The sequence below is a fragment of the Pan paniscus genome, chromosome 20 (assembly GCF_029289425.2).
Source record: "Pan paniscus chromosome 20, NHGRI_mPanPan1-v2.0_pri, whole genome shotgun sequence".
Taxonomy (NCBI): Eukaryota; Metazoa; Chordata; class Mammalia; order Primates; family Hominidae; genus Pan; species Pan paniscus.
In genome coordinates, this window is record NC_073269.2 from 13,187,760 (window position 1) to 13,328,136 (window position 140,377).

Below are 140,377 nucleotides of genomic sequence, written 5' to 3' on the forward strand. Positions count from 1 at the left end.
GACCTCAGCCTTGGCCTCCCAAAGTGCTGGGATTACAGGCATGAGCCACTGCGCCCAGCCCAAAATTCAGGATCTTTAGGCTCAGACCATAGCAGGACTCCAGTCTTAGTCCCAGTTAGGTGAAGACTAAGAGGGCACAGAAATGGGATTGGGGTGCAGGGGGCAGGAGTGACCCAGAGTGCATTGAGGGTGGGAGCATGTGGCATGTGGGACCTGCCTCTCTCCATAGGTCCCAGATGAGTTTGGCGGCTGTAGCTTCAAGACTAACAGGACCTGCTGGACCATTTGGGATGCAGATTTTGGAAGGGAAACTGAGACAAATTCTTTCTTTTCTTTTTTTTCTTTCTTTTTTTTTTTTTGAGATGGAGTCTCGCTCTGTTGCCCAGGCTGGAGGGCAGTGGCGCGATCTCGGCTCACTGCAAGCTCCTTCTCCCAGGTTCATGCCATTTTCCTGCCTCAGCCTCCTGAGTAGCTGGGACTACAGGCGCCCGCCACCACGCCGGGCTACTTTTTTGTATTTTTAGTAGAGACAAGGTTTCCCCGTGTTAGCCAGGATGGTATCGATCTCCTGACCTTGTGATCTGCCCGCCTCGGCCTCCCAAAGTGCTAGGATTACAGGTGTGAGGCACCGCGCCCACCTCTTCCCTCCCTCCCTCCCTTCCTTCCTTTCTTTTTTTCTGAGACAGGGTCTTGCTCTGTTGCCCAGGCTGGAGTGCAGTGGCATGATCTCGGCTCACAGCAGCCTCTGCCTCCCGGGTTCAAGCGATTCTCCTGCTTCAGCCTTCCCAGTAGCTGGGATTACAGGCAGGCACCACCACACCTGGCTTTTTTTTTTTTTTTTTTTTAAATTTTTAGTAGAAACAGGGTTTTGCTGTGTTATCCAGGCTGGTCTTGAACTCCCGGTCTCACGTGATCTGCCCGCCTTAGCCTCCCAAAGTGCTGGGATTACAGGCGTGAGCCACTGCGCCCAGCCCAAACTGGGACAAATTCAAGCTTTGTGGTCACATATGAATGCAAGGCATGGCTCTGTGCAGTCTTGGGTCAGTGAACCTCTCTGAACCTCCATTGTTCCATCTGTAAGATGGGGTCCTTCACAGCTCCTACCTCACAGGGCTGTGAAAACATCGTCCTTGTTGGGCACTTAGTAAGTTAACTCGTGCTTTCACCTGGCAAAGGTTTATTGCCTTAGTGATGACAGAATGAGCAAAGTCACGCTTGTCAAGGACCCCCCCCCCAACTGTGCCTGGCAGTTTGCCAACAGCACAGGACTCAAGACCCATTTCTTAATCACATGGCAGTTGGGAGGTAGATTGTGCTGTTAGTCCCCTTTGACACACACAGAAATGGAGAATGGGCAGCAGGTGTGATGTTGGAGGAAGACCAGGGCCCAGGGGCGGGGGCTGCAGCAGTGACCTGGTGACCCAGGGCCTGGGCAGGACTGGAGGCCACAGGACTGGACTTTTAGGCCATTGCAGCCCAGGTAAACGAGGCTCTCATTGGCAGGGCCTGGCTCCCCACCAGGCAGGCAGGCAGACAGGCGGGCGAAAGAGAAGGCAGTATCCCAGGGCCCAGCTCAGATCTTCTCCACATAGTTTCCTGGGAAAAGGCCCTCCTGGCCGTGAAGCCGGCCCTTCCACCAGCCCGAGGGATCTGTGGGAGAGAGGAAAGCTTGAGGTGCCCCTAGCTGGCCCTGGAGAAAGCTGTCATGCCTGGTCTGTCCATCTTGTTCATGGGGACTCCCTCTGTTGTCCAGGCTGGTCTTAAACTCCTAGGCTTAAGCCATCCTCCTGCCTCAGCCTCCCAAAGTGCTGGGATTACAGGTGTGAGCCACTGCATCCGGCCATTTCTACTCTTTAAAAATTTTTTTTTTGTAAATCTTTTGTAGAGATGGGGTCTTGCTAGGTTGCCCAGGCTTGTCTCAAACTCCTGACCTCAAGTGATCCTCCTGCCTCAGCCACCGAAAGTGCTGGGATTACAGGTATGAGCCACCTCGCCCATCTGTTATCTCTGTTCTCCTGTGGGGAGGGTGTGCAGTGGTGGGGTCTGCCTGGCAATGTCAGTCAGGGTTCTTTATTTTTATTTTTTATTTTTTGAGACGGAGTCTCGCTCTATCGCCCAGGCTGGAGTGTGTTGGCGCAATCTCGGCTCACTGCAAGCTCCGCCTCCTGGGTTCATGCCATTCTCCTGCCTCAGCCTCCCGAGTAGCTGGGACTACAGGCGCCCGCCACCACGCCCGGCTAATTTTTTGTATGTTTAGTAGAGACGGGGTTTCACCGTGTTAGCCAGGATGGTCTCGATCTCCTGACCTCGTGATCTGCCCGCCTCGGCCTCCCAAAATGCTGGGATTACAGGCGTGAGCCACCGTGCCCGGCCGATGTCAGGGTTCTTACCACTCCCCTCACCCCAGCTTCTGCCCTGGTACACACACCTTCCATGAGGATCTCGATGACCTCGTTCACGTTGAAGCTCAGCTCGTCCACATCTTGGCCCACGTACTGGTATAGGGCCCGGCACCTGGGACCATGTGTCCGAGGCTGGGGCTTGGGTCGGCCCACACCAGGCACTGGCCGTTGCCCCACGCTGCGCTTCCTCTGCATGCTGTGGGCACAGGGGGTTTGAGTCACAGCCCCAGACACTCCCCTACCCCCTGCCCACCTCCTGGAGCTGCCCTCCCACCCCACCTACCCGGCCATGCCCTGGTCAGGCACGTTGAGGAATTCTGTGTTGTGCTCTGAGGGCGGACGTGCCCGGGGTCGTCTGCTGGCTCCCAGGGATGTGGACGGAGGGCCCCGGGGAGGCCTGTGGGTGCCCCCTCCAGACATGATCTCCAGGGGCAGGGGGCCCCCTCTGGCAGAGGGGGGCACCCCATTGCGATCCATGCCTGTGGCAGGAGCAAGGATGAAGACATGTATTAGGGTGATGCTAGGAAGATTTGAGGAGGACTTGGCTCCAAGTTCTCAGGCTGAGGGAGGAGACTGTGACACTCTCAACCCAGTGTGGTAAGGATTGGGCCAGACGGAGGGACTCTGCCGATGGGAGGGCCTAGACAGAAGCTTTTTTAAGCATAATTTTAAAATTATTTTTTACTTTTTTTTTTTTGAGATGGAGTCTTGCTCAGTCGCTCAGGCTGGAGTGCAGTGGCGCAATCTCGGCTCACTGCAAGCTCCGCCTCCTGGGTTCATGCCATTCTCCTGCCTCAGCCTCCCGAGTAGCTGGGACTACAGGCACCTGCCACCACGCCTGGATAATTTTTAAAATATTTTTAGTAGAGACGGAGTTTCATCATGTTAGCCAGGATGGTCTCGATCTCCTGACCTCGTGATCCGCCCGCCTTGGCCTCCCAAAGTGCTGGGATTACAGGCATGAGCCACCGCGCCTGGCCAATTATTTTTTACTTTTATTTGTTTATTTTGAGACATGGTCTCACTCTCGCCCAGGTTGGAGTGCAGTGGTACAATCGTAGCTCACTGCAACTCTGACCTCCTGAGCTCAAGCAATCCTCCCTCCTTAGCCTCCTTTTAAGGGGAGCTGGGACTACAGGTATGCTCCACTATGCCCAGTTGATTTTTATAATTTTTAAAGTAGAGATGGGGTCTCACTATGTTGCTCAGGCGGGTCTCAAACTCCTGGCCTCAAGCAATCCTCCCACTTCGGCCTCCCAACATGCTGGTTTTACAGGCATGAGCCACTGTACTTGGCCTTATTTATTTTTTATTTGTTTAGAGACAGGGTTTTGCTCTGTGGCCCAGGATGGAGTGCAGCAGTGAGATCATAGCTCACTGCAGACTCCAACTCTTAGGCTCATGATATTCTCCCCTCTCAGCCTCCTAAATAGCTGGGACTACAGGCACACACCACCATGCCCAGCTAATTTAAAAAGAATTTTTAGGCTAGGCGCGGTGGCTCACGCCTGTAATCCTAGCACTTTGGGAGGCTAAGGCGGGCTGATCACGAGGTCTGGAGTTTGAGACAAGCCTGGCCAACATAGTGAAACTCCGCCTGTACTAAAAATACAAAAATTAGCCAGGCGTGATGGTGTGTGCCTGTAGTCCCAGCTACTCGGGAGGCTGAGGCAGGAGAATTGCTTCAACCTGGGAGGTGGAGGTTACAGTGAGCCAAGATCACGCCACTGCACTCCAGCCTGGGCAACAGAGCAAGACACCGTCTCAAAAAAAAAAAAAAAAAAAAAAAAAAGGCCGGGCGTGGTGGCTCACACCTGTAATCCCAGCAGTTTGGGAGGCCGAGGCGGGTGGATCACGAGGTCAGGAGTTCCAGACCAGTCTGGCCAACATGGTGAAACCTTGTCTCTACTAAAGATAAAATTAGCTGGGCATGGTGGTGCATGCCTGTAATCCCAGCTACTGGGGAGGCTGAGGCAGGAGAATCTCTTGAACCCAGAAGGTGGAAAGTTGCAGTGCGCTGAGACCGCACCATTGCACCCCAGCCTGGGCAACAGGGCTAGACTCTGTCTCAAAAAAAAAAAAAAAAAAAAAAAATCTAGGCGTGGTAGCACACGCCTGTAGTCCCAGCTACTCAGGGGGCTGAGGCAGGAGAATCGCTTGAACCCAGGAGGTGGATGTTGCAGTGAGCCAAGATCATGCCACTGCATTCCAGCCTGGGTGACAGAGCGAGACTGTCTCAAAAAAAAAAAAAAAAAAGAAAGAATTTTTGGTAGAGACAGGATCTTGCTATGTTGCCCAGGCTGATCTTGAACTCAAGTGATCCTCCTGCCTTGGCCTACCAAGAGTGCTTGGATTACAGGTGTGAGCCATCTTGCCTGGCCAGGAGCGGCTTTGCAGGGGCAAGTTTCCCTCCTCCTATCCTCTGTAGGAGGGCTTCTGTGGGTAAGTCTTGGTGGATAAATAAGAGCTCAACGAATGGAATGGGAATTTGAGAGAGAAGCAGAGAAAACGGCCCAAAGGCCTGGAGGTAAGAATAAATTTTGTGAATTGGGAAAATAAGATGTAGTTTGAGGCCAGGCGCCGTGGCTCATGCTTGTTAATCCCAGCACTTTCGGAGGCCGAGACGGGCGGGTCACCTGAGGTCAGGAGTTCGAGACCAGCCTGAACAACGTGGTGAAACCCTGTCTCTACTAAAACGATACAAAAATTAGCCGGGCGTGGTGGCGGGTGCCTGTAATCTCAGCTACTCGGGAGGCTGAGGCAGGAGAATCGCTTGAATCCAGGAGGCGAAGGTTGCAGTGAACCGAGATCGCTCCACTGCACCCCAGCCTGGGAGACAGAGTTGGACTCCATCTCAAAAAAAAAAAAAAAAAAAAAAAAAAAAAAAGATGTAGTTTACAGGGCAGGAGTGTAGGGTAGGAGGAGAGAAGATGTCAGTGGTTAGCTGGGTTTGGGTTTTGCAGGGCTCTGAATGCCAAACTAAGTTTAGCCTTTATTCTGCGGGAGATGTGGAGCTACGGAGAGTCCTGGACAGAGAAGTGAGTGGTAAACTGTGTTTGTTAGATTTCGTTTGCTGAAGGTCTGGCTTAGGCCATGGGACCCACAACAGACAAAGGAATATAGCAAGGGACGCAGCTCCTCACCTCTGGGGGGCGCAGGGGCCGCCCGGGTAGGGGCCTGGGACGACCTCCGAGGTTTTCCCTTGGCCATTCCCTTCCGCGTAGGCTCTGAAAGAAGAGTGTCAGGGAGTTGAATGACAGACAGACCACGCTCTTTGCCCCGCCCACAAATCTAGTCCATTCTGAGGCTCCGGCGCACCCCGCCCCCTCAGGCTCTCCCATTAGCACCGCCCCTTAGGTACAGTTACACTGGCTCCGCCCACTAATTGGCCTCGCCCCCCAAGGGCCCGACACCTCACTGGCCTTGCTCTTTGGGCCCGCCCACTTTAGGTCACTCCTTCATCACTACCCAGTTCCAGGGTTGCCGCTCTGGCCGCACCCCTCTACATTTCTCGCCCCCGCATTGGTCCTGTCTTCTCCTTAACAGTCTTTCTCTCTCTCTAGACCCGCCCCTTCCTTGCTGTTGCCCTCTCTGGTCCAGCCTGCTGGCCCCGCCCCACCATTTTGATTGGTTTCCTCCATGGCCACGTCCCTCCTCCACATTTCACGCCCACTAATTGGTTGCGGCCTTTGTTTAAAAGTCTGTCTCTCTGGTCGGGCGCAGTGGCTCACGCCTGTAATCCCAGCACTTTGGGAGGCCGAGGCGGGTGGAGCATGAGGTAATGAGTTCAAGACCAGCCTGGCCAAGATGGTGAAACCCCGTCTCTACTAAAACTACAAAAATTAGCTGGGCGCGGTGGCAGGCGCCTGTAATCCCAGCTACTCGGGAGGCTGAGGCAAGAGAATCGCTTGAACCCGGGTGGCGGAGGTTGCGGTGAGCCAAGATCGTGCCACAACACCCCAGCCTGGGCGACAGAGTGAGACTCCGTCTTAAAAAAACCACAAAACTCAAAAGTCTCTCTCTCTCTCTGTAGACACTCCCCTTCCTGGCCTTCGTCCACTCTTAACCAGCCTCGCTGGCCCCGCCCCCTCTGCCCTAGTTCCGCGCAGACTCACTGGAGCTCTTGGGCAGCCCATCGCCCACGCTGACCGTGAGGGTCCGACCGCCAACCTTGAGCACTGCCAAGTCGCCGAAGCCGCGGGAGAAGGTGACGCTGCGGGTGCCGCCACCGCCCCAGCCCTCCTTCTTCACCCGAAACTGTAGTCTATGGGTTGAGAAGAAAGCTTGGGGGCGCTGGCTGAGGTCCCCCGCCCCACCCAACTCTCGCTGGTTGGGGCAGGGGCGGGGCCGGGGCCGGGGCCGAAGCGCAGTTCGGCCGGGTCGGTGGGGCGGGAGAGGGTGCGCCGCGCCGAGACCACCCCGAGATGGTGCTGGGGTTGGCGGGGCCGTACGTGTCGCTGAAGGTGAGGGGCAGGGGCCTCCGCGTCGCCTCCTCGAAGCGCTTGCACAGAAGGCTGACAAACTCGGTCTTGAAGACGCTCTCCAGGAAGCTGTCGGCGGCATCCTCTTGGAGGATGAAGAAGTCGTCCTGTCGCGTGCTGGGGAGGGGCGGGTGAGAGCGTCAGGTGGGACACAGGTGAGGGCGACAGGTGAGAGAGACAGATGAAGGTGGCTGAAGGTGGATTTAGGGAAGGGTCAGCTAAGGGCCAAGTCAGCGGTGACCAGGTAGGAGAAAAAGGGAGATGTGGCAAGGAGTGGAAGAGGTGGTTACAGAAGAGGGCCAGGTGAGGTCTAGTAAGAGGGTAAGGTGCAGGACGGAAGCATTTGGCATCTAAGGATCATGAGCATAGGGGGCAGGTGAACATGACAGGTGGGGCCAACAGAGGGCTACAGGCATGGCACCAGGTAAGATTGTCAGGGTAACAGACGGGGTCACTAGAATGAGGGCAGCCAGGGGACAGGTGAGAGTGACTGTGCGGCAGGTAGGGACCTGGCTTCACCTGAGGGAGACTCCCCGCAGAGCCTGGATGTCCACTTTCTTCTTCAAGACTTCACACACCTGGCCCTTCTCAGGTCCCTTCTTCACTTTCTCTCGCCCAATCACATACACACACTTGGGCGTCAGGATCAAGTCCCGCTTGATGGGCTGTGGGGATGCAGGATTAGAGGCTGATGCCTGTAGCCTGGCCAGCCTGGCCACAGAGGATCCACCCCAGGCAGAGGGGTGGTGCTGGCAGGTCAGGTGAGGAAGGTGGGAGCCCTCCAGGTGAAGGTGTATGAGTCGTCTGTTTTGTAGACAGGGTCTCACTCTGTCGCTCAGGCTGGAGTGCAGTGGTGCCATCATAGCTCACTGCAACCTCCCCTTCCTGGGCTTGAGTGATCCACCTGCCTCAGCCTCCTGAGTAGCTGGGACCACAGGTGCACACCACCATGCCCAGCTAATTTTGGTATTTTTTGTAGATTCAGGGTTTTGCCCTGTTGCCCAGGCTGGTCTTGAGCTCCTGATCTCAAGCAAACTGTCCTCCTTGGCCTCCCAAAGGGTTGGGATTACAGGTGTGCGCCACCACGCCTGGCCATGAGTTGTTATATAAGAAACAGAAGGAGGGCTGGGTGCCCTGGCTCACGCCTGTAATCCCAGCATTTTGGGAGGCCGAGGCGGGCAGATCATGAGGTCAGGAGTTTGAAACCAGGCTGACCAACATGGTGAAACCCCGTCTCTACTAAAAATACAAAAATTAGCTGGGCGAGGTGGTGGGCACCTGTAGTCCCAGCTACTCAGGAGGCTGAGACAGGAGAATCGCTTGAACCCAGGAGGATGAGGTTGCAGTGAGCCGAGATCCTGCCACTGCACTCCAGCCTGGGTGACAGAGCAAGACCCTGTCTCAAAAACAAACAAAAAATAACAGATCAGGCGCGGTGGCACACGCCTGTAATCCCAGCACTTTGGGAGGCTGAGGTGGGTGGATCACAAGGTCAGAAGATTGAGACCATCCTGGCTAACACCATGAAACCCCATCTCTACTAAAAATACAAAAAACTAGCCGGGCGTGGTGGCACATGCCTGTAGTCCCAGCTACTCGGGAGGCTGAGGCAGGAGAATTGCTTGAGCCTGGGAGGCAGAGGTTGCAGTGAGCGAGGTTGTGCCACTGCACTCCAGCCTGGGCGACATAACAAGATTCTGACTCAACACACACACACAAAAGAGCAAAACTCTGTCTCAAAAAAACAAAAAACAAAAACAAAAAAGAAACGAGGTCAGATGGGAATGTGTTGGTTGGTTGGTTGGCTAGAAAAGGGTGTTTGGGTCAGTGAACAGGTGCTGGGTAGGTAAGGCACCTGCTGGACATGGGTTCCCGGGCCAGATGAGAACACTTAGACCAGGCGAAAGTACTTGGGTCATGTGACTGTAGCCAGCTCAGGTAAAGGTATTATGGTTCAGGTGAGGGTGTACAAGTCAGGTAAATAGGAGTATCTGGATCATGAGAGGAAGTGAGCGGGTGTGTATCTGAACTCTATGAGTTTGTACAGGAAGGCAGGTGAGGGTGTACCTGGTAGAAGGGTGAATGTGCAAGCCGGTTGAGCTGGCCTGCGGTCAGAGTTCTCTGGGTCTAGTGGGGATACCTGTCTCAGTGAAAACATTTTAGGTGATGGTATACAGGTCACCTGAGAGGGCATACCTGCCACACAGACCTGTCCAAAGCAGGTGGGTGGATCAGGTGAAGGTACCTAATAATGTATGTCTGGTATGTGAAGTTGTACAGATCATGTGAGGAGGCACCTGCCACATAAACTTGTCCAAGGTGGGTGAGGGTGTCCAGGCCATATGAGACTATCCATCCAGGTAAAGATGGTATATAGGTGATCTCAGTGTGTACCTGCCACACATAGGCCTCTCTAAGGTGAGGGTAGGGTGAGTTACTGGGCTAGGTGACTGTCTGGGACATGAGATATGGGTCAAGTGAGTGTGTACCTGGCCCGCCCAGGTACAGGTGACGGTAAACAGGCCAAGTCTGGGTGTACCTGTGGACAGGAGAGTCCAGGCTAGGTGATTAGAGTACACCTAGGTTCAGGGCTGTCTGGGGCAGAAGAGGATGTGTCTGTTGGTGGAGGTGCCCAGCTGTCTATGCCAAGCATGAATGCACGGGTCAGGTGGTGTATCCCTGTAGACAGCATGTACCTATGGACTAGGCTGCCTGGGCCAGGTGAGAGTGTACCTGTGGACATGTGTGTCTGGGCCAGGTGAAAGTATATCTAATTTCCAGGTTGAAGGTAGAGTGTACCTAATGGATGGGTGTGTCTAGGATAGGCAAGGGTGGCCCCGTGGTTGGGGCTTCTAGACAAGGTGAATGAATGTGTGATTGTTGAGAGATGCATCTGGCCAGGTGAGGGTGTATCTGACAGGTGTGTCTGGGCTACAAGTGCATGTTTGATGGACAGCTGTGTCTGCTATACTTGAGTGTATACCTGTGGGCAGGTGTGTCTGTGCCGGGTAATGATGTACCTGTGATGGAACAGATTGATCTAGGCTGGGGGATAGATACCTGTGGGCAGGTGTGCCTGGGCTAGGTGAGGATATACCTGTGATGGAACAGACGGATCTAGGCTGGGGGATAGATACCTATGGACAGGTGTGTCTGTGCCAGGTGAGGGTATACCTGTGATGGAACAGATGGATCTAGGCTGGGGGATATCTGGCTGTGGGCAGGTGCATCTGGGCCAGGTGAGGGTGCCAGGCTGTAGCCAGGGTCTTGCTGTGCCCACCCACTAGTGCCTCACCTTGAAGCGGCGGTCGTACTTGGTGACCGAATCGGCGAAGTCCACCCGCTCCCTCTTGCCCAGGAACTGACGCAGCTCGGGCCGCTCCTCCAGCCCCAGGTAGTCCCCGACGAAGTTCCGATTGATGCTGTTGCGCCTCCGCTCCTTCTTGTTCAGCAGGATGTTGGAAGCTGCGGGGACAGAGGGTGGAGGGCAGAGCTCCTGATACAGCTCCTCCAGGTCCTTGTGCCCCCACCCCGCGCCGTTTACCTGAAGCCTCTCACCTTCCTCCCGCATCTCCTCGTACTTCCGGACAGCCACGTGGCGCCGCCAGGCCTTCTGGATGGTTCGGGCAAAGCCATCGAACTTTCGCTCTCGCACCTCCTCCAGGAGGAAAAGCTGGGCGGGGGTTGTGGGGGGCAAGGGTGAGTCCTGGTGTCTCCCCAGGGGCTGCAGTTCCGGGTTTTCCCTGCGCTCACCCTACTCACACGCTTTTGCTCACCCATCCCCACACATGTGCTAATTTTTTTAAGAGGCGGGGTCTTTCTAGTGACACTCGTTCATAAAGAAAAGAAGAAAAAGGGGCCGGGGGCAGTGGCTCACGCCTGTAATCCTAGCACTTCGGGAGGCCGAGGCGGGTGGATCACCTGAGGTCAGGAGTTTGAGACCAGCCTGACCGACATAGTGAAACCCCATCTCTACTAAAAATACAAAAAGAAATTAGCTGGGCATGGTGGTAGATGCCTGTGATCCCAGCTACTCGGGAGCCTGAGGCAGGAGAATCACTTGAACCTGGGAGGCGGAGGTTGCAGTGAGCTGAGATCGCGCCATTGCACTCCAGCCTGGACAACAAGAGTGAAACTCCATCTCAAAAAAACAAAAAACAAAAACAAAAAAAGCTGGTGGCTCATGCCTATAATCCCAGCACTTTGGGAGGCTGAGGCGGGAAGATCGCCTGAGGTCGGGAGTTTGAGACCAGCCTGATCAACATGGAGAAACCCTGTCTTTACTAAAAACATAAAATTAGCCGGGCATGGTGGCACATGCCTGTAATACCAGCTACTCAGGAGGCTGAGGCAGGAGAATCACTTGAACCTGGGAGTTGGAGGTTGCGGTGAGCCGAGATTGTGCCATTGCACTCTAGCCTGGGCAACAAGAGCAAAACTTCATCTCAAAAAAAGAAAAAAAGAAAAAGACAGGGTCTCGCTCCGTCACCCAGACTGGAGTGTGGTGGTGCAGTCATAGCTCACTGCAGCTTCAACCTCTTGGGTTCAAGTGATCCTCCCACCTCTGCCTCCTGAGTAGCTGGGACTACAGCTGTGAGCCACCATGCCCAGCTAATTTTGTGGTGATGTGGTCTTGCCATGTTGCCCAGGCTGGAAAAATTTTTATCTTCCTCCAAATGACTGGACCTCCCTGTGGGTCTCTCCCCATGTGGGGTACACACTTCTGCCTTACATGATAACAGTGAGTCACTAGCTTCAGATCACAGCTGTGCCACTTACTACCTGTGTGCTTTTGCAAGAAACGGTATGATGTCACGGTTTCTTACACTGTTACTCTACACTATCCACGAGGTACATTGCCGTGTCAGAGATGGTAGAAATAGGAACCAGTGTGCATCTTGGAAAACCAATAAAATACAGTAAATATGAAAATGTGGCCGGGTGCAGTGGCTCAAGCCTGTAATCCCAGCATTTTGGGAGGCCGAGGTGGGCAGATCACCTGAGGTCAAGAGTTTGAGACCAGCCTGGCCAACATGGTGAAACCCCGTCTCTACTAATAATACAAAAGTTAGCCGGGTGTGGTGGCGCATGCCTGTCATCCCAGCTACTCGGGAGACTGAGGCAGGAGAATCGCTTGAACTCGGGAGGTGGTGGTTGCAGTGAGCGGAGATTGCGCCACTGCACTCCAACCTGGGCGACAGAGTGAGACTCAGTCCCCCGACCCCTGAAAAAAAAGAATGAAACTCCATCTCAAAAAAAAAGAAAGAAAAAGAAAATCTGATGTGTAGGACTGTGATGTGACTAGCAACCTTGTGGTTGGGCAGTGTACAACCTGCACAGCCATCCGTGGCAGGCCCAGAAAGGAAGCTTTTGCAGAAAGCAGAGAAAAGGGTTTTGAGTTGTAAAAGTCTAGACCCAGAGGGGACTTAGAGAATGAATTACATTACAGCAAGTCAAAGTACAAAGTCTAAGAGGAATGTCTACTCATTTGTAATAATAGCAGGTGAACAAGGTGAGGAGCCTACTGGATATTAAAATACTGTAAATCTATAGTAATAAAAACAATAGCATGCCTGTCAGAGAATAGAATGATTAACTGGAATAGGGCAGATGCTTGAGAAACATCCTAATTCAAAGAGAAACTGTGATCAAAGGGACAATATTGTCAATTAGTGAAGATGGGAAATAATGCAAATATAGGCTGGGTGCGGTGGCTTATGCCTCTAATCCCAGCACTTTGGGAGGCTAAGGTGGGAGCATTGTTGAGCCCAGGAGTTCAAGACTAGCCTGGGCAACATAGAAAGACCCCGTCTCTACAAAAAATAAGCAAAAATTAGCCGAGGGTGATGGCACGCATGTGTAGTCCCAGCTATTCCGGAGGGTGAGGTGGGAGGATTCTTTGAGCCCAGGAGGTTGAGGCTGCAGTGAGCTGTGATTGTGCGACTGCACTCCAGCCTGGGAGATAGAGTGAGATCCTGTCTCAGAACAACAACAACAACAACAAAATATATATATATATATATACACACACACAGACACACACATACATGCGTGCATACACACACACACACACACACACAATTGGGCTTTATTTAGAAAAATTAGCACTTCACCCAGAGTGCTTTCACAAGTCCATAGGTAGCACATTGCTGCTAAGAGCCTTGCTGCCTGCTCTGCTGACCAAAATAGTTTTAATTTTTTCAGAGACAGGGTCTTGCTCTGTTTCCCAGGCTGGAGTGCAGTGGTGCGATCTCGGCTCCCGGGCTCAAGGGATCCTCCCACCTCACCCACTCAAGGCTAATTATGGTATTATTATATATATATAGTTTTTGGTAGAAAGGTAGAGTTGGGGTTTTGCCATGTTGTCCAGACTGGTCTGGAACTCTTGGGCTCAAGGACTCTACCAGCCTTGACCTCCCAAAGTGCTGGGATTACAGGCGCGAGCCAGCGTGCCCAGCCTCAGATTCTTCTTCTTCTTCTTCTTTTTTTTTTTTTTTTTTTGAGACGGAGTCTTGCTCTGTTGCCCAGGCTGGAGTGCAGTGGTGCGATCTCGGCTCACTACAAGCTCCGTCTACTGGGTTCATGCCATTCTCCTGCCTCAGCCTCCCGAGTAGCTGGGACTACAGGCGCCCGCCACCATGCCTGGCTAACTTTTTTGTATTTTTTTAGTAGAGACATGGTTTCACTGTGTTAGCCAGGGTGGTCTCAATCTCCTGACCTCATGATCTGCCTGCCTCGGCCTCCCAAAGTGCTGGGAATTACAGGCGTGAGCCAGCACACTCAGCCTCAGATTCTTCTTTAAAACCTTTAGAGAGTATGGCCATGCCAACACCTTGATTTTGGACTTCTGACTTGCGGAACTGTGAGAGAATAAATTGCTGTTGTGTTAAGCCATGGAGTTTGTGGAACTTTGTTTCAGCCGTCCCAGCAGACTATTATAATATACCTGGGATGCTGGGCCACAAAGGCCAACAGGCAGATAAAATGTTTGAGGATGGCCCAAACCATGTTCATAAGAAAATCAAAATAGGGGCCGGGCGCGGTGGCTCGTGCATATAATCCCAGCACTTTGGGAGGCTGAGGTGGGCGGATCACTTGAGGTCAGGACCAGCCTGGCCAACAGGGTGAAAACCCATCTCTACTAAAAACACAAAAATTAGCCTGGTGTGGTGGCGGGTGCCTGTAATTCCAGCTACTTGGGAGGCTGAGGCGGGAGAATTGCTTGAACCAGGAAGGTGGAGGTTGCAGTGAGTCACGATTGCACCATTCCACTTTAGCCTGGGTGACAGAGCGAGACTCTGTCTAAAAAAAAAAAAAAAAATTCATCCCAACATGAATGCATTTTTGGTTGAGAAAGGCTCCAACTCCATTAAGCTAATTTAATTTCTTGATTACTTTTTAAATATAGCACAGTTAAACCATTGGCTATTTTTCTTTTCTTTTCTTTTCTTTTTTTCAGAGTCTCACTTTGTCCCCCAGGCTGGAGTGCAGTGGCGCAATCTCAGCTCACTGCAACCTCTGCCTCCCAGGTTCGAGCAATTCTCCTGCCTCAGCCTCCCAGGTAGCTGGGATTACAGGCACGTGTCACCAAGCCCGGCTTATTTTGTATTTTTAGTAGAGATGGGGTTTCCCCATGTTGGCCAGGCTGGTCTCGAACTCCTAACCTCAAGTGATCCACCACCCTGGCCTCCCAAAGTGCTGGGATTACAGTTGTGAGCCACCGTGCCTGGCCTTTTCTTCTATTTTCATTTTACTAATTTTTTTTTTTTGAGATGGAGTCTCGCTCTGTTGCCCAGGCTAGAGTGCAGTGGTACGATCTCAGCTCACTGCAATCTCTGCCTCCTGGGTTCCAGTGATTCTCCTGCCTCAGCCTCTTGAGTAGCTGGGATTACAGGTGCACACCACCACACTCGGCTAATTTTTTCTATTTGTAGTAGAGACGGGGTTTCACCATGTTGGTCAGGCTGGTCTTGAACTCCTGACCTCGTGATCCACTCGCCTTGGCTTCCCAAAGTGTTGAGATTATAGGCATGAGCTACTGCACCCAGCTTATTTTACTAAAATTAAATTACTGTTGCCCAGGCTAGAGTGCAGTGGTACGATCTTGGCTCACTTCAACCTCTGCCTCCTGGGTTAAAGTGACTCTCCTGCTTCAGCCTCCTGAGTAGCTGGTATTACAGGTGTGCACCACGCCCAGCTAATTTTTGTACTTTTAATAGAGAAGGGGTTTCACCATGTTGGCCAGGCTGGTCTCGAACTCCTGACCTCAAGTGATCCATCCACCTCAGCCTCCCAAATTGCTGAGATTACAGGTGTGAGCCACTGCGCCTGGCCAGCAAGATTATTTTCATCAGGATTATTTTCTTTCTTTTATAAATATTCAGTCTGTCTTTGTTGTTGATGTTCTTATAAGATTTTACCACTAAGCATCTGCCGTCGTGAATTTCATCATTTCTACCCCGTCCGTCTTCTCCAAATCAAAATCCATAGACTGAAATTTTTGTCTAAATTAAATTTTACTTTATATAGTCTTTGCTGGTGATAGTTATTTTTCTTTTTTCTTTTTGTCTTTTGTAGAGACAGGGTCTCACTATGTTTCCCAGGCTGGTCTCGAACTCCTGGCTTCAAACCATCCTCCTGCCTCAGCCTCCCAAAGCACTGATATTACAGGCATGCGCTACCACACCTGACTTGGTGCTAGTTTTATTTTGCCTTTTTTCTGTTCTATGTCAAAATTTTTGGTCTATTTCTTCCAGAGTGTCTCTCTCAGTCTCTCTCTCTCAATCTCTCAATCACAGTCTTTCTTTTTTTTTTTTGAGACGGAGTCTCGCTCTGTCGCCCAGGCTGGAGTGCAGTGGCACGATCTCGGCTCACTGCAACCTCTGCCTCCCGGGTTCAAGCCATTCTTCTGCCTCAGCCTCCCGAGTAGCTGGGACCACAGGTGCCCGCCACCATGCCCGGCTAATTTTTTTTGTATTTTTAGTAGAGACGCTGTTTCACTGTGTTAGCCAGGATGGTCTCGATCTCCTGGCCTTGTGATCCGCCCTCCTCAGCCTCCCAAAGTGCTGGGATTACAGGCATGAGCCACCGCGCCCGGCAATCGCAGTCTTTCTTAATCTCTCGCTCAGTCTCTCTCAGTCTCTTACTTTCAGTCTATTAATCTCTCAGTTGCTTTCTCAATTTCTCTCTCAACCTCTTTCTCAATTTCTCTGTCAATCCCTCTCTCTCAATCTGTTTCTCAGTTTCTCAATCTATCAGTGTTTCTCTCAATCTCTGTCTCCCTCTGTCTCTCTCTCTCTGTCTCTCTCAGTCCCTCTCTATACCTTTCTCTCTCTTCCCCTCTCCCTCCTTCTCTGCCTGTCCCTCAAACACACTCACCGACTCTGGGTTCTTGACAAAGACCTTGGTGCTCCCCATCTGGTACTGGTCGGGCTCCATGTTAACCGCCCGAAGCAGGTGCTGGACGCCCTGGCGTTCGTCCCCACGCCACCGCGGCCACGTCTCGGGGGTCAGAATGGCATACCTGGGGGCGGAGGGCTGGGGTGTGGGAGTGCTCATAGCAGACAGGCCTGGCTGGGCGTTCTGATGAGGGGGATGGCGAGGGCGGGGGTGGAGGGCTCCTCACCTCTGCAGGAACTTGGCGAACTGGCGGCGGTAGGCGAAGCCGGCTCTGCGCACCCTGATGTTCTCCTTCAGGCCCAGGTATTCCACCTGGTGCTTGACTCTGGTGGGGAGGGTAGGCTGAGTCCCCTCGGGATGGGGAGTCACCAGTCCTGGGGGTGGGTGGGAGGTGCTGGAGGTGGGGGACCTGGGGGGATCTGGATTCATGCTGAGGGAAGTTTGGGGGGTGAGTTCTGTGGTCTGGGGGTGCTTCGGGGGTCAGCCTGGGGACTGGGGGGAGGGATCTTGTCCTGATGGTCCCTTCTGGGGTCAGTTCTGCAGGTGGGGGATTGTGGGAGGGGCTGTGCTAGTCCCTGGGTCATCCTACAGGAGGTCAGGGAGGTGTCTCGGTCAGTTCTAGGGGTAACTGCAGGGCCTGGGGGGAATGAATCTTGGATTGGTTGGGGGGGATCACCTGTTCTCCTCCCAGTCTCGGGGCCTCTTGGTCTCGTTGGGTTTGATGCAGCGGATGTAGTGGGGTGTGCACCTCATCAGTGTGGCCACCAGGTCGTTGGCTTGTTTCTGAGGCAGAAGCGAAGGCAGGGGTGGGTGGGGGGCACCCTCTGGCCCCTCTTTTTTCCACCCTGGATACAGTCCCAAGAGACAGAGACTGGGGGTGGGTGAGGGCTGGTAACAGATAAGCCACAGGGGCCAGATGTCCCTGGTCTGTGTGCACCTCCACTAGTGCACACCACACTAGTGGGACTGATGTGGGGTGTCTGCCTGACCCTCGAACCCAAGACAAGGAGCTCTCACGTCTACCGCACTCACCACTTAGCTTGGCACATAGTAAGAGCTCAGTAAATGTTTGTTGACTGAGTAACAGCGCCCTTATGAGAGCATTTCTTTTTGTCCTTTGGGGAGATAGGTACCTTGGGTGTTTGTTTTTTTGTTTTATTCTGTTTTATTTTGTTTTGAGATGGAATTTTGCTCTGTCACCCAGGCTGGAGTGCAATGGTGCCATCTTGGCTCACTGCAACCTCCACCACCTGGATCCAAGAGATCCTTCTGCCTCAGCCTCCCAAGTAGCTGGGATTACAGGCATGTGCCACCACACCTGGATAATTTTTAGTAGAGACAGGGTTTTGCCATGTTGGTCAGGCTGGTCATGAACTCCTGACCTCAGGTGATCCATCCGCCTCTGGCTCCCAAGGTGTTGGGATTACAGGCATGAGCCACCATGCCTGGCTGGGTGATTTTTTTTGAGACAGGGTCTCCCTCTGTCACTCAGGCTGGGGTATAGTGGCGCCGTGATAGTTCACTGTAGCCTCAGCCTCCTGTGCTCAAGCGATCCACTGCCTCAGCCTCCGGAGTAGCTAGGATTACAGGTCTGAGCCACTGTGCCTGGCTGAGACACGTACTTTGGAGGTAGGGAAACTGTGTGTATGCCTGAGAGGTTTGCCTTGGGTTTTGCATTTTGTTTTATTTTTATTTTTATTTGGAGACAAAATCTCGCTCTGTTGCCAGGCTGGAGTGCAGTGGCATGATCTCGGCTCACTGCAACCTCCGTCTCCCAGGTTCAAGTGATTCTCCCACCTCAGCCTTCCGAGTAGCTGCCACCACACCCAGCTCCTTTTTTTATATATATATATTTTTAGTAGAGACGGGGTTTCACCATGTTGGCCGGGCTGGTCTTCAACTCCTGACCTCAGGTGATCCACCTGCCTCAGCCTCCCAAAGTCCTGGGATTACAGGCTTGAGCCACTGTGCCTGGCTTGCATTTTTATTTTATTTTATTTTATTATTTATTTATTAATTTATCTGAGACAGGGTCTTGCTCTGTCATCCAGGCTGGAGTGCAGTGGCTCTTGGCTCACTGCAACCTCCATCTCCCAAGTTCAAGCAATTCTCCTGCCTCAGCCTCCTGAGTAGCTGGGATTACAGGCATATGCTGGCTAAATTTTGTATTTTTAGTAGAGATGGGCTTTCACCATGTTGGCCAGGCTGGTCTTGAAATCCTGACTTCAAGTGATCTGCCCGATTCAGCCTCTGAAAGTGCTGGGATTACAGGTGTGAGCCATTGCTCCCGGTCTGATTTTTTTTTTTTTTTTTTAAGAGACAGGGTCTCACTCTGTTCCCAGGCTAAAGTGCCAGGGTGCAATCATGGTTCACTGCAGCCTCGACCTCCTGGGCTAAAGTGATCCTCCTGCCTCAGCCTCCCAAGTAGCTGGGACCACAGGTGTGCACTACTATGCTTGGCTAATTTTTAATTTATTTTTTATAGAGACGGGGTCTTGTTTTGTTGCCCAGACTAGATTTGTTGTCACATTCATAGCGACAGAATGGTGAGTGCCAGGGACTTGGAAAGCAGATAGGCAGTGTTTCCTGGGGACACAGTTTCAGTTTGGGAAGATGAGAAAGTTCTGGAGATGGGTAGTGGTGATGGTTGCACAACCATATGAATGCACTTAATACCACTGAACTGTGACATTAAAACTGGTTAAAATATTATTAGATAGGCTGGGCACAGTGGCTCACACCTGTAATCCCAGCACTTTGGGAGGCTGAGGCGGGCGGATCACCTGAGGTCAGGAGACCAGCCTGGCCCACATGGTGAAACCCCGTCTCTACTGAAAATACAAAATTAGGCCGGGCGCCGTGGCTCACACCTGTAATCCCAGCGCTTTGGGAGGCTGAGGCAGGCGGATCATCTGAGGTCGGGAGTTCGAGAACAGCCTGGCCAACATGGTGAAACCCTGTCTCTACTGAAAATACAAAATTTGCTGGGCATGGTGGTGCATGCCTGTAATCCCAGCTACATGGGAGGCTGAGGCAGGAGAATCACTTGAACCCAAGAGGCAGAGGTTGTGGTGAGTGGAGATCACGCCATTGCACTCCAGCCTAGGCAACAAGAGTGAAACTCCATCTCAAAAAAAAAACAAACCAACAAAAAAACAAAATTAGCTGGGTGTGGTGGCGCATGCTTGTAATCCCAGCTACTTGGGAGGCTGAGGCAGAAGAATCGCTTGAACCCAGGAGGTGGAGGTTGCAGAGGGCCCAGATCGTGCCACTGCACTCCATCCTGGGTGACAGAGCAAGACTCTGTCTCAAAAAAAAAAATTACTGGATATTATTAAGATGATAAATTTTATGTCATGTATATTTTACCACAAATTTAAAAAATGGTAAATGACTAAAGACCAAACAAAAATGTATTAGAATAATGGTCTACTTCTGCATTGAAGGAGTTGATGGAGACCTCCAAGAAGCTGGTTCAAGCTCCCTAAACCCAGAGCTGGAGGAAGACCCTGCTGAACAGATGACATCACAGACAGAGGCAGAAGCCCCGGGATTGGTAGACAGACAGACATTGGAATGCGAGAAACAGAGTCCGGACCCCAGGTAGGGTGGAACTCAGCCCTCTGCAGGCCCAGCTCCCCGTTGTACACCCCAGGCCCACCTTGATCTTGGAGCCGGCGGTGCTGGGGCGCCCCTTCTTGTCTCCATCCAGCTTCTCGGGGAAGAGCATCCGGAGGAAGGCCCTGGGTAGGAAAGGGGAGAGGAGGAGTTGGAGGTATGGCTAGACCTTCAGGTACTCTCCTCCAGGGGTGGGGCAGCCTCAATGCCGCAACGCAAAATATGGTTCTCTCAATGTGGAGGGGAGCTGTGATGGGTGAGATGCAGAGGGTTGGTTTTTTGGTTTGTTTTTTGAGGCAGGGCCTCGCTTTGTCCTCCAGGTTGGGGCGCATTGGTGCGATGATAGGAACTGCAGCCTGGAACTCCTGGGCTCAAGCCAATGTGTGAATGTATTGAATGCCACTGAATTGTACATTTCATTTCATTTTATTTTATTTATTTATTTATTTCCTTTATTTTTTCTTTGTCACAAAAAGGGAACAACATGGATAAATTGTACATTTTAAAATGGTTAATAAGGCCGGGTGCGGTGGTGCATGCCCGTAATCCCAGCACTTTGGGAGGCTGAGGCAGGTGGATCACCTGAAGTCAGGAGTTTGAGACAAGCCTGACCAACATGGTGAAACCCTGTCTCTACTAAAAATACAAAAATTAGCTGGGCATGATGGTGGGCGTCTATTATCCCAGCTACTCGGGAGGCTGAGGCAGGAGAATTGCTTGAACCCAGGAGGTGGAGGTTGCAGTGAGCCGAGATCGTGCCACTGCACTCCAGTCTGGGCGGCAGGGTGAGAGACACTGTCTCAAAAAAAAAAAAAAAAAAATCGGATTGTGGTGATGGTTGCGCAGTTCTGTGAATTTGCTAAACGTCATTGATTTAGACGCTGCTTAAAGTGGGTGGATTTAATGGTAAGTGCTGCTGAAACCCTAATGTGCACATGGATCCCTGGGAGGCATGGGTGCATCCTGGTTTAAAGATCAGGTTAGATTCCGATAGTTCTAAACCTCATTGTTCAGATTCTGATAGTTCAGAATCAGATGCAGATTCTGATTCTGGAGGTCTGGGGTGGAGTTTGAGGTTCTGCCTTTTTTTTCCCCTCAGAGATAAGGTCTGTTGCCAAGGCTGGAGTGCAGTGGTGCAATCACGGCTCACTGTAGCCTCCACCTCCTAGGCTCAAGTGATCCTTTTATCTCAGCCTCCCGAGTAGCTGGGACTATAGGCATGTGCCACCACACCCAGCTAATTAATTGATTATTATTATTTTTGCTGGCAGAGTAGACAAGTATTTAAAAAAAAGAATTTTTTTTTTAAGAGACAGGGGTCTTGCTATGTTGCCCAGGCTGGTCTTAAACTTGGGACCTCCAGTGATCCTTCTGGCTAGGGAGATTCTGCACTGGAAACAAGGCCCAAGGATGCTCAGGTTGCTGGTCTAGGAACCACATGTCAAACACTTTAAGGATCCCCGTCTTATTACTTTACATCTAATACTACGTTTGTGTGTGTGTGTGTGTGTGTGTGTGTGTTTTTGTTTGTTTGTTTGTTTGTTTTTTTTTTTGAGACAGAATCTCCCTCTGTCGCCCAGGCTGGAGTGCAGTGGCACAATCTTGGCTCATTGCAACCTCTGCCTCCTGGGTTCAAGAGATTCTTATGCTTCCACCTCCTGAGTAGCTGGAATTACAGGTGCGCGCCACCACGCCTAGGTAATTTTTATAATTTTAGTAGAGACAAGGTTTTGCCATGTTGCCCAGGCTGGTCTCAAACTCTTGGCCTCAAGAGATTTGTCCACTTCGCCCTCCCAAAGTGCTGGGATTATAGGCGTGAGCCACCGCGCCCGGCCTCTGGAGTTACTTTTTACATCAGAACTAGTCCATAGAAACACCATCCTGGCCGCACAGCCACTCCCCTCGAGTTTGTGGCGAGATGGCAGTTCTGGGGAAGATGGGGTGGTGCCCGGTCCTCCCTCCATCCCCTTGGGGGGTTGTAGCCGGAGGTCCCCATGCCTGGGACCACTCACTGCTCACTGGTCTGCATCAGCTCTATGAGGTCGGAGAAGAGAACGTCTCGGTTCCTTTCGCAGAAGCCGCTGATGTCGTAGGAGACCTGGAGGGGACAGTGCTGAGGACAGTGAGGGACTGAGAAACCTGGCTGGGAGGGTGGGCGTGGGGTGCTTACAGCCCAGGTGGTCAAGGCTTTCCTGGGGCCTGCTGTGGGGTGAGAGGATCAGGGAGTGTCTACAGCGCTGGCTGGGGGGTATCTACAGTTCAGAATAGGGGATGGGGGGCGGGCTTCCTGGAGAGCTGATGTTCAAGTTGGGGTTAGAGGATCGTGGCTGTATCCCAGGTCAGAGGTAAGGGGAGGTGGGGGTTACAACCTAGATGAGCCAGGAGAGAGTTGCAGCTTGCATCAGAGGCCGGGGGGCGGTGAAAATTATAGCTCAGACTGGTGGGTGGGGGGCTGCAGCCTGGCGGGGGGGTCCCTGGGAGTCAGAGGTTAGATTGGATATCTGTGACCTGGTCAATCAGGGGCCAGTGCAGGGGGCCTGTGTCAGGAGGGTAATAGCCCTGTCTCAGGGATCTCTGGGGGCATTTCAGCCAGGGTTGGGGGCTGGAGCTGCTACCAAAGGTTAGGGCCCTCTGTAGTTCTGAGCAGGGCTTTTGCAACCCTGGCTGAGGGAACATGGGAGCTCCAGCTGTTTTTGTTTTTGTTTGTTTTCTTTTTTTTTTTTTTTTTTGAGAAAGAGTCTTGCTCTATCACCCAGGCTGGAGTGCAATGACACGATCTCAGCTCACTGCAACCTCTGCCTTCCGGGATCAAGTGATTCTCCTGTCTCAGCCTCCTGATGAGCTGGGATTACAGGCATGTGCCACCACACCTGGCTGATTTTTTTTATTTTTAATAGAGACGGGGTTTCACTATGTTAGCCAGGATGGTCTCGATCTCCTGACCTTGTGATCCGCCCGCCTCAGCCTCCCAACGTGCTGGGATTATAGGCATGAGCCACTGCACCCGGCCCTGTTTGCTTTTGTTTTGTGAGATGGAGTCTTGCTCTGTTGCCCAGGCTGGAGTGCTGTGGCACAATCTTGGCTTACTGCAACCTCCACCTCCTGGGTTCAAGTGATTCTCCTGCCTCAGCCTCCTGAGTAGCTGGGATTACAGGTGCCCACCACCACGCCCAGCTGATTTTTGTATTTTTAGTAGAGACTGGGTTTCACCATGTTGGCCAGGCTGGTCTTGAACTCCTGACCTCAGGTGATCCACCTGCCTCGGCCTCCCAAAGTGCTGGGATTACAGGCGTGAGCCACCACTCCCAGCCTCTCCAGCCCATTTTAGGGGCACTCCTAGGAACTTCTGCTCTCATGTTGTGAGATCCTTGGATCACTGCCTGAGAGTCTGTAGTCCTGTCTTTTGGGGAGTGGGGCTGCGGGCATGGTTAGAGTCCAGTGGATTTCTGTAGCCTTCGGTAGGGGTCTGTAGGAGGCTTCAGCACATTTTGAAGGCTGGTGGCTCACAGGAGGGGCCTGGGGGCTTTGGGGATTTCCTCTCCAAATTGGGATCAGAAGGTGGGGGGCTGTGTCGTAGTCAGGGGGTTATGACTCACATTGGGGCTTATCTGTGAGCATAGGCAGTCTGGTACCCAAGCTGGTGTTAATCGGGGGGAATTCTGTTCCCTCTGTTAGGGGAGTTGATGTGTAAGGGAAGCTGTGGCCTGGATCAGAGGTCAGGGTTTCTGCAGCCCTGGCCCAGGGAACACGGTGGTGGTAGTGGTGGTGGTGGTGATGGTGGTGTCCAGACAAGTTTGGGGCTTAGAGAGTTCCTGGGGGGTCAGCCGGAAGGGTCTGTAGTTCTGGTTAGTAGGGGGTGGATTGAGGCAGGGGGACAGTGGAATTCTACAGCCCTGGATAAGGGTCCTAGCAGGCTCTTTCCAGCCTGGGTGCTGGAGGGTGGGGGCTACAGCCTGGAGCCCTGGGGGTCTGCGAGGAGGCACAGGGTAGGGTAGGGGCAGGGGGCGCACCTTGCCAGCGTAGTGGTGGATGACGAAGCCGGCGCTCCAGCTGTTGAAATGCTCGTGGGTCCCCACGGCCGCCTGCAGCTTCTGCAGCAGTGTCTGGTCTGCTCCCCCGCCCGTGGCGTGCATGGTGGCGCACACGTCGTCCAAGACGCTCATGATGCCTGGGGGGCTCTGCGGGGCGAGCAGGAGCCAGCAGCGGCTCAGTTTGGTCTGCCTTGCCTCCCCACAGCTCGTCAGTGTGGAGATTAGGGGAGGGAGGGGGTGGAGGAGTGGAGGGAGCTAGAGCTTTGCGGGTGGGGAGGACACCAGGGGCTTCCAAATACAAGCACAAAAGGCGTTGCAGGGGTCAGGGATGGAAGGGATAGGGGGGCAAGGGTGTGTGGGGCTACTGTGGAAGCTCGCTGAGGTGCAGAAGTGGGTGGGGACCCCTCAAGAGATTCAGGCCCTAGACTAGAATCCCTTGGTAGGGGGACCTGCCTTATGTATGTATTTATTTATTTAGAGACGGAGTCTTGCTCTGTTGCCCAGGCTGGAGAGCAGTGGTGTGATCTCAGCTCACTGCAGCCTCCATCTCCCAGGTTCGAGTGATTCTCCTGCCTCAGCCTCCTGAGTAGCTGGGATTACAGGCATGCCGCCACCATGCCCGGCTAATTTTTGTATTTTTTAGTAGAGATGGGGTTTCACCATGTTGGCCAGGCTGGTTTCGAACTCTTGGCCTCAGGTGATCCACCTGCCTTGGCCTCCCAAAGTGCTGGGATTACAGGCATGAGCCACCATGTCCCGCCTAAATATGTCTTAAATTTAATTTTTTTGAGACAGGGTCTTGTTCTGTTCCTCAGGCTGGAGTGTGGTGGTGCAATCATAGCTCACTGCACCCTTGACTTCCTGGGCTCAAGTGATCCTCCCACCTCAGCCTCCCGGGTAGCTGGGATTACAGGCACCTGCCACCACGCCTGGCTAATTTTTTGTATTTTTAGTAGAGACAGGTTTTCACCATATTGGTCAGGCTGGTCTCGAACTCCTGACCTCAGGTGATCCGCCCACCTTGGCCTCCCAAAGTGCTGGGATTACAGGCGTGAGCCACCGGCATGGAATCTGCAAATTTGACTCTAACTGTGAGCTGGGGTTCCCGGGGGAATGTTTATTGAATGATTAAGCGAAAGGTGGACAAGTAGGCGGAATGAATGGATGAGGGGCGGAAGGGACATTTTGGTTGTGCTCTGTCGCTGGAAGTCCTGAGTGTAGGGTAGAGAAGGGCCTGAGGATGCCATAACACCCTTGGCCCTCCCCCTCATCTTCCAGACTCAGCTCAGGGGCCCAGTGAGACGCCCCCACCAAAGTTGACCCAGCCCTCACCAGCTTGTTTTCGATGAGGTCACAGACAACCTTGTTGTTGAAGTACTGGATTGGAGTCCAGCGGATGCCTTCCTGCACATACTCCTCCTGGGGTGGAAAAGGGGGTGGATGTGGGGGCCAGTGAAAAAGGTGTGGCCACCCTTCCCCCCATGTCCTCTCCCCTTCTCCATCTCATCACTTAGGACTGTCTCTGGTAACAAAGCCCGTCACTCCTATGTGGGCAAGGCTGGAAGTGCCAGGGAATTACATCGGTTTCAGCAGTCCTTGACCAATAATCAACAGGAGTGGGTGGATAACTACCCCAGCTCCCTCGCTTCTCTGCTCTATGAAGCCTCCTCGAGTCCCAGTGCAGTTGCATTCCGGTTGTCCACAGCATAACGTGCTCATTAACACACTATTTTGACTCTTTTTTTTTTTTTGAGATGGAGTTTCACTCCTGTTGCCTAGGCTGGAGTGCAATGGCACGATCTTGGCTCATCGCAACCTCTGCCTCCCGAGTTCAAGCGATTCTCCTGCCTCAGCCTCCCGAGAAGCTGGGATTACAGGTATGTGCCACCACGCCCGACTAATTTTGTATTTTTAGTAGAGATGGGGTTTCTCCATGTTGGTCAGGCTGGTCTCGAACTCCCAACCTCAGGACATCTGCCCACCTCGGCCTCCCAAAGTGCTGGGATTACAGGCATAAGCCACCGCACACAGCTTGCTTTTTTTTTTGAGACCGGGTTTTGCTCTGTTACCCAGGCTGGAGCTCAGCGATGCGATCCTAGCTCACTGCAACCTTGACCTCCAGGGTTCAAGTGATCCTCTCATCTCAGCCTTCCGAGTAGCTGGGACCATAGGAGCACACCACCATGCCTGGCTAATTTTTATGTTTTTTGTAGAGATGAGGTCTCACTATGTTGTCCAGGCTGGCTTTGAACCCCCAGGCTCAAGCGATCCTCTTAACTTAGCCTCCTAGATAGCTGGGACTATAGGTGTGAGTGATTGTGTCTGGCTCGGTCTGTCTCTCTCTTTTTTCTTTTCTTTTCTTTTTTTCTTTTTTGAGACAGGGTCTCATTCTGCTGTTGCCCAGGCTGGAGTGCAATGGCACAATCTCGACTCACTGCAAGCTCTGCCTCCTGGGTTCAAGCAATTCTCCTTCCTCAGACTCCTGAGTAGCTGGGATTACAGGTGCCCAGCACCACACCTGGCTAAGTTTTATATTTTTAGTAGAGATGGAGTTTCACCATGTTGGCCAGGCTGGTCTCAAACTCCTGACCTCAGGTGATCCACCCACCTCAGCCTCCCAAAGTGCTGGGATTACAGGCATGAGCCACTGCACCCAGCCTCTCTCTCTCTCTTTGTTAAAAAAATCCCTGTCTCCGGACTGGGCATGTTAACTCATGCCTGTAGTCCCAGCACTTTGGAAGGCCAAGGCGGGAGGATTGCTTGAGGCCAGGAGTTCAAGACCAATCTGGGCAACAAAGTGAAACACCAACTCTACAAAAAAGTTTTAAAATATTAGCCAGGCATGATGGTGTGTGCCTGCGGTCCCAGCTACTTGAGAGGCCGAAGTGGGAGGATTGCTTGAGCCCAGGAGGTGTAGACTGCAGTGACCTGTGATCACACCACTGCACTCCAGCCTGGACAACAGAGTGAGTTCCTGTCTCAAAAAAAAAAAAAAAAAAAAAAAAAAGCGGGGAATAGTGGCTCCCATCTGTAATCCCAGCACTTTGGGAGGCTGAGGTGGGTGGATCACGAGGTCAGGAGTTTGAGACCAGTCTGGCCAATATGATGAAACCCTGTCTCTACTAAAAATACAAAAATTAGCTGGGCATGGTGGTGGGTGCCTGTAGTCCCAGCTGCTCGGGAGGCTGAGGCAGGAGAATCACTTGAACTCTGGAGGCGGAGGTTGCAGTGAGCCGAGATCATGCCACTGCACTCCAGCCTGGGTGACAGAACAAGACTTTGTCTCAAAAAAAAAAAAGAAAAAATCCCTGACTTACTTCCTCAGTCTCCTCTTGGAGCTTCCTGGGATTGCCTCCCAGAAAATACATTTGTCTCTGAATCCTTGCCTCAGGCTCTGCTTCTGGGGGAGGGGCAAAATGAAGACAGCAGGGACTATTGCCTTATTGTTCATGGCTGTGTCTCCAAGCACCCTAAACAGTGCCTGGCATCCAACAGGTGCTCAATAAATAATTGCTGAATGAATGAACTAAGAGGCACGGTCCTTCCCAAAGCTTTAGAGGCAGAAGGAAGTATCACTATGGAGCCTGGGTAGATTGGCACAGAGAGGTGGGAACGTGGTGGGGAGGGCTGGGGTGTCCCCTAGTTGCTAAGGGATCCTCATGGTCCTTCCACCCCACCCCCACCCCAGGATCCCCCATCCCTGACTGCTTGGCTGCCCACCTGCTCGGCCTTCAGGGTAAGTTCGATAAAGATTTGCTGCAGCTTCTCATTGACGAAGTTGATGCAAAACTGCTCGAAGCCATTTTTCTGCAGAAGGAGGAAAAGGGTCCTTCCCTCAATGTCCTGGTGCTGGAAGTTCTTGTGGCCACCCTGGGCTGCCCCAGGGAGGACAGGATGTGGGCTGGAGGCAGGGGGCCGTACCTGGAAGATCTCGAAGCCGTAAATGTCCAGCACACCGATGCTGTACTCTTCCTGGGGTTTCTGCATAGCACGGTTGATGGCCTGCGGTGTGGGTGGGGACAGGAAGTCAGTGGGCATCGGTCAGATCTGAAGCCCCTGCCCACCACTCCTTAGACACACGCCTAGCCAACTTCATGGGTGATGTCCCCTCATGCCAGTTTCCCTCCAGCCCTCTTTAGCTCTGCCCTTCCTGGCTCTGTGTACAGTCTCCCCACCCCATAATCAGTCACTCAGAGGAGAAACCCAAGTGTCAGTGTATCAGGGTCCCTGACTCCAGAGCTGACTCTGCCCCTGAACCTCTCTGCACCTCTATTTTCTTTTTTTTTCTTTCTTTCTTTTTTTTTTTTGAGACGGAGTCTCACTCTGTCGCCCAGGCTGGAGTGCAGTGGCATGATCTTGGCTCACTGCAAGCTCCGCCTCCCGGGTTCACACCATTCTCCTGCCTCAGCCTCCCAAGTAGCTGGGACTACAAGGGCCTGCCACCACGCCCGGCTAATTTTTTGTATTTTTAGTAGAGATGGGGTTTCACTGTGGTCTCGATCTCCTGACCTCGTGATCCGCCCGCCTCGGCCTCCCAAAGTGCTGGGATTACAGGTGTGAGCCACTGTGCCCGGCCTTGCACCTCTATTTTCTTATCTTTAAAAGGGGTTGATAATAGCAACTACCTTATGGGGCTTTTTCTTTTCTATTTTTTTTGAGATGGAGTCTCATTCTGTTGCCCAGGCTGGAATGCCAGTGGCGCAATCTCGGCTCACTGAAACCTCCGCCTCCAGGATTCAAGAGATTCTTCTGCCTCAGCCTCCCAAGTAGCTGGGATTATAGGCATGCACCACCACGCCTGGCTAATTCTTGTATTTTTAGTAGAGACGGGGTTTTGCCATGCTGGCCAGGGCTGATCTCGAACTCCTGACCTCGGGTGATCTGCCCGCTTTGACCTCCCAAAGTGCTGGGATTACAGGCATGAGCCACTGCACCTGGCCATACATTTTATACTTTATTTATTTTTATTTTTTATTTTGAGACAGGGTCTCAGTCTGTTGTCCAGGCTGGAGTGTAGTGGCTTGATCATGGCTCACTACAGCCTCAACCTCCTGGGGTCAGGGATTCTTCCACCTCAGCCTCCTGAGTAGCTGGGATTACAGGCACCAGCCACCATGCCCGGCTAATTTTTGTATTTTTGTAGAGACAGGGTTTTGCCATGTTGCCCAGGCTGACTCCATACATTAAAAAAGTTTTTATTTTATTTATTTATTTATTTTGAGACAGCGTCTCTCTCTGTTGCCCAGGCTGGAGTACAATAGCACGATCTCAGCTCACTGCAACCTCCACCTCCCAGGTTCAAGTGATTCTCCTGCCTCAGCCTCCCAAGTAGCTGGGATTAAAGGCATGTGCCACCACTCCTGGGTAATTTTTAGTAGAGAGGTAATTTTTCACCATGTTGGCCAGGCTGGTCTCGAACTCCAGACCTCAAGTGATCCGTCCACCTCAGCCTCCCAAAGTGCTGGGATTACAGGCATGAGCCACTGTATCTGGCCAAAAGTTTTTTTTAGAGACAGGGTCTTGCTCTGTCACCCAGGCTGGAGTACAATAGCGCAATCATAGCTCACTGCAGCCCCAACCTCCTGGGTTCAAATGATCCCCCAACCTCAGCCCTCTGAGTAGCTAGAACTACATGTGCACACCACTACACCCAACTAATTTGAAATTTCTGTAGAGATGGGGGTCTTGCTATGTTGCCCAGGCTGGTCTTGAACTTCTGGCCTCAAAGGATGCTCCCAACTCAGCCACCCAAAGCATTGGGATTGCAGCCGTGAGCCACTGCACTCAGCTTCCATAAATGTTTGTGACCCACTCTGCCTTCCAGCCCCAGCCCCACTCGCCTCGACGAGGAAGTCGAAGAGGCGGGCATAGAGCCCCTTGGCCAGGGCATCACGGGTGTAGGCTGCCTGCTCCACGTTGAGGGTCACATTGATGGACTCGCTGCGCCCGCCCCAGCGGCTGTCCATCTTGCGGCTGGTCAGCTTCTCCTGCAGTCGCCCGCTGTCAATGCCCAGCAGGTAGGCGGGAAAGGCCAGGACTACCAGGGCAAAGGTCAGGGCAAAAACGGGACGGTTGGGCTCTTGTGCCTCCTGCATGGGCCTCCTATTATCCCCATCTTGCCCAGTGCCACCCACATTTTTTTCCTCATGGACTTTCAGCTTCCTGGGGGCTGAGCTAGGAGGACGCAGTTCACCCACCCACAGGCCTCCATCCCGCCCTCCCTGATACCCACACTCACGGTCCACACTCTCCACTCGGGCGTAATTCCCGTCTTCACAGAAACTGATGTTCCCCAGGTGCAAGATCCCCGCCACGAGCTGCAGGACCAGCTGCTGGATGCTGGGCGGGATCCCAATGACCTGCATAGCACTCTGTGGGTACAGCGGGGGCAGAAACTGTGCCGCGAATCCTGGCCTCCAACCTGCCTCCAGGGGCAGGCTTGAGGGACCACAGCACGGACTCAGGGAGTGAGCACCCTTGGGTCCCTGTCCTACCCCTTTCAGTCACTTGCCGCGTGACCTTGGGTAAGTGCCTGCACCTCTCTGGGCTTTGTTTTTTATTATATTTTTTATTTTTGAGACAGAGTCTCCCTCTGTTGCCCAGGCTGGAGTGCAGTGGCATGATCTTGGCTCACTGCCACCTCCTCATCCCAGGTTCAAGCGATTTTCCTGCCTCCGCCTCCCGAGTAGCTGGGATTATAGGCGTGAGCATCATGTCCGGACTGGGCTTTGGTTTCCTATTTTTTTTTTTTTAGAGTCTCACTCTTTCACCCAGGCGGGAATGCAGTGGCGCTATCTTGGCTCACTGCAACCTCCACCTGCCGGGTTTAAGCGATTCTCCTGCCTCAGCCTCCCTAGTAGCTGGGACTACAGGCGCGTGGCATCACACCCGGCTAATCTTTGTATTCTTAATAAAGACGGGGTTTCACTATGTTGGCCAGGCTGGTCTTGAACTCCTGACCTCAGGTGATCTACCTGCCTCGGCCTCCCAAAGTGCTGGGATTACAGGTGTGAGCCACCGTGCCTGGCCTTTTTTTTTTTTTTTTTTTTTTTTTTGAGATGTAGTCTCACTCTGTTGCCCAGGCTGGAGTGCAGTGGTGTGATCTCGGCTCACTGCAACTTCCACCTCCCGTTTTCAAGCAATTCTCCTGCCTCTGCCTCCCCAGTAGCTGGGATTACAGTCATGCACCACCACACCTGGCTAATTTTTGTATTTTAAGTAGAGACGGGGTTTAACCACGTTGGCCAGGCCGGTCTTAAACTCCTGACCTTAAGTGATCCACCTGCCTCGGCCTCCCAAAGTGCTGGGATTACAGGCTTGAGCCACATGCCTGGCCTGGGCTTCGGTTTCCTAATTTGTAACTCAGGAGGGTTTCTGGGGCTGAGGTCTGCCTGGCCGGGGACTGGAGTGGAGGCCGGTGCTCACCAGAGTCTCACCAAAGTCGCTTCTGTCGTCCGTGCCGTCCACCTGGTAGGTGTCCGATTGGTTGAGGTAGTAATAGTAGTCTGGTGTCATGAGGCCCAGGTTCTGCCTTTGCTCCTGGGAGGCCCCTTCCAGCAGCTGGAGGGTGTGCCATGTTCATGCATCTGGTGCTTGCCTGGCTCAGCCCCTGTGATCCCTCATCTGCCCTGCCATGCCCCCCTAGGTGTTTACCTTCCCATTGTCCACCCCGCTGGGCTCCAGGTGGGGCTCCCTCTCCCCCGGCCCCTTCCCTGCACCTGGTAGTAGATGTGGAAGTTCCTCTCATTTTCATTTTGCATGACCACGCGGGACTTCTCCAGCAAGAAGTTGGAGATCTTGCCCCCATCTGGCTCCCCACCTCGGCTGAACTGGATCTCAAAGTACTTGCCCTGAATCCAAGAGAACCATGTCAGCACCCCAGTGTCCTGGGGTGCAGGTGGGGGAAGGATTGGGGATGGGTCTTATGAGCCTTGCCTCTCTTCCCTTCTTCCTTTTTTTTTGAGACAGAGTCTGACTCTGTTGCTCAGGCTGGGGTTCAGTGGCACGATGTCGGCTCACTGCAACATCCACCTCCTGGGTTCAAGTGATTCTCTTGCCTTAGCCTCCTGAGTAGCTGGGACTACAGGCACCCGCCACCATGCCCAGCTAATTTTTGTATTTTTGGTAGAGCTAATTTTTGTATTTTTCATCATGTTGGCCAGGCTGGTCTTGAACTCCAGACCTCAAGTGATCCGCCTGTCTCAGCCTCCCAAAGTGCTGGGATTTCAGATGTGAGCCCCTGCACCCAGCCCAAGGGTATGGAATTTATTAAACCATGTCCATGTGCAGGTGTAATACTGAAGTCTATGAGATGGATATTAACATCGTCCCCATTTTATGGATGAGCAAACAGAGGAAACTCAGGAAGTTGCATAGATTTTTTTCCCCCCAGGCTACACAGCTCACAGTGATATCCATATCTGTTTACCTATCCTGACTTTCACTGGGCCCAGCGCAGCACCCACACAAAGAACGAGTCCCAGAACTATTGTCGAAAGAAGGAATGAATGAGGGAATAAATTGGACCTGAAATGTGAATGGGAACAATGTAGCATGGCTGCAGCCGGGGGGGAGCATTTAAGAATGTTACACAGGGGTGTCATGGCCTCCACAGTTCTGCCAATGGGGGACTCTCTTTTGAAAGGGACCATGAGCAGGAAGTGAGTCTCCCCTTCAGGAGTAGGTATTTCCTGCTGGGTTTTCAATGGACTCTTGTCTTGGCAATACGGGTGTGTGTATGTGTGGGTGTGTGTGTAGAAAGGTCAGCACGGAGGGAGCAGCTGCTCCAAGCAGGTCTGCAGAGACTTACAAAGCGGCTGGAATTGTTGTTGCGCACAGTCTTGGCGTTGCCGAAGGCCTCGAGCAGCGGGTTGGACTGCAGGATGATATCTTTGACGTGCTGGGGCAGAGGCAGGTGGAGTGGGAAGAAGTCAGACTGAGGCAGGAGTGCAGATGGGTGGGGCTGCACTACCATGCAGGTGAGGGTGACCCAGCTCATCCTTCTGTTTTCCTCGTCTCACCTGGACCTTCTCGCCTCCGCCAGACACCTTGGAGATGTAGCCCATGATATATTTGGCTGCCACTGTCTTCCCAGCTCCACTCTCTCCACTGGTGATGAATGGAGGAATAAATGATCAGTGGATGGGGAAGAGCCCTTTTTAGTGCCTGACCATTCATTCATTGAGCACCTACTGTGTGCCTGCCAGTATTCCGGGTACTGGGGTTACCGTAATGAACAAGACAGATAAAATCTCTGCTCTCAGCCGGGCACGGTGGCTCATGCCTGTAATCCCAGCACTTTGGGAGCCTGAGGAGGGCGGATCACTTGAGGTCAAAAGTTAGAGACCAGCCTGGCCAACATGGTGAAACCCAGTCTCTACTAAAATACAAAAATTAGCCGGACATGGTGGTGGGCGCCTGTAATCCCGGCCACTCAGGAGGCTGAGGCGGGAGAATTGCTTGAACCTGGGAGGCAGAGGTTGCAGTGAGCTGAGGTTGTGCCACTGCACTCCAGCCTGGGTGACAGACTGAGACTCTGTCACACACACACACACACACACACACACACACACACACACACACACACACTCTCTCTCTCTCTCTCTCTCTCTCTGCTCTCATAGAGCTGGCATCGATTGATTGACTGAGATGGGGTCTCACTCTGTTGCCCAGGCTGGAGTGCAGTGGCGTGATCATAGCACCTGTTCCTGCCTGGAACTCCTGGGCTCAAGCAATCCTCCCTCCTCAGCCTCTTGAGTAGCTGGGGACTACAGGCGTGCACCACCGTGTCCGGCTAATTATTATCTATACAGAGACAGGATGTTGCCATATTGCCCAGGCTGGTCTTGAACTCCTAGCCTCAAGAGATCCTCTCGCCTTGGCCTCCCAAAGTGCCAGGATTACAAGCATGAGCCACTACACCTGGCCTGAGGTGACATTTAGAGGGGACAGACAGACAATAGCAGAATGAATCAATAAAATACATCGTGAGTCAGATGGTGACAAGGAAAATAGAGTGAGGGCAGAGAGGGACAGCAGGGCTCTGTTCAGATTGGGAGTTTCAGGCAAACCTCCCTAGGGGCGGTGATGATGTTTCAGCAGGGGCCCGGGCAGCAGGGTCTGTGGACCCCCAACTCTGTCCATACCTAATGATGACACACTGGTTCTCACAGTCGATAAGCATGTTCCGGTACATGTTGTCCGTGAGGGCGTAGATGTGCGGGGGATTCTCATACTGGGCCTGGCGGGGGAGGTCAGGTCTCAGCCCAGGGCTGGGGGCCAGGAGTCTTGGGGCTGTGCCTCCCACCCAGCCCCAGCCTCACCGCGCCCTGATAGAGGTCGATCTCACGGTCGGTGAAGTAGGGCATCTGCTTGAAGGGGTTTACAGAGATGAGCACGGAGCCGATGTAGGTCTGAGGGATGGTTAAGGGTCGTGTGGTGTCCTGGTAGGTTTTGTCCTCCCTGTCCCCTCATCCTGCCCCCACCCAGGGCTTCTTAAAACTCCATTGCTTGGAGGTGGAAGAGATGGAGATAATGGATGCACCTCGAGTCTCTTGGAAAAAACAGGGCTGGCCGGGCGCGGTGGCTCATGCCTGTAATCCCAGCACTTTGGAAGGCCGAGGCAGGCAGATCACTTGAGGTCAGGAGTTTGAGACCAGCCTGGCCAACATGGTGAAACCTTGTCTCCACTAATAATACAAAAAATTACCTGGGCATGGTGGTGCATGCCTGTAATCCCGGCTACTTGGGAGGCTGAGGGAGGAGAATCGCTTGAACCTGGGAGGCAGAGGTTGCAGCGAGCTATCGTGCCATTGCACTCCAGCCTGGGCAACAAGAGCCACTCAGCCTCAAAAGCAAAACACAAAACACAAAAAGCAAAAACAAAAAAATTAGCCAGGCATGGTGGCGCATGCCTATAATCCCAGCTACTTGGGAGGCTGAGGCAGGAGAATCATTTGAATCCGGGAGGTGGAGGTTGCAGTGAGCTGAGATTGTGCCACTACACTCCAGCCTGGAACCTGGGCGACAGAGCAAGACTCCGTCGCAAAAAAAAAAAAAAAAAGAACAAACAGGGTTGGATCCGGAATGGGGGAAATGGAACACGCTGGGGCTGAGCTTCCCCAGGACAGAGGGAGCAGTGGCAGCCACAGCTGCCCCCAACCAGAGCCCTGCTGTCACTCCGTCTGTCCTCTGTCTCATCACTTGGTGCTCTCCCGGCCCATTCCTCCCTCTGCTCCTTCACCCTCCTCTCTGCCCATGGCCCAGCCATTCATTCCTTCCCTGCCCGCCCCCAGCCCTGGCCCAGGGTACGAAGATGTAGTCGTCCATGAAGCGCTTCCGGAGGTTGGCGGCGATGGCGTCTTCGGTGATCTGGGGAAGAAGCACCATGTCATCCACGCCGCTCTGCTTCACGTTGTGGCTCTGCCAGTGGAAGCGCTCCTTGCTGCCCTGGGGGGTGAGAGGGGGGTCGGGGTGAGCCCTTGCACGGGGACGTGGCACCTGGCTCACCGACGCTATCAGCTTCTGGGTTCTGTCCCACCTCCCCCGCCCCACCTCCATTCCTCCTTCCCCATCTCCAGGAGAGGCTGGCAGGGTCCAAGCCAGGCCCCCTGCCCCAGACAGAAGTTGCACTGCTCGGATCCAGCCCTCAGCCCTCTATTTTTTTTTAATTTTTAATTTTTATTTATTTATTTTGAGACAGAGTCTCACTCTGTCAGTCAGGCTGGGGTGCAGTGGTGCGATCTCTGCTCACTGCAACATCCACCTCCCGGGTTCAAGCGATTCTCCTGCCTCAGCCTCCCGAGTAGCTGGGATTACAGGTGCCCACCACCATGCCCGGCTAATTTTTAATATTTTTGGTAGAGACGGGGTTTCACCATGTTGGCCAGGCTGGTCTGGAACTCCTGACTTCAAGTGATCCACCCGCCTCAGGCTCCCAAAGTGCTGGGATTACAGGCGTGAGCCACCGCACCCGGCCTCTTTTTTTTTTAATTAAAAATTTTTTTAATGCCAGGTGCAGTGGCTCATGCCCGTAATCCCAGCACTTCGGGAGGTTGAGGCAGGAGGATCGCTTGAGGCCAGGAGTTCGAGACCAGCCTGGGCAACATAGCGAGGCCCCGTCTCTATAAAAAAAAGAAAGAAAGAAAGAAAGAAAGAAAGAGAAAGAAAGAGAAAGAAAGAAAGAAATGAGATCTCAAGCCATGAAAAGACATGGAGGAAACTTAAAGGCATATCACTAAGTGAAAGAAGCCAATCTGGGGCTGGGCACAGTGGCTCATGCCTGTAATCCCAGCACTTTGGGAGGCCAAGACGGGTGGATCACCTGAGGACGAGAGTTCGAGACCAGCCTGATCAATATGGAGAAACCCCGTCTACTAAAAATACAAAATTAGCCAGGTGTGCTGGCACATGCCTGTTATCCCAGCTATTCGGGAGGCTGAGGCAGGAGAATCGCTTGAACCTGGGAGACAGAGTTTGCAGTGAGCCGAGATTGTGCCATTGCACTCCAGCCTTGGCAACAAGAGTGAAACTCTGTCTCAAAAAAAAAAAAAAAAAAAAAAAAAGGAAGCCAATCTGAAAAGGCTATATACTGTCTTATTCCAACTATAGGATATTCTGGAAAAGGCAAAACTATGAGGACAGTAAAAGATCAGTGGGGCCAGACGCAATGGCTCACACCTGTAATCCCAGCACTTTGGGAGGCCGAGGCGGGAGGACTGCTTAAGGCCAGCAGTTCAAGACCAGCCTGGGCAACATAGTGAGACCCCCATCTCTACAAAAAATAGAAAAATTAGACAAGAGTGGTGGCATGTATCTGTGGTCCTAGCTACTCTGGAAGCTGAGGTGGGAGGATCACTTGAGCCCAGGATGTGGAGGTTGCAGTGAGCTGATATTTCGCCACTACACTCCATCCTGGATGAGTCCGTCTCAAAAAAAACAAACAAAAAACCAAACAAACAACAAAAAAAGTTTTGAGACAGGGTCTCACTCTGTCGCCCAGGCTGGAGTGCAGTGGTGTGATCACAGCTCCATGCAGCCTCAACCTCCTGGGCTCAAGCAATCCTTCCACCACACCACAGCCTCCCGGATAGCTGGGACTACAGACGTGCACCACCATGCCTGGATAATTTTTGTATTTTTTTGTAGAGATGGGGTCTTGCTATGTTGCCCCGGCTGGTCTTGAACTCCTGGGCTGAATGGATTATCTGTCTCAGTCCCCCAAAGTGGTGGGATTATAGGCGTAAGCTACTGCGCCCAGCCCCTCAGCCCTCTCCTTTGGTCTCTCTTTCCATCTGTCACTCCACCTAGTACCCCTCACTTCCCATGAAGGATGCCAGGCTTGGCGGGCAGGGCACAGAGTGCTTGGGGTTCTGCAGGCTGTAGGAGCAGAGCAGGGAGACTGGGCGACTTGGTAGGAAGTGGGCGCATCCCAGTTCTCACTTCCTGCCAGCCTCCCAGCCTCTCCCTTTCACATCCCCCGTCCCCTCCCCAGGCCCAGGCCAGTCCCTGACTTCTCTGTGGCATTTGACCCACTGCCGCCAGGCCCCTTCCTTCTCCCTCCCACCTCTCCTCTTCTCTTGTGGTCACACATACCAGCTGGTCCCTTTGAGCTCCTCCAGGCCACCATGTGCTGTGACCTCTGCCCTCTGTGCCTATGTACGACTTTGTTCCTCAGCTCCACCCTCTACTCCCAGCCCTGCCTCCCTGCTGCCCCTGCCGCGGCCTTCTCCTCTGTGTCCCTTCACCTTGCCCCTCAGCAGTGCCAGCACCTTCCTAGGTTGCCATTTTTTTCATTTCATTTCCTCTCTCAGTTTTTCTTTTTCTTTTCTTTTTTTATTTTGAGTCAGAGTCTTGTTCTGTCACCCAGGCTGGAGTGCAGTGGTGGGATCATAGCTCACTGTAGCCCTGACCTTCTGGGCTCAAGAGATCCTCCCACCTCAGCCTCCTGAGTAGCTGGGACCACAGGTGTGTGCCACCATGCCCAGCTAATATTTAAATTTTTTTTGTATTGATGGGGTCTTGCTCTGTTGCTCAGGCTGGTCTTTAACTTCTGGCCTCAAGTGATCCTCCCACCTCAGCCTCCCAAAGTGCTGGAATTTCAGGCATGAGACACCTTGCCTGACCCAGACGACGCTTTCTTTAGGCCCCATGGAGGAGACTGAGACACATGCTCTCCAAAATCTCCTCTTCCAGGAAGCCTGCCCTGGTTGCTCTCCTTTTAGCCCGACTGAATTTATCTAGTGCCTTAAACACCCTGGCTTTCTCAGGCTCACTCTGTCTCTATTCAACACATCTCTGCAAAGGAGTGATGGCAACTTGGAGCTACCCCATTTGGTGAACTGATGGTCAGATAAGATGTCTCTCCTCCTGGAAGCCCCCATCCCCAGGCCAGGAGCTCCTGGAGACAGAGACTGGGGCTGAGTCTTTTCTCTGTCAAATGAACAGGGGACAAAGGTAAAGAAAGAAACCCAGATTCAGAGCAAAAACCACCAGAGCAAACAAAGCTGGGAATTGAAGTATTTTTGAGATGGGGTCTCACTGCGTTGCCCAGGCTGGATGGAGTGCAGTGGTGACACCACAGCTCACTGCTACCTCTTCCTGCGGGGCTCAAGCGAGCCTCTCACCTCGGCCTCCTGAGTAGCTGGCACTACAGGCACACACCACTAAGCCCAGCTAATTTTTTGTATTTTTGGTAGAGACGGGGTTTCACTGTGTTGCTCAGGCTGGTCTTGAACTCCTGAGTTCAAGCGACCTTCCTGCCTCGACCTTCCAAACTGCTGGGATTACAGGCATGAGCCACTGCTCCCAGCCCAGGATTGAAGTCTTTAAAGTGGACTGTGTTTGCCAGTGGATTCCAGGGATACAGGCAGGGCACAAGCAGAAGTGTCCACGTGGGCAACTGTAAGGCAGAAGTGGAGCCAGTCTCTCCTGGGGGTGCTGGGGAGCCACGGAATGTTCTTGAGGGGGTGGGGGGGGGTAGAGGTGCATGATCAGATTCTGGACATACTGACAGTTAGAGGTTGTTGAGGGATGCCCATGGGCATTAAATAAGCCCAGCCTTTGGCATAAGGGTAGATCTGGGTTCTGATCCTGACTGGGCGAACAGATGCTGCTGTGAGTCTCCATCGTCTCATCTATAAAAAGGAAGAGGCAGCTCCACTTCCCAGGGTTGATGAGAGGGTGAACTACTCTGGGGGAACAAGGTGGGATGGGAGGCTGGTGCCCCTCCCCAAGCCTGAGTGGTCGTGAGGATAGACCGAGGCTGAGGGGCATTTGAAAGAATTAACACGACCGGGCGCGGTGGCTCACACCTGCAATCCCAGCACTTTGGGAGGCCGAGGCGGGGAGATGATCTAAGGTCGGGAGTTTGAGACCAGCCTGACCAACATGGTGAAACCCCATCTCTACTAAAAATACAAAAATTAGCTGGGCGTGGTGGCGCATGCCTGTAATCCCAGCTACTCAGGAGGCTGCGGCAGGAGAATCGCTAGAACCTAGGAGGCGGAGGTTGCGGTGAGCCCAGATTGTGCCATTGCACTCCAGCTTGGGCAACAAGAGCAAAACTCCATCTCAAAAAAAAAAAAAAAAAAAAAAGTAAAGAATTAACACTCAGCGAGCACCTATGCTGTGCCTGGTTTGGGGGATGTAGATGGTTGATACTGGCAGCCATCATCACACCATCTCAGTGTGGGTAGGCTCCAAGGGAAACGGAGGCTGGAGAAGTATAGCAGCTTCCTTAAGGACACTGGACTAAAGATACAGGTATTGTTTCCAAGGGTGTGGGATTTGAACCTGGGTCTATTCAACAGCAAAGAACAGGTTCTTGGCTGGGCGTGGTGGCTCACGCCTGTAATCCCAGCACTTTGGGAGGCTGAGGCGGGCGGATCATGAGGTCAGGAGATCGAGACCATCCTGGCTAACATGGTGAAACCCCATCTCTACTAAAAATACAAAAAAGTAGCTGGGTGTGGGGGTGCGCGCCTGTAATCCCAGCTACTCAGGAGGCTGAGGCAGGAGACTCGCTTGATCCTGGGAGGCAGAGGTTGCAGTGAGCCGAGATTGCACCACTGCACTCCAACCTGGGCAAACAGAGCGAGACTTGGTCTTAAAAAAAGGAAAAAAAAAAAAAAGAACAGGTTCTTGCCTCTGTCTACATGCACAGGAGGCTGGGCTGGTGCTGAGAAGGATTTTTTTGTTTTGTTTTGGTTTGGTTTTTGAGACAGGGTCTCACTCTGTCTCCCAGGCTGGAGTGCAGTGGCAAGGTCATGGCTCACTGCAGCCTTGACCTCCTGGGCTCAAGTGATCCTCCTGTCTCAGCCTCCTGTGTAGCTGAGACTACAGGCACATGCCACCACGCCTGGCTAACTTTTTTTTTTTTTTTTTGAGACAGAGTCTTGCTCTGTCGCCCAGGCTGGAGCGCAGTGGCACGATCTTGGCTCACTGCAAGCTCCGCCTCCTGGGTTCATGCCATTCTCCTGCCTCAGCCTCCCGAGTAGCTGGGACTACAGGCGCCCGCCACCACGGCGGCTAATTTTTTGTATTTTTGGTAGAGACGGGGTTTCACTGTATTAGCCAGGATGGTCTCAATCTCCTGACTTTGTGATCTGCCCGCCTCAGCCTCCCAAAGTGCTGGGATTATAGGTGTGAGCCACCGCGCCTGGCCACGCCTGGCTAATTTTTAAATATTTCATAGAGACATGGTCTTGCTCTGTTGCTCAGGCTGATGTCTATAACTCCTGGGCTCAAGTGATCCTCCCACCTTGGCCTTCCAACATGCTGGGATTACAGGGGTGAGCCACTGTGCCTGGCCTGAGAAGGGTTTTGATAAACAGCTGGGAGAAAGCGTGCACCAGTCAGGGTTAACTGTCTGGGGAAAGGTGTGGAGGTGTGGCTGCAGCAGGGACAGAGAATGGAATGCAGGGGTAGTCAGGGCTTCCACCCCTCACAGTGCTCCTGGCCTGAGTAGTCAGCATGAATTCCCTCCCTTCCTTTCTCCCTCTCTCCCTCCCTTCCTTCCTCCCTCTCTCCCTCTCTCTCTTTCTTTTTCTCTTTCTTTTGTTCTCTTTCTTTCTTCTCTCTTTCTCTCTTCTTTCTTCCTCTTTCTTTCCCTCCCTCCCCTCCCCTCCCTCCTTCCTTCCTTCCCTCCCTCTCTTCTCTTTTTTCTTTCTCTCTTTCTTTCTTTTCTTTCCTTCTTTCCTTCCATTTTTTCTTTCCTTCTTTCCTTTCTTCCCTTCCCTTTTCGTTCCTTCCTTCCTTCCTTCCTCCTTTTTTCTATCTTTTTTTTTGTTTGTTTGAGATGGAGTCTCGCTCTGTTGGCCAGGCTGGAGTGTAGTGGCGCGATCTTGGCTCACTGCAAAATCTACCTCCCAGGTTCAAACGATTCTTCTGCCTCAGCCTCCCGGGCAGCTGGGACTATAGGCGCGCACCACCACACCTGGCTAATTTTTGTATTTTTAGTAGAGATAAGGTTTCACCGTATTGGCCAGGCTGGTCTTGAACTCCTGACCTCGTGATCCACCCATGTCGGCCTCCCAAAGTGCTGGGATTACAGGCATGAGCCACTGCACCCGGCCCTTCCTTCCTTTTTCTTTTTTTTTCTTTTGTTTTTTTTGAGATGGAGTCTTGCTCTGTCGCCCAGGCTGGAGGGCAGTGGCATAATCTCGGCTCACTGCAAGCCTCGCCTCCAGGGTTCACGCCATTCTCCTGCCCCGCTAATTTTTTTTTTTTTTTTTGTATTTTTAGTGGAGACGAGGTTTCACCGTGTTAGCCAGGATGGTCTTGATCTCCTGACCTCGTTATCTGCCCGCCTTGGCCTCACAAAGCACTGGGATTATATTAAATAATATATGTTTACAAACAGAGATAGAGTCTCGCTATGTTACCCAGGCTGGTCTTGAACTGCTGAATTTCAAGTAATCCTCTTGCTTCAGCCTATGAAAGTGCTAGGATTACAGGCGTAAGCCACCAGGCCGAGCCTGGTCTAAGCTTTTTATGTGAATTACTTCATCTTATCCTTTCAACACACGCTGGCTGAGGTCAGTCCTATCACTGGGTCCAATTTTTTTTTTTTTGAGATTGAGTCTTGCTCTGTTGCCCAGGCTGGAATGCAGTGGTACAACTTTGGCTTACTGCAACCTCCGTCTCCCAGGTTCAAGCAATTCCAATTCTCTGCCTCATCCTCTCGAGTAGCTGGGATTATAGGCACCCACCACCAAGCCTGCTAATTTTTGTATTTTTAGTAGAGATGGGGGTTTCACCATCTTGGCCAGGCTGGTCTTGAACTCCTGACCTTGTGATCCACCTGCCTCGGCCTCCCAAAGTGCTGAAATTACAGGCATGAGCCACTGCGCCCGGCCTACTGGGTCTATTTTTTTTTTTTGAGACAAAGTCTTGCTCTGTTGCACCCAGGCTGGAGTGCAGTGGCACGATCTCAGCTCACTGCAACCTCCACCTCCTGGGTTCAAGTGATTCTCCTGCCTCAGCCTCTTGAGTAGCTGGGATTACAGGCGCCTGGCTGATTTTTGTATTTTTAGTAGAGACAAGGTTTTACCATGTTGGGCACGCTCATCTCGAACTCCCAACCTCAGGTGATCCTCCCACCTCGGCCTCCCAAAGTGCTGGGATTATAGGCGTGAGCCACTGCACCCATCCTGGGTCCATTTTATAGAAGAGAAAACTACAGCACAGAGAGGTTAAGCGTCCTCTTCAAGGACACACAAAGGTGCAGAGAGGACCTCGGGGAGGACCCACGAAGCTGTCCTTCCCCAGGCTGGTCTGTATCAGAGATCGCCGGGGTTGCTGCTGAGGTCAGATGAGGATGGGGTGGGGAGAAGATGGGTCATGTCTACAATTTCTCCTTTGGGGGCCAGTGCAGGCTTCAGCCTGCCAGGCCACTCAGGCTGAACTAAGACCCCAGGCCACTTCCCCTCACTGCGGTCAGCTGTGTCTGGCTAGGCCCATCAGCCCTCCTGGCTCTCCCGGCTCTGACGACTTGGTTCCTCTTCCTGCCCTTCCCCTCTTCCCTCATCTGGCAGAGTGGCCCTCTTCTCTGACCATTCTCTCCCTCTCTATCCTGCCCCAGGCACTAGAGGCCCTCAGACACTCCATGCTCCAGCCACCTGTAAAATCACAGGCTGGGCCGGGCACGGTGGCTCACACCTGTAATCCCAGCACTTTGGGAGGCCGAGGTGGGTGGATCACGAGGTCAGGAGATCGAGACTATCCTGGCTAACACAGTGAAACCCCGTCTCTACTAAAACTACAAAAAATTAGCCAGGTGCGGTGGCGGGCGCCCGTAGTCCCAGCTACTCGGGAGGCTGAGGCAGGAGAATGGCGTGAACCCGGGAGGCGGAGCTTGCAGTGAGCTGAGATGGTGCCACTGCAGTCCGGCCTGGGTGAAAGAGTGAGACTCCGTCTCAAAAAAAAAAAAAAAAAAAAAAAAGAAAAAAAAATTAATCACAGGCTGTTTGCATCGAAGGGAGAGAGGGTTTTGCTCAAGTGAATATCGTGTGGGGAGGATAGTCGAGAATTTTGGCATGTGATGGATTGGGGTCAAGGCCTGGCTTGACAGTTGACTGACTGTGTGACTCTGGGGAGGTCACTTCTCTTCTCCAAGCCTCAGTTTCTCCTCTTTGCAAGTGGATTTGGCCGTGCATGGTGGCTCACGCCTGTAATCCCAGCACTTTCGGAGGCGAGGCAGGCAGATCACTTGAGGTCAGGAGTTCAAGACCAGCCTGGCCAACATGATGAAACCTCATCTCTACTAAAAATACAAAAATTAGCCCTGCGTGGTGGCGGGTGTCTGTAGTCTTAGCTATCCGGGAGGCTGAGGCAGGGGAATTGCTTGAACCTAGGAGGTGGAGGTTGCAGTGAGCCAAGATTACGTCATTGCACTCCAGCCTGGGCAACAGAGCGAGACTCCATCTCAACAACAACAAATAACCAAATGGATTCCATAATGACCCTTGTGTGGGGTCTCTGAAACAAGTACAGGAGCGAACAAAGAGAAAAAATGCGCCGAGATGCCTCAGGAAATGTCATCTGTGACCTTGAGAGGATTTAAGGCATCAGTGTTGGACAGAAAGCCTGGTCAATACATACTTGTTGAATGAATGAATGAATGAATGAAGTCCTATTGGGATGAGACTGCCCCCTGCCCTGTCTCCCAGATATCTCTCTCATTCTGTGGCCTCCGATCTCCATGGGTCAAGTCAAAACTGTTTGTTTGTAAGTCTCTTCCTTGGGGGTGGGGATGCAACGAAGAGCTTGTGGTCACAGTTGACCACAAGCTGAATATGACTCAACCTGCTGGAGCTCTTGTGAAAGGCAGTCAGGGGCTTGAGGTGGGTGGGGTAGGAAGGACGGGTAGCTTCTTCCTTCAGCTCTTCAGAGAGGTCTCTCTACCCCAAGGCAGAAGGCAGAACTAGGGCAGGCGGGGACAACCTTCCTGGTATCACACCAGGGAGGGGCTGTTTGTGGTGAAGGTGATGGTGCCTATGGGGCTGGGGGATGTGTGCCATGGAGGGAACACACTTCCTGGGCCCCTACTGTGCATGGAGGTAGGTGGAGACCAGGCTAAGGTGGACGAGGCCCAGAACCTGCCCTTGGGGGGCTCGGTGTTCCCCAAGTGGTGTCTCAGTTGCCCAGAGGAGACCATGGCTGGAAAGTACTGTGGAGAGGTGAGAGGGCTTCCTGTAGAAGGCACGTCTTGCAACATGAACTTTCCAGGCAGCATCAGTGGTGGCTGCAAGAGACATCAGCCAGAGAGGCCTTGGGTGTGTGGTGGACACCAGGATTCTAGTCTGTTTGGAATGGAGGGTCATGGTCCTGGAGGGATAGACAGCCCAGGCCATGTGGGGTCAGCACATAGTCCTGCTGGCCTCTCATCGCTTAGGAGGACAGGAGGCTGTGGTCAAGGTGCCTGTTATTTTTTTTGGACAGAGTCTTGTTCTGTTGCCCAGGCTGGAAGGCAGTGGTTTGATATCACTGCAGCCTTGACCTCCCAGGCTCAAGCGATCCTCCTGCCTCAGCCTCCTGAGTAGCTGGGACCACAGGTGCATACCACCACGCCTGGCTAATACATTTTTTTTTTTTTGAGATGGAGTCTCGCTCTGTTGTTCAGGCTGGAGTGCAGCGGCATGATCTAGGCTTACTGCAACCTCTGCCTCCCAGGTTCAAGTGATTCTCCTGCCTCAGCCTCCCAAGTAGCTGGGATTACAGGCATGCACAATGCCTGGCTAATTTTTGTATTTTTAGTAGAGACCAGGTTTCATCATGTTGGCCAGGCTGGTCTCGAACTCCTGACCTCAGGCGATCCACTCATCTCGGCCTCCCAAAGTGCTGGGATTATAGGCGTGAGCCACTGCACCCAGCCACATTTTTTTTTACTTGAGATGGAGTCTCGCTCTTGTTGTTCAGTCTGTGAGTGCAGTGGCATGACCTTGGCTCAACCTCTGCCTCCCAGGTTCAAGCAATTCTCCTGCCTTAGCCTCCTGAGTAGCTGGGATTACAGGTGTACGCCACCACACCTGGCTAATTTTTGTGTTTTTAGTAGAGACAGGGTTTCACCATGTTGGCCAGGCTGGTCTTGAACTCCTGACCCCAAGTGATCTGCCCGCCTTGACCTCCCAAAGTGCTGGAATGACGGGCACTGGGATGAGCCACCGCACCCAACCACATTTTTTTTTTAAATAGAGACAAAGTCTAACTATGTTGCTTAGGCTGGTCTCAAACTCCTGGACTGCTGATCCTCTTGCCTTGGCCTCCCAAAGCGCTGGAATTACAGGTGCAAGCCGCTGCGCCCGGCCAAGATGGCTGTTAATAGTGTGGCCTTGGGAGTCACTGAGTCAAAATCCTCTTTCATTTTAGATTGGGCAGCTCACCTAACCTCTCTGCCTCAGTTTCCTCATTCAGAAAATGGGAACATCGAGGGGTGCAAATCTCACAGGCTGCTCTGCAGATTCAACGAAGCAAAGGTTGTCCAGTGTAAATGCTAGCGTTCCTCACTGTCCCCATCAATGGTGGCCATGAGCTGGCCAGGAGGAAGGGCTGGAGGAGGGAGCTTTTGCAACTCACCCCATGGGCTCCAGGCTGTCTGCTTTTTCTGGGCGTGATGAGCAAGAGCTCTAGATTGAAGACAGCAACCAAACAGCCACTTCCTTCCTCACCCAGGTCCTGCGAGCTGTGGTTGCCGGGAGGAGAGCTAAGCCTCCGTAGCTGCTTCTGGAGCCAGCTCTCAGCTCCCAGACCCTGCCCTGGTGCCTGAGGGTGGCCCTGGAGCCTTGCCCCCAGCTCAGTGGGGCTCTGGGGCCACACCCTGCGTCCATGCACTGTGCAAACAACATTCTCACCTCCAAAGGCTCCATCCCTCAGGGGAGCAGGGAGACTGGACTCTGTTTCTTTTCTTTTCTCTCTCTCTCTTTTTTTTTTTTTTTAGATGGAATCTCACTCTGTTGCCCAGGCTGGAGTGCAGTGGCATGATCTCGGCTCACTGCAACCTCCACCTCCTGGGTTCAAGCGATTCTCCTGCCTCAGCCTCCCGAGTAGCTGGGACTACAGGCGCCTGCTGCCACGCCCGGCTAATTTTTTTTTTTGTATTTTTGTATTTTTATTGTTTTGAGACGGAGTCTTGCTCTCTCACCCAGGCTGGAGTGCAGTGGCGCCATCTCGGCTCACTGCAAGCTCCGCCTCCCGAGTTCACACCATTCTTCTGCCTCAGCCTCCCAAGTAGCTGGGACTACAGGCGCCCGCCACCACGCCTGGGTAATTTTTTGTATTTTTAGTAGAGACGGGGTTTCACCATGTTAGCCAGGATGGTCTCGATCTCCTGACCTCATGATCTGCCCGCCTCGGCCTCCCAAAGTGCTGGGATTCTAGGTGTAAGCCACCACGCCCAGTCCCTGTATTTTTAGAGACGGGGTTTCACTGTGTTAGCCAGGATGGTCTCGATCTCCTGACTTCGTGATCCGCACGCCTCGGCCTCCTAAAGTATTGGGATTACAGGCGTAGGCCACCGCGCCTGGCCTTTGTATGTGGGGACCCTTGTCTTTCTGGAGCTGGGCTCTTTGTCTCGTCGCTGGAGATTGCTGACAGTCGGTGGCTACCGCCTCAAACATCTCCACACAGAAGCTGGAGCTGGGGAACCCTGGTCTTGTCCCTCCTGCTTTTTGGGGAAGATCCTCTGGGATGTGGTCCCCAACCCCCAAGACAGAAACCTGCCTGTCTCTGATTCATTGTTATGTTCACTCTTTGCATCCAATCAATTACGGGCATTTTTTTTTTCCCTCTGAGACAGAGTCTCGCTCTGTTGCCCAAGCTGGAGTGTAGTGGTGCGATCTCAGCTCACTGCAACCTCTGCCTCTCGGGTTCAAGCGATTCTGCTGCCTCAGCCTCCCAAGTAGCTGGGATTACAGGCACATGCCACCCCGCTTGGCTAATTTTTGTATTTTTAGTAGAGATGGGGTTTCACCATGGTGGCCAGACTGGTCTCGAACTCCTGACCTCAAGTGATCCACCTGCCTCGGCCTCCTAAAGTGCTGGGATTACAGGTGTGAGCCACTGTGCCCGTGCCCAGTTAGTGGTCTTAACTGATTCTTTCTCCTAAATTCCTTTTGACTCCCAGCCTTTCCTGTCCAGCCTCATGGCCACTGATTCTGGACCCAGCAGCCACTTCACTGGTCTCCCTGCTTTGTGGCTGTATCTTATTTATTTGTTTAGAAACAGAGTCTGTCTCTGTTGCTCAGGCTGGAGTGCAGTGGGGCCATCACAGCTCACTGCAGCCTGGAACTCCTGGGCTCAAGTGATCTTCCCACCTCAGCTTCCCAATTAGCTGGTACTACAGGTCCATGCCACCATGCCTGGCTAACTTTTAAATGCTTTGTAGAGATGGGGTATTGCCATGTCTCCCAGGCTGGTCTCGAACATCTGGCCTCAAGTGATCCTCCCACCTCCGTCTTCCAAACTGTTGGGATTACAGGCATGAGCCATTGTTCCTGGCCCTGTGACTGTACCTTAGAAACAATCACTATTGGCCAGGTGTGGTGGCTCACGCCTATAATCCCAGCACTTTGGGAGGCTGAGGCGGGCAGATCACGAGGTCAGGAGATCGAGACCATCCTTGCTAACATGGTGAAACCCCATCTCTACTAAAAAAATAGAAAAAAATTAGCCAGGCATGGTGGCGGGCGCCTGTAGTCCCAGCTACTCGGGAGGCTGAGGCGGGAGAATGGCATGAACCTAGGAGGTGGAGCTTGCAGTGAGCCAAGATCATGCCACTGCACTCCATCCTGGGTGACAGAGCAAGACTCTGTCTCAAAAAAAAAAGAAGAGACAATCACTATTATGCTCACATGACCACCATCACCAACCAAAGGCAACCAGTGAACGTCTTCACTCTCTCTCCTACCCTTCTCAAAGACAAACAGAAACTGCTGATAACTCCAATACCATCATGACTAGCCAATGTCAGACAGGTCCCATGAGCAATTCCAGCATCAGCCTTCCTTACATTCTCCCACGATCACCACCACCACCACCACGCTATAATAACCAACCACCATCTAGTCATCGGCCAGGCACAGTGGCTCACACCTGTAATCTCACACTTTGGGAGGCCAAAGCGGGTGGATCACTTGAGGTTAGGAGTTGGAGACCAGCCTGGCCAACATGGTGAAACCCCGTCTCCACTAAAAGCACAAAAATTAGCTGGGTGTGGTGGCAGGTGCTTGTAATCTCAGCTACTTGGGAGGCTGAGGCACGAGAATTGCTTGAAGCCAGGAGGCGGAGGTTGCAGTGAGCCGAGATTGCACCACTGCACTCCAGCCGGGGTGACAGAGCGAGACTCTGTCTCAGAAACAAAACAAACAAAAAAACAATACTAGCCATCAACAACAACACATAACCAACTACCATTAGCAACCACAGAAAGCAGCAGTCACCAGTCCTATCCTGTTCAAAACCCAACATTGAACCAGCACCACCATTGCTGATCATCATCTTACCAGAAACCAACAATAAACTACCAGCAGCAAATGAATGCTACTACCAACACCTTTCCTCTCCAAATAACAGCAACCACCGATGGTCATCATTCCACTGGTCACCAAGCATCTCCAGAATTTCCAGCTGAAAACAATCCGCCACCAACGAACAACATTAAACACCAACCGCCACCACCACCAGCCCACCTGCAAGAGCCATTATCACCACGAACCTGCAGCAAGAAACAGCCACAACCACCACCACAACCAATGACACCAACAACCCAGCAATGACCACTCGCAGCAACTCCTCCCCAATTACCACAATCGTCACCTCCGTCCATCCTCATTGCTGAATCCAGAAATGAATGGACATCCCAGCGAATGGCAGCTACCATGGATCAAGTGCATGTTATGTGCTCTGTAAAGCAATGGTCCCCAACATTTTTGGCACCAGAGACCGGTTTAATGGAAGACAATTTTTCCATGGACCATGGAGCGGGGCATTAGATTTTCTTTTCTTTCTTTTCCTTTATTTCTTCTTTTTTCCTTTTCTTTCTTTCTTTCTTCCTTTCTCTTTCTCTCTCTTTCTTTCTTTTTCTCTTTCTTTCTTTCTTTCTCTCTCTCTCTCTCTCTCTTTCTTTTTTTTTTTGAGATGGAGCCTCTCTCTGTGGCCCAGGCTGGAGTGCAGTGGCGTGATCTCGTCTCATTGCAACCTCTGCCTCCTGGGTTCAAGTGATTCTCCTATCTCAAGCTCCTGGGTAGCTGGGGTTACAGGCGCGCACCACCACGACTGGCTAATTTTTGTATTTTTAGTAGAGACAGGGTTTTGCCATGTTGGCCAGGCTGGTCTTGAACTCTTGACCTCAGGTGATCCGCCCACCTCGGCCTCCAAAAGTGTTGAGATTACAGGCATGAGCCACTGCACCTTGCCAACGGCATTAGATTTCCTTTTTCTTTTTTTTTTTTTCGAGACGGAGTCTGGCTCTGTCGCCGAGGCTGTAGTGCAATGGTGTGATCTTGGCTCACTGCAACCTCCGCCTCCCGGGTTCAAGCGATTCTCCTGCCTCAGCCTCCCTAGTAGCTAGGATGACAGGCACGTGCCACCACACCCAGCTCATTTTTGTATTTTTAGTAGAGACGGGGTCTCACCACGTTGGCCAGGATGGTTTCTATCTCTTGACTTCGTGATCTGCCCGCCTCGGCCTCCCAAAGTGCTAGGATTACAGGTGTGAGCCACCGCACCCGGCCGGACATTAGATTGTCATAAGCAGCATGCAACCTGGATCCCTCGTGTGTGCAGTTCACAACAGGGTTTGCGATCCTATGATAATCTAATGGCGCCCCCGAGAATCTGAGAGGAGGTGGAGCTCAGGCTCGCTTGCCTGCCACTCATCTCCTGCTCTGTGACCCAGTTCCTAACAGACCATGGCCCGATAGCAGTCCGTGGCCCCGGGGGTTGGGGACCCCTGTTGTAAAGGACTTCAGAAATATTGTTTCATTGAATCCTTCAGCCATCTTCCTGGCATTCACCACTCCTCCAGGAAGATTTCAGCATCCCCAGACAGAGGTGGGTGTCATTTTTTTCTCTTCTATCATCCTCTGCGATACAGGTGGCCCCTCCCAGACCTTGTCTGCCAAGCCGACTGTTGACTAAGCATTTTCAGAGGGCTTCCTTGGGGAGGGGTTGCCTTTCTTTCAAGTAGCAAATCACTTCCTGTGTTCTTTTGATCAAAGCCCTGCCCATCCCAAGACCTGAGCCTCCCTGGCTTGCTTCTCATCTTGGAAGAATTCCCACCCCAACAGTCTCAGAGCTCCAGCTGATGGTTTGGGTGTGAATTCCGGGATGCCCAATTTCTCATCAGCTTTCCTTTTTTGAGACGGAGTGTGCCCTGTCACCCAGGCTGGAGTGCAGCGGCAGGATCTCAGCTCACTGCACCCTCTGCCTCCTGGGTTCAAGTTATTCTCTTGCCTCAGCCTCATAAGTAGCTGGGATTACAGGCGTGTGCCGCCACGCCCGGTTAATTTTTTGTATTTTTTAGTAGAGACGAGGTTTCACCACGTTGGCCAGGCTGGTCTCGAACACCTGACCTCAAGTGATCTACCCGCCTCAGCCTCCTAAAATGCTGGGATTACAGGTGTGAGCCACTGTCCCTGGCCCTCACTGGCTTCCTGAAAGAAGGTGTTGTCTCTCAGACTAACACCACCTCTGCCTCTTGCCCTATGTCCCTGACTCCACCCTAGTAAGCTGTACCTGCCAAGAATCCTGCAGTGGCCGCTGTCACAGCCACATGCTCTCATCCTCACTGACTGAATGACGAGAAATGAAAGCTGAAGTGGTCTACACAGCAGAGAGCTGTGGGGTGGGGTTTATAGGCAGCCCTGGCCACCTCTTACTTTGCGTCTTATGGTGGTACGATGCTGCTAGGAATAGCGCCATGATCACGACAGTCTCCCCATTGCTACCATCGACAGACCTCAAACTTGACAGGCAGCAACACCTCTGGCTGCCATCCTCCTCTTGGGATAAGGGATGCCCACTAAAGTGTGGCATGGACGTATTCAGCCTCTCCTGCCTCTGCTGCAGCCACACCGCCCGTCACCGGCACAGGGAGGGCGTCAATCCACCCCATCGCTTGTTAGACATAGCTTCCCATCTCAGCCGAGGACTCTGTGGCAGAACCCACAGACCTTGAGAATGTTGCAACTGAAAGACCCCTGAAGAGCAACTTCCGCATCTAGACGGATTTCCAAATATGACATCTGTGGGAACCGGGGCCAAGAGAGGGGAAGTGACTAGCCCAAGGCTACACAGGGAGACGAGGGACTGGGCTGGACTGGGAAAGGGCTCCCTTAATTTGCAAGCAAAGGAGGCTATGTCCTTGTCCCTGCAGACTCTGATTCTCCCTGGGCCACCTTCTGTCTTCCAGGTCCTGCCCTATCCTTGGATCCAGGGATACCACCCTGGCATCCCCACCACCTACAGATGGGAGCTTGCTCCCTGGTAAGGGATGCTGGAGGCACCTGAGCTGCACTGAGAGACACCCCACCCCCACAGAAGTCCACCATGCCCCTCCCCTCACCCCAATTTCTGATGGTCATTTTCAGGACACCTCCACCTGGCTGGTGTCCCTCATCTTTCCTCTTCCAGATCCCACCCTTGAAGGACTTACCATGGTGGGGGGCTGGTGTCTGGGCTCCTGGAGGCTCCTGAATGGGTCGTGATGGAGGTGCAGGTTCAGGGGGATCTTGGGGGTGGCTTGGGCATGGCCCTGCTTCTGCCCGTTCACTGGACTCCCGGCTTTAGTTCCTCTTACAACAGCCCCTTCTCACTTCCTTTGGCGGGAGGGGCCGAGGCCATGGGGGAGGGAAGCTGGGTGTAGAGGGGGGCGGGGAGCTGGCTGTTTGGGGCTCTGAGCCTGAAGGGAGGGGTCAGAACTTGATGGCAGCCACTACTGGACCTCAGAGGCCTCTTCCCCAACTCCTTGGGGACAGGGCTGCTGCAGGAACATTTGGGTCAGCTGGCTGCAGGACGAACCACCTCTTTTCAGGGCGATTCAGGAAGCATTTGGGCTTCCCGGGTCTCTTTTTAAAACCAAGGAAGGGGCCCAGGGGAGGTGGCTCACGCCTGTAATCCCAGTACTTTGGGGGGCCAAGGTTGGAGGATCGCTTGAGTCCAGGAGTTTGAGACCAGCCTGGGCTATATAGCATGACCCCATCTCTACAAAAAATGAAAAGAAAAAAAAATTAGCTGGGCATGGTGGCATGAGCCTGCAGTCCCAGCTACTCAGAGGGCTGAGGTGGGAGGATTGCTTGAACCTGGGAGGTGGAGGCCTCAGTGAGCCGTGATTGCGCCACTGCACTCCAGCCTGGGCGAAAGAGTGAGACCCTGTCTCTAAAAACAAACCAGAAAAAACCAAAAAACCAAAAAAACAAAAACAGGGAAGGGTGCCTTCTTCAGCTGTGTCTGCTCTGGGCATCCCTGGGCAACCTCCTTCATTATTATTATTATTTTGAGACGGCGTCTAGCTCTGTCACCCAGGCTAGAATGCAGTGGTGCAATCTCAGCTTACTTTAATCTCCGCCTCCTGGGTTCAAGCGATTCTCCTGCCTCAGCCTCCTGAGTAGCTGGGATTACAGGTGCCCACCGCCACACCTGGCTAATTTTTGTATTTTTAGTAGAGACGGAGTTTCGCCATGTTGGCCAGGCCGGCCTTGAACTCCTGACCTCAGGTGATCCTCCCAACTCGGCCTCCCAAAGTGCTGGGATTACAGGCATAAGCCACCACGCCTGGCCCAACCTCCCTCTTTAGATGACCCTCAGAAGTCACACGTGTTTGTGTGCAGAAGTGGAGGGTACTGGGAAGCAGGTGCATCTGAAAGGTCCCTGACTTTGGATGTCACATCTAGATTTAACAGCCTCCAGTTTGGCTACTTCCTGGATGACTTAGTTACTCCCTTTTCTCATTGTAAAATGGGAACGTGGGTCCCCCCAGCAGAGCCTGGCCCAGGTACGTGTCAGCCTATGAGCTGGTCTTTGGGACACCAGCCAACCACCTGAGGCTTCTCTTGACATGTGAGGAAATGGCAGTTCTAATAGGTTGTTACTTCCCCACACCACCCAGCAAGGAGGTGGCCGAGGCAGGACCCGACCCTGGGAGACCCTGGGGGACCCATGTTCAGATCTATCTTTGGTCCAGGGCTATAAACCCTCATCCCCCTTGAAGATGTTAATATGCAGCGCCCCTAGTGGCCACAGCTGGGAAGGAGCCCTTCTCTGCTGGAATCTCCTGAGCGAGTTTGCAGAATTGACGGGCTTGGGGCATGCAATTCTCAGCAATGTCTCCAGGCACTCAAGAGTGAATATGAATGGTTAAGAGGACCCCACTTTGTTGGGGGCCATCAGGGGAGGCTTCTAGGAAGAGGCAAGGTTTGTGCTGACACCGGCGAGTAAGCTGGAGTTAAAAAAGGTAGAGGGGCAGGAGCGTGCACCTGGCCATGCTAACCGCTCAAGCAAAGGCCCAGATATGGGAAAACCATAGGGCAATTGAGGAAGTTCAGGGAGGCTGGTGTGGCTGGAGCATGCGGAGTGACGGGGAGTGTGATGGCCAGGGTGGCGGGTGCTAGACCGTGTGGCTTTAAGAGCCTCTGTGAGGGCCAGGCATGGTGGCTGATGCCTGTAATCCCAGAACTTTGGGAGGCTGAGGTGGGAGGATCGCTTGAGCCCAGGAGTTCCAAACCAGCCTGGGCAACATAGCAAGACCTCGTCTCTACAAAAAATTAAAAAATCAGCTAGGTGTGCTGTTGCACCTATAATCTCAGTTACTTGGCAGGGTGAGGCAGGAGAATCGTTTAAGCCCAGGAGTTCAAGGCTGCAGTGAGCTGAGATCGTGCCACTGAACTCCAGCCTGGGCTACAGAGTGAGACCCTGTCTCAAAAAACAAAAACAAAAACAAAAGCAAAACGCTTCCACGAGAAGCTGTTGTACTTTTCTCCTAAAATCCCTGGGTTCCTGTCTGCAATGTTAAAAGTCCCCTTCTGGCTGGGCACGGTGGCCCATGCCTGTAATCCCAGCACTTTGGGAGGTTGAGGTGGGAGGACTGCTTGAGCCCAGGAGTTCCAGACCAGCCTGGGCAACATAGCGAGACCTCGTCTCTACAAAAAATTAAAAAATCGGCCTGGCACGGTGGCTCACGCCTGTAATCCCAGCACTTTGGGAGGCCGAGGCGGGCAGATCACGAGGTCAGGAGATCGAGACCATACTGGCTAACACGGTGAAACCCCGTCTCTACTAAAAAAGTACAAAAAATTAGCCGGGCATGTTGGCGGGCGCCTGTAGTGCCAGCTACTCGGGAGGCTGAGGCGAGAATGGCATGAACCCAGGAGGCGGAACTTGCAGTGAGCCGAGATCGTGCCACTGCACTCCAGCCTGGGCAACAGTGCAAGACTCCGTCTCAAAAAAAATAAAATAAAATAAAAAAAATAAATAAATCAGCTGGGTGTGGTCGTGCACGCCTGTAGTCCCAGCTATTCAGGAGGTGGAAGTGGGAGGATCACTTGAGTCCAGGAGATCAAGGCTGCAGTGAGCTATGATAGGCATAGCTGGGCGACAGGGACAGTCTCAGGAAAAAAAAAAAAAAGAAGTCCCCTTTTGGCTGTTGGGTAGACCTGGGAGAATGGGTGGTCCTTTCCAGACCTGGGTGGGGGCTACTGGATGCACTGACACACACACACCTCAATTCGTAGAAATCTACACAAGACAGAACTTTATTGATGTAGGGCTTCCTGGCAGGAGTGTGTGGGCCCCAGGGCAGGGTCTGTAGCACCATGAGGGGGTGGCCTGGATGTCGGGGTGCCCCTAGGGCAGGCAGGGCAGAGGTTGGGGTGGATCCTCCCCCTAGTCAGGTCAGGGGAGGGTGTCAGGGAGGTGGTGCTACCCCCCCCCCATAGCAGACACAGACTCCCCCCCAGCTCGGAGTGGAGGGGTAGGGCAGTGCTGGGGGGCAGGGCACCGGCAGACCACCTCCCCACCCCTACTCTTCACAGTACATATTCCGATCAAAGGAGGGGGGGAGTGTTGGGGACTCCCTAAGGGTGGGTTCAAAGGGTGCTGGGGTGAACAGCTGTCCCCTCCCCAGACCCACCCTGGAGGGGGGGTCTCACTATGTGAACTGGAAGGGGGGGATGCTGAAGAGGGGCTCTGGGGGGATAGCCAGCCCCTCTCCATCCCCCAGCCAGGGCCCTGCAGGGGTTCCCAATAAATAACTTCCGGCTCCGTCTCACCCTTCCCTCCCAGTTCCCGCCCCCCCGGGGCCCCCTCTGGCCGGCCCGCTGCAGGGCTGGCGGCGGAGACCCCGCCAGCTGTGGCTCCGGGTGCCGCGCGCTCCCTAGTGGCCCTGGCAGGTTTTGCAGCACATCTGGCGGAAGTAGGCTCGGCTGCAGAACTGAAATTTGAGCACCAGGGGGCAGTAGGCGACCTTGTTCACATCCTTGCACTCTGCGGGGACGGGAGAAGGAAGGAAAATCAGGTCTCAGCCGCCCTCCCCGCAGGGCTGCACACACGACCTGCAGTGCTTCCTGGCCAGTGACTTTCTGTGCCTTGGTTTCTTTCTTTTTAAATTTACTTTTTTTTTTTTTTTTTACAGATGTTATCTTGCTATGTTGACCAGGCTGGTCTCCACCTCTTGAGCTCAAGTGATCCTCTCACCTCAGCCTCCTAAGTAGTTGGGACTACAGGTGTGAGCAAACCACGCCTGACTTCTGTGCCTTAGTTTCCTCAACTATCAAAGGGGGCTTATAATAGCACCGATGTCACTAGGCTGTTTTGAGGATTTAAGAGAGAGAGTGTAGGGTTGGGGGCCAACACAGACACATTAGTAATGAGAAAAGGGCCGGGTACAGTGTATCATGCCTGTAATCCCAGCACTTTGGGAGGCCAAGGCAGGAGGACTGCTTGAGCCCAGGAGTTTGAGACCAGCCTGGGCAACACAGGGAGAGCACTGCATCTACAAAAACTAATTAAAAGAAAAAAATAGGCTGGACATGGTGGCTCATGCCTGTAATCTCAGCACTTTGGGAGGCCGAGGCAGGTGGATCACTTCAGGTCGGGAGTTTGAAACCAGCCTGGCCAACGTGATCAAACCCCATCTCTACTAAAAATATGAAAATTAGCTGGGCGTGGTGGCGGGTGCCTGTAATCCCAGCTACTCGACAGCCTGAGGCAGGAGAATTGCCTGAACCCGGGAGGCGGAGGTCACAGTGAGCCGAGATTGCACCACTGTACTCCAGCCTGGGAGACAGAGTGAGACTCTGTCACAAAACAAAACAAAACAAAACAAAAAAACAAACAAACAAAAAAAAAGGAAAAATTAGCCGGGTGTTGTGGCATGTGCCTGTAGTCCCAGCTACTCAAGAGGCTGAGGCTGGAGGATCGCTTGAGCCCAGGAGGCGGAGGCTGCAGTGAGCTATGATGGCACCACTGCACTCTAGCCTGGGCGACAGAGCAAGACCCTGTCAAACAAACAAACAAACAAACAAACACGACCCAATAAAACAAAAGAAGACAAATATTCCCTTTCCTTTCCATTGTTCCTTTTCATAGCACCCAGGAAAAAATGTCCATTTGGGGCTGTAATCCTCACTCGTTTTCTTTTTTAATAAAGTGAAGATAGGCCGGGCATGGTGGCTCACGCCTGTAATCACAGCACTTTGGGAGGCTGAGTTGGGCGGATCATGAGGTCAGGAGATCGAGACCATCCTGGCTAACATGGTGAAACCCCGTCTCTACTAAAAATACAAAAATTAGCGGGGCGTGGTGGCAGGCGCCTGTAGTCCCAGCTATTCAGGAGGCTGAGGCAGGAGAATGGCGTGAACCTGGGAGGTGGAGCTTGCAGTGAGCGGAGATTGCATCACTGCATTCCAGCCTGGGCGACAGTGAGACTCCGTCTCAAAACAAAGCAAAACAAAAACAAACAAAACAAAACCTGAAGATCTTGAGTCCCAGCTGAGTGGGTGAGTCAGGGTATTTTTCAGAACATTGACTATTTTGTGTGATCATGATGTCTGTTGATGACTATGGATGGATATGAGCTTCCATCTAGCAGCCAGTGATTTATGGCAGGACCAGGGGCGAATTAAGAGCTACAGATGGATTTTTTTTTTTTTTTTTTGGTCTCCCAGGCTGGAGTGCAGTGGCACAGTCTTGGCTCACTGCAACCTCCACCTCCTGGGTTCAAGAGACTCTCCTGCCTCAGCCTCCCGAGTAGCTGGGATTACAGGCACATGCCACCACCCCTGTCTAATTTTTGTATTCTTAGTAGATCTGGGGTTTCGCCATGTTGGCCAGGTTAGTCTCAAACTCCTGACCTCAGGTGATCTGCCCACCTTGGCCTCCCATTGTGTTGGGATTACAGGCGTGAGCCATCACGCCCAGCCTAATTTTATTTTTTGTAGATACAGGTGTCTTACTATGTCTCTCAGGCTGGTCTCCAACTCCTGGGCTCAGGCAATCTTTCCAGTTCAGCCTCCCAAAGTGCTGGGATTACAGGCGTGAGCCACCTCGCCCGGCCTGGGTGGATCATTTTATTGCATCTCCCTTCTGGGGCACCCCTCAAGTGAATATATCATTTACATCCCGTGACAGATAAAGAAACAAAAACACAGAGGTGGAAGATGAACCCAAGTAGTTTGGTTGCAGTGCCCAGACTAAGGAATTAGTTGTTCTCTATCAAAAATAAATTTATGGACCTGGCACGGTGGCTCATGCCTGTAATCCCAGCACTTTGGGAGGCCAAGGCGGGCAGATCACCTGAGGTCAGGAATTCGAGACAAGCCTGGCCAATATGGTGAAACCCCATCCCTACTAAAAATACAAAAATTAGCTGGTCATGGTGGCACGTGCCTGTAATCCCAGCTGCTCAGGAGGCTGAGGCAGGAGAATCACTTGTACCCAGGAGGTGGAGGTTGCAGTGAGCTGAGATCATGCCACTGCACTACAGCTTGGGTGACAGAGTGAGACTTTGTCTCAAAAAAAGAAAAAAAAAATTTACAGCCAGGCGCAGTGGCTCACGCCTGTAATCCCAGCACTTTGGGAGGCTGAGGTGGGTGGATTACTTGAGGCCAGGAGTTCAAGACCAGCCTGGGCAACATAGAAAAACCCCGTCTCTATCAAAGAATACAAGAATACAAAAATTAACTGGGCACTGTGGCTCTTGCCTGTAGTCCTTGGGGAGACTTGGGGGGCTGAGACAGGAGGATTGCTTGAGCCTGGGAGGTAGAGGTTGCAGTGAGCCAAGATTGCTCTACTGCACTCCAACGTGGGTGACAAAGTGAGTCCCGGTCTCAAAAATAAATAAGTAAATAAGGCTGGGCATGGTGGCTCACACCTTTAATCCCAGCACTTTGGGAGGCCAAGGCCGGCGGATCACAAGGTCAGGAGTTTGAGACCAGCCTGGCCAACATGGTGAAACCCTGTCTCTACTAAAAATACAAAAATTAGCTGGGTGTGGTGGCGGGCACCTGTACTCCCAGCTACTCAGCAGGCTGAGGCAGGAGAATCGATTGAACCCAGGAGGCGGAGGTTGCAGTGAGCCGAGATCAGGTCACTGCACTCCAGCCTGGGTGACAGCGAGACTCCATCTCAAAAAAAAAAAAAAAAAAAAAAAGTAAATAAAAAAATAAAAAAAATTACCTAGGCAGAAAAAAATGTGTATACTTAAAAGCAGTGGTTCTCAAGGGAAGTGATCGATTTTGACCCCCAGGGGACATTGGGCAATGTCTGGAGACATTTTTAGTTGTCATAACTTGGGAGAAGGCTGCTACTGGCACCCAGTGGGTAGAAGCCGGGGATGCTGCTTAACATCTTACAGGCTGGCACAAATCCCAGCACTTTGGGAGGCTGAGGTGGGAGGATCGCTTGAGCCCAGGAGTTGGAGACCAGCCTGAGTAACACAGCAAGACCCCATCTCTCCAAAAAACAAAAACAAACAAACAAAAAACCCTACAATGTGCTGGACAGCTCCCCACGGCAATCATCCAGCTCAAAATGTCACTAGTGCCTGAGGTTGAAAAACCGATTTAAAGGAAAAATATTCAGGAAATTGTGCTACAGGTGGAGATGAATAGGTACAGGTTATGAAAGTGACTGGGGAAATGTCACAAGTTTGGGTGCACAGAAGGGTCAGGTGCCCGAAACACTCAGCATACAGTGGCACTTAATAAATGCTTGCAGGGAGGGGATGGTGAAGGATGGCCTGGCAGAGACACAGCAATGCATTTCCGAGGTTCCAGAAGTTCTAGGATGAAGTCAGGACCCCCAGTGCCCTCTGTGGCTGCCTCTGGCCAGGACCCTCCTGGCGCACCCTGGCTGGTCACCCACATACCTTCAGGGCCGTCCCCGGGGGTTGGGCTGTCGCACTTGGCCTCACACTGCTGCGTGGTGGGCGGCCGCAGGGCCTCCGTGCACTCGTGCGACGCCTGGCCCGTGTGGCTGGTGCAGCGCACCGAGCGCTGCCGCTGCCCAACGCCGCACTGTGCAGAGCACTGCGAGGGGGCACCACTCAGTTGCTGCCCCGCAGCCCCTGCCCTGGCCCCCACCCCTCTGGGGCGCGCCCTCCTACCTCACCCCACTCGCCAGCCACCCAGCGGGCCGGGGGGCAGCGGCGCAAGTTGCAGCGCATGGTGGCCGGTGGCTTGGCGGCGGGTGAGCAGTGCGCCGGGGGCAGCGTGGCGCGGTGGTCTGCGCTCTTGCAAAGGACCACGCGGTGGCGGAGGCCCGGCCCGCAGCTGGGGGTGCACTGCAGTTGGAAGGGGCGTTTCGTGCTCAGGGTGCTGCCCCAGTGCGAAGTGAGGAGGGGACAGCTAACCTGGAGACCGCGCAGAGGCGTCTCCGTGGACACCCCACCTGGGCATCCCAGTGGGCACGAAGGAAGGGGGCGGCTGACCTCAGACCAGTCGAGGGCCGCCCACTCCGGAGGGCAAATGGGGCCGTGGCAGGCCTCCAGTACAGGTGGGCGCGGCTGCGGGCATGCGCTGTCGTCCAGCGCCTTCTCCTCCGCGGCAGAGACGCGGCGCTGGCACACGACCGAGCGGCTGCGCACGCCTGCATCGCAGCTGCGGCTGCAGAGCGACCAGTTCCCTACAACCCAGCTGTAAGAGATGAAGGGGTCTGAGCAAGTAAGCAGGGCAGGGGATCCCAACACAACAGCAGGGGGGCACTGTAGCCTCCCCCCACCCTTCCAATCACCCAGCCTCATATGGAAACTGGCACCAGGCACCTCCACATTCCACACTTGGGGCATCGTTAGCCTGCACCCAGACTGGGGGCAGAGAGGTGCATTACCCTAAGGAGAAATAAATCTTTGGACAATGAGAGTGACCAGGCAGCGCCATCATTCTGACTCCAGGGCCATGCAGCTTTGACCGCCACCTTGGGGGCACTATTACCTTGGACTCCCCCATAAGTCCTATAGAACCATCACTGCAGCACTCGGCCCACTGTCACTCCGACTCTGCACTAATCTGCTCCCCACCCCCCTGGAGCACTCGCTCTTGACTCCAGGGAGTACTCTCCTCTCACCCTGAGCAACACTGCCCCCTGGCGGCACTCACTCTGGCGGGCAAGGCTCCGTGTTGCAGGCGCGCTGCCTTTTGGGCAGCTTGCTGTGGGCACTGCAGTAGTGGGGGGCGACCGCGGAGCTGTCCAGCTGGTTGCGGCACTCCACCGCCTGCACCTGGCTACCTGGGGGGGAGGGTGAGAGGCCTGCTCAGCCCCTCCCGGCCCAGAGAACCTCAGCCCAGGTATCTTGTGCCTTCCCCCACCCCCGGCCTCACCGCCTGCACACTGGGCCGAGCACTTGGTCCAGGGCGCATAGTGCCAGGAGTAGGGGGGCAGCGAGTCACGGGCGATGGGGGCATTGAAGCGGTAGCGGAGGGCAGGCAGCTCAGTCTGGGCCAGCACCTGGAGAAAGGGGGCGGCAGCCAGTGGAAGTATCGCATGGAGTCTCTAATTCCAAAGGCTGCACCTTGCCCCCAGTCTCCCTGTTACCATGACGATGAGAGATGCATTAATCGGTCCCAGGGCTTCGAGGCTCTGGACCTGGTCTGGCCCCTGTCGCAGCTGAAAGGTGGTCCCAGCTAGAGGCAGACGGTGGGGCTGGGGGGTCCCGGGCAGCCCCTCCAGCAGCAGGGACTCCTGGTCTCCCTTCAGGGCTGGGGGACGATGCAGGGTTCAGAATTCTAGTCATGCTGAAACCGCCCTCCCCACTGACCCCTAATCCTCATCCCCTCCCCACCATCTGCTCACCCAAGTGACTGAGAGAGAGGTTCAGATCCTGGATGAAGATGTGGACGGAGCCTTTGGGAATCCAGACGACATCCTCGTACCCTGAACAGCAGAGCTCAGATGTCACCCACTTGGCATGTCCCCAACACCTGCCTGCCTCCCCTGTCCCCGGCCCATGAGGATAACAGCTAACTATTACTGTGCTAGACACACATCTAACTGCACCCCTGCCCCACCCTTGTGAACCAGGTGTTTCATTATCCCCATTTTAGGGCTGACAAAACTGAGGCTCAGAGAAGCTAAGGAACTTGACCAGGTTTTACAGCTAGGAAATGACTGGGTTAGGATTTTTCTTTCTTTTTTTTTTTTTTGGAGACAGGATGTCTTTGTTGCCCAGGCTGGAGTGCAGTGAAGTGATCTTGGCTTGCTATAGCCTCAGACTCCTAGGCTTAGGTGATCCTCCCACCTCAGCCTCTGGAGTAGCTGGGACTACAGGCGTGAGCCACCACACCTGGCTAACTAAAAAAACCGTTTTTTTTTTTTTTTTTTTTTTGTAGAGTTGGGGGTCTCCTTAAGTTGCTCAGGCTGGTCTCAAACTCCTGGGCTCAAGTGATCCTCTTGCCTCAGCCTCCCAAAATGCTGGGAGCACCGGTATGAGCCTGGCCAGCTTTTTTTTTTTTTTCAGACAGGATCTCACTCTGTCACCCAGGTTGGAGTGCAGTGGTGCGATCATAGGTTACTGCAGCCTTGACCTCCTGGGCTCAAGGGATCCTCCTGCCTCTCAGCCTCTCGAGCAGCTGGAACTACAGGTGTACACCACCACACCCGCCTAATTAAAAGAATTTTGTAGCCGGGCGCAGTGGTCACGCCTGTAATCCCAGCACATTGGGAGGCTGAGGTGGGCAGATCATGAGGTCAGGAGATTGAGACCAACCTGGCTAACACGGTGAAACCCCATCTCTACTAAAAATACAAAAAATTAGCCAGGCATGGTGGCGGGCTCCTGTAGTCCCAGCTACTTGGGAGGCTGAGGCAGGAGGATGGCATGAACCTGGTAGGTGGAGCTTGCAGTGAGTTGAGATGGCACCACTGCACTCTAGCCTGTGTGACAGAGCGAGACCCCATCTCAAAAAAAAAAAAAAAAGAATTTTGTAGAGTTTGGCCGGGTGTGGTGGCTCACACCTGTAATCCTAGCACTTTGGGAGGCTTAGGTGGGTGGATCGCTTGAGGTCAGGAGTTCCAGGCCAGCCTGGCCAATATGGTGAAACCCCATCTCTTCCAAAGATACAAAAATTAGCCAGGCATGTAGTGCATGTCTGTAGTCTCAGCTACTTGGGATGGTGAGGCAGGAGAATTTCTTGAACCTGGGAGGCAGAGGTCGCAGTGAGCCGAGATCAAGCCACTGCATTCTAGCCTGGGTGACAGATTGAGACTCCGTCTCAAAAAAAATTTTTTTTTTTGGTAGAGTTGGGGTCTCCCTAGGTTGCCCAGGCTGGTCTCAAACTCCTGGGCTCAAGGGATCCTCCCGCTTCAGCCTCCCAAAGCCCTGGGATTACAGGTGTGAGCCACCGTGCCTGTCTCACTTTTGATGCCAGCGGCCAGGCTGCTTATTATAAAACCCCAATGGGACTCTACCTGGGGACTGAAACTCACACTCTGCAACCTACTCCTGCCACACCTGGACACACTCCCTCCCTCTGACAGTGCCTACGGCTTCCTCAGCCTTCCAGATATTTCCTGAGCCTCCTCCCCTCTTGCCCACTCCCTGGGCTCTCTGTCACTTGCCCAAAGCCCAAGCTGGAAAAGGTGCTTTCTACACTCTCTGAATATCCCCTCCCGTAGCAAGCCTTTCCCTGCTAGCACAGAACATTCATTCTCGCAGCTCCTCTGGCTCACAGAGGATGGAAAGTGACGCTTGCTTCCACCCAGATGTGGCACGAGCTCCTCCAGGAGGCAGAGGAGACAGATTCGGGCTCCCATCTCCTGAGACACTCTTTTTTTTTTGAGACAGAGCCTCGCTCTGTCGCCCAGACTGGAGTGCAGTGGTGTGATCTCGGCTCACTGCAACCTCCACCTCCCAGGTTCAAGCAGTTCTCGTGCCTCAGCTTCCTGAGTAGCTGGGATTACAGGTGCTCGCCACCACGCCCAGCTAATTTTTGTATTTTTAGTAGAAACAGGGTTTTACCATGTTGGCCAGGCTGGTCTCAAACTCCTGGCCTCAAGTGATCATCCTGCCTCGGCCTCCAAAAGCGATGGGATTATAGGCTTGAGCCACTTCACCTGGCTGAGCCCCCAGGACTTTTGGGGACTCCTGACACTCCATGGGGCCCCTGGGGTCTGAGGAGTTAGTGATCTCAGCTACTGCACTGGGATCAGTTCCACCCGCAGTCAGCTGGCCCATGCAGGGAGTGTGGGAGGGAAGCTGGAGACTCTCACCTGCCCCAGGTGAGGCTGGGCTGAAGACGCCCTCGATTGTCTCGCAGGCACTGCCGTCACCGCCACACACTCGGCACTTGTCCTCCCGCAGGTCGGAGCCCAGGACTCGGTCGCAGCCCACGTGCTGCGTGGAGAAGGCGTGAGTGAGGCGACCCCCTAACCCACCCCCGCTCCCCATCCCCTCTCCACCTGCCTGGGAGTCCCCTCCACCTTGCATTCGCCACTGACGCAAATGTCCACCGTGTCTGGACGGCAGGGTGTCCCGTCCACCACGGCTGCCGCCCTCTCCGTGTAGAAGTTGAAGCCTTCCGCTAGGCACGTGAGCGAGCAGGCCTTCACGCCCCCTGGGGGGCACGGCCCCGTCACACCACGGGCCAGGCCACCCCGGAACTCTTTGCTCGCTCCCTGGGGGAGTGAGGCCAAGAGGGACAGACCCCAGACCCAAGAGGAAGGGCAGCTTGGGCAGAGGGAGTGGGGGCTCCCAGCGTCACGTTGAACCCCCATGGTACCGTATCCCAGGTACTCTGTCTCCCTGGGTGGGGACAGGGCTCAGGGCAGACCCCGGGATGCTGCATTCATCCACCTGCTGCTGGACACTCCCACGGCTGCCCTTCATGGCCCCACAGCCTTCGGAGTCCCACACTCACCTCCCCGGTACGTTTTCCACGTGTAGAATTTCCCACGGAAAGGGATGCTGTCAAATTCAGAACACTGCACTTCTCTGAAGTCCTGGGAGCCAGGGGGACAGTCCTGGGGGCAGGAGAGGAGAGATGGAGGGAGGCCAGGCTTGGGGGGATGGAGTCAGAAAAGGGGTGCTCAGAGAAAGATGGGCTGGAGGAGGGAGGCTAGAGGCAGGGAGGCCAGGGAGGAGGCTGTGGTGGTCTGCGTGAGACTAGGCCTGGAAGGTAGCCTGGGCTGGGCGTGTAGACACATCTGGGATAGGACTGGATCCCTCATTAGAGGTCTGAGGGTGAGCTGGGCAGGACACACCTGGGTTTCTGGTTCCAGGCTATGGAATCTTTCTTGCTTGCTTGCATTTTTTTTTTTTTTTTTGAGACAGAATCTCACTCTGTCGCCCAGGCTGGAGTACAGTGCATGATCTTAGCTCATTGCAACCTCCATCTCCTGGGTTCAAGCAATTCTTCTGCCTCAGCCTCCCGAGTAGCTGGGATTACAGGTGCATGCCACTATGCCTGGCTAATTTTTGCATTATTTATTTATTTATTTATTTTTAGACAGAGTTTCGCTCTCGTTGCCCTAGTTGGAGTGCAGTGACACAATCTCGGCTCATTGCAACCTCTGCTTCCTGGATTCAAGTGATTCTCCTGCCTCAGCCTCCCAAGTAGCTGGGACTACAGGCGCATGCCACCACGCCTGGCAAATTTTTTGTATTTTTAGTAGAGACGGGGTTTCACCATGTTAGCCAGGCTGGTCTCGAACTCCTGACCTCAGGTGATCGACCCGCCTCAGCCTTCCAAAGTGCTGGGATTGCAGGCATGAGCCACCGCATCCAGCCTAATTTTTGTATTTTTAGTAGAGATGGGGTTTTGCCATGTTGGCCAGGATGGTCTCGAACTCCTGACCTCAGGTGATCTGCCTGCCTCAGCCTCCCAAAGTGCTGGGATTATAGGCGTGAGCCACTGCACCTGGCCACATGGAGTCTTTCTTGAGAGAGAAGGTCTGGAAGGGATCAGGGTTTATAGAAAGTGCCAGCATGTGGATTCTCTGAAGACCTGGTTCCCCCCAGCTGGGAGGCTGAAAAGTCCAAAGCTCTCACTGCCCTCTAAAACACCCCCTCCCCAGTAAACTTCTCACTGCTCACTGGTGGTTGCAGGTCAGCTGAGGGCACAAGCAGAGGACAGACACCTGTCACTGGGTTTGGTGAGAGGAAGCTTCAGCTACAACTTTGGGGGATGACAGAAGGCAGGGGTAGGACTCTTCGGGGGAAGTTGGGCTGTAAAGGGAGGGGAGAGACTGGATGGTAGGGGGTTGTGAGGGCCAAGCAGTGATTTCAAGGTGGGGGCTTGTAGTCTAAATGTAGGAGGAAAAGAGAGCTGGAAGGAGCCAGGTCTTTAAGGAGGAGGGGTTGGGGACGAGAAGGTGGTGGGGGTCAGGGAGAGGAGGGAAGAGAGGGGTGGCGGCTGCAGGTTCCCTAGGAGGCAGCAGGTGCCTGGATGAAGCACTCTGATAGCGTTTTTTTTTTTTGAGATGGAGTTTCGCTCTGTCACCCAGGCTGGAGTGCAGTGGTGCGATCTCGGCTCACTGCAGCCTCCGCCTCCCGGGTTCAAGCGATTCTCCTGCCTCAGCCTCCCGAGTAGCTGGGATTACAGGCGCCTGCCACCACGCCCAGCTAATTTTTGTATTTTTAGTAGAGACGGGGTTTCACTATGTTAGCCAGGATGGTCTCGATCTCCTGACCTCGTGATCCGCCTGCCTTGGCCTCCCAAAGTGTTGGGATTACAGGCGTGAGCCACGGTGCCCGGCCTCTGATAGCTGTTTTTAATGCTTCCTCCCCCCACCCCTCAAGGGGTTTGGGGGAACTCACATCCGTGTTGCAGGAGCGGTGCCGCCTTCTCTCACCCAGACAGTACTTGCCCCCGATGGTTGGCCTGGAAAGGGTGGTGGGATAGGAGAGGGATGAGGCAGGGGGCGATGGGGGCAGGGGTCGCGCTGCCCTCCCGGGTGGGGGTCCTGAGGGCTGACCTGGGGCTGTCGCAGTGACGGCTAGAAGAGGACACGCCGCCGCCACAGGTCCGGCTGCAGTCGCCCCACGGAGTCCACGGCCCCCAGGCTCCGTCCACACCCTCTGGGCGCGACCCAAAGGGGACACAGACCCGTTTGTAGCACCACTGAGTGGGGGGAGACAGGAAGGAGTGAGTCCAGCCCGGAGGACACTCGCCGGCCCCATGCACCGTTCCCCACTCCAGGCCCCAGCCAGAGAGATATCAGCCTCTCCGGGATGGGGCTGGAAGGGGATGGGCAGAGGCGGGGTCTGAACATGCGAACAGAGTCAGGTTACGTAGGAGAGTGGTCTGGGAGACAGACAAGGTACAAGCGAGAGGCGTGGCCTGAGCACAGGGTGCTTAACGGGGAGGGGTGTAGACAGGACCACGATAAGCGTGGAGACGAGGTGGGGCGTGGCTTCAGGCTGGGGAGGGGAGGTCTACAGGCAGTAGGCGTGGCCAGAGCCGAGGGCAGCACAAGGGATGGGCGTGGCCAATGAGGGAGAGAGCAAACAGTAGGCGAGGCCAGAGCCGTGGGAATCATCACACGGTGGGCGTGGCCAACGCGGGAGGGAGTTAAACAGTAGGCGTGGCCAGAACCAAGGGACACATAGGCGGTGGGCGTGGCCAACGCGGGAAGGAGCAAGCAATAGGCGTGGCCACAGCCGAGGGAGCACAGATGGCGGGCGTGGCCAATGTGGGAGGGAGCAGATAATAGGCCGAAGGACAGGCGGGTAGGCGTGGCCAACGCGGGAGGTGGCTCAGGGGGCGTGGCCCGGCTGGGGGCCCTGGCCGGCGCTCACCCCCTTGTCGATGGTGTGCGTCTGGCACAGCGTGCCCTCGGCGGCCGGGATGCTGTTGGTGATGCACCGGTTGCTCTTGCTCAGACACCACAGCTCGCTGCAGACCTCCTGCGGGCCGAGGTGCCCGCTCAGGCTCGCCCCCCTCCCTTCCTCCCTGGGGCAGCCCGCCCGGCTTGGGAGGACCCAGATGTCCGGCTCACTGCCGGTCCCAGAGCAGAGAGCCTCGTGCTCCCTTCCTGGCTCGCGGTGGGTCTTCGTGCATCCCCTTGCGGGGCATGGCCTGTGACTTATACTCTGCCAATAAGCTCCATTTATGGAGCACTTTATACATGCCATATACCTCTTTAGGCAGTACTACCCCATCTTACTGGGAGAAAACCAAGCTTCAGCCAGGTAAGGTCACTTGCTAGAGGTCACACAGCTACTAAGGGAATAGCCTGGAGTTTAACCCAGCTCTTTAATTCAGAGTCTGTGCTCTAACGAACTTTGCAATTCAGTTCCTGGTGCCTTCTGAGTTTCTGGAAGGAAACTTGGGAACTGCTGAGGAATGAACAGGAAGGATTTGGGGTTCTTTTATGGGATGGGCAAAGTAGCCGAAGAGAAAGTGGTGGTTCTGAGAAATCGGCCTGGATGATGACTAGGCCAACGGCCTCATCTCTAGTTTTTTCCAGCTGTTGGTTCTCTTTGTTCCCCCATCTAAACTGGAGAAGCCCCCAACACTTTTAAGCTATGTGGAGGGGTGGGAGTTTGGGAGGGGACAATGCCGAGTTAGGTCTGTGTGGGACATGCCTCTCTTTCTCCAGGTGAAAAATCAGCCCCACCTTCTTCCCGTCTGAATCCTGGATGGGCTGAACTAGTCCCAGGGACTCACTCTGACTCTTAAAGTCCAGGTTAATATCCCTGGAGAAGCCCCAGTGAGTTCAGGTGAAGCAACTCTGACCCTCTTGGCCCACATCCTAAGCAACCTCCCAGCGTCTTTCCTCTAAGAAGTAGGTGGTCCTCTCTGACCCTCTTGGCCCACATCCTAAGCAACCTCCCAGCGTCTTTCCTCTAAGAAGTAGGTGGTCCTTCTGTAATTATCAAGTGTAATCCCTGCTTTGAACCCAATTCTTGTAAGCTTTCCAGATGTGGGACTGGATCGATCAATGGCCACAGGAAAGGACCCTTCCTAGGTCAGCCCCTGAGAGATACCTGTACATATGTGAGAAGCTGGAAGAGTTGTTTTCAAATACATTCTCCCTCAAAGGTCCTCTAGAATCTCTGCCTTCTGCCTTATAGAGGACATTTCTCAGCTAAAAACTCAGACTGTGTCCTCCTGGCCATATCTAAAAATATCACATCAGTCCTGTCGCAATCCCACTTCTGACACCTCTTCAAGATAATGATTTCCGCTCTGCTTTTGTCCTCCTCTCCACAAGGAGGCACTGTGGCATATTTGAGTTGTGCAGAGACCTCAATTCTGCTACCGACTTGCAATATATTTCCCCTCTCTTGGCCTCAGTTTACTCATCTACAAGATGGGCAGCCTAATGCCTGTCTTGCCTATATAAATGGCTATGAGGCATTTGACAGGATAGATAAGAAAGGACTTGCACCAATGCCATTATGGGGTAACAATGACCACCACTATCTCTGGACCAGGCACCAGGCTGAACCCTTTACATATATTAACCAGTTCACATTTAGTAAATAAATCCCCCTTTGCCAAGATGGCCTGAAAGATGTTCCTTCAAAAACTAAAAGGAAGGCTCAATTCAACATATAGCCGGTGCCAGCCCAAGCTTGATATTTTGACAGCTCCTCCCCTCCCCTGCCCCTTTGTAAAATTTAGAGAGTCATGAGAGACCTGGATTTAAATCCCAGCTCTGTCATGGTCTCAAACTGTGGCCTTGGACAAGTCATCCTCCCTATGCTATGGCTCAGTCCCTTCCTCTGTAACGTGGGGGCTAGCAGGATTGTCAGGAGTTTAGATGGTGACACACAGCACATGCTTAGCCCATAGTGAGAGCTCAGTAAATGTCAGACACCATTAGCATTGTTAGGACACCTGGGTCACAGCAGATGTTGAGGAGTAGCTTCAGAATTCTTTAGGAATTCCTTAGAGGGTGCTGCAGTTACCAGCTAAGTTAGGGTGTTGGGGGTGTCAAGGGTGGAATGTCAGTGAAATAGAAATTGTTCCAGGGTTTGTCTCTGTCTTGCAGTGGAATGAAGGGAGGGCAATTTGGCAGCTGCTTGCCTTCTGCTTTGCATTAACATGGCATCACAAAAACTCTGATCCTTTGAGTTGTGATAGTGTGAAGAACTGGGGCTGAGCCTGGGCCCCTAGGGCTGAGACTGTGAGGAGCTTAGGGGTGCATTTAGGGAATCGAGGCAGGTGGGCAGAGGAGGAGCAGATCCTGGCTGAACCTTGGTGGCTGAAGCAGGAAGCTAGCAGGTCTTCAGCTTCCTGGGGGGAGCTGGGAGTGGAACCTCCTGCCCCCCAATGCCCTTCTCTATGCACGAATGGGGCTTTGGGAATCTAAACCTCAGGAAAGGGTGGGGAGAGGTCAGGAGGCTCAGAGCTCCTCCAGACAGGGAGTCCCTGGAAGGTTCTGTCTAGTTCTTTGCCAAGTAGGAAAGATGGCTCATCCCCAGGGAAATTATTTCCGTCAGGACTGGATGTTTAGTTAAAAACTGCCCCGTGAGAGGTCTTGAGACTTTGATCCTGCTGTAGCCCACAGGGGGTGTGATGTGCCAGACAGAAGCTGGCCCCCCAGCCCAGCCCTCAAATCAGGGGTCTGGAGAAGCAGGTGATCCCATTTTTGTTCCCAAGCACTGTCTGATTGCTTAGGACATTTTGCACACTCCATGCACCTCTGTCCACCCAGGTCACCATGGGGGCTCACCTCACCCCCCTTCCCGGTTCTCCCACCCCCTCACTTCCCAGGTGGGTGCCCTAGTGGAGTTCCCTCCCCCAGCCCCAGCGGCCCCCTCCCCTCCCAGGAAGGAAAGCAGGAAGGCTCTCTCTACCCCGTATTTACACTGACGCGATTTGACTCCATGCTGAAAGCGGCATTGCTCATCTGCATCGTAGGCTTGGCCCGGTGCCACTGTCGGGTACACAAAGTCCTGTCTGGGGGGCCGGTTGTTCAGGCAGAGCCCCAGGCCCGAGCTGCCTCGAGAGAAAAGCAACTGTCATGCTAGGTCGCTGCAAATCAAGAGCTCAGGAGCCTCAGCTGGATGGGGGTCCCAGGGAGCATCCCTGATTTCTATCGTCTCCCGTGTATCCTGCCCCACCATGAGTGTGACCCGCTCTGAGGGACACCCAGGTGCATCCTCACTCTAGAAAGCTGGTGATGTAGTCACGGCTGCAGGATGACCACACGAATGGGTTGGTCTTCATGGTAATGTGGGCAGCCATGAGCTTGGCTGGGTCCTGACCACGGGCCCCACAGCTGTTTCCCACGCCGTCATGGTTCATGCCGAATCTGGGGAAAGGGGTGTCGGCTCTGCCGGGCGCTGAGGGACCCGCCCAGCTCCTCCCCTCCTCCCCCTCTTGTGTGCCCTGGCCTCACGTGTGCCCGATCTCGTGGGCAATGGTGAACGCTGTGGCCAGGCCAATGTCCTCATTGACGCTGCAGCTTCTCTCGCGCTCACACATTCCACCCACTGGGGCCAGGCCTGGGAAGACGGACATGTGGGGATGGGGCTGGGAGGCTCAGGACAGTGCTGGCTGGCCCCATCCACCTGCCAGGTCTCACCCCAGCCCACTGCCTTCATAGGCGCCTGAAACCTACGGGGCTCGGGTACCTAGTGTGCCGCAGGGTTTGTTCTTGTAGATGCAGATGTCATAGCTGTAAAAGGAGACAGGGTCAGTGAGGGGGCTGGGCTGTCTCCCTAAGCCCTGCTGATGCCACCATGCCCAGCTCTGGGGGTTGAGTCCTGCCTTGGAGGCGCCATCTGCCTCTCACCTGAAGCTGCATACAGGAGTGACTGACCACATGAATGAATGAATGCATGCATGCATGAGTGGGAGAATAAGTGAATGAGGGCATCGGTGCCCAAATGGTCCCAAACCTCCCTTACTCATTATTCTCAAGCAGCCCCTCCCCATCCCTGGCTCCCTCATGGGCGGCCCAAACTTCTCTGCTCCTCCTGACCCCAGCAGAAGTGGTCTCTGTTTGGACTCTCACGGTTCCCTGGACCACCTGTTTTCTCAGCCCCAGTCCTAGACCTCTCCTGTCCCCTCACCGTGTGATGAGCACTGCTGTGTCATGGTTAGCCACACCGTTCTCTGGAATGGCATTGCCATGGCCGCTGTGGTTCACGATGGATTTCTGCCACTTACAGAAGCTGTCCAGGGACTTCCCGGCATGGTGGGTGATCTCCAGAGTGGGCTGGGGATGGACAGAGGGAAATGCGTGGGCACCCACCACCCAGGGGACGGCAGGATATGCTGGTATGAAGGGGAAGGGGAAGGGGAGGGAGCCCCCCGCACCTGGTCCTCCGTGAGCAGGATGAGGCGAGTTACGAGGATGTTAACGGTGCTTCCCAGACTCGAGTCCTGGAAAAGTTTGGCAACCTGACCTCCAAGAAACAAGAGAGACCGAGTCTTAAGAGGAGCCCAGGGTAGAAAATGAAAAGCAAAAACAATGATAACAGCTTGCTTTCATCAGGCACCTACTGTGTGTCAGGTCTTAGGCTAAACCTGCTATTAGGGTTTTTTTTTGTTGTTGTGGTTAAAGATGGAGGTCTTGGTATGTTGCTCAGGCTGGTCTTGAACTCCTGACCTCAAGTGATCCTCCTGCCTGGCCTCCCATAGGGCTGGGATTACAGGTGTGAGCCACCATGCCCAGCCATGCATCAGTCTTTTCATGAATAGGTAATATTTGCTGTTGTTACTATTTGTTGTTGTTGTTTTTTGAGATGGAGTCTTGCTCTGTTGCCCAGGCTGCAGTGCTGCGGTGCAATCTCAGCTCACTGTAACCTCCACTTCCCAGGTTCAAATGATTCTACTGCTTCAGCCTCCCAAGTAGCTGAGACTATAGGCGCACATCACTATGCCCACTTAATTTTTTTTTTTTTTTGAGACAGAGTTTTGCTCTTTTTGTCCAGGGTGGAGTACAATGGTGTGATCTCAGCTCACTGCAACCTCCGCCTCCTGGGTTCAAGCGATTCTCCTGCCTCAGCCTCCCGAGTAGCTGGGATTACAGGCGTGAGCCACCGTGCCCAGCCATGCCCGCCTAATTTTTGTATGTTTAGTAGAGACTGGGTTTCACCATGTTGGCCAGGCTGGTCTTGAACTCCTGACCTCAAGCGAAACTCCTGTCCTGGCCTGGCACAGTGCTGGGATCACAGGTGTGAGCCACCATGCCTGGCCATGCATCAGTCTTTTCATCAACAGGTGCCATTATCATCCTCAATTTACAGATGAGGAGACATGCAAAGAGAGGTTAGGACACAGCTGGTAGGTGTCAGAAGTGAGACTCAAGTCTGGATTGCTTACCAGAACATTTCTTTCAGACTCCTCCAAGCTCAGCTTATCTACTTGTCCCCCAACCCCTGCTTACCCCCCTGACTGCCTCAAGCCTCTTTGTCCAGAGGCGACCTGAGGGATATACATGTCTGGGTTCATTCCACAGCTGTCTGAAGGTACCAATTTGCCCATCACCACAGGAAAGTAAAACTGTGAGGGCAGGAGGCTCTGGAGACAGTGGTCAGAGGAAAGGAGGAAGCAGCCCCAGGGATGAGCTGGCACAGAAGACAGAGGCCAGGCTGTGCAGGGATCTTGGAACCCTGGGTAATCATTTCCCTGTCTGGAAATCCCCAGAATTTTTTTTTTTTTTTTTTGGAGATGGAGTCTCACTCTGTTGCCCAGGCTGGAGTGCAGTGGCGCAATCTTGGCTCACTCACCTCCACCTCCCAGGTTCAAGCGATTCTCCTGCCTCAGCCTCCGGAGTAGCTGGGACTACAGGTGCCCGCCACCACGCCCAGCTGATTTTTGTATTTTTAGTAGAGACAGGGTTTCACCATGTTGGCCAGGCTTGTCTCGAACTCCCGACCTCAGGTGATCCACCCGCCTCGGCCTCCCAAAGTGTTGGGATTACAGGCGTGAGCCACTGCACCGGGCTGGAAACCCCCAGGAAATTCTGAAAGCCCTAGGGAGAGAGGCCAGGCTCAGGCACAACTGAGGGCCATCAGAGACGACACTACACAACATTTTGGACCCTCTGCCTGTCTGCTAAACTTTTTGTTTTCCCTTTTGCTTCAGTGAAACAAGAGCACCATTCATCAAGCCCTTACTATGTGCCAAATAGCCTACCTGGCTTCCCTCCCACCAATCCTTACTCTCTAGGGTAGCTACCATTATATCTCCATTTGATACAGTGGTACGCTGAGGCTTAGAGAGGTCAAGAATCTCGCCTGAGATCTAGGATGGAAATGGACTATATCTGAAGGTGGGTCGGGGAGGTCAGCCTGTAGGAATTTATAAGTAGGTGCTTGTGCAAGAATGCTGCGTGAATACAGATGTGTGCCTGTGTGTGTACTGCTAACCTCAACGAGTACCTGTGAGCTACTTATCTATCATCTATCTATCTATCTATCTATCTATCTATCTATCTATCTATCTATCTATTTTGAGACGGAATTTCCCTCTTGTTGCCCAGGCTGGAGTGCAATGGTGCGATCTTGGCTCACTGCAACCTCTGCCTCCCGGGTTCAAGCGATTCTCCTGTCTCATCCTCCCAAGTAGCTGGGATTACAGGTGCCCACCACTACGCTCAGCTAATTTTTGTATTTTTAGTAGAGACGGGGTTTCACCATGTTAGCCAGGCTGGTCTTGAACTCCTGACCTCAGGTGATCCACCCACCTTGGCCTCCCAAAGTGCTGGGATTACAGGCGTGAGCCACCGTGCCCAGCCTACTGCGATTTATTTATTTATTTATGAATGAATGAATGACAAGGATTATAACCCACTGCATCTCAAACTCCTGGGCTCAAGTGATCCTCCTGCCTCAGCTTCCTGAGTAGCTGGGACTACAGGCGTGTGCCACCACGCTCCACTAATTTTTAAATGTTTTGTAGAGACGGGATTTCACTATGTTTCCCAGGCTGCTGTGTACTTATGTTTTTATTTTTTTTGAGACAGAGTCTTGCTCTGTTGCCCAGGCTGGAGCACAGTGGCGTGATCTCGGCTCACTACAACCTCCACCTCCCTGGTTCAAGCGATTCTCCTGCCTCAGCCTCCTGAGTAGCTGGGATTACAGGTGCCCGCCACCATGCCCGGCTGATGTTTTGTATTTTTTAGTAGAGACGGGGTTTCACCATGCTAGCCAGGCTGGTCTTGAATTCCTGACCTCAAGTGATCTGCCCACCTTGGGCATGAGCCACTGTGCCCAGCCTGTGTGTATTTTTACACAGAGCAAACACTTATATGCCACCTACTGCATGCCAAGAACTGTTCTACATGCTTTATGAATGCACTGGATCTACCTTAGCTTTATAAAGTAGGTACCACAATTATGCCCATTTTACAGATAGGTAAGACAAGGCAGAGAGGTGAAGTAACTTGCTCAAAGGCAGATAGTTAAAAAGTGGCAGAGTGGAAATTTAAGCCCAAGCAGGTTCCCTCTGCCCCAGGGCACCTCTGCATCTAGTCACTGTGCTTATGCTCTTTCTCCTCCTCGTTCATTGCCATATGCAACCAACCTACCTTCCTTCCTTCCTTCCTTCCTTCCTTCCTTCCATCCTTCCTTCCTTCCTTCCTTCCTTCCTTCCTTCCTTCCTTCCTTCCTTCCTTCCTTCCTTCCATCCTTCCTTCCTTCCTCTCTCTTTCTTTCTTTTCTCTTTCTTTCTGTCTGTCTGTCTTTCTTTTCTTTTCTTTCTTTCTTTCTTTTTTTTTTTTTTGACAGAGTCTCGCTCTGTCGCCCAGGCTGGAGTGCAGCGGCGTGATCTTGGCTCACTGCAAGCTCTGCCTCCCAGGTTCACGCCATTCTCCTGCCTCGGCCTCCTGAGTAGCTGGGACTACAGGCGCCCCCCACCATACCCGGCTAATTTTTTGTATTTTTAGTAGAGATGGGGTTTCACCGTGTTAGCCAGGATGGTCTCAATCTCCTGACCTCGTGATCTGCCCGCCTCGGCCTCCTGAAGTGCTGGGATTACAGGTGTGAGCCACTGCGCACGGCCTGCAACCTTCATTTCTACCCCTGTCCCCATGTCAGGGATTGGGGTGGGATGGTAGCCACCCCCTTGCCTAACACTGGAGGCTGGCTCCAAGTCCTCAGGGCTGCGTGCCCAGGGAGGGGAAGGCACTTACAATGTTCATGATGGCCAGGACATACTGCTCCACATCCCGGCGCCCGTGATAGGCCACCATCATCTTGTCAGCCACCACCAGGGTCTCCACGTAGCGCTCTTGGCTGACCGATCGCTTCAGGCCTGGCTGGCCACGCTCTGTTTCATTCCCCAGGGGCCTGGCAGGCGGTGGCTTCAAGGTCCGCAGCCACCATGGCCGCCCTTTCCACGGTTTCTCATCTGGGGAACCCAGTAGAGCAATTAAGCCCTGCCCTGCTGGTGGGACGCAGAGCTGCCTGACAACTGTCTTGTCCAACCTCTGACTGGCTACCTCTCTACCCAACAGTCTGGACAGACAATTTCTGGTCATTCTGCTGCCTTCTCTTGTTGTCCAGCTACCTGTGTGATGGTCTGTCTGCCCAATGGGCTGCCAAACACCTCATCGTTTTTCTTATTCTTTTTTTTTTTTTTTGAGACGGAGTATCATTCTGTCACCCGGGCTGGACTGCAGTGGCGTGATCTTGGCTCACTGCAACCTCCGCCTCCCAGGTTTAAGCGATTCTCCTGCCTCAGCCTCCTGAGTAGCTGGGATGACAGGCATGTGCCACTATGCCTGGCTAATTTTTGTATTTTTAATTGAGACTGCATTTCACCATGTTGGCCAGGCTGGTCTCGAACTCCTGACCTCAAGTGATCCACCCATCTCAGCCTCCCAAAGTGCTGGGATTACAGGTGTGAGTCACTGTGCCCGGCTGCCTCATTGTTTTGTCTATAGGGCATCTTGGCAGTACCATCTCTTTTTTTGTCAATGTCCTACTACCTGAGAATATTGTAGTCTACCATGATGTCACTGTCCCTCTGCCAAACTATTGAGTTGAATAACAGCCTGACTTCTCCCACTGTTGGTTGTATGGCTGTTCCACTGCCTGTTTGCCAACCTGTTCAGCTACCAGCCTGCCCCGCTGCCCAAATGTCCAACTGAACACTTGCATGACTGTCCCACAGCTAAGCTGGTTGGTTGAATCACTGTCCCATGATGACCAGCATGATTGTACAATCCACTGACAATTCCACTGCCCGAATGGAATGGTGTGAACCAGCCTGTTTTGCAATTTGAACTGTGTGCTTGGACAACGTGTTGTCCTTCTAGCTGAGCAACTTTCCAATCAATGCACTACCCAATTAGATCAGTTAGTTCTAACTGCACTGCAGTTAGAACAATCATACTGCCTGATGTACTACAACCAGATGGTCTCATGGACCACCCAACTGTGACATCGTACGTCATCCACCTTTTTTCTGTCTGTACTGCTGACTGTGGCTGTATGTCTACCACAGCATCCTACTCATAGAGTATCTGATTATATACTTAATTCAATATCACACTGTTCTGCTTTTCCATCTAACATTCATCTGATTTTCTTTTTTGAGACGGAGTCTCGCTCTGTCCCCCAGGCTGGAGTGCAATGGCGCAATCTCAACTCACCGCAACCTCTACCTCCCGGGTTCAAGCGATTCTCCTGCCTTAGCCTCCCAAGTAGCTGGAATTACAGGTGTGTGCCACCACGCCTGGCTAACTTTTTTGTATTTTTAGTAAAGACGGGGTTTCGCCATGTTGGCCAGGCTGATCTCAATCTCCTGACCTCAAGTGATCTGCCCATCTCGGCCTCCCAAAATGCTGGGATTACAGGCATGAGACACTGTGCCTGACCCTGATTTTCTCTCTATATATTTTGAAACAGGATCTTGCTCTGTTGCCCACGCTGGAGTGCAGTGGTGTGATCAAGGCTCATTGGAGCCTCAATCTCCCTGGCTCAAGTGATCCTCCTGCCTCAGCCTCTCAAGTAGCTGGGACTACAGGAGCACACCACCACACCTGGCTTATTTTTTCTATTTTTGGTTGAGATAGTGTCTCACTATGTTGCCCATGCTGTTCTCAAACTCCTGGGCTCAAGTGATTTTCCTGCCTCAACTTCACAAAGTGCTAGGATTACAGGTGTGAGCCACCATGCCCGAACTGACCTGGTTTCCTAGCAGTACGATTGTGTTGGTAAGTATTTTGTTGGTGTATAGCTTTCCTTCTCTCTCATTTCTTAAATGCCTGATTGTACAACCATCCTCCTACCAGTCTGATCGTAAATCTGGCCTTTTGGCTGTATAACTGCTGGAGTATCTGATACAACCACCACACTGTCTAACTGTCTGATCAAATGATAATCCTAGAGAAGGAATGGTTTTATACCTGAACACCTTTCTGGCTGTCTTACTCAGTGCTGGGCTAGGTGACTATAGCAGGGATAAGATTATTCCATAGCTCCACTGGTTCGCTGTCTGAGGATATGTCTCTGCTGTCCCCTGGATAGAACTCCCTATTTTTTCTTTTTGAGACGGAGTCTTGCTGTGTCGCCCAGGCTGGGGTGCAATGGCGCGATCTCTGCTCACTGCAACCTCTGCCTCCCGGGTTCAAGTGATTCTCCTGCCTCAGCCTCCCGAGTAGCTGGGATGACAGGCATGCGCCACCACGCCCGGCTAATTTTGTATTTTTAGTAGAGATGGGGTTTCGCCATGTTGGTCAGGCTGGTCTTGAACTCCTGACCTCCGGTGATCCGCCCACCTTGGCCTCCCAAGGTGCTGGGATTATAGGTGTGAGCCACTGCACCCAGCCGGAACTCCATAATTATATCACTGTGTCCCCTTCTCAGCAGCTCCATTCTTCCCCTCACATAACTGCCTGCTGACTTTCTGGATAAAAAGACACTGCTGCCTCAAGGGAAAGATACTGTGTAGCCCTCTGCCCATCCCCAGAAAGACCGATGTACCTCTCACTCCACAGGCTGTGTCCAGGTGGGGGTGACGCAGAGAGGAACGCTTGTACACCACATGTGGTCCACTTTCCTCCGGGCCCCGAGAACCCTTGGGCCCACCGTGCAGGGGCTCAATCAGGTACTCTTCCTCGTCTGCCACAATCAGGCCGTGCTGGGTTTTGAGAAGTGGGATAGAAAGCTCTCAGGATCAGGTTCTGGGACCTTCTCTCTGTCTTTATGATTTCATTCTTATCAGGTTTGCTATTTCGTTTTTTTTTTTTTGGCATAGGTAATTAGTGTCCATGCTATTTATTTATTTATTTATTTCTTCTTTTGGAGACAAGGTCTTACTCTGTCATCCAGGCTGGAGTGCAGTGGTGCAATCGTAGCTCACTGCATCCTCAACTTCCTGGGCTCAAGCGATCCTCCTGCCTCAGCCTCCCAAGGAGCTGGGACTATAGGAGCACACCAATATGTTTGGCTAATTTTTAAAATTTTTAATTTATTTTTCATAGAGATGGGGTTCCACTATGTTGCCCAGGCTGGTCTCGAATTCCTGGCCTCAAGTGATCCTCCTGCCTCGGCCTCCCAAAGTGCTAAGATTAAAAGCATGAGTCAGCATGCTCAGCCTCTAATTTCTTTTTATTTTAAAATTATATATATGTGTATGTGTATAGTATGTGTGTATGTGTATACATACACATATATAATTATATATTATATATATTTATAAATATAAAAATATATCTATATATTTAAAGAGACAGGGTCTTGTTCTGTTGCCCAGGCTGGAGGGCAGTGTTGTGATCTCGGTTCACTGAGACCTTCCCCTCCTGAGTTCAACTGATTCTCCCACCTCAGCCTCCTGAGTAGCTAGGATTACATACACATACCACCATGCCTGGCTAATTTTTATATGTATTTTTAGTAGAGATGGGGTTTCACCATGTTGGCCAGGCTGGTCTCGAACTCCTGACCTCAAGTGATCTGCCCGCCTCACCCTCCTAAAATGCCAGGACTACAGGCATAAGTCACCATGCCCAGCCTCGAATTTTTTGAGATTGATGTTCAGCTCATTAATTTTCAGCCTTACCTAAGGCTATACATTTTCCTTTAAGTACTGCTTTAGCTGCATCCCCAAAGCACTGATTCGCTCAAAACACTTAAAAAATGTCCCACTATCATTCCTTCTCTGCCCTCTATGTAGAAGTGTTTTTCTTAACTTCCAAACTTATGGGCATTTCCCCCTGCTTTCCAGAATCCTCAGCTCACCAGGCCTCCACAGGTGCTGATGGCCACATGGGAGCTGCTGGCCTGGCCCTGCAGGTGACCAGCGTAGAGGCAGTGGGGCCGGGCCGCCCTCTGCCAGGCCAGGCCCTCCCGTGTCCAGTACTCCACGGAGACGTGCCCTGCCAGTAGACGGGAGCTGCGGGTCAGGTTCAGCAGGAAGTGGGTGCTGGGCGAGGCCACTTTGTAGAAGAGGCGGGACTCGGCTGTGGCCCCCGTGCCCCGGCGCTGCCTCCGGGGAGGAGGTGGCGAGAAGGCCAGCAGTGCCCCGTTGTGGTCCACGCGGGTGGGGAAGGCGATCTCATAGCTCTCCAGACTGGACAGGAACTCATCTGTGGGTGAGGGTCAGAGGCCTGGGGTGGGCCCTGGTCTTAGTGGACCCCTGTGTCCTGGCTGTTAGGCTGCCGGAGCAAGTGATGCTGGCCTCACTGACCCCCGAAATCCAGGGATTTGGCTGCAAGGCTCCCGCCTATTGACCCCAGGGCCTTCCCCCATTGACCCCCATCCCAGCCCCCTGATGCCTCTTTCTGTTGGAGCCCAACTGGTCTCTTACATTTTTCGCTCCCTCCCCACCGCCACCACCAGACTTCCCCTACCTTGAGACCGGAAGGCGTGCGTGACCTCGAACATGAGGCCCAGCCCCAGGGCGAGGGCCCAGCGGAGGATCTGGCAGGCGGGAGCCATAGAGGCCACGTGTCCACATGTCTCTCCCCAGCCCCGGCTGCCGGCAGCCCCCACAGTGCCGCCTCCCCCGTTCACAGCCTTCGCAGCATCACCGGGCTCCTGGGAGGGGGGAGCCAGGTAAGGGGGCGCCTGGTCCCGCTGTCCAGCACAACCAATGCCAAGGCCAATCATGGCCAAAGCTTTTCACCTGACTCTGAAGATTCTGAATGCATTTTCTCACTCAGCCACTCCCCTCTCCCCACCTCCCCTTCCAATCCTTCCTACACTCCTACAAGAGGACAGACAGGGACTGGGACGCTGGGAGTATCTCCTATGTGCCAGCTACTGGCCCTAGTTTTCACACCACTGCATTTCTGTTCTTTTGTTAAGAGACAGGGCGTTGCTCTGTCACCTAGGATGGAGTGCAGTGTTGTGATCATAGCTCACTGCAGCCTCCACCGCCTGGGCTCAAATAATCCTCCTGCTTCAGCCTCCCAAGTAGCTGAGATTGCAGGTGCAAGCCACCACACCTGGCTAATGTTTTTGTTTTTTTGGAGAGATGGGGGTCTCACTTTGTTGCCCAGGCTGATCTTGAACTCCTGGCCTCAAGGGATCCTTTCCCCTCAGCCTCCCAAAGCACTGGGATTACAAGCATGAGCCACTGCACCCAGCCCACCATATTTCATTTCCAAAATAACTGAGAAGTCATGGTCATCACGCTCTTTTTTTTGAGTTGGAGTCTCACTATGTGGCCCAGGCTGGAGTGCAATGGCGCAACCGTGGCTCACTGCAACCCCCGCCTCCCGGGTTCATTTGATTCTCCCGCCTCAGCTTCCTGAGTAGCTGGGATTACAGGCACGCATCAACACGCCCAGCTACATTTTTGTATTTTTAGTAGAGATGGGGTTTCACCATGTTGGCCAGGCTGGTCTCGAACTCCTGACCTCGCATCACACTCGTATCCCTCATCTTTTTATAGATGAGGAAATAGACTCAGGAGTGATAGAGTTTGCCGTGGGTCACATTGCTAGAAAGTGGTAGAACCTGGGTTCATTCATTGGGTTATAGCCTCTGGTGGAGGGTGGACGGGGGCATGACAGCCAGGCATGCTAAGGATAGCAACCCCTACTTGCCCTAGCCCTGTGGGGTTCCATCTCTTAGGAGTGACAGATGACAGTCAAGTGAATGGAGAATAGTTCAGATTGTGACATGTTCTCTAGAAGGTATCAATGGGGAGACTGGGAAGCAGAGGTTCAAAGCATAAGAAATCAATGGTGTGAAGAGACAGGCAAAGGTGCACCGGGAGGGGAAACAGCAAGGTCAAAGGCCTGGAGGTGGGGTAGAGCCTGGCATGAGCCCAGACAGGGTGGGTGCAGGAGAGCAAGGGGAGGCTGGCATCAGAGGCACTTGAAGGCTGGGCTGGTCAGTGTGAATTTTCAAGCCAGGTTAGAGCTAAGGCTCCCACCCATGCATCTACTGTCCTGGGCCCTGTCTTTGGATTCTCTGAAATGGGTAGCACCATTCAAGCCAGATTTTTAAAGCTAAGGCTAGTATTCCAGTCCTGCAGACTTTCATATGCCTACCCACGCACCCACTGTCTTGGGCCATCTTTGGATTCTCTGCACTGGGTAGCACTATTCACTCCCACCTCCCAGGCCTCTCCTCCACCCTGTGTTTCCGACCCCGTCCTCTATTCAGATTCTTTCAAGGCTCCAAGCCAGCCCGCCCCGCAGGTCTCAGTCTCTCCAGCATCTGCCCCAGGCCAGCCTGCCGCAGACACCACTTTGGGCCACCACCCTGTGCCAAACCCTCTTCCCCCACCCTGCTGTCTCCACCCTCCTCCTCCTCTGTGCAAAATCCCTTAATCACAGAGTCTTGTTTTCTTTGCAGCCCAGCCAAGTCTGAGAGTCCAAGTCTGAGAGTCAATCCCCAAACAGGGCAGTTCAGCCCCAAGGGAGGGAGCCAGGTTTTTGCCAAGTTGCTGATGGACCAAGAAGCCCACATTCCCCACTTCTGCTTGGATCCCTCTAGTGACAGGGAGCTCACTCACAGATATTCTGTGACCCCCATTGCACTCTTTAGCTGGGCTAATGTCCATTCCTTCTGTTGTTGTTCTCTCTCTCTCTTTTTTTTTTTTTTGAGACGGAGTCTCACTCTATCGCCAGGCTGGAGTGCAGTGGTGTGATCTCTGCTCACTGCAACCTCTGTCTCTCGGGTTCAAGCGATTCTCCTGCTTCAGCCTCCCGAGTAGCTGGGACTACAGGTGTGCGCCACCATGCCCAGCTAATTTTTGTATTTTTAGGAGAGACGGGGTTTCACTATGTTGGCCAGGATGGTCTCGATCTCTTGACCTCATGATCAGCCCGCCTTGGCCTCCCAAAGTGCTGGGATTATAGCCGTGAGCCACAGCACCTGGCCTCTCTCTCCTTTTTATTTTATTTTTTTTTACCTTTTGGGGGCTTCGGTTGGTGGAGTAGTGTTGGGCCCCTGTATGGATCCTTCCCTCGCCTGCTCCCTGCACCTGGGCCTCCCTCTCTGGGCCTTGGTTTCTTCTTTGGAGCCTGGGCAGGGAGGGGTCAAAGAGGAGGAGCCGGGCTGGTCTTCAGCACTGAGCTGGGTCTGTAGTTGAGGGATCACTGAGGAAATTCTGACCCTCTCTCTGCCCCTGGAGAACTTCCTCTTAGACTTCTTCTTTCTTCTGTTCCTAATGAACCCCCTCCAACAAAAACCCACCTCCTCTCCCTCTCCCTCTCTTCTTGCTTCTTCTTTCCTATTCCTTCTTTGGAAGTGTCAACCAACTCCCAGATCAAGGCCCTTCCTGGTTGGGCACCTCTGACCCCCGCTCCTGCCCTGAGCCACCCCTGAAAGGTAGGAACATTCTCATTGCAAGTGAAGCAGGGACCTCACCCCTTTCTCCCATTGGCTCCCTCCCTCCTCTCCTGTTCTTGCACTGCCAGGCCTGGTGCCCCATCCTCCTCCTTCAGGGGCTCTCTCTGGTCTTGTCCAGAGGGTCTTTGGGTCTGTCCCGGTCCCCCTAAGACCCTCAGTCCTCATCACTGTCCTCTGAAGTGAGGCGCTCCTCCCAAAACCCTCACACCCCCTTCTGTGCTTTGGGCTCAGGTGGGGTGTGAGGGACAAGGCTTGGGACATTGTGGAAGGACCCAGCATAGGGGGTGAGGACAGGGGAAGGGGACTCACCTGTGCACAGTGTATGGGGTAGGGGGAGGAGGGGGGTCTGCAGAAGGCTCACAGGCGTCTGAGCTGGGGGTCCAGCCCACAGGGTGGTGTCGAGGTGTGACACAGCCCAGGGCACCGGGTGGTGGGGGGACATGAACAAGGCAGTGGGTGTGGGGCCAAAGATGAAGCTTGAGAGAGGCTCAGGGACAGAGATGGTGGTGGCCAACAGGATGTCAGTGAGGGATCTGCACTGTGGCGTGTGTGTGTGACTGCATGTACATTACAGCATGTATGTGAGTGTGTGTGACCCTGTGTGTGACTGTGAGCGTGTGACTGCATGTGCATTATGGCTTGTGAGTGTGTGTGACCCTGTGTGTGTGTGTGTGTGTGTGTGTGTGTGTGTGTGTGTGTACCCAGGCCTGGCCATTCCTCCAGCCCCTCCTCCCCGAAGGCAGGAGGGAGGTGGCCAGCGTGGGGGAGGGTGCCAGGCCTGGAGGAGGAAATGCCTCCGGGAAATGGAAATGGCTTAGAAACAGAGGCTCTGTCCCATCCCATCCCATCCCGGGGATCCTGAAGGGACCCTAAGCTCCACACCCAAACCTCTCCGGCCAGGCTGCGGGGACAGGGCCGACGGACGGTCCCCCGTGGAGGCCAAGGCCGCGTCTCCCCAGGCAGAGGCCCCAGCCTGCCGGCCTCCTCCCGGCTGCACATCTGGCCGGGCCGGCAGGAGGCAGTCCCTGCCTGAGAGCAGACAAAGGCCCAGCCGGGGCCTGCGGGAGGAGGGGGCCGGCGCCCGGGCTGGTCCCCCACAACCGGCCGCTAATTAAAGGCCCTGAGCCCGACCGCTGGAGACACCCTGAGACAGACGGCTGTGGCCTCACTGACCAACTCAGGGGAAGTGGGCGGCGCCACTCCCACACCCAGACACACAAACACACACTGGCAGCGACACACACACCCCGCGCAACCAGAGACCGGCGCTCGGGCACTGTAGACCCACAAAAGACGCAGGACGCCTCCACCGCAGACACACACGCCGACAGGCTCAGTGCACATTCACACACCCGGAGACACATGGAGACACACAACCACACACTCCCAGACATGTGTAAACACACACTCGTTTACACGCGCACACACGGGACAAGACAGAGAAACACGCGGACACACAAATACACGCACCCGGGGCCTACACAAACAGAAACACACACATACATACACAGACAACCCAAGGAGACAGACACACAGGCCTACACGCTGACACATACACACTCATTTGCATGCTCACACCAAACCAGAGACAAACTCACAAGTCCCACAGACCTAGACACCCCCCCACACCAGACACACACACACACACACAGGTATTTACACACTCATCACGCTCAGAGACAAACGCACACATGCTTGGGGACACACACACAAACCCAGACACACACACACTCGCCTCCAGATCTGCGCGCACATAGCAAACCCCTATGCGCACACACTGTCCAAACACACAGACACACAAGAGACTCATCCCCAGGCACTGACACACACATGTAATGCACAACCACTCTGCCCCTACGTGGACGGACACACACACACACACACACACACACACAGCGCAAACAAACCCACGGCAACCCCGGGCGTGATCAGTGGCGCGCGCACTTGGGGACCTCAGGCACCGACCGGAGTCGCACAGCGGGATGCCCTCCCCCATCCAGGGCACCACAGCCCCACGCCCTCACAGCCCGATGCGGACACACAAAGTCCCACTGAGTCACGCACCCCCGGGCCCCCCGCCCGCGCCGCTACCTGCGCCGCGCCCGGGGCCTCCGCGCCGTCGCCGCCGCTGTCTCGCCGCCCCGCGCGCGCAGGAAGGGAGGGAGCGAGCGAGCGCGGCGGCGTGGCCGGGGGAGGGGGCGCGGGGAAGGCACTTCCTGAGCCGCCTGCCAGGGTTATAAAAAAACCCCCAAACCGCGCGCGGCCAGAAACCCCGCCCGCCCGCCGCCGCCCGGCCTGGGCCGCGGGCTGGACCCCAGCCAGGGACCCGGGAACTCGGGCCGCCCCGCCCGGGACCAGCGCCCCCGCCGCGGGGGAGGGGGCTGGGGAACCGCGGGAGGCGGGGAGGGGACGAAGCGGGAGAAATCGAGTGGCGGCGGGGAGAATGGGCGGGGGAGGGGAGAAAGAATCAGGTGGGGGATGGGGATGGAGGCAGAATTGGGTGGGTGGGGGTTCGGGGAAAGGGAGGAAGAGGAGAAGGGAGAGGTTGGGGGAGGGGGAAGTTTGAATGGGAAGGGGTAGGGGGAGATGGAGGCCTGGAGGAAGGGGCTGAGTGAGGTGGGGGGAGGTGGGGCCCTTGAGGAGGGGCTGAGTGGGGTTGGGGGAGGTGGGGCCCTGGAGGAGGGGCTGAGTGGGGTGGGGGGAGGTGGGGGCCTGGAGGAAGGGGCTGAGTTGGGTTGGGGGCCACGGGAAGGAATGGAGGGGGGTAAGGAATGGGGCGGGAGGGGGGATGGGAGCATGAGATGCTGGGGTTGGGGAGGGGAGAGCCCACTTCCTCGCCAGCCTCTGCGGCATCAACAACAGCTGTTATTTATTGAGGGCTGGGCCTGGCTCAAACAAGCATTTATTGGGCGCCTCCCGTGTGCCAGGCACGGTGCCCGGGGCGGGAAATAAGTCCCAGCTCGGCCCCGCCCTCTCCGAGCTCTCAGGGGGGTTTGATCGGTCCTGGGCCTGGCCTTGGTCTCTGTGCCTTAACTCCTTTGTGGTGACGTAGGCCCAGCTGGTCCCATTTCACAGATGAGGAAACTGAGGCCACAGAGATGGGGAGAGTGAAAATTCTGTTGGAACCGGAGCCCTCTTGGTCTTGGTCACTCTGGGTCTCGCTCCATAAAATGAACGAATGCGTGAATGAGGAGGACCTGGATGGTTGGGGCAGGGCTGGGATTTGAATCCCAGGCGCCTGGTACAGTGCCTGGTTCCAGGGAAGGGCGGTGACCCCCAGGCCTCACAATTGCAGGCATTTCCCAGGAACGCCCCCCCCAGGGAGCTGGGCAGAGCCTTGGCCTTGGCTTTGTCTGAGTCTGGGTTTACTCATCCACACAGTGGGGGTAATAACAGCCTTCCCAGGGCTGGAGTAGGGGGTGGAGGAGGGGTTTCATTCTGCAGCAAAGATTTGTTGTTATGTGCTGGGTTCCAGGGACACAGCTGAGACCAGGAGGGCAGCTTCCCAACTCGGAATTTTTCCTTTTGAACTTGGAATGACATGTCATTACTCACGCATACAGCAGGTGCTGCATAAATACCAGACTCCTGGAGTTCCCACCACACTACCTTACCCCAACCTCCTGGGACTCCAGGCTAGACCAGAGGTGCAGCCCCCACCCTCCTGTTTGCTCCCCACACTCCCTCCTTCCCACCAGGGCCTCTCGGGCCCCCATTTGAGGAACGAGTCTAAGTCAGCCATTTCTGGCCTCTGTTAGCTGTTCTTCTACTACCTATGGGGCCCTCTTTCTCCATCAAAGAGGTGGTGGCTTCCTTTCTTTGCTGTAGATACTAAAGGCTCCCACTGTTAGCCTAGTGACTGGTCCAGCCACCTGTCCCTACTTTTTTTTTTTTTCTTTTTTTTTTGAGATGGAGTCTTGCTGTGTTGCCCAGGCTGGAGTGTGGTGGTGTGATCCTGGCTCACTGCAAACTCCGCCTCCCGGGTTCAAGCAATTCTCCAGCCCCAGCCTCCCGAGTAGCTGGGATTACAGGCACCTGCTACCATGCTCGGCTAATTGTATTTTTAGTAGAGATGGGGTTTTACCATGTTGGCCAGGCCAGTCTTGAACTCCTGACCTCAAGTGATCCGACCACCTTGACCTCCCAAAGTGCTTGGATTACAGGCGTGAGCCACTGCGCCCAGCCCACCTGTCCCTCCTCTTAAGGATGGGTGGTTTCCAGACCGCACTGGGAATTTCAGGGTTGCTTTGAGCCAGGCGCTCCTAGGTTCTGGCACTCCTAGCTGTGAAACCTCTCATTATAATTACTCTGTGAAACTTTGACAGTTCTACACCCACTACTTCCCACCACAGCCCCAGACTTCCCTGGGGTGGGGGGGTCTCTTTTTTTCCTCGAGGGCGTGTGGCCCTCTAGGGCCTGGCCGATTGTTTAGGGGATGCACCTTCCCCACCTGAAGCCTCCAGTGAGCTGTGTTGAGGCATTTGTGATGAGTCTTGGGAAACAAACTTTTGTGTCTTTTTCTTTTTCCTTTTTTTTTTTTTTGAGATGCAGTCTCGCTCTGTTGCTCAGGCTGGAGTGCAATGGCGCGATCTCGGCTGACCACAACCTCTGCCTCCTGGGTTCAAGCAATTCTCCTGCCTCCGCCTCCCGAGTAGCTGGGACTACAGGCACGTGCCACCACGCCTGGCTAATTTTTGTATTTTTAGTAGAGATGGGACTTTGCCATGTTGGCCAGGCTGGTCTCAAACTCCTGACCTCGTGATCTGCCTGCCTCGGCCTCCCAAAGTGCTGGGATTACAGGTGTGAGCCACCACACCCGGCCCTTTTCTGTCTTTTTCTTTTGAGACAAGATCTTGCTCTGTTGCCCAGGCTAGAGTGAGGTGGTATGATGATAGCACACTGCAGCCTCAAACTCCTGATCTCAGATGATCCTTCTGCCTCAGCTTCCTGAGTATCTGGGACCACACATGTGAGCCACCATGCCCGATTAAGTTCTTTTTTTTTTTTTTTTTGAGACGGAGTCTCGCTCTGTTGCCCAGGCTGGAGTGCAGTGGCGCGATCTCGGCTCACTGCAACTTCCACCTCCCGGATTCAAGCGATTCTCCTGCCTCAGCCTCCCAAGTAGCTGGGATTACAGGCATAAGCCGCCCACGCCCGGCTAATTTTTGTATTTTTAGTAGAGATGGGGCTTTGCCATGTTGGCCAGGCTGGTCTTGAACTCCTGGCCTTAAGTGATCCGCCCACCTCAGCCTTCTAAAGTGTTGGGATTACAGGTGTGAGCCACTGTGCCTGGCCTCAAATTGTAGAGACAGGGTCTCTCTCTGTTGTCCAGGTTGGTCTTGAACTCCTGGCCTCAAGCAATCTCCCTGCCCTGGCTTCCCAAACTGCTGGGATTTACAGCTGTGAGCCAACAAGTCTGGCCTGACTTCTGTGTCTTGAGTGGGATGGATTTGTAGCTGAGTCCCTATCTTAGACAACAGAGGGAGGCCTCTTATAAGAATGAAGCCAGCTGGGAATGTGGGTTCACTCTTGTAATCCCAGCACTTTGGGAGGCCAAGGCAGGTGGATCGCTTGAGCTCAGGAGTTCGAGACCAGCCTGGACAACATGGCGAGAGCCCATCTCTATTAAAAAATACAGAGAAATAGCCAGGGCGTAGTGGTGCATGCCTGTGGTCCCAGCTACTCGGGAGGCTGAGGTGGGAGGCTTGAGTCCAGGAGGTGGAGGTTGCAGTGAGCTGAGATTGGGCCACTGCACTTCTGCCTGGGTGATGGAGTGAGACTCTTTCTAAAAAAAAAAAAAAAGAAAAAAAAAGTTAAGTTAAAAAAAAAAAAAATGAACGAAGTCACCAGATGGAGCAGATGGAGGAGAGTAATGGCCCTGGGGCCATCATTTGAGCCCTGAGCAAGCTGTTCCTGAAGCCCATAGATGGGCTTTAATCCAGTCACACTCTTTATTGAGCACTATATTGTATCAGGTGCTGATCCAGGTACTGGGGACATGGCCAGGAACAACAATCTCCATCCCACAAAGGTCACCGTCCTGCCTCAAGGTCTTTGCACTTGCTGTTCCCTGTGCCTGGAACACCCTCCCTCCCCAACCCCCTTATTCCATGGCCAGCTCTGTTTTGTCTTTGAAAATTTTTTTTTTGTTTCTGAAACAGAGTCTTGATCTGTCACCCAGGCTGGAGTGCAGTGTGGCGTGATCTCAGTGGAGTGCAGTGGCACGATCTCAGCTCACTGCAACCTCTGCCTTCTGGGTTCAAGCGATTCTCCTGCCTCAGCCTCTTGAGTAGCTGGGATTATAGGCGCACGCCACCACGCCTGGCTAATTTTTGTATTTTTAGTAGAGATGGGATTTTGCCATGTTGGCCAGGCTGGTCTCGAACTCCTGACCTCAAGTGATCTGCCTGCCTCAGCCTCTCAATGTGCTGGGATTATAAGCGTGAGCCACTGCACCTGGCCATCTTTCAAGTTTTGACTCAAACATCGTTTCCTTAGGGAGGTCTGCACTGATCCCCTCACTTCAACATGACACCCCAACGGGCTTCCTTTCCCACTCCCTGATTTATTTTACTCTTAGTGTGAGTCACTACTGGACGTACTCTATGGAATACTTATATCTGCTGACTTCCTGTGTCTCCCACTGGAATGCCGGCTCCGTGAGGGAAGGGGTTTTCATCTGTGTGGTCCACAGCAGTATCCTTGGTGCCTAGCAGGGTCTCACCCACAGTTAGTGCCCACCGTTGAATAAATAGGCTCACTAGTAAATAAAAGGGCTCTCAGAAGAGGTGACAATGACGTTGTGGTTTGAATGTTAAGAAAGAGAGCCTGTTACTGGAAAAAAAAAATTAGCTGGGCATGGTGATGCGTACCTGTAGTCCCAGCTACTTGGGAGGCTGAGGCGGGAGGATCACTTGAGCCAGGGAATTCGAGGTTGCAGTGAGCCGTGAAGGTGCCGCTGTACTCCAGCCTGGGCGACAGTGAGACCCTGTCTCAAAAAAAAAAAAAAAAAAAGGCAGTGTGAGGGTGAAGGCGTTCTAGGAGGAGTGCACAGTAACTGCAAGGTTCCTGTGCCCATTCTCTTTTTATTTAAACCAGCCTGGACTGACTTAAAAGAAAAAATTGTTTTTCAGATTCTTTGCAACCTTTAGAACCCGGAGTGGTTGTGCCTAGGGATGCAGTACTGCAGTACTGCAGCTCTGCCACAGGAGGGCGCAATGGAACGCCATTGTTGCCCTTGGAAAGTAGGAACTAGGAAAATAGAAGTAATGATAATCGGCAGGGCGCGGTGGCTCACGCCTGTAATCTGTAATCCCAGCACTTTGGAAGGCCAAGGCGAGCGAATCACGAGGTCAGGAGTTTGAGACCAGCCTGCCTAACATGGTGAAACCCCGTGCCTACTAAAAATACAAAAATTAGATGGGCGTGATGGTGTGCACCTGTAATCCCAGCTATTCAGTAATCCCAGCTACTCAGGAGGCTGAAGCGAGAGAATCGATTGAACCCGGGAGGCGGAGGTTTCAGTGAGTCAAGGTCGCGCCACTGCACTCCAGCCTGGGTGACAGATTGAGATTCCGTCTCAAAAAAAAAAAAAAAAAAAAAGAAGCAATGATAATGGTGATAATGATGGTGATGGCGATGGAGCAGGGGCTGTGAGGTCTGTCTTAACTTCACGACAGCCTTACAAGGTAGGTGCCCATTTTGCAACTGAGGAAACTAAGCCCAGAGAGGTTGAGTAACTTGTTCAAGGTCTCTCAGCTAGGATTGGTAGAACCAGAATAGAGCAACCAAGGTAAAAGTCACCCATAATTTGACCATTTAGGGGGAAGGCAGGTGAACTTTGAGGCTGAAGACCTTCCCCTAGGATCGGGGGAGGAGGGAGTCCTGGGGGGGCCGTGGGATCATTGTGCTGAGGGCTGACTCTTTTCCCAGTGGGTAGAGCTCCCATCTCTCTCTTTCTCTCTCTTTTTTTTTTTTGAGACAAGGTGTTGCCCTGTTGCCCAGGTTGGAGACGAGTAGCACACTCGTGACTCACTGCAGCCTCAATTTCCCGGGCTCAAGCAATTCTCCTACCTCAGCCTCCCAGGAAACTGGGACTACAGGCATGCTCTATTTTGTCTGGCTATTTAAATTTTTTTTTTCTTGTAGAGATGGGGACTTGCTATGTTCACCAGGTGGTCTCAAACTCCTGGGCTCATGAGATCACCCCACCTCAGTCTCCCAAGTAGCCGGGACTACAGCATGCGTCACCATGCTCGCTTAATTTTTAAATTTTTTTTTTTGTGGAGATGGGGTCTTGCTGTGTTGCCCAGGCTGGTCTTGAACTCCTAGGCTCAAGTGATCCTCCTGCCTTGGTCTCCCAAAGTCCTGGGATCACAGGCATAAGTCACTACACCTGACAATGGAGCTCCTAACCCTTAGCCCATCTGCTGGGCGTTTTCTCCCAGCTCTGTGGCTTGGTATCTTCTTAAATGTGGAGATAAATCATGCCTTCTCAAGGTCATTTGAAATCAAAATTCATCTCCAAGTTTCAGGGGCAGGGAAGACTTAGGCAGTTAAAGACGGGGAGGAAGGGAGTTTCAAGCTGGGGGCACGGCCTGCCCAAAATCCTGGACGTGGGAGAGAGGGAAGGGCAGGTCTCAGTTTCCTATGGGATTCTCTTGGAGTGAATATTTATTTACTCAAACCCCTCCTGGCAGAGGCAATGCAACTCTCCCACCCCCATCCCCCTTCCTCTTGAAATTCAAAACACACATTTGGCCAGGCGCAGTGGCTCACGCCAGTAATTCCAGCACTTTGGGAGGCCCAGGCGGGTGGATCACCTGAGGTCAGGAGTTCTAGACCAGCCTGGCCAACATGGTGAAACCCCCGTCTCTACTAAAAATACAAAAATTAGCCGGGTGTGGTGGTGCGCGCCTGTAATCCCAGCTAATCGAGAGGCTGAGGCAGGAGAATCGCTTGAACCCGGGAGGCAGAGATTGCAGCAAGCTGAGATCGTGCCATTGCACTCTAGCCTGGGGGACAAGGCGAGACTTCATCTCAAAAAAACAAAACAAAAAACACATTAATCGGCCTTCATTTGGATATCACAGATAATCTTATCTTGCAAGCTGAGCCCAGAATGATCTGAGGGCTGGGTCCACCTCCTTCACCCCTGCCCCATGCAGTTTTGGGGCCCAGAAGGATTCGGTGGCTGCCAGGTCAGTGTCCTACAACAGTTGAAAGTCCCCATGGCCGGAAGCCCCCAGCTATCTGGAGGTTTCTCAACCCACATAGCGCCTAAATGCTCCACGTGCAACATACTTGCCTCAAGCCCCTCTAGACCTAAACCTTTACACCTCTGTAAGGCTGGTCCCTCTGTAGGGTGATATTTCACAACTAATGTTTCACCCTCCTTCATCTTTTAATACTGAGGACTGGGGGTTCAAATCCCACCTTGCCGATCTTTGTCCATTATTTAAACTTCTCCATACCTCAGTTTTCTCATCTGGAAAATGGGCTTAATCAGGTGGCTGTGAGGATTCAACACTATTAATGGTAAAGTGCTTATTACCATAGTGCCAGGCACAAAGTAAGTGGTAGCTATTATGATTAGTTCTGGTTTTGTTGTTACTATTTATTATTTTGTTTTGATTTTTAATTTTTTAAAGTTAAACCATTTTTTCTTTATCTTTTTTTTTTTTCCCGAGACAGAGTTTTGCTCCGTCACCCAGGCTGGAGTGCAGTGGTGCGATCTCGGCTCACTGCAACCTCTGCCTCCCGGGTTCAAGTGATTCTCCTGCCTCAGCCTCCCAGGTAGCTGGGATTATAGGCACCCGCCATCACGTCAGACTAATTTTTGTATTTTTAGTAGAGAAGAGGTTTCACCATATTGGCCAGGCTGGTCTTGAACTCCTGACCTCAGGTGATCCACCAGCCTCGGCCTCCCAAAGTGTTAGGATTACAGGCTTTTTTTTTTTTTTTTTTTTGAGACAGAGTCTCACTCTGTCGCCCAGGCTAGGGTGCAGTGGTGCCTTCTCGGCTCGCTGCAACCTCCACCTCCCAGGTTCACGCCATTCTCCTGCTTCAGCCTCCTGAGTAGCTGGGGCTATGGGCACCTGCCACCACGCCTGGCTAATTTTTTTTTTTTGTATTTTTGGTAGAGACAGGGTTTCACTGTGTTAGCCAGGCTGGTCTTGATCTCCTGAACTCATGATCTGCGCGCCTCAGCCTCCCAAACTGCTAGGATTACAGGCATGAGTCACTGTGCACGGACTGTTTTTTTTTTTTTTTTTTTTTTAAAGAGACAAGGTCTTTTGCTGTCACCCAGGCTGAGGTGCAGTGGCATCATCACAGTTCACTGCAGACTCCAACTCCTGGGTACAATTAATCCTCCTGCCTCAGCCTCTTGGGTAGCTGGGATTACAGACATTCACCACCACAACTGGCTAATTTTTAAAAATTTTTTGTAGTGACAAGGTCTCACCTACCCAGGCTGGTCTCAAACTCCTGGCCTCAAGTGATCCTCCCACCTCAGCCTCCCAAAGTGTTGGGATTACATGCAGGAGCCACCGTGCCCAATCTGTTTTTGGTTTGATTTTTAGAAATGTTTCTGTTTATTAATCTTTATTTTTCTTTTTTTGGTTTTAATCTTTGTTTAAATTTTTTTTTTTTTTTAATATTTTTGGTTATTATTATTCTACTCTGTTCTTTCCCTGAGCAAGGGCACTGGTCTCATATCCCCAAGAAGGGAGTGTCCACCTTGGAAAAAGAGAGGCATTTTCTGGACCCGAAGTTCCACAATGCCTACGGGGATAGGGAAGGCTTCCAGCAAAAACAGCTTTGAGAGAATGTTTTTATTTTTATTTTTTTTGGGATGGAGTCTCGCTCTGTCGCCCAGGCTGGAGTGCAGTCCTGGTGCAATCTCAGCTTTCTGCAACCTCCACCACCCAGGTTCAAACGATTCTCATGCCTCAGCCTTCCGAGTAGCTGAGATTACAGGCATGCACCACCATGCCTGGCTAATTTTTGTATTTTTAGTAGAGATGGGGTTTCACCATCTTGGCTGGGCTGGTCTCAAACTCCTGGGCGGTCATCTGCCCGCCTTGGCCTCCCAAAATGCTGGATTATAGGTGTGAGCCAGAGATAATCTTGTATAGGAAACAAGTAGGCCGGGTGTGCTGGCTCACGCCTGTAATCCCAGCACTTTGGGAGACTGAGGCGTGCGGATCACTAGGTCAGGAGTTCGAGACCAGCCTGGCCAACGCGGTGAAACCCCATCTCTACTAAAAATACAAAAATTAGCTGGGCATGGTGGCGTGCCTGTAGTCCCAGCTACTTAGGAGGCTGAGGCAGGAGAATCACTTGAACTTGGGAGGTGGAGGTTGTGGCAAGGCAAGATCGTGCCACTGCACTCCAGCCTGGGCAACAGAGCCAGGCTCCGTCTCAAAAAAAAAAAAAAAGAAAGAAAGAAGCAAGTATCCCAGCCCAGAGTCCAGGAAAGAGATTTTCTGCATGGGGAGAGGAAGAATAGAGACTTGGGGAGGAAGTCTCTGGATGGGAGGCTGGAGTGTGGGCATGGAGAAAACCTCAGGCAGGCTGGGGACCAGGTCACAACAGGTGGGCTGGACAGCTCTGTGCAGGTCCCTGAGGCCACATGGAGGGAGCAGTGCTGGTGAAGTGGATAGAAAGGGCGGAAACAGGTCGTGGAGCGGGCAGTCCCTACAGGTCCCTCGTCCCAGGGAGCAGACGTGAGGTTTGTGTGCCTGGCCCAAGTGTGAGGTGGATGCTGTCACAGTTCGGGGGTGGGGGTGCCCCAAACCGCCCAGGTGTCCAGGCTGCATGGGACAGGAGGAAGATGAGGATGAGGCAGGAGGGGATGTTTGATTGGGTGCAGCTGTGTTGAGGAGGTCCACGTGCTGGGTACTGGGGAGATGCCCTGTCTCTGCGACTTCATGCAATGTTAATTTCTTCTGATCCTTCTTTGATATCCTCCTGACTGCATCCGGTCTCTTCTGGGCATCCCTGGCTTCCCGGTCTCAGCCCGTCCCAGGAGATGCTCTGATCCTGCTTCACGTGTTTCCCTGCCCTGGCTGGCTCCCATCTTGGCTCCTGGTGTGATTATCCCACAGACCTGGCCTGGGGTTGGCTTCAGTTTCCCCTCTGCAGCTGGGGCAGATGCGGTGCAGCTCCCGGCATCCCCCGTGATTTTCCTCGATTTCCCAGCGCTTTGTGATTTCGATGTAAACTTCAAACACTGCTCCCTTTCTTGTCCTGTTCTGGGTGGGCCTTTGTGCCGCCCCTGGTGCACCTGGTGGGGTGGCTGTCTTTGCACCTTCTGGTCCTGTTCTGCCACCTTGACCACCCCAGAGGTTTCAGGGGACACTTGGCAGAAGGTGACTAAAATTTCCCATCCCCAGCTGGGTGTGGTGGCTCATGCTTGTAATCCCAGTACTTTGGGAGGAGGAGGGGAGAGGATTGCTTGGGCCCAGGAGTTGGAGGCTGCAGTGAGCTGTGATTGCACCATTGCATTCCAGACTGGACAACAAGCAAGACCCTGCCTCAAAAAAAAAAAAAATCCCCCACCCCTGAGTGAGAGACCCCGGGATGTGACCTCCTTACCCCTTGCTTGGGGTGGAGGGGTGGTGAGTGAGCGGGGAGGAAAGTATCAGGCTGCGGGTCCAACTTGAGAAAAACCCGAGTTGGCTTCTGGGGCTCCAATTCTTCGTCTAGAACCAGCTGTCTTTGGTGCTGAGGACCAGAGATGCCCAAGTGGTTTGCTTGCCCGGGCATCCATCTCCCAGTCCTCCAAGGAAGTCATGCCTGGATGGAGTAGCCCTTGGCCACCTTTTCTGGGGTGGCCTGGGTCTGGTAGAAGGGGCCAAGTATTTTTTTTTTTTTGAGATGGAGTCTCACTCTGTCGCCCAGGCTGGAGTGCAGTGGTGGGATCTTGGCTCACTGCAAGCTCCGCCTTCCGGGTTCAAGCAATTCTCCTGCCTCAGCCTCCGGAATAGCTGGGATTACAGGTGTGTGCCACCACGCCCAGCTAATTTTTGTAGTTTTAGTAGAGACGGGGTTTCGCCATGTTGGTCAGGATGGCCTTGATCTCCTGACCTCGTGATCTGCTCACCTCCGCCTCCCAAAGTGCTGGGATTACTGGTGTGAACCACCGTGCCTGGCCCAAAGGGGCCAAGTATTAACCAGGCGTCAGGAGGCTGCTGGGGAGGATCAGGAGGGATGAGGGAGTCTGGAGTTGGTGGAGTCTAGCTGGGAAAAGAAGCAGACATGGTGGGCTGGGTGCGGTGGCTCACGCCTATAATCCCAGCACTTTGGGAGGCCGAGGCGGGCGGATCACAAGGTCAGGAGATTGAGACCATCCTGGCTAACACGGTGAAACCCCGTCTCTAGTAAAAAATACAAAAAATTAGCCGGGCGTGGTGGCAGCGCCTGTAGTCCCAGCTACTCGGGAGGCTGAGGCAGGAGAATGGCGTGAACTCGGGAGGCGTCGCTTGCAGTGAGCCGAGATTGCGCCACTGCACTCCAGTCTGGGCGACAGAGCGAGACTCTGTCTCAAAAAAAAAATAAAAAAAATAAAAATAAAAATAAAAAGAAGCTGACATGGTGGACGCCCCGAGGGAAGCAGCTTCCACTCCAGAAGGTCCCCCGAGGGGTAGCGTCTAGGAGACCCCAAAACGCCTCCCCCCAAGTCTATAGGCTTTTGCTGGGCCCCCATCAGGAGAGAAAAGCAAACACATACTCTGGACTCAGACCCTGCCAACACCAAGACAGTTCCCCAGGGCTGTGGACTTGAAAAGTGTGGATCGATGATTGCCAGGACGGTCAGGGCTGCTGTAGGGGCCGGGGAGGCTGTAGATTCTTGCTGACAATTGATCACAGGTGAAAGAGGGACCTGGCGAAATGGATGCAGAACTTCTTAGTTCCTGCCCGACCGCTGTGTGTCCCTGGCAAATTGCTTGGCCTCTCTGGGCCCCAGTGTGTGCATGTGTTACATGTGGATGCAAACAGTGGCACTTAATAGGTTCTCTGCTCTTTTCTGGCTGTTGGATTGAGAGGCTGGGAAAAGAATCCCAGACAGAAGAGGGTTCGGGCAGGAAGGTGAACAGCTCAAGATCAGCTTTGTCACTCTCTTTTTTGGCCAGGGCGTGGAGCACACAGTTGGTCCCTAATAAAATCTAGCGGAAGGCTCTGCTCTTGCAAATTTAGAACTTCTTTCCCCTTGTTCTCACCTGTCTTGACCAGCATCACCTCTGCAGTCAGGTAAACGTGTCCTGATCTCAGGGGAATCCCTCCTCCTCCTTCTGCTCCTGGTTCTGCGCCTGCAAATGGGATTCGTTGTCCTCCTCCCTTGGCAAGGTCCTCGTGAGGATGACATGAGGGAAGAGACTTCAAGGGCCTGGTACATAGTAGTGCTATATAACTGTATTGTCATCATGCTGATTATTATTATTATTATTATTTTTTGATACAGAGTTTCACTCTTGTCACCCAGGCTGGAGTGCAATGGTGCAATCTCGGCTCACTGCAGCCTCTGCCTCCTGGGTTCAAGCGATTCTCCTGCCTCGGCCTCCTGAGTAGCTGGGATTACAGGTGTGTGCCACCACGCCCAGCTAATTTTTGTATTTTTAGTAGAGAGGGGGTTTCTCCATGTTTGCCAGGCTCATCTTGAACTCCTGACCTCAGGTGATCACCCACTTTGGTCTCCCAAAGCACTGGGATTACAGGTGTGAGTCACCACGCCCGGCCCATGCTGATTATTATTACTGGCTCACATGGCAGGCTCTAGATTATTCTGGGGCTGCAGCAGCCAGACCTCAGCCATATGAATTACTCCCTGCCTCATCCCAAAGCACAGGGTTAAGGCAGTGGTGCTCAACCAGGGGGCAATTCTGCCCTCCAGGGGACATCTGGCATTTTTTGGTCATTGCAACTGGGGGCGGATCCTCCTGGCATCTAGTTGGTAGAGGCTGAGGATGCTGTGAAACTTCCTACCATGCACAGGACAGCCCCTGACACAAAGAATGATCCAGCTTCAAGTGCAAACAGCAGATGGACGTGGAGAAACCCTGGGTGAGGCTGGGTGTGGTGGCTCATGCCTGTAATCCCAGCACTTTGGGAGGCCGAGGTGGGCAGATCACGAGGTCAAGAGATCGAGACCATCCTGGCCAACATAGTGAAACCCTGTCTCTACTAAAAATACAAAAATTAGCCAGGTGTGGTGGCGGGTGCCTGTAGTCCCAGCTGCTCAGGAGGCTGAGGCAGGAGAATCACTTGAACCCAGGAGACGGAGGTTGCAGTGAGCCGAGATTGCGCCACTCACTCCAGCCTGGTGACAGAGTGAGACTCTGTCTCAAAACAAAAACAAAAACGAACACACAAAAAAAGAAGCTCTGGGCGAAGAGCAGGAACCTTGGAGCCACACCCTCTACCGCGTGGCTCAGGGCAGGTGGCTTGATCTTGTTGAGGTTCAGTTTCCTCATCTGTAAAGTGAGGCTGATGAGTTGTATCGATTCCACAGGGCTTTGGGGATGTTGAGTTAAAAACCTAAGGAATATAGGACAGGGCTGGGTTCATGGTAGGTGCTCAATTAGTGTGAACTGTTGTTATTGTGGTGTTAATAATGATGAGGGTGATGAGGATGAAGATGGCAGCATGTGGGTCCTGCTGCACTGTCCCTCACACCCCCCAATTTCTTTCTTTTTTTCTTTTTTTGAGATAGGGTCTCCTTCTCTTGCCCAGGCTGGAGTGCAATGGCACGATCTTGGCTCACTGCAACCTCTGCCTCCCGGGTTCAAGCGATTCTCCTGCCTCAGCCTCCTGAGTAGCTGGGATTACAGGCGCCCACCGCCACGCCCAGCTAATTTTTGTATTTTTAGTAGAGACGAAGTTTTGCCATGTTGGCTAGGCTGGTCTCGAACTCCCAACCTCAGGTGGTCCGCCCACCTTGGCTTCCCAAAATGCTGGGATTACAGGCATGAGGACCATGCCCGGCCACACCCTCCAATTTCTGAACTAGCTCCTGGAATAACTAGCCCCATGTTTAGTCCCAACACAGACCCCTGTGGCCCTACAGCCAAGCAAGATTATTTCTACAATAGGAAGAGCTCAGCTTATTCACAGCTGGAAAAAAAGTCCCACAAGTACCAATGTGAGGGCTTGGTACTCCCAGAGGGAGGCACACAGTCATGAATCCTAAAGCTCAGGTTGCAATAAATAGGATGAATATTTTATTCTGTTACTTCATTATTATTATTATCATTTTGAGGCAGACCGAGTCTTGCTCTGTCACCTAGGCTGGAGTGCAGTGGTGCAGTCTTGGTTCACTGCAACCTCCACCTCCTGGGTTCAAGCGATTCTCCTATCTCAGCCTCCCGAGTAGCTGGGATTACAGGCATGTGCCACCACGCCCGGCTAATTTTTGTATTTTTAGTAGAGACGGGGTTTTGCCATGTTGGCCAGGCGGGTCTTGAACTCTTGACCTCAAGCAATCTGCCCACATTGGAATCCCAAAGTGCCCACCTGGGCATCCCAAAGGTGTAAGCCACTGCGCCCAGCCCTGTTATTTTATATTTTTGAGACAGGATCTTGCTCTGTCACCCAGGCTGGAGTGCAGTGGTGCAAACATGGCTCACTGTAGCCTCAACCTCCTGGGCTCATGTGATCCTCCTACCTCAGCCTCCTAAGTAGCTGGGACTACAGGCATGTGTCCCCATGCTTGGCTAATTTTTAATTTTTTGTAGAGATGGGGTCTTATTATGTTGCCCAGGCTGGTCTCGAACTCCAGGGCTTAAGCAATCTTCCTACCTTGGCCTCCCAAAATGTAGGGGTTACAGGTGTGAGCTACTGCATCTGGCAGAATGAATATTTTATAATCCCTCTTAACTCCTATTCCAACTCCTCATTCAGCTACAGGAGAAAAAATGTAAGCCCAATTGATCCAATTGTTTTAGGGTATTCTGCCACTCCTACCTGGGGATGGCCAGGCATCCGAGTTGGAATCTGTCTTTGCTGTTTACCAGTTGAGTGACTTTTGCTTACTGTAACAAACTACCATAAACTGGGTGGCTTATAAACAACAGAGATTTATTTCTCATTGTTCTGGAGGCTGGGAAGCCGAAGATAAAGGTGCCAGAAACCTCATATCTGGTTAGGGTCCACTTCCTAACCAGTTCATAGGGCAGCACCATCTTCTTGTTGTAGCCCCACATGGTGAAAGGGGTGAGTGAGCTCTCTGAGGTATCTTTTATAAGGGCACTAATCCCATTCATGAGGGCTCCACCCTCATGACCTAATTACCTCTCAAACGCCCTGCTTCCCAGTAACATCACCTTGGGGGTTAGGATTTCAACATATAAATTTTGGGAGTACATAAACATTCAGTCCATTGCAGCCAGTTACTTACCCTCTCTGAAAATGAGGACTGTAATAGTACCCACCTTATAGTGTTGTTATGAGGGTTAAAGGGTCAATGTATGTAAAGCACTTAGAACAGGAGTTGATATCCAGTAAGTGCACAGTAAATCTCATCAATATAATGATGATGGTGATGGTGATGGTGATGATGATCATGGTGCTGATGGTGCTGATGAGGGTGGTGCTGCTGCTACTGATGGTGATGATGGTGATGGCCATGATGATGGTGATGACACTGATGATGGTAATGGTGATGATGATGGTGATGGTGGTGATGATGATGGTGTTAATGGTACTGCTGCTGATGGTGGTGATGGTGATTATTATAATGATGATGGTGATGGTGGTGATGATGATATGATGGTAATGGTGGTGGTGGTGATGATGATGATGGTGATGATGATGGTGCTGATGATGGTGATGATGGTGATGGCAGTGATGATGGTGATGGTGATGATGGTGGTGATGATGGTGGGGATGATGATGGTGATGATGATGGTGATAATGGTGCTGCTGCTGCTGGTGATGGTAATGATGATGGTGATGATAATGGTGATGATGGTAGTGATGATGGTTATGATGATGGTGATGGTGATTAGTATGGTGATGATGGTGATGGTTGTGATGATGACGGTGATGGTAGTGATGGTGATGAAGATGATGGTAATGGTGATGATGATGGTGTTGATGGTGCTGATGATGACAGTGATGATGGTAATCATTATGATGATGACGGTGATCATAGTGATGATGGTGATGATGGTGGGGATGATGATGGTGATGGTTATGATGGTGATGGCTGTGATGATGGTGATGATGCTGATGATTGTAATGGTGATGATGATGGTGATGGTGGTGATGATGATGGTGTTAATGGTGCTGCTGCTGGTGGTGATGATGGTGATCATTATAATGATGATGGTGATGGTGGTGGTGATGATGTGGTGGTAATGGTAGTGGTGGTGATGACGATGATGATGGTGATGATGATGATGGTGCTGATGATGGTGATGATGGTGATGGCAGTGATGATGATGATGGTGATGATGATGGTGATAATGGTGCTGCTGCTGCTGCTGGTGGTGGTGATGGTAATGATTATGGTGATGATGGTAATGATGATGGTGATGGTGATGATGGTGGTGATGATGACAATGGTGATGATGATGGTGATGGTGATGATGATGGTGATGATGATAATGGTGATGATGATGGTGGTGGTGGTGATGATGGTGATGATAGTAATGGTGATGATGATGACGGTAATGGCGATGATGATGGTGTTGATGGTGCTGATGATGACAGTGATGATAATGGTGATCATTATAATGATGGTGATCATAATGATGAAAATGGTGATGATTGTGATGATGGTGGGGATGATGATGGTGATGGTGGTTGTGATGATGATGATGGTGACAATGGTGATGATGGTGGTGGTGATGACAATGATGGTGATGGTGGTGATCACGATAATAATGATGGTGATGATGGTGATGATGATAACGATGTTGGTGATAGTGATAATGATGATGATGGTGATGATGTTTATGCCTGTGGTGGACCACATGATTTCCAGCATGTGGTTTCTCACTCTTAGCACTGCTGATGTTTTGGGCCAGATAGTTCCTGGCTGTGGAGGGCTGTCCTATGCATTGTATGCTGTTCAGCAGCATCCCTGGTCTCTACCTACCAGATGCCTGTAACTCCTCCAAATGTGACAATGAAAAACATTTCCAAACACTGTCCAATGTCCCCTGCAGGTGTGGGAGTGGGAGTGAGAACAACCAGTCTGATCCTGGGTCATCTTCTGCCTATGCTGCCATCCGCTAGGAAGAGTAGATTTCCTCTCAGCCCAGGGTTGTTAATTATTTCAGTATCCCTATTTTATTATTTTATTTTTTGAGATGGAGTCTTGCTCTGTTGCCCAGGCTGGAGTGTAGTGGCATGATCTCAGCTGACCACAACCTCTGCCTCCCAGGTTCAAGTGATTCTGTTGCCACAGCCTCCTGAGTAGCTGGGATTACAGACACCTGCCACCATGCCCGGCTAATTTTTTTTTTTTTTTTTTGTATTTTTAGTAGAGATGGGGTTTCACCATGTTGACCAGGCTGGTCTCGAACTCCTGACCTCAAGTGATCCAACTGCCTCAGCCTCCCAAAATGCTGGAATTACAGGCATGAGCCACTGTGGCCAGCCAGTAGCTCTATTTTAGACATTCACAAGACATTTTGTTGTTGCTTTTTGCCTTGCTAAGGCAGCCTTTCTCTAAGAGAGTAGAAGCCAATCATTGGCTGTTACTCAGATGAAGGAATGGGACCCAGGATGAGACAAAACTCAGTGAGTTTTGTTTTTTTTTTTGAGATGGAGTCTTACTCTGTCGCCCAGGCTGGAGTGCAGTGGCGCGATCTTGGCTCACGGCAACCTTCGCCCTCCAAGTTCAAGTGAGTCTCCTGTCTCAGCCTCCCAATTAGTTGGGAGTACAGGCATCTGCCACCGCGTCTGGCTAATTTTTTGTGTTTTTAGTAGAGATGGGGTTTCACCATCTTGGCCAGGCTGGTCTTGAACTCCTGACCTCGTGATCCACCCGCCTCGGCCTCCCAAAGTGCTGAGATTACAGGCGTGAGCCACCACGCCTGGCCTCTCAGTGAGCTTTTTAAAAATAATTAGTTTTATTTAAGAGGAAGGGTCTTGTTTTGTCACCCAGACTGGAGTGCAGTGGCACAATCATAGCTCACTGCAACCTTGAATTCCTGGGTTCAAGTGATCCTCTCCCACGTCTCACCTCAGCCTCCTGAGTAGCTGGGACTATAGGCCGAGCTAATTTTAAAATTTTTTATAAAGATAGGGTCTCACTATGTTGCCCAGGCTGGTCTCAAGATCCTGACCTCAAGCAATCATCTTGCCTCAGCCTCCCAAAAGTGCTAGGATTACAGTGAGCCACAAAGTCTGGCCTTTGTGAGCATTTAAAACTCTGCCCCACCAGCCCTCCAACAACGACCAGGTGAAGACACAGAGAGAAGGTGGCCATCTACAAGTCAAGGAGAGAGGCCTCAGAGGAAACCAACCCTACTGACACCTTGAACTTGGACCTCCAGCCTCCAGAACTGTGAGAAAATGAATTTCTGTTGTTTTAGCCAGGTCTGTGGTGCATTTTCTTGGCAGCCCTAGCAAGCTCATATACTTTTTTTTTTTTTTTGAAACAGAGTTTCGCTCTTATTGCCCAGGCTGGAGAGCATGGTGTGATCTTGGCTCACTGCAACCTCCACCTCCCGGTTCAAGCAATTCTCCTGCCTCAGCCTCCCAAGCAGCTGAGATTACAGGCACCTGCCATCACGCCTGGCTAATTTTTGTATTTTAGTAGAGATAGGGTTTCACCATATTGGTCAGGCTGGTCTTGAACTCCTGACCTCAGGTGATCCACCTGCCTCGGCCTCCCAAAATGCTGGGGATTACAGACGTGAGCCACCATGCCTGGCTGCTCATACATGTTTTAAGTTTGAATGATATTCCATTGTACATATAGACCATGATTTGCCCCCTCTTGCTTCCACGCCAGTGTCCCCTGGAGCTGTCTCCCTGCTGTCTCCTGCTGTATCTGGGCTGGGCTGGGACCTAGTCTCAGCTGCAACTGTCTCCTCTGAACCCCCGTCTCCAAAAGGCTCTGACCTCCAGACCCACCCGCCCTTCCACAGCCCCTAAGCCTTTTCCTATCTCCACTTTTCAGCCACAGAATCCGAGACCCAGATTGGAAGCTCCTTGTGGTGAGGGTTAGATTAAATATGTAATTCTTATAAGAGACTTAGAATGGTGCCTGGCACAGAAGCTATTATTACTATTATTATTATTTTGTGTGTGTGTGTGTGTGTGTGTGTGTGTTGGTGTGAGACAGAGTCTCTCTCTGTCTCCTAGGCTGGAGTGCAGTTATATGATCTTGGCTCACTGCAACCTCTGTCTCCTGGGTTCAAGCAATTCTCCTGCCTCAGCCTCTCATGTAAGTGGGATCACAGGTGCCCGCCACCGTGCCCAGCTAATTTTTGTTATTTTTAGTAGAGACCGGGTTATATTTAGTAGAGACTGGGTTTCACCATTTTGACCAGGCTGGTTTTGAACTGCAGACCTCTGGTGATCCACCCGCCTCAGCCTCTCAAAGTGCTGAGATTACAGGCATGAGCCACCGTGCCTGGCCTTTTATTTACTATTTTTTTTTTGAGACAGGGTCCCACTCTGCCACCCAGAGGCTGGAGTGCAGAGGTGCCATCATAACTCACTGCAACCTCAGACTCCTGGGCTCAAGTGGTCCTCCAACCTCAGCCTCCTGAGTAGCTGAGATTACAGGTGCCCACCACCATGCCCAGCTAATTTTTGCATTTTTATTAGAGGCAGGGTTTCACCTTTTGGCCAGGCTGGTCTCGAACTCCTGACCTCAGGTGATCCACCTGCCTCCGCCTCCCAAAGTGTTGGGATTACAGGTGTGAGCCACCATGCCCGGCCACTCTGATATTATTAATTAGTTGATTGATTCAGCAAACATTTATTGGGCCCCTACTCTGTGCCTTGTTCAGGCAGAAGAAGAGAACAACATCTCCACTCTCATAGCACTAGAAAAAGACAAAAGAACCAATAAACAAATACACACAGAGTAGATTCTCTTTACTTGTGGTATTTCTGTTCTTTAATGTCGCCATGGACACTGAATTAGGGAACACTAAACTGTTGTTCCTGGGGAAATACAAGGTTAGGTTCCTATGACTCTCTGGTCACAGCATTTTAATCAACTGATCAATACATAACCTTGGTTTATATGTGTTATTTAATTTAATTTAATTTTATTGAGACAGAGTCTCGCTCTGTTGCCCAGGCTAGAGTGCAGTGGCAGGATCTTGGCTCACTGCAACCTCTGCCTCCCAGGCTCAAGTGATTCTCATGCCTCAGCCACCAGAATAGCTGGGACCACAGATGCACACCACCATGTCTGGCTAATTTTTGTATTTTTAGTAGACATGGCATTTCGCCATGTTGGCCAGGCTGGTCTTGAACTCCTGGCCTCAAGTGATCTGCCCACCTTGGCCTCCCAAAGTGCTGGGATTACAGGCGTGTGAGCCATTGCACCTGGCCCTATATGTGTTTATTTATTTTTTATTTTTTGAGACGGAGTTTCGCTCTTGTTACCCAGGCTGGAGTGCAATGGTGCAATCTCGGCTCACTGCAACCTCTGCCTCCTGGGTTCAAGTGATTCTTCTGCCTCAGCCTCCCGAGTAGCTGGGATTACAGGCACCCGCCATCACGCCCGACTAATTTTGTATTTTTAGTAGAGATAGGGTTTCTCCGTGTTGGTCAGGCTGGTCTCAAACTCCTGACCTCAGGTGATCTGCCTGCCTCGGCCTCCCAAAGTGCTGGGATTACAGGCATGAGCCACTGCACCCGGCCTATATGTGTTTATTTTTAAAGACACCTTGTTAAATATATATAGTTGCTTCATTCACATTGAACTCACGGCTAACAGCAAGACCACTCGTGCCTGAATGAAGCTTCTCTAACACGCGGATTTTCTCTGTGAGATTCATCACAGTCTTCTGTATACTGTGGTTTGAATGTGTCCCCACAAAAGACATGTGCTGGAAACTCAGTCCCCAGTGCAACAGTGTTGGGAAGTGGGGCCTGAGGGGAGGTGTTTAGGTGATGAAGGTTCCACCCTCATGAATAGATTAGGACCAATTTGAAAAGGGGTTGAGTGCTGGGTACAGTGGTTAATGCCTGTAACTCCAGCACTTTGGGAGGCTGAGGCAGGAGGATCCTTTGAGGCCAGAGGTTTGAGACCGGCCTGGGCAACATAGCAAGACCCTGTCTCTACAAAAAAAAAAAATTAGCTGGGTGTGGTGGCATGAGTCTGTAGTCCCAGCTACTTGGGAGGCTGAGGCAGGAGGATCACCTAAGCCCAGGGAGGTTGAGGCTGCAGGGAGCTGTTATTATACCACTGCATTCCAGCCTGGGCAATAGAGGAAAACTGTATCTCAATAAAAGGGGAGGATTAGGCTGGGTGCGGTGGCTCATGCCTGTAATCCCAGCACTTTGGGAGGCCGAGGTGAGCGGATCACCTGAGGTTGGGAGTTCGAGACCAGCCTGACCAACATGGAGGAAACCCGTCTCTACCAAAAAAATACAAAATTAGCTGAGCGTGGTCACGCGGGCCTGTAATCCCAGCTACTTGGGAGGCTGAGGCAAGAGAATTGCTTGAACCCGGGAGGTGGGGGTTGCAGTGAGTTGACATCGTGCCATTGCACTCCAGCCTGGGCAACAAGAGTGAAACTCTGCCTCAAAAAAAAAAAAAAAAAAAAAAAAAAAAAAAAAAAAAAAAAAAGAGGAGGATTGAGGCTATGAGCCTGATTTTTCTTGTTCTCTCACACTCTCTCTTTGCCCTTCCAACACATGAATTTTGGGGCACACGTTCACACCATAGCACCATCTAATGGAGCTGTGGTAAGGATTAGATTAAATACATAATTCTGGCCAGGCGAGGTGGCTCATGCTTGTAATCCCAGTGCTTTGGGAGGCTGAGGCAGGAGGGTTGCTTGGGGCCAGGAGTTTGAGATCAGCCTGGGCAACATAGCGAGGCCCCGTCTCTACAAAAAACAGAAAAATTAGCCAGGCGGGGTGGCACATGCCTGTAGTCCCAGCTACTTGGGAGGCTGAGATGGGAGGATCACTGGAGCCAGGGAGGTCAAGGCTGCAGTGAGCCATGATTTTGCCACTGCACTCCAGCCAGGAGGACACAGTGAGACCTTGTCTCTGAAACAAAACAAAACAAAACCAAATGGAAAAGTGTGATTTTTCTTTTTATTTCTTTTATTTTTTAATTTTTGAGACAGAGTTTTTGTTCTGTTGCCCCAGCTGGGGTGCAATGGAGTGATCTCGGCTCACTGCAACCTCTGCCTCCTGGGTTCAAGAGATTCTCCTGCCTCAGCCTCTCGAGTAGCTGGGATTACAAGCATCCACCATCATGCCTGGCTAATATTTGTATTTTTAGTAGAGACGAGGTTTTACCATGTTGGCCAGGCTGGTCTCGAACTCTTTTTTTTTTTTTTTTTTTTTTTTTGAGACGGGGTCTTGCTCTGTCGCCCAGGCTGGAGTGCAGCGGCGCGATCTCGGCTCACTGCAAGCTCCGCCTCCTGGGTTCACGCCATTCTCCTGCCTCAGCCTCCCGAGTAGCTGGGACTACAGGCGCCCGCCACCATGCCTGGCTAATTTTTTTTTATTTTTAGTAGAGACGGGATTTCACTGTGTTAACCAGGATGGTCTCGATCTCCTGACCTTGTGATCTGCCCGCCTCGGCCTCCCAAAGTGCTGGGATTGCAGGCATGAGCCACCCGACTGGTCTGGAAAAGTGTAATTTTTCTAAGAAACTTAGCCATGGGATGATGGGACAAGAAGGCCCTTGCCAGGTGCAGGCCCCTTGACCTTGGACATCCCAGCCTCCAGCTGTAAGACATAAATCTCTGTTCTTCATAAACTACCCAGTCTATGGAATTCTGTGATGGCAGCACAAAGTGAAGTAAGACATTGTGCGCAGGGACCCAGGACTCCACACCAGCACTGTGCTTGGAGCCAATGTGAACAGCAACATCACCAAAAAAAAAAAAAAAAAGCACAAAAATGAAAAACAACAACAACCCCAAAAACCCCAAAAAACCCAGCACCACTCGATAGACTCCAAAAGGGCACTTGTTTATATGATGAGAGCTGAGACAGGAAGGCAGAGTGTCGCCTTGTGTGAGCTCAGCTGGGGACGGGTGTGTAGCGCCACTCAAAGTTTTTGCTGCTCCATCTGCACGTGACTGAGAATGGCTTTGAGAACCCCACCAGTAATGATTTGGGGGTTAAATACATTTTAGCAAGCAGGCCAATTTGTTTTGTTTTGTTTTTGTTTTTTTGATGCTTTGTCACCCAGGGTTGGAGTGCAGTGGTGTGATCTCGGCTCACTGCAATCTCCGCCTCCTGGGTTCAAGCGATTCTCCTGTCTCAGCCTCCCAAGCAGCTAGGATTACAGGCACCTGCCACCACGCCCAGCTAATTTTTGCATTTTTAGTAGAGACGGGGTTTCGCCACGTTGGCTAGGCTGGTCTTCGACTCCTGACCTCGGGTGATCCGCCTGCCTTGGCCTTCCAAATTGCTGGCATTACAAGCATGAGCCACCACACCCGGCCAAGCAGGCCAATTTGTGATGCCAGAATCCATGAATAATGAGTATCAACTGTATCATATTACAGGTGGAAGTGAATGTTGTGCGGGAAATAAAAGGCTGGGTTGAAAACAGACTCACGCCTTTAATCCCATTGCTTTGGGAGGCTGAAGTGGGAGGATCATTTGAGGCTAGGGGTTTGAGACCAGCCCAGGCAACATAGCAAGACCATGTTTCTGCCAAAAGAATGTTTTTTAGAAGAATAGCTGGGCGTGGTGGCATGTGTCTGTAGTCCCATCTACTTGGGAGGCTGAGGCAGGAGAATCGCTTGAGTCCAGGAGTTTGAGGCTGCAGTGAGCTATGATTGCACCACTGCACTCCAGCCTGGGTGACAGAGCAAGACCCTGTCTCTAAAAAGATAAAAATAGGCCGGGTGCGGTGGCTCACGCCTGTAATCCCAGCACTTTGGGAGGCCGAGGTGGGCAGATCACGAGGTCAGGAGATCGAGACCATCCTGGCTAACATGGTGAAACCCCGTCTCTACTAAAAATACACACACACACACACACACACACACACACACAAATAGCAGGACGCGGTGGCCGGGCACCTGTAGTCCCAGCTACTCTGGAGGCTGAGGCAGGAGAATGGCATGAACCTGGGAGGCGGAGCTTGCAGTTAGCGGAGATTGTGCCACTGCACTCCAGCCTGGGGGACAGAGCGAGACTCTGTCCCAAAAAAAAAAAAAAAAAAAAAAAAACAAAGATAAAAACAGGCTGGACGCGGTGGCTCATGCCTGTAATCCCAGCACTTTGGGAGGCCGAGGCTGGTGGATCACCTGAGGTCAGGGATTGGAGAGCAGCCTGGTCAATATGGCAAAACCTGTCTCTACTAAAAATACAAAAATTAGCTGGGCATGGTGGCACGCACCTGTAATCCCAGCTACTTGGGAGGTTGAAGGAGGAGAATTGCTGTAACCGGGAGGCACAAGTTGCAGTGAGCCGAGATGGCAGCACTGCACTCCAGCCTGGTTGACAGAGCGAGATTCTATCTCAAAAAAAGAGAGAAAGAAAAAAAGGATAAAAATACATAAAATGAAAGAAAAGAAAACAGGGAGACAAGGGGAGAGAGTGTATGTTAGTTACCTAGGACCGCTGTAACAAAATACTAGAAACTGGTGATTTTTGACAATAGAACTTTATTGTACAGTTTGGGAGACCAGGAGTCCAAAATCAAGGTGTCGACAGGGCCATGCTCCTTCTGAAGGACCCTTCCTTGCTTCTCCCTGGCTTCTGGTGGTGGCCAGCTATCCTTGGCTTGCAGCTGCATCACTCCAATCTCAGCTTCCGTCGTGTAGCCTTCTTTGCGTGTGTCTGCCTCTGTTTCTGAATTTCCTCCTTCTTCTTTTTTTTTTCCTTTTTGAGATGGAGTTTCACTCTTGTCACCCAGCCTGGAGTGCAATGGTGTGACCTCGGCCCACTGCAACCTCTGCCTCCTGAGTTGGAGTGATTCTCCTGCCTCAGCCTCCTGAGCAGCTGGGATTACAGGTGCCCACAACTCTGCCTGGCTAATTTTTTTGTATTTTTAGTAGAGACGGGGTTTCATCATGTTGGCCAGGCTGGCCTTGAACTCCTGACCTCAGCTGATCTGCCCACCTCAGCCTCCCAAAGTGCTGTGATTACACAGGCATGAGCCACCAAGCCTGCCATTTCCCTCTTTTTTTTTTTTTTTGAGATGGAGTTTCGCTCTTGTTGCCCAGGCTGGAGTGCAACGGTGCAATCTGGGCTCACTGCAACCACTGCCTCCCAGGTTCAAGTGATTCTCCTGCCTCAGCTCCCAAGTAGTTGGGATTACAGGCACCCGCCACCACGTCTGGCTAATTTTGTATTTTTAGTAGAGATGGGGTTTCTCCATGTTGGTCAGGCTGGTCTTGAACTCCTGACCTCAGGCGATCTGCCCGCCTTGGCCTCCCAAAGTGCTGGAATTACAGGCGTGAGCCACTATGCCTGGCCATTTCCGTCTTCTTATAAGGACACGAGTCACATTGGATCAGGACCCACCCTAACGCAGGAGGCCCTCATTTTAAGTTGATTTCATCTGCAAAGACTGTATTTCCAAATAAAGTCTCATTCACAAGTTCTAGGTGGGCATGAATTTAGGGGAGGGGACACTATTCAACCCAGTCCAGGGGGCTCTTTTAGAGAGGGAGTTCATGGAAGCATGGAAGGCTTCTTGGAGGAGGCAATATATGATCAGAGGCCTGATTGAAGTCAAGGGGATCTGGGGCAGGAGCATTCTAAGTGGAGGGAACAGCGTGTGCAAAGGTCTTGGGGTTGGGCTGTGCCTGTTTTGTTATCTGTTCTGGCATCATAACAGGGTCTGTGTGTACAGCTGGAAGGAAGTGAGTTGATGTGGGAGAGGTGAGGACAGGGAGGTGACAGGGACAGGTCATGAATGGCCTTGTGGGCTGCAGGAAGGACTTGGGCTTTTACCCTGAGGAGGTGGGAGCTATGGAGGACTGTGGACAGAGGAAGGATGTGAGACCCCAGAGAAGGACAAGATAGCACAAGGGCAGGCTAGGGTCTGGGTTCAGTATCTCACAGAAACCCCACAATCTCCTGGTGTTGGACACTTTATCTCACTCAGATAAAAATACATAAAATGAAAGAAAAGATAAAAATAAATAAAAAGAAAGAAAGGATAGGCCAGGCGTGGTGGCTTACGCCTATAATCCAGCACTTTGGGAGGCCGAGTCAGGTGGATCACCTGAGGTCAAGAGTTAGAGACCAGCCTGACCAACATGGTAAAACCCCGTCTCTACTAAAAATACAAAATTAGCCAAGTGTGGTGGCACATGCCTGTAATCCCAACTACTTGGGAGGCTGAGACAGGAAAATTGCTTGAACCCAGGAGGCGGAGGTTGCAGTGAGCCGAGACTGTGCCATTGCACTCCAGCCTGGGCAACAAGAGTGAAACTCCATCAAAAAAAAAAAAAAAAAAAAGAAAGAAATGATAAAAATAAATTAAAGAAAAGAAAACAGGGAGAGAAAGGGAGAGAGTGTATGTTAGTTACCTAGGACTGCTATAACAAAATACTACAAACTTCCAGATGAGGTCTGGTTAGTTTAACTCCCCAGGATCACACAATTGCTCAGTGGTAGATGCACAGTTCAAATCCACACTGGTGTGTGGCATCAGGAATAACCTATGAGAGTGTTCATAGTGTCCATGAACATTGTATTCACTAGCTTCAAACTCCTGTCACTGATAGTTATTTATTTATTTTTGAGTTGGAGTCTCACACTGTCACCCGGGCTGGAGTGCAATGGCGTGATCTCTGCTCATCGCAACCTCTGCCTCCTAGGTTCAAGTGATTCTCTTGCCTCAGCCTCCTGAGTAGCTGGGATTATAGGCACGTGCCACCGCGCCTGGCTAATTTTTTGTCTTTTTAGTACAGACGGGGTTTTACTATGTTGGCCAGGTTGGTCTTGAACTCCTGAGCTCGTGATCCACCTGCCCGGGCCTCCCAAAGATCTGGGATTACAGGCGTGAGCCACCGCACCCAGCCTATCACTGATATTTATGATGTCACCTCCATGGCACTTTGTTGGTTGACAATACCTGGGATATCTCCATTATAGCCCTGTTCGTGGGCACAGAGTTCTCTGCTATGGCTGGGGACTAGGAAGTGGGAAAGAGCTCTAGGGGAACCTGAGGGCTTGGGTGGAAGACTGGAGAGCCAGGAGGAGCAAGGAGCAGGAAGCAAGGTGGTAATGATGAGAGGCTGAGTCTTCCTTCCCATGCCTTGGGTGGGACATTTCTGGTCTCTGACACAGGAGGGCATGCAGACCTGGGTTAGGCTCCCCTCACCCCCACACAGGTCCGGTTGGATCAGCTCATTCCCCCTGCAGCTTAACTACCTCCATCTCCCTTCTGGGATCTCATGATTGCCTTTAATTGGGGCCTTGGATGCCCGGGTCATGTTGCATGGAACTGCCGCCAAGTGAGGGGATTAAGCAAAGCTGACTAGGATCGTTTCATGCAGATCTTTTCAGAGCCTTTAATAGACACCTGTGCTTTGCACAGCTTTCTAAAACTTACTTAACTCCTTTGATATTTTTTCCTCTGTAGCATTTTGGGGTACCAGGGGTTTCTGGAAGGGATACAGGAATCATTGCTTTAACTCAAAGAGGGTGCCTGAATGGTGGAATTTCAGGCAGGGACTTCTGGCTAAGCATCAAAGGTTTCCTCCTGCTCCTCCCTCTCTGCTTTCCCTTCCCAGGACCCGGGCACTGAGAACAAGGCTGGCACCCCACAGCTGTCTCGGGGGTGGCCCAGTGGGGTTGCAAATTCTAGGCAGGCCAAATTAGGAGCTCACAGGGAGGCTGGAGGAGGTCAGCCCAGGCAGGGCTGGGGGCTGGGCTTGGGATGAACAGGGGGACCGAACAGAGAGGCAGGGTTCTGAACTGGAGTTCTGTGCCTGTCCCTTGATCTCTGGGGGGTCTGAAGGCAGGCGTGTCTTCTGGGAAGGCTGCGGAGTCCCCTGGGACAAAGCCCAGGGATTAGCTCAGTAGACAAACATCTGAGTCTTGGCCCTCTCTTCCCCCGAGTCCAGGGTCACAGTGGGAGGCCGCAGATTGGCCCTGTTCTTCTGAAAGTAAACAGGCAGTGCTGGCCTGGCTTCCCCTACATCCAGCCACCAGGCCTTCCTGTCCAGCCCCTTTGTGCGGCAGCTCCAGCCTCTCAGCCTCCTGGCCTTTCACTTTCTGCCTCCTCCGTCTACACCCGCTGACCTCTTGAAGCATCTCTAGTGATGGGGACCCTGGGGGCTTGGTCACTCCAGTCCTCGCTTTTATGTGTGTGCGTGTGTGTGTGTGTGTGTTTTGTTTGTTTGTTTTTTTGAGATGGGATTTTGCTCTTGTTGCCCAGGCTGCAATGCAGTGGCTCGATCTCAGCTCACCGCAACCTCCGCCTCCCGGGATCAAGCAATTCTTTCATCTCAGCCTCTCCAGTTCTGGGATTACGGGTGCCTGCCGCCACACTCGGCTAATTTTTGTACTTTTAGTAGAGATGGGGTTGCACCATGTTGGTCAGGCTGGTCTCGAACTCCTGACCTCAGGTGATCCACCTGCCTTGGCCTCCCAAAGTGCTAGAATTACAGGCGTGAGCCACTGCGCCCAGCTGCCCTTGTGTTTTATTACTGGGATGCTCTAGAGGAGCCAGAGGGAGGCAGGTTCAGGGCTGACTGCCCCGCCATACAGTGTGTGTGTGTGTGTGTGTGTGTGTGTCGGGTGGTTATTTTTACCGCTGTTGTGTCAGAGACTTGTGAACCAGAGTGACTCCATCTTGAATAGGGGCTGGGTAAAATGAGCCTGAGACCTACTGGGCTGCACTCCCAGACAGTTAAGGCATTCTAAGTCACAGGATGAGAGGGGAGTTCGGCACAAGATACAGGTCATAAAGACCTTGCTGATAAAACTGGTTGCAGTAAAGAAGCCGGCCCAAACCCATCAAGACCAAGATGATGACATGAGTGACCTCTGATTGTCCTCACTGCCACACTCCCACCAGCCCCCTGACGGTTTACAGATGCCATGGCAACATCAGGAAGTTACCCTCTATGCTCTAAAAAGGGGAGGTATGAATAATCCACCCCTTGTTTAGCATATCATCAAGAAATAACCATAAAAATGGGCAACCAGCAGCTCTTGTCTGTGGAGTAGCCATTCTTTTATTCCTTTTTTTTTTTTTTTTTTGAGACGGAATCTCGCTCTGTCCCCCAGGCTGGAGTGCAGTGGCACGATCTCGGCTCACTGCAACCTCCGCCTCCCAGGTTCAAGCAATTCTCCTTCCTCAGCCTCCTGAGTAGCTGGGATTACAGGCACACACCACCATGCCCAGCTAATTTTTGTATTTTTAGTAGAGACAGGGTTTCACCATGTTGTCCAGGCTGGTCTCAAACTCCTGACCTCAGGTGATCTGCCTGCCTCAGCCTCCCAAAGTGCTGGGATTACAGGCGTGAACCACTGCGCCTGCCTTTTTTTTTTTTTTTTTTTTTTTTTTTTGAGACAGAGCCTTGCTCTGTCACTCAGGCTGGAGTGCAATGGTGTGATCTTGGCTTACTGCACCCTCTGCCTCCTGGGTTCAAGGGATTCTCCTGCCTCAGCCTCCTGACTAATTGAGATTACAGACGTGCACCACCATGCCCAGCTAATTTTTTGTATTTTCAGTCGAGTTGGGGTTTTACCATGTTGGCCAGACTGGTCTTGGATTCCTGACCTAAGGCGATGCACCCACCTCGGCCTCCCAAAGTGCTGGGATTATAGGTGGAAGCCACCGCGCCCGGCCTCCTTTACTTCCTTAATAAGCTTGCTTTCACTTTACTCCGTGGACTCTCCCTGAAATCTTTCTTGCAGGGGACCTAAGAACCCTCTTTTGGGGTCTGGATCGGGACCCTTTTCCAGTAAAAGTTGGTGTTATTGGCAGTGAGGTAGGGAAGCTGCGGCTAAGCTGAGGATGCACAGGGAAGGTGTCTTGACCTTGAACTTGACACCTTGACCTTGGACCCTTGCCTAGGCTCTGAGGGCCAGCTCCTTTCCCTCTCTCTACCTTCCCCCACCTCTGGCTCTTGGAAGTGCACCTGCAGCTGCTGTGGGAGGAGCCCTCCAGCCGCCCTGAGGATGGTTTCCTGCCTCCCTTCCTGCCCCCTCTGAAGACCAACTTAGCTACGCCCAACTCAGCTCTTGTCCTGGGACAAGGCCCCCTGCCTCCTGGTCAAGGGACCAGGGTCCTGGGTAGGGAGAGACAGATGTCGAGGCTGGACAGGAGGTTGTGGAAGGGGAGGAAGTGGATTTGGGGAGTATAGCTTACTTTCTTACTCAGTTATCATTAGTATAACTTTTCTCCCTTCCTTCCTTCCTTCCTTCCTTCCTTCCTTCCTTCCTTCCTTCCTTCCTTCCTTCCTTCCTTCCTTCCCTCCCTTCTTTCCTTCTCTCTCTCTCTTTTTTGCTTTCTTGCTTGCTTTCTTCTTTCCTTTTTTTTTTTTTGAGATAGACTCTTGCTCTGTCACCCAGGCTGCAGTACAGTGGCGCCATCTCGGCTCATTGCAACCTCCACCTGCCAGGTTCAAGCGATTCTCCTGCCTCAGCCTCCTAAGTAGCTGGGACTACAGGTGTGTGCTATCATGCCCAGCTGATTTTTGTATCTTTGGTAGAGAAGGGGTTTCACCATGTTGGCCAGGCTGGTCTTGAACCCCTGGCTTCAAGTGATCCACCCCCTTGGTCTCCCAAAGTGTTGGGATTACAGGCGTGAGCCACCCTGCCTGGCCTCTTTTTTTTTTTTTTTTTTCTTTTTGAGACAGGGTTTCACTCTGTTGCCCAGGCTGGATTGCAGTGGTGCAATCCAGCCTTGAATGTCTGGGCTCAAATGATTCTCCCACATCAGCCTCCTGAGTAGCTGGAACTATCGGCGCATGCCATGACACCCAGCTAATTTTTATTTTTTGTAGAGATGGGATCTCTCTCAAATTCCTGGCCTTAAGTAATCCTCTTGCCTCAGCCTACCAAAATGCTGGGCCTTATTATTGTAATGTTTCTTCCTTTCATTTAAGTAAAAATTAAAGTGTAATTTACTGGCCAGGTGTGGTGGCACAGGCCTATAGTCCCAGCACTTTGGGAGGCAGAGGCGGGCGGATCGCTTGAGCTCAGGCATTGGAGATCAGTCTGGGCAACACAGTGAGACCTTGTCTCTACAAAAAACAAAACAGAAAATTAGCTGGGCATAGTGGTGTGCATTCGTAGTTCCAGCTAATTGGGAGGCTAAGGTGGGAGGATCACTTGAATCCGGGAAGTCGAGGCTGCATCAAGCCAAGATGGCCCCACTGCACTTTAGCAAAGACCCTATCACAAACAAACAAACAAACAAACAAACAAACAAACAAAAAGTGTAATTTACTGACAGTGAAACCCATACATATTAGTATACAATTCTGTGATATTTGACAAACCACACAACCCTATAACCACAACCTCAATAGAAATACAGAATACCGGCCAGGCCTGGTGGCTCACACTTGTAATCCTAGCACTTTGGGAGGCTGAGGTGGGTGGATCACTTGAGGTCAGGAGTTCAAGACCAGCCTGGCCAACATAGTGACTCTCTGTCTCTACTAAAAATACAAAAATTAGCCGGGCATGGTGGAGGGCACCTGTAATCCCAGCTACTCAGGAGGCTGAGGCAGGAGAATCGCTTGAACCTGGGAGGCGGAGGGTGCAGTGAGCCGAGATCATACCACTGCACCTCAGCCTGGGCAACAGAGCAAGACTCCATCTCAAAAAAAAAAATTAAAAAAAAAAAAGAAATACAGAATACCTTTTTCCCTCCCAATTCCTGCAATTCCTGCGTGCCCCTCTGGAGTCAATTTCTCTCCCTCAGTCCCAGCCCCTGGCCCCTGCTGACTTCCTCTCTGTTGCTATATTTCTGCCTTTTCCCAGGATATTATGTCAATGGAATCGTACCATAGGCAGCTTTTGGCGCATACTTCTTCCAGGCAGCAGAATGCATTTGAGGCTTATTCGCGTTGTTGGGTGTAGCATTTTTTGTTTCTTTTACTGTTGAGGAGTCCCTGGTATGGATGTGTCACCATGCATCCATTCATTTGTTGACAGACACGTGAGTTGTTTCCAGTTTTGGTGACGAATGCCCAAATTCATAGGTGATGATAAATAATAATGTGCCAGACGTTGATGTGCAAGTTTTGGTGTGAGGGTAAGTTTCCATTTCTCTAAGGTGAATACCTATGAGTCCTTATTCTCTCTCTCTGTCTCTGACTTTCTCTTTCTCTCTTTATTTATTTGTTTATTTATTTTTATTTATTAGACAGGGTCTTGCTCTTTCACCCAAACTGGAGTGCAATGGTGCAGTCTCGGCTCATTGCCACCTCTGCCTCCTGGGCTCAAGCTATTTTCCTGTCTCAGTCTCCAGAGTAGCTGGAATTACAGGTGCGCACCACCACACCCAGCTGATTTTTGTATTTTTAGTAGAGAGGGGGTTTCACCGTATTGCCCAGGCTGGTGTTGAACTCCTGGCCTCAAGTGTTCTACCCGGCTCGGCCTCCCAAAGTACTGGTATTACAGGCATGAGCCACCACACCCAGCCAAAACCAGCCTTTTAAAAAAATTTTATTTTCGGCTGGGCGCGGTGGCTCATGCCTGTAATCTCAGCACTTTGGGAGGCCGAGGCGGGTGAATCACGGGGTCAGGAGTTCGAGACCAGCCTGACCAACATGGTGAAACCCCGTCTCTACTAAAAATACAAAAATTAACTGGGCATGGTGGCACGCGCCTGTAGTCCCAGCTACTTGGGAAGCTGAGGCAGGAGAAATGCTTGAACCTGGGAGGCGGAGGTTGCAGTGAGCCGAGATTGCGCCATTGCACTCCAGCCTGGGCAACACAGCGAGACTCCATCTTTTTTTTTTTTTTTTTTGAAACAGAGTCTTGCTCTGTCGCCCAGGCTGGAGTTCAATGGCGCCATCTCGGCTCACCACAACCTCTGCCTCCTGGGTTCAAGCGATTCTCCTCCCTTAGCCTCCTGAGTAGCTAGGATTACAGGCATGCACCATTATGCCCAGCTATTTTTTTTTTTTAATTTTTATTTTTAGTAGAGACGGGGTTTCACCATGTTGGTGAGGCTGGCCTTGAACTCCCGACCTCAGGTGATCCGCTTGCCTTGGCCTCCCAAAGTGCTGGGATTACAGGTGTGAGCCACCATGCTTGGCTAATTTTTGTATTTTTAATAGAGATGAGGTTTCACCCTGTTGCCCAGGCTGGTCTCGAACTCCTGACCACAAGTGATCCGCCCACCTTGGCCTCCCAAAGTTTTGGGATTACAGGCATTAGCCATTGCGCCTGGCCTATATGGAGGCTTTTGTATGGAGAGACAGGACACTGGTCCCCTGGATACTGGAGGGGGACAGTCAGGGATAGAGCTGGGGCCAAGGGGAAGATATAGAAGTGCGAATCAGGTGAGGTATAGGACAGGGTGCCTGCAGGGGAGGCCAGAATCTTCATTCTAACCTAATCCTTGCCTAGTTTTTAAAAAAATGGGCAAGGCTGAATGTGGTGGCTCATACCTGTAGTCCCAGTACTTTAAGAGGCCAAGGCAGAAGGATCACTTGAGCCCAGGAGTGCGAGGCTGCAGTGAGCTAGGACTGTGCACTCCAGGCGGGTGTGATGACGCACACATATAATCTCAGCTCTCAGAAGGCTGAGGCAGGAGAATCACTTGAATCCAGGAGGCAGAGATTGTAGTGAGCTGAGATCACACCACTGCACTCCAGCCTGGGCAATAGAAAAAAAACCAAAACCAAAACAAAACAAAACCTTAAACACAAAGTTAACTCAGCAACTCCTGAGGTCAGGAGTTCGAGACCAGCCTGACCAACATGGTGAAGCCCCTTCTCTACTAAAAATACAAAAATTAGCAGGTAATGGCGGTGCACACTTGTAGTCCCAGTTACTTGGGAGGCTGAGGCAGGAGAATAGCTTGAACTGGGGAGGTGGAGGTTGCAGTTACCCGAGATTGCACCACTGCTCTCCAGCCTGGGCGACGGAGTGAGACTCCATCTCAAAAAAAAAAAAGGCCGGGTGCAGTGGCTCACGCCTGTAATTCCAGCACTTTGGGAGGCTGAGGTGTGTGGATCACCTGAGGTCAGGAGTTTGAGACCAGCCTGACCAACATAGTGAAACTCCATCTCTACTAAAATACAAAAAATTAGCCATATGGGCATGGTGGCAGATGCCTGTAATCTCAGCTACTTGGGAGGCTGGGGCAGGAGAATCACCTGAACCAGGGAGGCGGAGATTGCAGTGAGCTGAGATTGCGCCGCTGTACTACAGCCTGGGCGACAAGAGCAAGACTCAAGACGGTCTCAAAAAAAAAAAAAAAAAAAAAAAAAAAAGAAAAGAAAAGAAAAAGAAAAACGAAAAGCCTCCACATAGTCCCCTTGCTCTTGTAGAACAGAGAAGGACTTCATAGACCTTTCCCCAACACAGGTTAGTGCCAGCATGACCTTGCTGGGCCACCTTAATAGAGCAAAGATCAGTAGATGCTATGGGAAGTCAGATTTTCTCAACATTAGAAACTCTTTCCAACACACAGAAAAATGGAAAGAATTGGGCACAGGCACACCCATCCCTAGATTCTACAACTAACTCATTGCCATTCCGCGGTAAACGCTAAGCCAGGCGTCACACGCTATGCTGTGTGATGCTAGAAGTGCACACACTTATCCTGTTGGTGGTGGAATTTACACGTGCGTTCATGAGTGTGCACGTGCGTTAGCCGCTGTGTGCATTTGTGGGCGTACAAAGGGATGTGCCTGGGGGAAAACCTCACACGGTGGTTAGGAAGCCTGTGCAGTTGAACTGTGGGGGCTCCCGTCTTGCTTCTGCCACTTAAGGACTGTGGGGCCTTGGGCGAATTGCCCAACTTCTCTCCTGCCCGTTTCCTCTTTCAGTGTGGATTCATTCATTCAACAAATATTTACGGAACGAACACCTCCCGCGTGCCAGGCTCCATTCCAAGCACTGGGGGTTGCAGCGGCGAACAAAACAGACCCAAATGCCTGCCCTGGTGGGCCAGGAAGGCAGAAATAAAGATGAAGAGTTGGTCAAGTCTGCAGTATGTCACAGGGTGGTAGGGCTGCGTTTGTGTACATGGGGAGGAGGCTGCAGCTTTAGAGGTGGGGGGGCCTCCTGGGGAAGGTGAGGAGAGTGAGGTGCTTCTAGGGGGATGGAGGGGAGGGGAGAGTCTTTCTGGCAGAGGGCAAAGCAAGTGCAAAGGCCCTGAAGCAGGAATTTACTTTGCTGTTTTTTTTTTTTTTTTTTGAGATGGAATCTCGCTCTGTTGCCCAGACTGGAGTGCAGTGCCACAATCTTGGATCACCGCAACCTCTGCCTCCCGGGTTCAAGGGATCCTCTTGCCTCAGCCTCCAAGTAGCTGGGATTACAGGCGCACACCACCATGCCCAGCTAATTTTTTGTATTTTTAATAGAGACAGGCTTTCACCAACTCCTGGCCTCAAGTGATCTGCCGGCCTCGGCCTCCCAAAGTGGTGGGATTGCAGGTGTCAGCCACTGAGCCCGGCCTACTTGGCTGTTTAAGGAACAGTGAGGAGGTCCATGTAGTTGGAGCAGAGTGATAGAAGGGGTGAGAGGAAGGAGGGCAAAGGCAGGGAGGTGACAGTGGGTGTTGTGGGGAAGGAGAGCTTGCAAGATCTCAAGAGTTACAGGCATGGCAGGCCAGGCATGGCGGCTCACACCTGTAACCCCAGCACTTTGGGAGGCTGAGGCAGGAGGATCATTTGAGCCTGGAAGTTTGCGACCAGCCTGGGCAACATAGCAAGACCCCTGCCTCTACAAAAACAAAACGAAACAAAACGCAACAATTAGCCAAGCATGGTGGCATGTGCCTGTAGTCCCAGCTACTCAGGAGGCAGGAAGATCGCTTGAGCCCAGGAGTTTGAGGCTGTAGTGAGCTATGATCGCACCACAGCAATACAGCCTGGGTCACAGAGCCAGACCATCTCTTAAGAAAATTAAAAAAAAAAAGATTTGCAGAAAGTACTCAAGGTTTTACCCTGGGATGTGTTGAGGGTGTCCTCTCTGGCTGCTGGGTGGATGATAATAGCACCTACCTGAAGGAGTTGTTGGAAGGACGACACGAATTAATATGTGTAAAGTGATAGGCCAGTGTCTGGCGTATACCACACATGGGGTAAAGATTAGTTTATTTTTATGTGCAGTAGGCGTGTGTGTGTTGGGTGTGTCTGGGCGGCAGCTGAGCCAGGTGGCCATTAGTGAGTTTGTTGTTGTGAAAGAATCTCTCTAACACTATTTAAAAAACCCTGCTGGGTGTTTAAAAGCCCTACTGGGGTTGCCGCGTTTTGGCTGGGTCCCGGCTCTTTTGTATAACAGATGTTACCCAGATGTCAGCTGGGGTCAATAGAGCCTCAGAGATTTGGCGTCTGCCTCTCTCCCACGACCTGTGGGAAGCCTGGTGCCCTCTGCGAGATGCTTGTGAATTCCCAGGGCCTCTGTTCTCATGGTTGCGTCTTGGCCTGAGTTCCTGCCCGCTGAACTCTTGCTCTCACCCACCTTCCTGGGGCCAGTGCTTTGCGGGTGAACCGGTCCTGTGTTCTTGATTTTCCCCCAGATCACTCTTGCACATGGACTGCCTGCAGGTTCCCCCTCAAGATACTGTGCTTTCCCAGTCTGGCCAATGTAGCAAGACCCTATTGATCCTGCTGTAGTTTTTTTTTTTTTTTTTTTTTACCATTGCTTGAGCTTCTGCATAAGATGTTGCTTGACAAAGCATTCCACCACCAACAGGAAAAGTTTACACACTTCTTGCATAACACAGCATAGAGCGTGATGACTGGTTTGGAGTTTACCAGGCTGTCCTGTGAAGGGGAAGTTCACTTAGGACACCCGGGGCCAATGGCTGTGAGCAGCAGGAGGTGCCTTTGATGTCAAGCTGTCTTGAACGCTGCTGCTCCCGGGTGGGTAAGAGCTGGCACAGTCCAGAAAAATTGAGGCGGCGACACGTTGAGAGACAGCAACCCATCCCCAGACAAACCTCAAGAGACCAGAAGCAGCCACGTTGCCCCAGACTTCTGGAAAATTAGGCAAGCGTTGGCAACAGAATCTGTTGTGGACTCTTCTCACAGTTTCTGTAATCATTAACTGCTTTCTCAGGGTGTGGATATTCAAGGACCAGAGGTCAAAGTTACAGCAACAGCACCTTGCAAGGGGCAGGGGTGAGGAGAACCTCCTTGGGCAGGTCGTGCTGTATGGGATAAGCCCAGAACTGGTTTAGTTCTGAGACGAGGGTGCAGATAATATTGGAAAGATGCATATCACTCAAGCCTGGAAGAAGACCAGGGTTACACTTAACCTTGACTGCAGTTCAATGCCTCGGTAATATGGACTGAATTGTAACTAAGACTGTTCTCTGCAAGGTTTGCTTGGTTTCTGCATCTTTGTAATTGTAGCATTTTGTGTTCACTTGAATAGAAGCTTGATCCCTGGAATGGGTCTTCAAGAGCATATTCTCCAGTGTTTCTTTCTCACGGCTCACCACAACCTCGATCTCCCAGGCTCAAGTGATCCTCACACCTCAGCCTCCCGCGTAGCTGGGACTACTGGCATGCACCACCACACCTGACTAATGTTTGTTTTTTTTTTGTAGAGATGGGGTCTCCTTATGTTGCTCAGGCTGGTCTTGAACTCCCGGGCTCAAGCAATCCGCTCACCTCAGCCTCCAAAAGTGCTGAGATCACAGGCGTGAGCCATCATGCCTGGCCTCTCCAGTGTTTCTTAAATGTTTCTGGACCACATACTTGTTTAGGAATTCATCCAAATCTAAAGACCACCGCTGGCCCATTGCCAAAATTCCTTCCACCCCAAATATATTTACCCAAAAGATTTTGCAGATAGTTATATGGTATTGTGGTGCTCCAAAATTTTATCCACAGAGCCCATTCCAATTCTGGGTTCATAACCTCTGATCTAGCTTGGTTCTCTTATTTTACACATGGGGAAACTGAGTCAAAAGAGCACAAAGACTTGCTCAGGGTTATGAAGACACTTCATGACAGACCTTGGTGTCAGAGTAAGAACTGGATGTGAGTTCCCTTACCAGCTGAGATGTCTTCTCTCTGTGCCTCAGTTTCCCTATCTGCAAAGCCAGGATAATAATAGCACTTACTTGGTAGGGATGCTATGAGGATCACATGACACATATGTGAAGCATTTAGAACCAATGCCTTAATAAATGATAGCTTTTTTTTTTTCAGAGAGAGCGTCTCACTCTGTTGCCCAGGCTGCTGGAGTGCAGTGGCGCAATCACACCTCACTGCAGCCTCAAACTCCCAGGCTCAAGGGATCCTTCCATCTCAATTTCCTGAATAGCTGGGACCACAGATGTGCACCATCATGGCCAGCTAGTACTTTTTTTTACATTTTATGTCTTTTGTAGAGACAGGGTCTTGCTATGTTGGCCAGGCTGATCTTGAACTCTTGGGCTCAAGTGATCTTCCTGCCTTAGCCTCCCAAAGTGCTGGGATTACAAGTGTGAAGCCACCATGCCTGGCCTATGGCTCTAATTTTTATCACCGTTCTCTTTTTTTTTTTTTTTTTTTAAGTGTAGACCCGAGTTGATTCTTTAGCCTGTAGCTAAGTCAAAGTTTGAACCAAAGAACTCCTGCCACCTAGTGGTTCTGTGATGAATAAAGTAGGGTTTGTAGCACTGAAACATGGTGATCACATGCATGTCTTTGCCTGTGTGGTTATTGTTGGGGAATTAGTGGCTATGTCTCTTTCCAAAGACAGTGTGTTTACACATTGTATCTGTTAGCCTTTGCTGTGTAACAAACTACCCTATGGATTGCAACCATAGCCACTTATTAACCCTTGATTCTGTGGGTTGGCAACTTGGTTGAGTTTAGCCAGGCGGTTCTTCTGTTGGTCTTGCTTGGGCCCACGCATGTGGCTACAGTTAGCTGGTGGGTTGGCTGGGGCTGACTATCTTGGATTGCTTCACTCATGAGTCCATTAGCAGGCTGTTTGCTGGGGTGCCTTAGTTCTCCTCCACGTGGCCTCTCCGGTGGGCTTGCTCAAGCTCATTCCCATGGTGGTTGCAGAGTTGCTAGGAAAAGCAGAGAATATAGCCCTAATGCACAAGAACTTCCCCTTGTGTCATGTTTGGTAATGTCTCATTGGCTAAAACAAGCCATATGGTCAAACCCAGACTCAGGAAGTAAGGAAACAGAATCTATCCCTTGACTGGAGGAAATGACAAATATTGTAAATATTGGGGCTGTTCTTCCCACTCCCCAATCTGTCACACATGTTTGCTGGCGAGTGGTTGGGTGTTGAATCGTCAGTTTCAACTTAAAGGATTTTGACTCTTTTTTTTTTTTTTTTTTTTGAGACAGAGTCTCTCCCTGTCACCCAGGCTGGAGTGCAGTGGTGTGATCATAGTTTACTGTATCCTCAACCTCCGGCTCAAGCTCTCCCCCCACCTCAGCCTCTTGAGTAGTTAGTTGGACCCATAGGCATGCACCACCACACCTGGCTAATTTGAAAATTTTTTGAAGAAATGGGGTCTCCCTCTGGTGCTCAGGCTGGTCTCAAACTCCTGGGCTCAAGTGAAGTTCCTGCATCAGCCTCCCAAAGTGCTGGGATCACAGGCGTGAGCCATCACACCCGGCTAAGGATTTTGACTCTAAAGATATGTTTTCACATGTTTTCACTTCTCAAAAGAAGAGAGTTTATAAGTAGAGACCATAACTTCCAGGCTAGCCCACCAGTCTAATGATGGAAAATGACTTCCTCTCTATGGGATGTGATGGTTAATTTTATGTGTCAACTTGACTGGGCCATAAGACATCCAGATATCTGGGTTAAACATTATTTCTGAGTGTATCTGGGAGGGTGTTTCTGGGAGAGATTAGCATTTGCATTGGTGGACTGAGAAAAGCAGATGGTGCTCCCCAATGTGGGCAGACCTCATCCAATCTGTTGAGGGCCAGACTAGAACAAAAAGGCAGAGAGGAAGGTTGAATTCTCTCTGTGTCAAACTGTTGAATAGGGACATTGATCTTCTACCCCTGGTGCTCCTGGCTCTCAGGCCTTCAGACCTGGCTTGGAATCTGCATCATTGGCTCTCAGGCTCTCCAACCTTTGAACAATACCATGAATCTTCCTGGGTCTTCAGCTTGCAGAAAGCAGATCATAGGATGTCTCAGCCTCCATAATCAGATGAGCCCTGTAATTATATAGTCCTTATAATAAATCTCACCCTGGATCTCTCTATCTCTTTCTGTTGCTGTCTCTCTCTCTCCATCTTTCTGATCAGCTATTGATTTTGTTTCTCGGGAGAACTCTGACTAATTCACAGGACATTTCCATTTCTTCGTTTATTGTGGGGTTGTCTCTCTCAGCCATTTGCATTCCCCCAACACCTCCTTCCCTCATTATAGATTGAATTGTTCCACCCCAAATGCACGTATTGAAGCCCCAAACCCCAGTGTGACTGAATTTGGAGATAGGGCATTGATTGATTGATTGATTGATTGATTGAGATGGAGTCCTGCTCTGTTACCCAGGCAGGAGTGCAGTGGTATGGTCTTGGCTCACTGCAGCCTCCACCTCCTGGGTTCAGATGACTCTCATGCCTCAGCCTACCAAGTAGCTGGGATTACAGGCGATTGATACCATGCCCAACTAATTTTCGTATTATTAGTAGAGACAGGGTTTCACTATGTTGGCCAGGCTGGTCTCCAACTCCTGACCTCAAGTGATCCACATGCCTCAGTCTCCGAAATTGCTGGGATTACAGGCATGAGTGGCTCATCATAGCCGGTAATAGGGTCAACTTGTACATGTATTTCAACTCATTTCCAGCGGAGGTCAGTCAAGAATCTCATTCTATTAAAGTCAGTCTATGCTATGACTTTGAAGTCTGTTGCCCAGGCTGATTGCAGTGGAGACTATGGCTCACTGCAGCCTCAACCTCCCATACTCAAGAGATCCTTCTGCCTCAGCCTCCTGAGTAGCTGGGACCACAAGTGTATGCTACCATGCCTGGCTATTAAAAGAATTTTTTTTTGTAGAGATGGGCATCTTACCATGTTGCCCAGGCTGGTCTTGAACTCCTGGGCTCAAGCAATCCTTCTGCCTCGGCCTCCTAAAGTGCTGAGATTACACTCTTAAACCACCATGTCCAGCCAGATGACTTTTCTTTTTTTTTTTTTTTTGACGGAGTTTTCGCTCTTGTTGCCCAGCCTGGAGTGCAATGGCATGATCTCGGCTTACCACAACCTCCGCTTCCCTGGTTCAGAGGGTTCTTCTGCCTCAGCCTCCCAGTAGCTGGCATTACAGGCAAACGCCTCCATTCCTGGATAATTTTGTATTTTTAGTAGAGACGGGGTTTCACCATGTTGGTCAGGCTGGTCTTGAACTCCTGACCTCAGATGATCCACCTGCCTCGGGCTCCCAAAGTGCTGGGATTACAGGTGTGAGCCACCACACCCGGCAGATGACTTGTTTTAATTTGCACAAAGGTGCCCTGTGAGCTAGCCACTGACCCCTATTTACCTGTATGGTGTCCATGTGTGTGGCACATAGAATAATGCTCATCTTTTCCCAAAGATGTAGAAACTTTAATCCCCGGAACCTGTGGAGGTATTTCCTTCCATGGCAAGAAGAAATCTGCAGATGTGATTAATGTTACAGATTTTTGAGATCGGGAGATTATTCTGGATTATCTAGGGGGGCCCAATCTAATCATGTGGACCCTTAAGACCGGAGACCCTATGTTGTTAGGGCAGGCAGAGCAGACTAACAGATTTTATAACTAGAGACCATAACCTCCAGGCTAGCCCACTAGCCTCATTATGAAAAGTGACTTCCTCTGTATGGGATATTTGCATTTCTTTGTTTGTTGTGGGGTTCTCTTCCTCCCTCCTCCTCCTCCTCCTTCTTCTTCCTCTTCCCCTTCTCCTTCTCCCCCCTCCCCTCCCCCCACCCCTCTTCCCCCTCCCCCTCCTCCCCCTCCCCCTTCCCCTCCTCCCTCTCCCCCTCCCCCCTCCCCCTCCCCCTTCTTCCTTCAGACAGGGCCTTGCTCTGTCATCCAGGCTGGAGTGCAGTGGTGCAATCATAGGTCACCACAACCTCCACCTCCCAGGCTCTAGCAATCCTCCCACCTTGGCCTCCCAAAGTGCTGAGATTACAGGCATGATTCACCTCGCCTGGCCTTCTCCCTCATCCTTCTGAGCTCCCCCATCACTTCCCCATTCCCTACCTCTCTATCTTTCACCCTCCTTATGGGTTCAACAGATGATTGTGGGCTAGCCTGGGAACTATGTCATCTTTTTCCTGCATAGTTCTCAGTAAAATGTGCTGTATCAGGGATGGGTGGGGAGGCCTCAGCCACACTCTCATCTCCCACTGAGCTTCTGCCTGGGAAGAACAGGAGGAAAGATTGGAAGGTTGACGTGGGGCTGACCTACGGCTGCTGGCTTTGAGGATGAGGAAGGACTCATCAGCTGAGGAATGTGGGTGGACTCTAGAAGCTGGGAGTAGCCCCCAGCTGACAGCCAGCAGGGAAACGAGGATCTCAGCTGTGCAACTGCAAGGAACTGAATTCTGCAAGCAACTATAACTACAAGGAACTGAATCCTGCAAGAAACTACAACCACGAGGAACAGAGTTCTGCAAGCAACTGCAACTGCAAGGAACAGAATTCTACAGGGAATTACAACTGCAAGGAACTGAATTCTGCAAGGAAACTGCAACCACACAGCAAGGAACTACAACTGCAAGGAACAGAATTCTGCAAGCAACTACAACTACAAATTACAGAATTGTGCAAGGAACTACGGCAACAAGAAACAGCATTCCCCAACTGCAAGGAACAGAATTCTGCAAGGAACTGTAACTGCAAATAACAGAATTCTGCCATAAACTATAACTTAAAGGAACAGAATTCTGGAAGAAACTATAACTGTAACGGACAGAATTCTGCAAGGAACTGTAACTGCAAAAAACAGAATTCTGCAGGAAACTATAACTGTAAGGAACAGAATTCTGCAAAGAACTATTAATATAACTGCAAGGACCTAAACTCTGTTGACACCCTGAATAAACAAGGAAACATCCTTCCCTCAAGCCTCCAGAAGGGAACACAGCCTGCTGACACTCAGTGTAGCCCATGTTTTCATTTATTTATTTACTTTCTGAGACAGGGTCTTACTCTGTTGTCCAGGCTGGAGTGCAGTGGCACAGTCATAGCTCACTATAGCCTCCGACTCCTGAACTCAAGTGAGCCTCCAGACTCAGCCTCCAGAGTAGCTGGGACTACAGGTGCACGCCACCACACCAGGCTATTTAAAAAATTTTTTTGTAGAGTTGGGGTCTTGCTATGTTGCCCAGGGCTGGTTTCAAACTCCTGGGTTCAAGCAATCCTCCTTGCTTGGCCTCCCAAAGTGCTGGGATTTAGGGTGTGAGCCACTGCACCCAGCCTTCCAGATCTCGAGACCTCCAGAATCATAAGATAATACAGTTGTGTTTTTTAAGCTGCTAAGTTAGCGTTTATTGGTAGGACAGCAATGAAAAGCTAATACAGCATAAAAATGGCTCCCACCTTTTTCCCCAGAGGATGGGGCCAAGTCTCCATGTGGAAGCCTGTGTGCCCCCTGAGAGTGGACAAGGGCCCACCGTGGATGGCTGTGGATGGAGAGTGCCAGCCATGTGTGCTGTTGAACACTGTCATTCCCTATGTCCCTTTTCCTCTACCTGTGACCTGTGGGTCTAGAGATTGGGTGAGGCCTGCCCATGGCTTCTTCTTCTTCTTTTTTTTTTTGGAGACGGAGTCTTGCTCTGTCACCCAGGCTGGAGTGCATTGGCACGACCTCGGCTCACCGCAACGTCTGCCTCCCATGTTCAAGTGATTCTCTTACCTCAGCCTTCCAAGTAGCTGGGATTATAGGTGCATGCCACCATGCCTGGCTAATTTTTGTATTTTTAGTAGAGATGGAGTTTCACCATGTTGGCCAGGCTGGTCTCGAACTCCTGGCCTGCCCATGCCTTCTCCATGAAGCTCTGGTGTGCGGAGCCCATGAGGTGTGTTTGGGAAACGGAGGCCTGGAAGGGGGTGGCAACACAGGAGGGGGTCCAGGTGGCCGTCGTGGTAACATCCCTTCCCTTCCTCCCCCTTCTCCCAGACTGAGACCCCAGAAGGAGCAAGGTACCTGAGCTAGGAGTAAACCTCACCAGCCAGGGCCAGGCAGGCGTGTACTGCATTCTGCATTCCTGGGGGGCTCAGTTTCATAGTCTCCAGTGGTTGGACGCCCACCTGCCCTATGCTGGGGTCAGGGGATGCTGTGGTCGGGGCTCAGGCTCCTGGGGAGAGGAAAGGAGGGGAGGGGAGGGGGGGAGGAGAGGGGAGGAGAGGAGAGGAGAGGAGAGGAGAGGAGAGGAGAGGAGAGAGCTACTTGGTAGGGACGGTATCAGAGGAGAGGAGCTCGTATCCTGATTCCCTCTTTGCAGCTGCTAGAGGTCTGCACAGTGTCGGTGGCTTGATCACTTCCAGTGAGTGGGCGTCATTGGAGGCCAGGAGAGGAGACCCCATGCTCCCATGACCTTCACTGTCCCTTTCTCCTCCCCAAAGGCTGCTTCTCCTGCACTCCCAGCCCCTTCATTCCTGGTGGCTCCCGTAGGTCATCGGGCATCTCAGAGGTGGATGCTTGGGGATGGGGATGGGTGGGTGGGAGATGGGTCCTGACCTCCCATGAGGGGACTAGGGTGGAGGGGCTGGGGTCCATAGGGGTCTCATGAGAGCAGTAGTCCCCCTGCCCCAGCTCAGACCTGTCTCTGCTGCCTTTTTTATTTGTTTTTCTTTTTTTGAGACTGAGTATCACTCTGTTGCCCAGGCTGGAGTGCAGTGGTGGGATCTTGGCTCACTGCAACCTCTGCCTCCCAGGTTCAAGCGATTCTCCTGCCTCAGCCTCCCAAGTAGCTGGGATTACAGGTGTCTGCCACCAAGGCCGGCTAATTTTTTTTTGTATTTTTAGTAGAGACGGAGTTTCACCAAGTTGGCCCAGTTGGTCTGGAACTCCTGACCTCAGATGATCTGCCCGCCTAGGCCTCCCAAAGTGCTGGGATTACAGGCATGAGCCACCGTGCCCGGCTCCTGCTGACTTTTAGCCTCAGAGATGGATGGAGGATGCATCCCTGAGCCAGGTGGGCTGTGGCTGAGGTCCCTGGGCCTGGGTCGGGCAGGGGAAGAGATGGGAGCCAGGCCAGGTCAGGTCTGGGGTGGTGACTTGTTCTGCTCACACCACACCTGCGGGTGGAGACCCAGGTGTGAGGACACACAGGTGCACACCTCCCTGGGCCTGCCTGTAAACACACACTTCTGGGTAAACACCGACATTTGTCATAGACATGCACTTATTGAGCACCTACTGTGTGCCAGTGACCTTCCTGGCCTGCCACTTGTGTGAGCTCCATGACTCCTCTCAACTGTCCCTACCAAGTAGCTGCCATGATTACCTCCACTTTACAGATGGGAAAAGCAAGGCCCTGCGAGGGCAGAGGTGTAGCTGGGGATCTGAGCCCAGGCAGCTGGGTCTGTTCTGGGCACAGCAGCAGCTGTCCTGCTTTCAGGGGGCTGGTGTTTATAATGTCAGAGACAGGGCCGGGTGCGGTGCCTCATGCCTGTAATCCCAGCAGTTTGGGAGACCAAGGCAGGAGGATTGCTTGAGGCCAGGAGTTCGAGACCAGCCTGGGCAACAGAGGGAGACCCTGTCTCTACAAAAAATAATAATAAAAAAAATGGCAGAGACAGATGCTAGACAAATAAATCAATAATAAGATGGGAGGTAGTGACATGTGGCCTGAAATAATGCAAAGCAGGTCCAGGCGTGGTGGCTCATGCCTGTAATCCCAGCACTTTGGGAGGCCGAGGCGGGTGGATCACCTGAGGTCAGGACTTCGAGACCAGTCTGGCCACATGGCAAAACCCCATCTCTACGAAAAATACAAAAATTAGCTGGGCGTGGTGGCGGACGCCTGTAATCCCAGCTACTTGAGAGGCTGAGGCAGGAGAATAGCTTGAACCGGGGAGGCGGAGGTGGCAGAGAGCTGAGATCGTGCCATTGCACCCCAGCCTGGGCAACAAGAGCGAAACTCTGTCTCAGAACAAAACCAAAAACAAAACAAATAATGCAAAGTGGACTAAGGAGAGTGAATGGGGACAGGGCATGGTTGTACAGTCTGGGGATTGAGGGTGGCGTCTCTACGGAGGTGACATTTGAGGAAAGACCTGAAGGAGGTGAGGGGGCGAGTCAGGTGTACATTTGGGGAAGGGCATTCTAGGTAGAGGGACCAGCCCGTGCAAAGGCCCTGAGGCTAGACTGTGCCTGGCCTGGTGGAGGAAGAGTGAGGAGGCCCCTGTGGCTGGAGCAGACTGAGTGAGGGGAAGAGAGGAAGAAGTGGAGGGCAGGGCAGGTTGGGCAGGGCCTTGTGGGCCTCGGACTTGAGTTTTTCCCCTGAAGGAGGTGGGAGCCATGGAAGGTCCTAGGCAGAGGAGGAACGGGACCTGACTCAGGTGCTCACAGGCGCCCTCTGGTGGCTGCTTCAGGGAGGACAGACCGCAGGGGGCCCAACGGCTGGCCTGGTCCAGTGCAGCCACCTCTGCCTGGACGTCTGGCTACCCCCGTTGTCCCCCTGTGTACTGTCTTCAGCAAATCCTCGACTGCATGTGGGGTGTAGAAAAAGGAGCTGAGGGCCCCTCCAGCGCTTCTGGCCTGAGTCAATGGAAGAACTGATCCGTCTGGAACTGAGCCAGTGAAGACAGAGGGAGGGGCTGGTTGCATGTCCGCGTGGACCATCGGGAGCTTGGCCTTGGTCGCACACCTTTGAGATCCCGTGAGGGGCCAGAGTGGTGTGCATTTGGGAATCATGACAGATGGGTGATATTTGAACCTCACCTTAGTAACTTTCCATTTTCCTTTTTTTTTTTTTTTTTTGAGATGGAGTTTCGCTCTTGTTGCCCAGGCTGGAGTGCAGTGGTGTGATCTCGGCTCACTGCAACCTCTGACTCCTGGGTTCAAGCAATTCTCCTGCCTCAGCCTCCTGAGTAGCTGGGATTACAGGCATGAGCCACCATGACCGGCTAATTTTGTATTTTTAGTAGAGACTTGGTTTCGCCATGTTGGTCAGGCTGGTCTCGAACTCCTGACCTCAGGTGATCCCACCCTCCCCCTACCCCCCGCCTCAGCCTCCCAAAGTGCTGAGATTACAGGCATAAGCCACTGCACCTGTACAGCTTTCCATTTTCTTACTTATCAATTATCTCACTGTATGATATACAATTTCCTTAATTCTATTTTATTTTAAGAGACAGGGTCTTCTCTGTCGCCCAGGCTGGAGTGCAGTGGTGCAATCATAGCTCACTGCAGCCTCAAACTCCTGGGCTCAAGTGATCCTCCCACCTCAGCCTCCTGAGTAGCTGGGACCTCATGTTTGCACCACCACACCTGGGTGATTTTTTTTTTTTTTTTTTTTTTAAGATATGGGGGTCTAGCCATGTTGCCCAGGCTGGTCTTCAACTCCTGGCCATAAGCTAATCCTCCTGCCTAGGCCTCCCAAAGCGCTGGGATTACAGGCATGAGCCACAGTGCCTGGCTCCTGCATTACTTTTTCTGATCATGTTGTCCCCAGCCTCAGCTGTGATTGGCTCCAAACCCCGGCTCCCAGCCAACACCTCATCTTTTGGTTACAGTGATTGGCTCAGGAGTGAGTGTGTAACACACCCAGAGCCAATGAGAGGCAAGGACACTTGCTGGGGATTCTGGGAAAGTACACCTCCCTTTTTCTTTCTTGGGAGCAATTGAAAGAGACCCTCGAGCTGGCCCTAGAGGGTGTGGGTAGGAGAATGGGAGAAATGGCAGTGACTGCTTTGTGGACTACTGGGGAAGGATTGGGGCGTTAGCTACAATGTGGAGCCTGAACATAAAGCCCAGGCAGCCAGTGATGGCAGAGGAGAGGCACCAGAGCCTTGGTGAGGTCTGGTGGGTGCCTGGATCAAGCCTCACCTGAAGCAGCTAGCTTTTCAGTTATGTGGGTCCATATTTACTGTGAAAACGAAGATGATATTAGGTTGATGCAAAAGTAATTGTGGTTTTTGCCATTAAAAGTAACTGGAAAACCACAATTAGTTTTGCACCAACCTAAATAATATGTGACATTGTATAGCTCCTACTACATGCCAGACCCTTATTTTTTTTTCTTTTTTTTTGGCGGGGATGGACTCTTGCTCTGTTGCCCAGGCTGGAGTCCAGTGGCGCGATCTCGGCTCACTACAACCTCTGCCTCCTGGGTTCAAGTGATTCTCCTGCTTCAGCCTCCCAAGTAGCTGGGATTATAGGTGTGTTCCACCACACCCAACTAATTTTTATACTTTTAGTAGAGATGGGGTTTCACCATGTTGGCCAGGCTAGTCTCGAACTCCTGACCTCAAGTGATCTGCCCACCTCGGCCTCCCAAAGTGCTGGGATTACAGGCGTGAGGCACTGCGCCCAGCCTAACCACTTGCCTTGTATTAATCTCCATTGCACAGATGAGGAAGCTGGGGCGCAGAGAGGTTAAGCAATTTGTCCAAGGCCACACAGCTGGCGTGGCCAGAACCAGGATTCCTGGACCCCTCACCTTGTGTTCAGTTCTGCCACTTGCTTCTGTTTTTACACCCAAAGGAGTTCTGACTGTTTCCCAGTAATGCCAGAGGCTGCATAACTGGAGAGAGGAAGTAAGAGCCACTCTTCCTTTGCCTAGAACCGTCAGTGGCTCCCCGAGGCCCCTGGGTTAAAGACCACAATCCCCACTGTGGCCGGCAAGCCCTGCACAATGCAGTTCCCTCTATCACTTCCCGTCCTGTCTCCCACTGCTGTCCCCACGTCACTCAGCCCTCACCGAGCTCCTCTTTGTCCCTCCAATTTGCCAAACACCTCAGGACCTTTGCCTATGCTGTTCCCTCTGTCTAAAATGCCCTTCCTCTGCTGCTCCTCCTAAACCAAGAGCAAATGCGTATCCTCAGAAAAGTGACCCCTCACAGCCTTCCTCCTGACCCGGATCTAGGCTAGGAAAACCCAGGCAGGAAGAACACAGGCCCTGAGGCAGCTGGCCCCGGTTCAAATCCGACTCCATGACTGCCTTGCTGTGTGACCTTGGGCGGATACCTTGATCGCTCTGTGCCTCAGTTTCCTCATCTGTAAAATAGGATGTTAATAGGCAGGTACTCCTGCCTTATAAGTTTGGGTGAGGATCAGAGGAAGCTATTATGTGGAACGTGATTAGAACAATGCTGAACTCAGTTATGCAGGCAGCTAATAACAGTAGTGTAAAGGGAAGGGTTGGTGCACAATTCACAATAGCAAAGACATGGAATCAACCCAAATGCCCATCAATGATAGACTGGATAAAGAAAATGTGGTACATACACACCGTGGAATACTATGGAGCCATACAAAGGAATGAGATCGGCCAGGTGCGGTGGCTCATGCCTGTAATCCCAGCACTTTGTGAGGCTGAAGTGGGTGGATCACCTGAGGTCAGGGGTTTAAGACTAGCCTGGCCAACATGGTGAAACCTTGTCTCTACTAAAAATACAAAAATTAGCTGGGCATGGTGGCAGGCGCCTGTAATCCCAGCTACTTGGGATACTGAGGCAGGAGAATCACTTGAACCAGGAGGTGGAGGTTGCAGTGAGCCGAGATCGCACCACTGCACTCCAGCCTGGGGGACAAGAAGGACATTCTGTCCCCACCCCCCCCCCAAAAAAAAGGAAATGAGATCATGTCCTTTGCAGGGATGTGGCTAGAGCTGGAAGCCATCATTCTCAGCAACCTAAACCAGGAACAGAAAACCAAACGCTGCATGTTCTCACTTATAAGTGGGAACTGAACAATGAGAACACATGGACACAGGGAGGGGAACAGCACACACACACACACACACACACGCACACACACACAGACACACACACACACACAAACTGGGGCCTGTTGCGGGAGGGCAGGGTGGGAGAGCATCAGGAAAAATAGGGAAGCCAGGCACGGTGGCTCGTGCCTGTAATCCCAGCACTTTGGGAGGCCGAGGCGGGTGGATCACGAGGTCAGGAGATCAAGACCATCCTGGCTAACACGGTGAAACCCCGTCTCTACTAAAAATACAAAAAAAATTAGCCAGGCATGGTAGCGGGCGCCTGTAGTCCCAGCTACTTGGGAGGCTGAGGCAGGAGAATGCTGTGAACCTGCGAGGTGGAGCTTGCAGTGAGCCGAGATTGCGCCACTGTACTCCAACCTGGGCATGAGCGAGACTCCGTCTCAAAAAAAAAAAAAAAAAAAAAGGAAAAATAGGGAATGCCGGGCTTAATACCGAGGCGATGGGTTGACGTGCAGCAAACCCCCATGACACACGTTTACCTATGTCACAAACCTGCACGTCTCGCACATGTACCCTGGAACTTAAATAAATAAATAAATAAAGGGAAGGGAAGAATGGGAAGCTAGTGTTTAATGGGTATGCTGTTTTGGTTTTGCAAGATGAAGCATTCTGGAGGCGGATGGTGGTGATGGTTGCACAATGTGAGTGTGCTTAATGCCTCTGAACTGTATGGACGCTGAGAAAGGATTAAAACGGTTAGTTTTACATTATGTATATATTACTACACAAAAAAGGCAGATGTGGCTGGGCGTGGTGGCTCATGCCTGTAATCCCAGATCTTTGGGAGGCTGAGGCTGGCAGATCACTTGAGGTCAGGAGTTCAAGACCAGCCTGGCCAACATGGTGAAACCCCATCTCTGTTAAAAATACAAACAAAACAAAACAAACAAACAAACAAAAAATCCAAAACTAGCCAGGCGTGGTGGTGCATGCCTGTAATCCCAGCTACTTGGGAGGCTGAGGGCAGGAGAATGGCTTGAACCTGGGAGGTGGAGATTTGCAGTGAGTCAAGACCATGCCATTGCACTCCAGCCTGGGCAACAAAGTGAGACTCTGCTTAAAAAAAAAAAAAAGGCAGATGTAAAAAAAGTAAAATTGTGATTTCAGGAAGCCCCTATCTTTTCTTTCAAGGCCCTTATCTCACCCTATAATTAAGCATATTTATGTATTTTTACTTATTTAGTTTTGAGACATGATCTTGCTTTGTCACCCAGGCTGGAGTGCAGTGGCATGATCATGGTTCACTGCAGCCTTAGACTCCTGGGCTCAAGTGATCCTTCCACCTCAGCCTCCTGAGTGGCTGGGACCACAGGCAGGCACCACCACACCTGGCTGACTTTCGTATTTTTTTTTGGAGAGATGGGGTCTTGCCACGTTGCCCAGGCTGGTCTTGAACTCCTGGGTTCAAGCAATCCTCCCACCTTGGCCTCCCAAAGTGCTGGGATTACAGGGGTGAGTCACCACACCTGGCAATTAAGCAATTTTTTTTTTTTGAGACAAAGTCTCGCTCTGTTGCCCAGGCTGGAGTGCAGTGGTGTTATCTTGGCTCACTGAAACCTCTACCTCCCGGGTTCAAGCGATTCTTCTACCTCAGCCTCCCGAGTAGCTGGGATTACAGGTGCATGCCATCACGCCTAGCTAATTTTTTGTATTTTTGTTAGAAACGGGATTTTGCCATGTTGGCCAGGCTGGTCTTGAACTCCTGACCTCAGGTGATCCACCTGCCTTGGCCTTCTGAAGTGCTGGGATTACAGGCGTGAGCTACCGTGCCCGGCCTAATTAAGCATTTTCAAAGCATAATTTTTCCATGAGCGCCTGTCTTGCCGGCTCTGCTGTATGGGTCCTGTTTTACTGAACTTTGGTTTTCTTGGTCCAGCCCAGTCCCTGGGCAGGGTGGGGAAAGCAGGTTGCCTCACATTGTCTGCAGAGAATTGAAAAGCAAGAATAAAAATCACCAGAAGGCAGTCTGCTTTTATCATTCACATATGCCCAGAATTCTAAAGAATGTTAGTAATAAAATACCCTGAAAAAAAAATCTTTTGGCCGGGCGTGGTAGCTCATGCCTGTAATCCCAGCACTTTGGGAGGCTGAAACGGGCAGATCACCTGAGGTCAGGAGTTCGACACCAGCCTGCCTAACATGGTGAAACCCCGTCTGTACTAAAAATACAAAAATTAGCCGGTCTTGGTCGTGGGCGCCTGTAATCCCAGCCACTTGGGAGGCTGAGGCAGGAGAATGGCGTGAACCCGGGAGGTGGAGGTTGCAGTGAGCTGAGATCATGCCACTGCACTCCAGCCTGGCCAGCTGAGCAAGACTCCGTCTGAAAAAAAAAAAAATTGATTCCAAAAAATTACTGCGGTTACAGCTGAGTTTTTTTTTTTTGTGGTTGTTTGTTTTGATAACTTTTACATTTTGAAATAGTTTAAGACTTACAAGAAGCTGCAAAAATAGCACAGAGCTCTCATGTCCCCTGCACCCAGCTTCCTCTAACAAGATCTTACATGACCACAGTCCAGTGTCAAGATCAGCACATTGCATGAGTGAGTTAGCCCTACATGGATGGGTATAAAGAAATTAATAGAGGCTGCGTGCGGTGGCTCACGCCTGTAATCCCAGCACTTTGGGAGGCCGAGGAAGGGGGATCTCCTGAGGTCAGGAGTTTGAGACCAGCCTGGTCAACGTGGCAAAACCCGTCTCTACTAAAAATACAAAAATTAGCCGGGCGTGGTGGCACGTGCCTGTAATCCCAGCTACTGGGGAGTCTGAGGCAGGATAATTGCTTGAACACGGGAGGCGGAGGTTACAGCGAGCAGAGATTGAACCACTGCACTCCGGCCTGCAAGATGGAGTGAGATTCCGTCTCAAAAAAAAAAAAAAAAGAAGAAAGAAATAGAAATAAAAGGAAACTCATGCTAAAAAAAAAGATCAGGACATTGATGCTGATAGAATATGACTGATTCTCTCCAGTACAGAATTTACTTGGATTTCTCTAGTTACTATTTATTTTCATAATTTACGTATTTATTTATTTGAGGTTTCATAATGTACATGTAAACTTCAACTTAGCGCATTTTCATCATTTATTCTTGGTGAACTTTGTGTTCTCCATGGAAATTAATTCAGAGAAATTCCCATGTACAGAGGCAGTCCACATAAGTGGATTTAATTATCCACTTTCTTTTTCTTAAATTTATTTTTAGTTATTGTGGAACCATAATAGGTGTACATATTTATGGAGTATATGCGATATTTTGATAAAAACATACAATGTGTCATGATCAAATTAGGGTAATTGTGATGTCCATTACCCCAAACATTTATTTGTGTTAGGAACGTTTCAATTACAATTGTTTAATTATTTCAAAATATATAATAAGCTTTTTTTTTTCTTAGATGGAATCTCGCTCTGTTGCCCAGGCTGGAGTGCAGTGCCTCAATCGCAGCTCACTGCAACCTCCGCCTCCCAGGTTCAAGCGATTCTCCTGCCTCAGCCTCCTGAGTAGCTGGGATTACAGGTGCCCACCACTACGCCCAGCTAATTTTTGCATTTTTAGTAGAGACGGGGCTTCACCATGTTGGCCAGGCTAGTCTCAAACTCCTGACCTCAAGTGATCCACTCGCTTCAGCCTCCCAAAGTGCTGGGATTACCGGCGTGAGCCACCGCGCCCGACCTTCAATAAGTTATTGTTAACCATGGGTGCCCTATTGTGCTACGGAACACTAGGTATTATTTCTTCTATCTAACTTTTTTCTTTCTTTAGAGACAGGGTCTCGCTCTGTTGCTCAGGCTGGAGTGCAGTGGGGAGATCACAGCTCATTCCAGCTTTAAATTCCTGGACTCAAGCGATCCTCCTACCTCAGTCTCCTGAGTAGCTGGGACCACAGGTATGTGCCACCATGCCTGGCTAATTTTTAAACTTTTAATAGAGATGGGGGTCTCACGATGTTTTCCAGGCTGGTCTTGAACTCCTGGCCTCAAGTGATCCTCCCTCCGCGGCCTCCCAAAGTGCTGGGATCACAGGTGTGAACCACTGTGCCCGGCCTCTAACTATATTTTGGACCCATTAAACATTCCTTCTCCCTCTTCCTCCTCACTACCCTTCCTGGCCTCTGGTAGCCATCCTTCAACTATCTACTTTCATTTGGAGAAACAATGGTTTGGAATGGCTTGAGTGTCTCTAAACCTCATGATAGTATAATACATCTACGTATTCCTGGATTTAGACTAGAAAGAAATAATAAAAGCTGATTTAAAGATGAAAACACAGAACTTGAATGACTTCAATTCTGTACTTTGCTGTGACCACTGGGAGATTTTTTTTTTTTTTTTTTTTTTGAAACGGAGTCTTGCTGTGTCGCCGAGGCTGGAGTGCAGTGGCGCGATCTCGGCTCACTGCCAGCTCCGCTTCCCGGGTTCACGCCATTCTCCTGCCTCAGGCTCCGGAGTAGCTGGGACTACAGGCGCCCACCACCACACCCGGCTAATTTTTTTTGTGCTTTTAGTAGAGACGGGGTTTCACCGCGTTAGCCAGGATGGTCTCGATCTCCTGACCTAGTGATCCACTCGCCTCGGCCTCCCAAAGTGCTGGGATTACAGGCTTGAGCCACCGCTCCTGGCTGGGAGATTTTATTTGTATTGAAACCAGCGGAGCA

At 52.0% G+C, this 140,377-nt stretch overlaps 2 protein-coding genes and 1 long non-coding RNA gene across 11 annotated transcripts; 1 reads left to right on the forward strand and 2 right to left on the reverse strand.

Annotated features, from left to right (window-relative positions):
- Window positions 1–328: 328 nt before the first annotated feature.
- MYO1F (myosin IF) lies at window positions 329–52,234 on the reverse strand. 2 transcript variants are annotated; one of them, XM_034944612.3, is made up of 28 exons: window positions 52,082–52,234; window positions 35,242–35,379; window positions 34,254–34,343; window positions 34,077–34,171; window positions 32,952–33,039; window positions 32,741–32,830; window positions 31,650–31,781; window positions 31,357–31,491; window positions 30,170–30,302; window positions 29,772–29,968; window positions 27,853–27,933; window positions 27,652–27,738; window positions 25,264–25,350; window positions 23,911–24,078; window positions 21,913–21,998; window positions 19,944–20,025; window positions 16,959–17,065; window positions 16,509–16,607; window positions 16,262–16,406; window positions 10,442–10,556; window positions 10,179–10,348; window positions 7,403–7,548; window positions 6,854–7,000; window positions 6,518–6,666; window positions 5,546–5,629; window positions 2,686–2,881; window positions 2,429–2,598; window positions 329–1,650 (listed from the first exon to the last, which is right to left on the reverse strand). In XM_034944612.3, the coding sequence occupies exons 1-28, from the start codon at window positions 52,082–52,084 to the stop codon at window positions 1,574–1,576; spliced, it is 3,297 nt and encodes a 1,098-aa protein (XP_034800503.3). In that variant the 5' UTR covers window positions 52,085–52,234; the 3' UTR covers window positions 329–1,573. The 2 variants fall into 2 exon arrangements, with proteins under 2 accessions (XP_034800503.3, XP_054960180.2); XM_055104205.2 differs by lacking the exon at window positions 25,264–25,350 and having other exon boundaries at window positions 52,082–52,232.
- LOC134729595 (uncharacterized) lies at window positions 6,500–27,739 on the forward strand. 2 transcript variants are annotated; one of them, XR_010110817.1, is made up of 3 exons: window positions 6,500–6,609; window positions 19,729–19,885; window positions 25,686–27,739. It is a non-coding gene; the product is annotated as an uncharacterized LOC134729595 (long non-coding RNA). The 2 variants fall into 2 exon arrangements; XR_010110818.1 differs by lacking the exon at window positions 25,686–27,739 and adding an exon at window positions 21,461–21,911 and having other exon boundaries at window positions 6,518–6,609.
- Window positions 52,235–55,147: 2,913 nt separating the features above from the next.
- On the reverse strand, window positions 55,148–85,867 carry ADAMTS10 (ADAM metallopeptidase with thrombospondin type 1 motif 10). Of its 7 annotated transcripts, none has more exons than XM_057300722.2 (26): window positions 85,661–85,732; window positions 83,130–83,241; window positions 80,614–80,800; window positions 80,003–80,349; window positions 78,746–78,902; window positions 75,949–76,166; window positions 72,129–72,212; window positions 71,882–72,027; window positions 71,441–71,484; window positions 71,206–71,311; window positions 70,972–71,118; window positions 70,661–70,802; window positions 67,652–67,759; window positions 66,829–66,974; window positions 66,671–66,734; window positions 64,773–64,875; window positions 64,336–64,469; window positions 64,126–64,249; window positions 61,711–61,791; window positions 61,453–61,616; window positions 61,239–61,365; window positions 61,017–61,146; window positions 60,350–60,554; window positions 60,026–60,202; window positions 59,789–59,948; window positions 55,148–55,905 (listed from the first exon to the last, which is right to left on the reverse strand). In XM_057300722.2, the coding sequence occupies exons 3-26, from the start codon at window positions 80,699–80,701 to the stop codon at window positions 55,796–55,798; spliced, it is 3,312 nt and encodes a 1,103-aa protein (XP_057156705.2). In that variant the 5' UTR covers window positions 80,702–80,800; window positions 83,130–83,241; window positions 85,661–85,732; the 3' UTR covers window positions 55,148–55,795. The 7 variants fall into 7 exon arrangements, with proteins under 7 accessions (XP_057156705.2, XP_034800179.3, XP_034800181.3 ...); XM_034944288.3 differs by having other exon boundaries at window positions 83,130–83,299; window positions 85,661–85,710; XM_034944290.3 differs by lacking the exon at window positions 83,130–83,241 and having other exon boundaries at window positions 85,661–85,867.
- Between the last annotated feature and the right edge of the window lie 54,510 nt (window positions 85,868–140,377).

Bases quoted from the DNA above. Each gene is read 5' to 3' on its own strand.
- MYO1F (XM_034944612.3), bottom strand. The intron at 31,492-31,649 runs GTGCAGGGAAGG...CACACCCTCCAG, and splicing joins ACTTCCACATCTACTACCAG to CTGCTGGAAGGGGCCTCCCA. The intron at 10,557-16,261 runs GTGAGTGTGTTT...ACCCCCGCCCAG, and splicing joins TTGTCAAGAACCCAGAGTCG to CTTTTCCTCCTGGAGGAGGT.
- ADAMTS10 (XM_034944290.3), bottom strand. From the start codon at position 80,701: ATGGCTCCCGCCTGCCAGATCCTCCGCTGGGCCCTCGCCCTGGGGCTG. The intron at 71,119-71,205 runs GTGAGGCCAGGG...CCCTTTCCCCAG, and splicing joins GCCCACGAGATCGGGCACAC to ATTCGGCATGAACCATGACG. The intron at 61,617-61,710 runs GTGAGCAGATGG...ATCGTCCCCCAG, and splicing joins CCTCTCTCTCAGTCACTTGG to CCCTGAAGGGAGACCAGGAG.